Source organism: Salmo salar, chromosome ssa12, assembly GCF_905237065.1.
Source record: "Salmo salar chromosome ssa12, Ssal_v3.1, whole genome shotgun sequence".
NCBI lineage: Eukaryota > Metazoa > Chordata > Actinopteri > Salmoniformes > Salmonidae > Salmo > Salmo salar.
This window is the reverse complement of record NC_059453.1, coordinates 78453469-78558740: the sequence shown is the minus strand read 5'-3', so window position 1 is coordinate 78558740 and position 105272 is coordinate 78453469. Positions and strand designations below refer to the sequence as shown.

At 42.5% G+C, this 105272-nt stretch overlaps 4 protein-coding genes across 13 annotated transcripts; 2 read left to right on the top strand and 2 right to left on the bottom strand.

Annotated features, from left to right (window-relative positions):
- The first annotated feature begins 18879 nt into the window (after positions 1-18879).
- LOC106565794 (protein kinase C-binding protein 1) lies at positions 18880-39932 on the top strand. Of its 7 annotated transcripts, none has more exons than XM_014133329.2 (21): positions 18964-19368; positions 25997-26067; positions 26418-26569; positions 27355-27576; positions 27870-27983; positions 29118-29183; positions 29519-29611; positions 29707-29794; positions 29886-29941; positions 30025-30102; positions 30224-30339; positions 30463-30968; positions 31193-31330; positions 31537-31695; positions 31851-32384; positions 32488-32979; positions 37372-37571; positions 37872-37952; positions 38062-38140; positions 38303-38542; positions 38660-39932. In XM_014133329.2, exons 2-21 carry the CDS (start codon positions 26043-26045, stop codon positions 38827-38829), a joined length of 3609 nt encoding a protein of 1202 aa, XP_013988804.1. In that variant the 5' UTR covers positions 18964-19368; positions 25997-26042; the 3' UTR covers positions 38830-39932. The 7 variants fall into 7 exon arrangements, 5 of the variants coding, with proteins under 5 accessions (XP_013988804.1, XP_013988801.1, XP_013988806.1 ...); XM_014133326.2 differs by having other exon boundaries at positions 18964-19448; XM_014133330.2 differs by lacking the exon at positions 18964-19368 and adding an exon at positions 21389-22282.
- A 1644-nt stretch (positions 39933-41576) lies between these two features.
- LOC106565795 (death-inducer obliterator 1) lies at positions 41577-67653 on the top strand. Of its 3 annotated transcripts, none has more exons than XM_014133337.2 (16): positions 41577-41720; positions 48627-48747; positions 50020-50138; positions 50417-51401; positions 51991-52324; positions 52656-52880; positions 55214-55421; positions 58262-58799; positions 58979-59138; positions 59451-59567; positions 59734-59889; positions 60289-60442; positions 60606-61249; positions 61507-61596; positions 61693-61888; positions 63393-67653. In XM_014133337.2, exons 3-16 carry the CDS (start codon positions 50057-50059, stop codon positions 67064-67066), a joined length of 7563 nt encoding a protein of 2520 aa, XP_013988812.2. In that variant the 5' UTR covers positions 41577-41720; positions 48627-48747; positions 50020-50056; the 3' UTR covers positions 67067-67653. The 3 variants fall into 3 exon arrangements, with proteins under 3 accessions (XP_013988812.2, XP_013988811.2, XP_013988813.2); XM_014133336.2 differs by having other exon boundaries at positions 55211-55421; XM_014133338.2 differs by lacking the exon at positions 50020-50138 and having other exon boundaries at positions 55211-55421.
- Positions 67654-71255: 3602 nt separating this feature from the next.
- LOC106565796 (opioid growth factor receptor) lies at positions 71256-89350 on the bottom strand. The gene is made up of 9 exons (XM_014133339.2): positions 88413-89350; positions 87844-87879; positions 87320-87385; positions 84934-84972; positions 84721-84775; positions 84566-84644; positions 82652-82718; positions 73028-73176; positions 71256-72881 (listed from the first exon to the last, which is right to left on the bottom strand). Exons 1-9 carry the CDS (start codon positions 89103-89105, stop codon positions 71882-71884), a joined length of 2184 nt encoding a protein of 727 aa, XP_013988814.2. The 5' UTR covers positions 89106-89350; the 3' UTR covers positions 71256-71881.
- Positions 89351-90159: 809 nt separating this feature from the next.
- Positions 90160-100115, bottom strand: LOC106565797 (opioid growth factor receptor-like). 2 transcript variants are annotated; one of them, XM_045691792.1, is made up of 8 exons: positions 99778-100115; positions 98338-98364; positions 95923-95943; positions 93790-93797; positions 93570-93648; positions 93393-93459; positions 93047-93195; positions 90160-92894 (listed from the first exon to the last, which is right to left on the bottom strand). In XM_045691792.1, the coding sequence occupies exons 1-8, from the start codon at positions 99999-100001 to the stop codon at positions 92621-92623; spliced, it is 849 nt and encodes a 282-aa protein (XP_045547748.1). In that variant the 5' UTR covers positions 100002-100115; the 3' UTR covers positions 90160-92620. The 2 variants fall into 2 exon arrangements, with proteins under 2 accessions (XP_045547748.1, XP_045547749.1); XM_045691793.1 differs by having other exon boundaries at positions 93618-93648.
- Positions 100116-105272: the final 5157 nt, after the last annotated feature.

Below are 105272 nucleotides of genomic sequence, written 5' to 3'. Positions count from 1 at the left end.
AATTTAATTATTTTCTAAATGTTTTAGACATAATTCTGATGCCTCAAATACTGATATTGACAAATAAAGTGTTTAGGTCTGCAATTGTAACATAAGCCTACATATTCTTCTGAGATTGTATGATGTACATTTTTCAACATTATCTGTTACACTCAAACCATTGCTGGTTCCCAAGTATGCATTTTAAAAGAGTCATAGGCTAAGTGGGTTTAGTTTACCTTTTTATATAATCCTCTCCAAAAGATTAACAAAAATACAAAATCAACAGAATTCAGATTGAGCAGTAACATGGAGAAGGATAAATAGGTATGATACAAAATGTGTGCTTCCTCAGCCATGCATGTATTACTACAAGTTCTTACAACACTGACTGGCAGTCAAGCTCAAGTATGCACTCACACACAACCCTCAGACTTTCATACATGTTATCCATCTGTTCACTAACACAAGAACAGGCCAATATCCATATGCCACATGGGGAGTGGGGAACAGCGGTGTTCAGGGTACAATTTGCAATTGTGTAGCAAACACTATGAAGTGCAATCGCCCTATGGGAGACTGACGGGACTAAGGAGTCCCAACTGCCCTCTGGAGAAGAGCTATGGAAGATAGTGCCGAATCTGTCTCCATGGTGATCTCTCAGGCACACCAGTGTAGAATTTCAACTGTTGGGGAGGGAGTCAGGGCTAAAGATGGAGGGGGGGGGACTGGGTGACACTTGGTAATTAGCTCCTTGCTTGCTTCGCTCCTTGCTTGCTGTTTCCTTGGTCTGGGCATATTTTATCTCAATCTGTCTACAATTGAGAAGGAAAAATATATACTGGAAAAAAATACCCCACCTAAAATACTGTGGTGATGACTCTTAAAAGTTTTACTTACATGCATCTTTGATGTTGCCTTCAAAGGGGTGTTGTTGAAAAAATCTGTGAAGTTCATAGCCTCAGCTGTGTCCCAAGTTTCAAGCACACAGAGATTTATGCAGTCCAGCCAATTTTATACCGATTTTAACTTCTAAAATACCTATCTGCTTCAGGCAGTTGATATGCATATTTAAGCTCATGAACTCAAAACACAAATGGAAGTATTATTTGTCACTTGAGAACGACAGATGTATTAGTCTTGACAGAGAAAGTTTGATACGGATCCTTTCCCATAAAATGATGTTACTGGAGTTCACTTGTATTTGATAAACAGCATTCAACTGAGATGATGTGTTTATAACAGAGATCACCACAGCCATAAAGCTAACACTGCTATCATGAATCATCTGTTTGCCTGGTTGGGTGCTTGTGTGTTAAAGAGTGAGCCTCAATTACATTCCACAGAGTCCTTAAGGGGGGCCCATGGTCCTCTGTTTGTGCCCCCTCCCCCACAACACACCACAAACTGACCTCCCCTCTGTCAGTGAGTGTGAGACGCTACATCCCAACCCCCTTCCCTCTCTGCCTTTCCAGTATGAAAGGACAGGAGATAACAGTTTGTAAGGACAGGAGATAGCCCCTAATAATTAATGTATTTGCAGATTGCTTTACCTGCAAACAACCAATCTGGTGCCTCTGCTCCTCACCCCTCGACTTCCCCCACTTCATTTGAATTCCACTCAGATTCAAGGCTTTAGAATCATGATGAAGACAAACAGAGATATATTCCAGTTTGGGCCAAGATGATACCAGTATCACGATACTCGTTTGTATCATGCAAAGGAAACAAAACATGAAGCAGATTTAACTTCTTTAGGAAAACAGCCCTGATGTTGGAAACAATCATCATTATGTTGTCATCCAGAGTCACATTTATTTATTTTCTAAGCTATAGCACACAAAATGTTACATACAGCATGTTTTTAAAGGACCAAAGAGTTTGGTTTGCTTCATGTTTTCATTTTTGCCATGGAAAAACTATTGCAATGCTGGTATCGTCACAGCCCTAATTACAGTACATGGGCACAATTTATTAATTATTTTATACAACGAATTGTGAAATGCATAGATAAAGCAAGCACACATGAAAAGGGCAGAGAATGTTCAATATTTCATTAATTAGTTATTTTCAAGAGGAAGAGTGAGTTTACTTAGAAAAAAGAGAGAGCGATAGAGAGAGCGATAGAGAGAGCGATAGAGAGAGAGAGAGAGAGAGAGAGAGAGAGAGAGCAAGAGCAAGAGACAGACAGAACCAATTTGAGAAGTGTCTTTTTATCCACCTGATATAGAGGTAGTCATATAAACATTTCAGAATGATAGGTGTTTGATGGTTTGCTCTAAAGCCCTCGTCAGTGAAACTCAAACACAAGTATTTAATCATTGCCAAGTTAATGATTGCTGAGCGTATTTCATGGGTCGCCTACATAACAACAGAACATTCACCTGACATTTTACTGTGTGGGTTTCCTTTTTTTTCATTCTCCTTCTTTCAAAAAACTTTTTCTTCAGTGAGAATACAGTAAGTCTGCTTTTAGGTTTCATCATTGCATGAAATAAAACTACAGAAGTAATGAAAACACTTACAAGTCTGAAATAGATGTATATTAATTAAACAAGGAGACACACATCCAGTGTAGATTAAGTGGGAAATGATCCCTATATGATCAATATTTCCCTAAATATATGCCAAGATTTTCCATAGAGAAAATAATACAACTCTTCAACTGAATTATCACTGGAGAAAAGTTTGAGAAGCATCCATGTCAAATTTCCCCACATAGAACCTTTTCCCATGAAATCCATATGGATGAAGTCAGATATTTCTCATTTCAGACCTGTAGATGGTTTATACTAGTCCTGCACAGTGCTTCTATTGCATGGGATTAAGCAGTGTATAATATTTTATATAGAGCAAAGGTGATGACTGTGTATCTACACCCCTGACCTGTGTCTATATTACAGTGGATCATGGCCATCATATTGTGAGTTCTTCTTCTAGCACGGGGAAAGGGGGATTTGAATGCTGCAATAGCACTGGGCTTTCTTTCTTGACAGTTCAGAGAAAGCGGCTTTTATAGTTAACTCCACATGCACTTCTTGTCACCTGGCCAATTTATCTCAAATTGATAACTGCTTTTCGAGGGTGTGCCATTCCTCTGTAGTTATGGGATGATATCCAATAGGGTTGGATTGGTGAGATGTAGATTGTAGATTGGTAAAGTAGGCTACATACAGTGTGATTGAAAAAGAAACATGCACTCGTCAACCAGTGCTCTTCAATGATCAATAATATACCTTAACTGATAATGTTCCTCCTTTTCCTTAAGAGCATTGGATGTTTTTTCTGTCCTTTACACAAGAAAGCTTTTCCCAGGCATTATGCGATTGTTGTGATTTATTAATGCAGCAGTGTCCATAGAAAAACTGTCAAGATACAGTATCTATTATGAGGCAAGCTGGAGGGTGACATCTAGTGGAGTGCTTTCTAACAGACACGTAGCCATATACCATTATAGAAGTTGTACGCCGGTCAGCTGTTTGTTCACCTGTCTACAGTTGCTAATAACCCATCCGCAACCGCCCGACTATAGGCTATGTGATAAAGTGAAAATCTGAGGCCGGCATCCGACCCGTTAATATGGAAAATCTAGTCAGAGACTGCGGAAAGATTTTTTAACAGGTATGCAGGATTTTTTAGATATGTTTCTGTTATAATTTCCGGCATTTTGGTAGGCTATTTGTTTCTTAACTTGTCTATAATTAGATACAGGCAGCTTCTCTCCTGTCATTATGTTGCCATAGAAGACTAAATGAACCCTTGCTCACCAAAATAATCTCATAAATCGATAGAATGAATCCTTCAATCCATCGGTCAAATTCTGTCATATTTGCTTCTTTCACGGAGCAAAGAAGTTTACAACCCAGTATGTTTCTGATAAAATGTCAATTCGCCTTGGATGCATATTTGATGTGGTTGAAATACTCTCAGATTATAGCCTATGATGCTGATGAATATACCCCTACAGATGGTATCTAACTGTGCATTTGTATTCTCTCAAGATGCTAAAGAAATAAATCATATTTCTCCACTCCTGTTCCCCAGTCAAAATGTAGGGAGAGCTGGGACGAAAGAACAAGGGGCAAAAGTAACACGGCCATTTTCTCAGAAAACACAAAAGCTAGAATGACATAGTGAAGTCACCATGTTCCTAATGCGGAGGATGACCTCCCTGCAGAAAACAGACCCGTCTGACCATGTTTCGCACAGTTATTATCAACAAAAAGTGTTTTTGAGTGATGTATGTCAAACAAAACAGGGTGTTTTTCGGTTGTCAAGTTGCGTTAGAGAGGAAGAGGTAAAGAGAGAGGCCCAACTCTCTCTTTACCTCTATACCAAGCAAAGAGTTTTTGTATGGAGGTCAATGAGAGTGTCGATTTTGGTCAAGAAAAAAATGTATGGCTTATTTGCTACATGAGGTTTATTTGATTGAATAGAAGTTTCGTAATGCTTAGGTTGTTAGGAGAGTATAGTGACATCCTGCAACAACAAAAAAACACTTTATATCGGAGTTGTCTTGAGATGGTTATGTATATTCATGGCTTGAGGCTAGTAGCATAGCATCTCTCAATTGAATACAGGCGGTTGCTGTCAACAACCCTCACCGAATATCCCAAAAAGTATTTGTTGGCATGTGGACTAATATGTTGTTGAGTTGTGTTCTTACACTGGTACAGTCATGCCCTATGAGAGATGTATGACTGCGCATGTGCGAAAATAAATAAAGTGCATTTTCCCCCGTTCTGGTTAAAACACCAATGATGAACATGTGTGTTTATTCCTCCGTTAAGTAAACCGGTATTTCTGTCCTGAAGATGTCAGCACCAACAGGTTATGGGCCCAGGAGGGAACATGGAAGCCGATGGAATAGATTATATTTCGACGGAGATGAAAAAAACTACGAGTTATGGGAGACAAAGTTTTTGGGGCACTTGCGTTTGCTTGGGCTAAAGGCCGCCATATTGAGCGTGGATGAAGATGAAGAAGACAGAGAGAAAAATTAAGAAGCCTACGCCGAATTGATACAGGTTTTGGATGATAAAAGTCTTTCCCTGATAATGAGAGAAGCAGCAGATGATGGGAGAAAAGCGTTGAAGATATTGAGGGAACATTATGCAGGTAAAGGGAAGCCACGTGTGATTAGCCTCTACACTGAACTAACTTCTCTTCAGAAAGCCGCTGACGAAAGTGTTACGGACTATATCATTCGTGCTGAGACGGCTATTACAGCACTGAGAAATGCTGAAGAGACTTTAAATGACGGGCTGTTGATTGCAATGATTCTGAAAGGTTTGCCCGAATCATTTAAGCCGTTTGCCATCCACATAACGCAGAGTGATGAGCCGACAATTTTTGGCAAGTTCAAAACCAAGTTGAGGAGCTATGAAAGCACCGACAAGTTTAGCGCCATTTCCACTGACGACAACGTGATGAAGGCAAGTAACATTAAAGTTAGCTGGCCAAGAGGGAGAGATAAAGGGACCGAGATAACCTGCTTCAACTGTGGCCAGAAAGGGCACAAGGCCCGGGAATGTACCGTTACTGGAGAGCGCAAAGAACGGAGACAGTGGTGTAGTTTTTGCAAGAGCTCCACTCATACTGACGCAAATTGCAGACGAAAAAGAAGAGACAATGTGAAACAAGCAACAGATGCTGAAAGCCACACATTTGCATTCAGAATAAGTGACTGTCAGGTTAGTGGACTGAAACAGAAAGGGCTGATGGTTGATACGGGAGCAACGTCACATATAGTCACGGACATCGGGAAGTTTAAGGAGTTTGACGAGACTTTCAAACCGGAAAAACATTCCGTGGAGCTGGCTGACGGAACAAGAACGAATGGTGTCGCGGAGAGGAGAGGTGCAGCAGAGGTTTACCTGAGAGACAACACGGGTCGTCGGGTAAAAACAACGCTGACGAAGGCGCTGTACGTGCCGTCGTTTCCACAGGACATTTTCTCTGTTAAAGCAGCGACAGCCAACGGAGCTTCAGTCAACTTTCGACAGGGGTGTAACAAGCTCATCCACAAGAACGGTACCACTTTTGACATCGAGGAGTATGATAGACTTTTCTATCTTAACACTGTAAGTGATGAAAATGATGATGGATGTCATGGGTGCTATGATATTCACACATGGCACAAAATTCTTGGCCACTGTAATTTTGAGGATGTGTCAAAGTTAGAAAATGTGACAGAGGGAATGAAAATCACAGGTAAGATTGACAAATCTACCCTCAACTGTGAAATCTGCACTCAGGGAAAATTTGTTCAGAGCAGAAACAGAGAGCCTGATGAAAAAGCAAAAGCGGCTCTTGAGCTTGTGCACACTGATTTGGCTGGCCCTATTGAGCCAGAGGCGAAAGATGGGTTCAGATATACTCTAGCATTTACGGATGATTATTCAGGGGCAGTTTTTGTGTATTTCCTAAAAGCAAAGAGTGATACTGTAAAAGCTACTGAGAAGTTTATTGCTGATGTGGCCCCTTATGGGAAAATAAAGTGTGTCAGGTCAGATAATGGCACAGAGTTCACAGCCAAAGAGTTCCAGTCACTGCTCAGTAAGAACGCCATAAGACAATGAAACTTCAGCCCCTTACTCACCCCATCAAAATGGGACCGCTGAGAGAAATTGGAGAACACTGTTCGAAATGGCAAGATGCATGCTACTTGAAAGCAACCTACCAAAGAACTTGTGGACATATGCTGTAATGACTGCTGCAGTAATTCGCAATAGGTGTTACAATAATCGTGTAGGACAGACTCCACACTACATGTTTACTGGGAGAAAGCCTGATCTTTCAAAGATGAAATAATTTGGATCTGTTTGCTATGCATATAGACAGAACAAGAAAAAGTTAGACTCAAGATGTGAAAAGGGTATTTTTGTCGGGTATGATAAAAATAGTCCAGCATACCTAGTCTACTACCCAGACACTGGGAAAGTTCTTAAAAACAGATTAGTCAAGTGTGTTACAAAAGGTGTAGTCGAACACCAAACTCAGACAGATTTGGAAATCAGTGATGATCTTCATGGGGAGAGATTTGAAAACCCCATGCCGAAAGCCAAGATGGCAGATCAAAACTCAGAAGAGCCACAAGATGTGCAAATTGAGACTTCAGATGGTCAGAGTCCACGCTATCCAGACAGAGCGAGGAAGAAACCCCAGTACTTAAAAGACTATGAGTGTAAAGTGAAATGTGATGACCAGATACCACCTAGTGTTGACTACTGCTACAGAGTAATGTGCAATGCACCACAAACCTTCAAAGAAGCAATGATTTCACCAAAATCAGAGATTTGGACTACTGCTATGAAGGAGGAGATGGATTCCCTTAGGGAAAATGATACATTCACATTAACCACACTGCCAGAGGGTAAAAAATGCAGTGGGGGGCAGGTGGGTCTATGCGGTCAAAAACAATTCAGATGAGACTGAGACATACAAGGCAAGATATGTTGCAAAGGGGTATAGTCAAGTGGCAGGAATAGACTATAAGGAGACTTTTTCTCCAACTGCAAATATGACATCAGTACGCTGTTTGATGCAGCTAGCAGCTCAGTATGACTTAGAGTTACATCAGATGGATGTCAAAACAGCATATCTACATGCTCCTATTGACTGTGAAGTGTACATGGAGCAACCAGAGGGTTTTGAAGTCAGGTCAGATACAGGTGAGCAACTAGTCTGCAAACTGAACAAGTCACTGTACGGCCTGAAACAGTCAGGAAGGAACTGGAACAAAATGTTGCATGATCACCTTAGTGAAAATGGTTTTACACAGAACCCAGCTGATCACTGTGTTTATAACAAACAAACTGCAACAGAAAGGATCATTTTGATAATTTGGGTCGATGATCTAATTATCGCTGCTAGTGATAGTGACTCACTCACAAGTGTAAAAGAAATGTTAAGTGAAAAATTTAAGATGAAAGATCTTGGGAGGCTTGGACATTTCCTAGGCATTGATTTTACACAAAGTGAAGGGAAAATAAAGATGAACCAAACAAGGTACATAACCAAGATACTGGAAAGGTTTGGTATGTCAGACTGTAAAACAAGGTCAAACACCATGTGAACAAAAACTAAACTTTGATGGTGATGGTGAACTTATTGATTCAAAAGGGTATCGTGAAGTGATAGGCAGCTTGATATATGTGATGACATGTACAAGACCGGATATCAGTTGGATTGTCAGCAAGCTGTCACAATACCTATCAGAACCAAAAGAGCAACACTGGATAACAGCTAAACATGTGTTGAGGTACTTGAAGGGAACAATGAATCAGGAGTTGTGTTACAAAAAGGGGGTGGAAAAACTCAACCTCGTAGCATATAGTGATGCTGATTGGGCAGCAGATCAAAGTGACAGACGAAGCATAACAGGGTATTGTTTTAGTTTAACTAAATGTGGACCTGTCATTTCATGGAGGTCTAAGAAGCAGCCAACAGTAGCTTTATCTACATGTGAAGCAGAGTACATGGCACTGGCTGCTACTACACAAGAAAGTTTGTACCTTGTACAGTTATTGGGCGAGATGGATAGTGAGTGCCAATATACACCAGTAACAATCTTTGAAGATAACCAAGGTGCAATTGCTCTGTCAAAGAACCCAGTATGTCGTCAGAGATGTAAACATGTCGACATCAGATATCATTTCATTCGATCTGCACTCAGTGATGGTAAAATAAGCATTGAATATTGTCCAACGGCAGACATGGCTGCAGATGTTTTGACTAAACCTGTAACGAAGTTCAAAAAAAAAGTTACATGTTTGGAATATAAACTGACATTTGTGAGATGAATAACTGTAAGCTAAATGTGTTGATAAAGTTAGGTTGAATACGACTTGTACAGTATAAGAGCAAGTGGGGGTGTTGGCATGTGGACTAATATGTTGTTGAGTTGTGTTCTTACACTGGTACAGTCATGCCCTATGAGAGATGTATGACTGCGCATGTGCGAAAATAAATAAAGTGCATTTTCCCCCGTTCTGGTTAAAACACCAATGATGAACATGTATGTTTATTCCTCCGTTAAGTAAACCGGTATTCCTGTCCTGAAGATGTCAGCACCAACAGTATTAAAATAATGAGATATATCCACCAATCCAAAGAAAGGATAGGCAGGAGCTAGATCGCTCGCAGTGCCACTTTGTGGACAACGACTCCCATTGTCAGGGCGGAGAGACAAGTATCTTGTCTGAATATCCATAATCTTTGGTTGTGTTTAGTTGTTGAAGGTTCCAAACATATGTAATTTTCTTAACCCATCTAGTGACTAAATGACAGCACACGTTTCAAGTATCATGCTAGCTAGTCTTGGGTGTTAGCCTGGGAGGAGTTACAGGAGAGATTGTTGGGACGAAAGTAACAAAATGTAAAATGATGAACTTTTAAGCATTGTCTCCTCTAGTTCATACTGCTTTTATAACGTTAGAAAAGTATCAACAAGTGACTGAGTGTTTGAAAATTATATATGACATCATTAGAATTATGCCTTGGATCAGCTTCTCACAAACTTTTATCAACAGGTTAGTGGTTAAAAATATATATCTTTATGATTCTGGTGGTCAATTACCTTATGTCAATCCATGGAAATGTGATGAGCATGATGAGTTTGCTGTTTGTGAAGAGAATAAAGACATTTGTTCTATCAAGACACGAGGAGCGCACATGACAAGGATAACATTGTCAAATGTATTTATAAAGCAGATGTCATAAAGTGCTATACAGAAACCCAGCCTTAAACCCCAAACAGCAAGCAATGCAGATGTAGAAGCACGGTGGCTAGGAAAAACTGCCTAGAAAGGCAGGAACCTAGGAAGAAACCTAGAGAGGAACCAGGCTCTGAGGGGTGGCCAGTCTTCTGGCTGTGCCAGGTGGAGATTATAAAATGACATGGTCATTTAAGGCCAGATTGATATTCAAGATGTTCAAACATCCAGCAGGGTCAAATAATAATCACAGTGGTTGTAGAGGGTGCAACAGGTCAGTACCTCAAGAGTAAATGTCAGTTGGCGTTTCATAGACAAGCATTCAGAGGTCGAGACAGCCGGTGCGGTAGAGAGAGAGAGAGAGAAAGAGTTGAAAACAGCAAGACAGATATTGTGCGGGCTGTGTTACGCCCGCCCCGTAGGCAGGTACAAAAGTAACGTTGCGCAAGATCTCTTCTATTGAATTTAAACTCATTTACACTATAAATAAAATTACTAGTAGAGGACATGTATAAGTTATTTGTCATAAAATACGGTGTCTCTAGCTCTATCGATCTCTGAGTAATTAGGGAAAAAAGTGTTACTTTCGTCCCAGTTCCCCGATGACAAGCATACTCATAACATGATGCAGCCACCACCATGCTTGGAAATAAATCAAATCAAATTGCATTGGTCACATACACATATTTAGCAGATGTTAATGCGGGTGTAGCGAAATGTTTGTGAAGAACAGTCCTCAGTGATGTGTTTTGTTGTATTTTCCCCTAAAAATAAAGTTTGGAATTCATGACAAAAAGTTAATTTCATTGACACATTTTTGGCAGTATTACTTTAGTGCCTTATTGCAAACCGGATGCATGTTTTGGAATATTTTTATTCTGTACAAGCATCCTTATTTTCACTCTGTCATTTATGTTAGTATTGCGGAGTAACTACAATCTTGTTGATCCATTCTTATGTAACCGATGTGAAACGCTATTAGCGCGCACCACCGCTAACTAACTAGCCATTTCACATCGGTTACATAAGAATGGATCAACAAGATTGTAGTTACTCCGCAATACTAACATAAATGACAGAGTGAAAATTGTTATCGCCTATCACAGCCATTAAACTCTGTAACTATTTTAAAATCACCATTGGCCTCATGGTGAAATCCCTGAGTATGTCCCTTCCTCACTGGCAGCTGAGTTAGGAAGGGTGCCTGTATTTTTGTAATGACTGGGTGTATTGATACACCATCCAAAGTGTAATTAAAAACTGCTCCATGCTCAAAGGGATATTCAATGGCTGCTTTTTTTTTAACCTATCTACCAATTGGTGCCCATCTTTGCGAACCTTTGGCAAACGTCCCTGGTCTTTGTGGTTGAATCTTTGCTTGAAATTCACTGCTCGACTAATAGTTGTATGTGTGTGGTACAGAGATGGAGTAGACATTTAAAAATCATGTTAAACACTATTATTGCACACAGAATGAGTCCATGCAACTTATGTGACTTGTTAAGCACTTTTTTTATTCCTCAACTTATTTAGGCTTGCCATAACAAAAGTGTTGAATACTTATGCACTCAAGACATTTCAGTTTTACATTTTTTATTCGTTTGTAAAAATGTATCAAAACATAATTCCACTTCAACATTATGGGGTATCGTGTGTAGATCAGTGACACACAATCTCAATTTAATCAATTTTAAATGCAGGCTGTAACACAACAAAATGTGGAAAAGGTCAAGGGTTGTGAATACTTTCTGAAGGCACTGTACCTATTGAAGAGAAGTCATGTCAAGGCTGCATCACACACACACACACACACACACACACACTTGACATTTACATTTTAGCAGGTACTCTTATCCAGAGCAACTTACAGAAGTGAGTGTATACATTTCTGTAGTTTTACATACTTGTCCCCTGTGGGAAATGAACCCACAACCCACACAATGCTGCTGTTCTTTTATACAGGGTGAATTCGGAAAGAGTGGGACATCATATAAACTGGGACAGCTTAATCCTGATGCATTTATTTCTTGGTCTGACAAGAGAAAATCTAAACTGTTGTCACTAAGCTCTTGCAGAGAAACCACATAATCAAAATCACATCACTTCATTGGTATGACATCATTGAGGTGGGCAGAGCAATATTCCAACAGGTTGCTCACCCCGCAAAGCACACGGTAAGATCAGTGACATAGATTTTTTTCTGTTTTAATGTTAAGGTTATAAAGCCATGTCATAAATAATGCACAGTGCCACATTGTGATGTAAATGTGCATACTATGCACTGGTTACTCAAAATACATGAAAAAGTTGCCAATTTATGTTTACATTTTGGAATTCTGTCATTTTTTGTTGTTGTCCTGCTTTCCCAACCATAGCTAGCTAAAGTAGGACAACATGGAGTAGATAAATTGGGATAGTGTTATAGGCTTTTCCAATGGAGGTAAGAGATCCCCCTGTACGTTGGTTAGGCAAGGCTCTGGTTCTTGAAGTACTATATCCTGTCATTTTTTTTCTTGTAGTACTGTTATTAGTACTGATATTTGAGTGAATTCAGAAAAAGTGGGACACTTTTTTCATTGCTGACTTCTGTAACTTCTTCAGACATCTATCCAAAATATTAGCCCAACACATTATACATGTCTGAAATCCTCACTGTTTCCTTAACACACAAAATGTAATTGTCATTAGGGTACAATTAGAACTACACTACCGGTCAAATGTTTTAGAACACCTACTCATTCAAGGGTTTTTCTTTATTTTTACTATTTTCTACATTGTAGAATAATAGTGAAGACATCAAAACTATGAAATAACACAGATGGAATCATGTAGTAACCAGAAATATGTGTGCAACAAATCAAAATATATTTTATATTTGAGATTCTTCAAATAGCCTCCCTTTGCACACTGCTGGCATTCTCTCAACCAGCTTCATGAGGTAGTCACCTGGAATACATTTAAATTACCAGGTGTGCCTTCTTAAAAGTTAATTTGTGGAATTTCTTTCCTTCTTAATGCGTTTGAGCCAATCAGTTGTGTTGTGACAAGGTTGGGGGGGTATACAGAAGATAGCCCTATTTGGTAAAAGACCAAGTCCATATTATGTCAATAACAACTCAAATAAGCAAAGAGAAACAACAGTCCATCATTACTTTAAGACATGAAGGTCAGTCACTATGAAAAATTTCAAAAACTTTTAAAGTTTCTTCAAGTGCAGTCGCAAAAACCATCAAGCGCTACGATGAAACTGGCTCTCATGAGGACCGTCACAGGAATGGAAGACTCAGAGTTACCTTTGCTGCAGAGGATAATTTCATTACAGTTACCAGCCTCAGAAATTGCATTCCAAATAAATGCTTCACAGAGTTCAAATAACAGACACATCTCAACATCAACTGTTCAGAGAAGACTGTGAATCAGGCCTTCATGGTCAATTTGCTGCAAAGAAACCACTACTAAAGGACACCAATAAGAAGAAGAGACTTGCTTGGGCCAAGAAACACGAGCAATGGACATTAGACCGGTGGAAATCTGTTCTTTGGTCTGGAGTCTAAATTGGAGATTTTAGGTTCCAATCGCCGTGTCTTTGTGAGACGCGGTGTGGGTGAACGGATGATCTCCGCACGTGTATTTCCCACCGTAAAGAATGGAGGAGGAGGTGTTATGGTTTGGGGATGCTTTGCTGGTGACACTGTCTGTGATTTATTTAGAATTCCAGGCACATTTAACCAGCATGGTTACTACAGCATTCTGCAGCGATACACCATCCCATCTGGTTTGGGCTTAGTGGGACTATCATTTGTTATTCTACAATGTAGAAAATATTACAAATAAAGAAAAACCCTTGAATGAGTAGGTGTTCTAAAACTTTTGACTGGTAGTGTATTATAATGGTGTCCCAGTTTCTCTAACCTGCTGTCCCAGTCTGCCAAATGTGAACTGAAAATATGGGTTTGACTCAGTGTACACATGTGTCATTTTATGATTAGGAAACATGTTAAGGATTTCAGAAATGTATCTTGTGTTGGGCTAATATGTTGCATAGATTGAGAGGTTACAGAAGCTGGAAATGCAAAAAGTGGCCAACTTAAACCGAATTCACCCTACTATTTGTTCAACTGCCCTACCAAGACACTTTATATTTGAAAGTCATACTTGACATAGCATATAAGCATATACACACACACACACACTGGACACACACACACACACACACTGGACACACACACACACACACTGGACACACACACACACACTGGACACACACTGGACACACACACACACTGGACACACACACACACTGGACACACACACACACTGAACACACACACACACTTGTAAGTCGCTCTGGATAAGAGCGTCTGCTAAATGACTTAAATGTAAATGTAAATATAAGCATTTTACTGCACCTTTTATACCTGCTATAAACTGTACTTGACAAAAACAATTTGATAGAGATTTAATACAGACTTTTAAATATTCAATTAGTCATTTCATCATGTTCAACGTGATATTGGCATCAGTAACTGAGTTGTAGGGTTAAAGGCTTCAGCATGCTTCATTTTCGGCTGGCGAACCGAGCGAGAGTGCTCGCATGAAAATACCGGCAATAGTGCTGCTTGTCCATTTAAGACGCAGTAGCCAGTATACACGTTCCAAAAAAGTCTGAATTAATCAATGATAACTCTAATAAATAATACATTGATTTTTACGTTTTTGCCGAGGAGATCTTAGTCGCGCAATTTTATATCGAACTAACATGTTTGGTGCAGTATTTATCAATGAAAAATTTTTGCATGAAAACGAGTCGTCTCTCTTTAAAGAGGAAGGCTTGCGCTTCGGGGGCGAGCACATGCGCAGATCAAATACACCAATAAACGGTTTATATGTCCTAATAATTCGAAAGATCGATTAAAACACCTGGTTTTCTAAGCAACGTATGCTTCCTTCGATTTTGACTTTAGGCCGATTAAGATAAGCAGATTACGGTGTATACATAACTATTTCCATACTCGGCCTACAGTCATCAACAGTTTAATATCGAATTATTAGTGTGCATGTGAAATCTAGCCCAGACAGCCCATAGCATAGTGCATGGGCGCTAGATCTGCACGATCGGTTGTCTAGGCTAGTTCAAATCCAATTAACATGTTGTTGGTCGACTAGTAGGTATAGCCCAGTCTAATTACAAGTGAGACTTTTGGTGAGTATTTTTCTCATATCGCCAGCGGTACTTATGAAAAGATTTTTCAGCAAATTAAATGATTCTCATAACTAGCCTAGTAAGATTTCAGTTAGCTTACTGCTAACGTTACCATTACATTTACGTCATTTAGCAGACGCTGTTATCCAGAGCGACTTACAGTTGAACTAATTAGCTTGGCCTAGTGTGGCTAGTGAACAAGTTCCATAGACATGTGACTAACATAAATTGAATAATGTGTCTCTGAACAAAGGGGGGGGTCAAAATCAAAACTAACAATCAGTATCTGGTGTGGCCACCAGCTGCATTAAGTACTGCAGTGCATCTCCTCCTCGTGGACTGCACCAGATTTGCCAGTTCTTGCTGTGAGATGTTACCCCACTCTTCCACTAAGGCATCTGCAAGTTCCCGGACATTTATGGGGGGGAATGGCCCAAGCCCTCACCCTCCGATCCAACAGGTCCCAGACTTGCTCAATGGGATTGAGATCCAGGCTCTTCACTGGCCATGGCAGAACACAACATTCCTGTCTTGCAGGAAATCACGCACAGAACGAGCAGTATGGCTGGTGGCATTGTCATGCTGGAGGGTCATGTCATGATGAGCCTGCAGGAAAGGTACCGCATGAGTGAGGAGGATGTCTTCCCTGTAACGCACAGCGTTGAAGTTGTCTGCAATGACAACAAGCTCAGTCCGATGATGCTGTGACACACAGCCCCAGACCATGACGGACCCTCCACCTCTAAATCGATCCCGCTCCAGAGTACAGGCCTCGGTGTAACGCTCATTCCTTTGACGATAAGCGCGAATACGACCATCACCCATGGTTAGACAACACCGCGACTCGTCAGTGAAGAGCACTTTTTGCCAGTCCTGTCTGGTCCCAGCGATGGTGGGTTTGTGCCCATAGGCGACATTGTTGCCGGTGATGTCTGGTGAAGACCTGCCTTACAACAGGCCTACAAGCCCTCAGTCCAGCCTCTCTCAGCCTATTGTGGACAGTCTGAGCACTGATGGAGAGATTGTGCGTTCCTCGGGCAGTTGTTGTTGCCATCCTGTACCTGTCCCGCAGGTGTGATGTTCGGATGTACTGATCCTGTGCAGGTGTTGTTACGTGGTCTGCCACTGCGAGGATGATCAGCTGTCTGTGTAGCGGTGTCTTAGGCGTCTCAGTACGGACATTAAAATGTATTGCCCTGGCCACATCTGCAGTCCTCATGCCTCCTTGCAGCATGCCTAAGGCACGTTCACGCAGATGAGCAGGGACCCTGGGTATCTTTCTTTTGGTGTTTTTCAGAGTCAGTAGAAAGGCATCTTTTAGTGTCCTAAGTTTTCATAACTGTGACCTTAATTGCCTACCGTCTGTAAGCTGTTAGTGTCTTAACGACCGTTCCACAGGTGCATGTTCATTAATTGTTTATGGTTAATTGAACAAGCATGGGAAACAGTGTTTAAACCCTTTACAATGAAGATCTGTGAAGTTATTTTGATTTTTACGAGTTATCTTTGAAAGACAGGGTCGTAAAAAGGGACGTTTCTTTTTTTGCTGAGTTTATATACAGTCCCAGTCAAAAGATTGGACACACCTACTCATTCAAGGGTTTTAATTTATTTTTACTATTTTCTACATTGTAGAATAACAGTGAAGACATCAAAACCACAAAATGAGACATATGGAATCAGGTAGTAAACAAATCAAAATATATTTTAGATTTTAGATTCTTCAAAGTAGCCACCTTTTGCCTTGATGACAGCTGTGCACACTCTTGGCATTCTCTCAACCAGCTTCACCTGGAATGCTTTTCCAACAGTCTTGAAGGAGTTCCCACATATGCTGAGCACTTGTTGGCTGCTTTCCCTTCAGTCTGTGGTCCAACTCATCCCAAACCATCTCAATTGGGTTGAGGTCAGGTGATTGTGGGGGCCAGGTCATCTGATGCAGCACTCCATCCCTCTCCTCTTGGTCAAATAGCCCTTACATAGCCTGTAGGTGTGTTGGGTCATTGTCCTGTTGAAAAACAAATGATAGTCCCACTAAGCCCAAACCAGATGGGATGGCACATCGCTGCAGTAAATAAGAATTTGTTCTTAGTTGACTTACCTAGTTAAATAAAAAAAGTAGTCGTTTCTTTGCAGCAATTAGACCGTGAAGGCCTGATTCACGCACTCTCCCCTGAACAGTTAATGTTGAGACGTGTCTGTTACTTGAACTCTGTGAAGCATTTATTTGGGCTGCAATCTGAGGTGCAGTTAACTCTAATGAAATTATCCTCTGCAGCAGAGGTAACGCTGGGTCTTCCTTTCCTGTGGCGGTCCTCATAGGAGCCAGTTTCATCATAGTGCTTGATGGTTTTTGCGAATGCACTTGAAGAAACTTTAAAAGTTCTTGAACTGTTCCGCATTGACTGACTTTCATGTCTAAGTAATGATGGATTGTGGTTTCTCTTTGCTAATTTGAGCTGTTCTTGCAATAATATGGACTTGGTCTTTTACCAAATAGGGCTTTCTTCTGTATACCACCCCTACCTTGTCACAACACAACTGATTGGCTGAAATACATTAAGAAGGAAATAAATTACACTATTTTGCTATGAACAAGGCACACCTGTTAATTGAAATGTATTCCAGGTGATTACCTCATTTAACCTTGTTGAGAGAATGACAAGACTTGAAGAATCTCAAATATGAAATATATTTTGGTTGAACACTTTTTTTGGTTACAACATGATTCCATATGTGTTATTTAATAGTTTTGATGTCTCCACTATTATTCTACAACGTAGAAAATAGTAAAAATTAAGAAAAACCCTTGAAGTAGTAGGTGTGTCCAAACTTTTGACTGATAATGTATATACAGCTGACTAAATTGTTAATAGCCTTTGTCGTTTCGAAGAAGTATTTTTTTTTATGTAAATACGTTTTTCTGTTGCAACTCGCTAAGAGGTCAGGGAGGGGTGACATCATGCAATCCCTTTTCACATTTGGCTCCACAAGAGGTCACTGTTCTGTTTCAGGTTCGGCAGAACTGCAGCTCTTGGCTACACCTATTCATATATATATATATATATATATAAGTGTGTGTGTATCTACAAAATGCCAACAATGAACAATGGAGCTGTCTATTCAGGCAAAAGAGACGAGGCAAAATGTCTCACGGTTAATAAACTGGTGCCCTGTGTAGTTTCAGCAAATGCAATGTGCCATTCAGTGTACCGACGAGGGCAAAAATAAAATGTCATAGGCACAGGGACCTAGGCACTACTGTACATTGTCAAACTGCAGAGAGGAATATCCTACTTTTAAAAATGTTTGATTAACCCCGTATTTCATTTAATTTCTCCTTTCTGCTATAGGCTCCCGAGTGGCGCAGCGGTCTAAGGCATTGCATCTCAGTGCAAGAGGCATCACTACAGTCCCAGCTGTATCACATCTGGCCGTGATTGGGAGTCCCATAGGGCGGTTTACAATTGGCCCAGCGTCGTCTGGGTTTGGCCGGAGTAGGGCGTCATTGTAAATAAGAATTTGTTCTTAACTGACTTGCCTAGTTAAATAAAGATAAAGAGAAAAAAATAGGCCACAGTTTAGTCTGTTTCTTTAAAGAAAATGTCCCTTAGGAAAGCAGACAAATCACAATTATAGTATTGTGTTAGTGGGGTAATAACATTGGAGTATTGGCCTACTGTACAGGTTATAAACCCTGATTAGTCAGACTTGCCAAAGAAACATAATTTGTTAAATACCCAGAGCATCACATAAAAAGTTCCTGCAATTATGTATTTATTTGATTAGATAAAATCATCACTTATCTGTTCATAAAAAGTATATTTTTATGTAACCACATTAGAATTTTATGGCGCAGAAGAACTTGGTGTTAACTTCTGTCTTCAAAATAGTAAGTCATCTACATTTTTTTCTCTGTTTGCACTGTTATGTAATGTGTTGATGTTCAGTTGGCTTTTGGACAAGTTCATCTCAGTTACAAGAGGGGGAAACTTTGCAGATCGACCTCGCTGACTGTCTCTCACTGTTTGTTTGCTCTCATGTATTTGTGCAACACTTTTTCACTGCGTAGGATTTGAACTGAAGGGTGGGATCTATGAAACAGGCCTTTTCTGAAACGTGGCCTTGGGCCTGTCCAGTATTCGTGCTCCTGTTGCTGTATTTTGTGAAATACAACCAAATGTCCTTGTAATATAGACGGGTCAAGCATGGATTACAGCACCATGTGGTTTTATTGGATGTTCTGTGCTGTGAAATGGTTTATTTTGTGATTTGGGCCTTGTTTCTCCCTCTGTCCACAGCGCTTCTCCTGCCTGACTGTGCGGAACAAAAGATTAGCAGTCAGGAAATGGCCCAGCCAATCAGCTGCAGCCTTACATCCTGCCAGTGAGAGCAGGCCACTCACAGCTTGGTATCTATCCTAGCAGCCGATCGGCCAGCCTGGAGAGCCGTGGCTGTGCTCTGAGCAGGGTGAGGACAGAGGGCTGTCCTCCATGTTTTAATAAGCATTGACATAAAACACTGAGTTTTTTAGCCATGCATCCACAGAGGTAAGCTTGCTTTTCATTATTTCACTTTAATAAGCTACCAGCTACTGTGTATGTTCTGTGCCTTGGGAATATAGGTTTGTCTCAGGGAGAGAGGGGGGAAGAGTCCCCACAGCACAGTAGTGGAGCCTGGCAGGAGAGCAGAGTACAGCACAGCAGGCTGCCTCTGCTGGTTATGTCTCTGATCACATACGGGTCAGCCTGTTTTACTACCTTTTTACAGAATATAGCATGGCAAGAGGAATATATCCCTGTTGGAATAAGGAACAGGATTGATCCGTTTGGCTTGGCTGTCAGGTTGTAAGGGTTTATGACTGTGTCACAGGCCTGTACATTCAAAATGGAAGGTGTGGGGAGGTGAGAGCTGTACATTCAAGATGGGATCCCAGTGGATTTAACAGATGGTAAAGAGACAGCTCAGCAATAACAGCACAGCAAGAATGATTTAGGCCTCAGTGGTATTAGAGCAGGGCACTGCTTTTAATCGTATGCCCTTTTAAGCAGGAAAGCAATCTTTATTGAGGACAGACAAGGGCAACTATTAAAAAGGCATATTCTCATGGCTGTACATTCTGTTTTTCCAGACTACTGTTTATACCTACAGGTAGTTCTTGCATTCTTCTTTTAGCGTGTTTAATTATTGAACAGGATTTTTATATTGAACAACTAGCCAAACTAAAATCTCTCTGAATGTTAGATTATATTCCTCAAAGGTTTAGTATCTTGTGAGAAAATCTGCCTAATGGTCTTTTTCAGTTCACTGCTTTCTCTTTGCTGTGGAGTGGCAGCCATTTCAGAGAGCTTCCCCTTTCTGTGCCTTGGCTCTAGGCACTCTGGGTGATATCATGTGAAGCCTGACGAAGGGAAGCAGGGCTGTTTCAGACAGCCTTGGCCAGAAAAATATCATCCCAAGAAGGATATATGAATATTTAATTTTGTAGGAGAACTCATATAATTCACACACATAGACCAATGCTGTATCTCGGCAGATGATTTGTCAACAACCATGCAAACTATCATATTATTCCTGAATTTCTGGCATGTAATGCCAATTGCCTCTAATTCACAGAGTCAAAACACATGACTTTTTACCGTACAATGGTTCTTCTTAATGAATTGAATGGAGAGCAAACCTTTTCATCCAGTGCCTTTTTGTGAATGGTCTTTGGTAATGCCCATAATCTCTTCATTTCTGTCTGGCGTGAGGATTTGAGGTGCTGCCACCGACTTAACCCATTGATAGACGCTAGCTACCTTTAGCGCCCATTGATCAATGTATCTTCTTCTTGGGGGACTTTTGTTTAAAAAAAACTGACGCTTGCTGTAAAAGTTAAGTTGTTTTGGAAACATAAACTTATATTTCATATCAGCGAGAAATACTTTTCTAAACACCAAAGGTTAAATGAATACACACCTTTTATTAGTATTCCCACACGGCCATAACGCCATGTTACAGCGCTTGTTTAAGGAAGACCGACAGAAAACAAAGGTGACCACCTGTGCTAAATAGCTATCTACCGTGCACCTGTGTGTAAGCATAACTGGGGAGGAAGTGTAGTTAGTCAACTGGAGGAACACAGTGTATGGATCAGTGAAAATCTGCTAGTGTTACAGTAAGTGTATCTTTTTTATTTGAAAGATTCTTTATCGCTGATATGAAAGATAAGGGCCGTATGTTTCGAAAACCGCTTAGCAAGCGATGAATTGTAGTTCAGAATTGTAGTTCACATGGCCAGCAGTGGGCGACGCTAACTGCAGAAAACCCTACGGAGAGAAGGGTTTTCTAGAGCTACGACCAACTGGGCTTTGTAATAATGGTCCAAACAAGAAAACCAATTCATGCTGCCACTTTTGCTTTTATTCACCACACCTGTGTTGTCTGACCTTTTCTAACAACCTTCATGTCATTCAGATTTGTTCTCCATGTTAAACCATCATTGTTTTTGTCTATCATAATCTTTTTAATGGCAACATTAGTATTTATTTAACTACAAATAGAAATGATGGTTCAAAGTGGTACTGCCAGAATAAAATAAGTAATAGCAGTACCACCGTTGGTTACAAGTAGAGACACATTGTAAAGGTCCAGAGGAAAAGCCAGTAGGAAAGTGTTGGACTGGGAAGAAAAGGGTGTTGGCAGCATGTTCTCCAGTCTTAACCACAGCCGTCCATTTTGATTTTGAGGCCTGTGACATTTTCAGCCCTGTCTTTGTGCTCAATGTAAGGCCCTTCCTGCATTCCTGTGAGCCGGTCTACTGGTAAGCTGTGTATGATCTCTACAGCAGCTCGTCTCGACTGGAGCGTCGTGTGTGCAGTGTTCTCAGCAGGCAGGCAATAAGGGAATGTCTTCAAAATGGACGCCACACACACTGCCTCATAGCTGTGGAGTGAGATGGGAGGGAATCTGATACGCTCCCTTTCTGCCTGTGTAACTGCATCCCCCATGTTTTAGAAAATGCACACAACCAGTGAGGACTATATGGGCTTTGAGGGAGTGAGGGACTTGGTTCCAGGGGTTTTGTGATAGTGAGGAGAAATCCTCTCTGCATTGCAGCACTGTGTCTGAGGAGATAGGGGAGAAGAGAGCCTGTGTGGCACTCTGAGCCAGGCGCCCAATCAGGCACCTCCGTGTGGTGCTCAAACCAATCGGCAGTCCACAGCTGAGGTTAAAGATTGACAATCGCAGAGAGAGCAGCAGGGAGAGCAAGGCCCTTCTGGAAAATTCTGCACCAATCTTTGTCTCATCCCCCACCGGCCTCAAAAAAATTAAAATAAGAAAGAATAACAATTAAAAAAGGCTGAAGAATCTGTATTCTGTGCGTAAAGAGAAAAAAAAGGTATGCTGTCAATTTCCTACATTGAAGCATGGGTGTTCTGTCAGAGAGGGCGTGGGAGGGATTATATCACTATATTAATGAAAATAATGTATTTTCGGAAATGTTTTAACTACAAGGGTGTTGTAGGCATTGGTTTAGTGTGTTTTCACTGTCTCTTGCTCTGCGTATCTGACCGGAGGAGGAGGGGATGTTGCTGAGGCAGACTCTGTCTGTGCTGAAAGCCTTTATCAGAGGTGGAGGCCAGTAAAGCCAGTGCTCTGTCTGTAATTTTCTGCCCCCGAGATGGAGAAGAGAGAGACAGAGGTGATAAAGAAATGGTGGAAAAGGGACTACATTTGCTTCTCTAACAGGGAGCTGCTGTCTTTGTATCCCACACTTTCACATTCTAATTATGCTGCTCTCTCCAAGAGCTAAATAAAAAGCTGGTGAAATGGAACCCATCTGAGCTGTGAGACAGTGGCTTGTGCCGTGGCGTAAAAAAAAAATGTCTGAAACAAGGGGATCGACACATTGGTGTCTGAAAAAACAAGGATGGTCATGTTGCGCTGATACTGCGTAAAACCTGTTTGACAGTTTTCTTATGAAGCAGTGGCTTTCCCACAAGAAAGTACCTTTTTAAATTCAAGGAAGTGTGCATTTAAATGATGTGTTCATAGGGCTGGGGCTGTGTTTGTTCAAGACAATGAAACAGTAATGTTTGAGTTGCTTCTCTCTTGACTTGAGGGATATAAAACGCATGAGACTGGGGTAGTCCCATTTTAGAGGGAAACGACTATGGCATTGTAGTCACCATGCAGTTTTAGAGCTGATGGTTCTCCATTGCCCCTGGCCTCAGTTCAGCCTTGGCCTGTCTCAGTAGGTATTGGGGCCCAATGGTTGTGGGCTCGGGATTCATGGGTGATGCGAACAGTTGAGTTTGATATCCATTTTTAGATTACCAACAGGTTTGTCAAACTATTCTATGATTTCTTGAAATTATTATTAATTCTTTTGTTATTTTTTAAGCTTTAACATAATTTATCTAAAAAGGCATAACCTCACATTTTTAAACCCTATTTTACATAATCTGAAGTGTTTGTTATGCCCGCCATTGGTTGAGACATAGCATTTTCTTGAATGCAGGGTGAGTGTTATTTCAACCTTAGAAAAAGTGGATCTATCCCTTCAGACCCCTGCAATCTAGCTGGTTCGCCACTGACATTTAAATGGAATTTAAATTTTAACTTCCAATCACTACCAGAAAGATGGCCTCTGGTCCACCCATTGTCGAATGTCAACTTGAATGGAAATGTCTATTCTATTATCTCACAACACAAACACCTCAGATGATGTAAAATAGGGTCTAAGCTACAACATATTTTTGGTCATGTAGTGTATGTGGACAAACATCTCATTCCAAAATCATGGCCATTAATATGGAGTTGGTCCCCCCTTTGCTGCTATAACAGCCTCCACTCTTCTGGGAAGGCATTCCATTAGATGTTGGAACATTGCTGTGTGGACTTGCTTCTATTTAGCCACAAGCATTAGTGAGGTCGGGCACTGATGTTGGGCGTTTAGGCCTGGCTCGCAGTCAGTGTTCCAATTCATCCCAAAGGTGTTTGATGGGGTTTAGGTGGTCTTTGCAGGTCAGTCAAGTCTGTGCAGGTCAGTCAAGTTCTTCCACACCAATCTCGACAAACCATTTCTGTATGGACCTCGCTTTGTGCACGGGAATTGTCATGCTGAAACAGGAAAGGTCCTTCCCCAAACTGTTGCCAAGAAGTTGGAGGCACAGAATCGTCAATAATGTCATTGTATGCTGTAGCGTTAAGATTTCCCTTCACTGGAACTAAGGGGCCTAGCCTGAACCATGAAAAACAGCCCCAGACCATTATTCCTCCTCCAGCAAACTTTAAAGTTGGCACTATGCATTCGGGCAGGTAGCGTTCTCCTGGCATCTGCCAAACCCAGAGTTGTCCGTCGGACTGCCAGATGAAGCAGATGAAGCAGTCACTCCAGAGAACGTATTTCCACTGCTCCAGTCCAATGGCGGCGAGCTTTACACCACTCCAGCCGACGCTTGGCATTGCCCACGGGGATCTTAGGCTTGTGTGCGGCTGCTCAGCCATGGAAACCCATTTCATAAAGCTCCCGACGAACAGTTCTTATGCTGATGCTTCTAGAGGCAATTTGGAACTCGGTAGTAAGTGTTGCTCAGTACCGAGGACAGACGGTTTTTACGCGCTTCAGCACTCGGCGGTCCTGTTCTGTGAGCATGTGTGGCCTACCACTTCGCGGCTGAGTTGTTGTTGCTCCTAGACGTTTCCACTTCACAGTAACAGCACTTATAGTTGACTAGGGCAGAAATTTGACAAACTGACTTGTTGGAAAGGTGGCAACCTATGACGGTGCCACGTTGAAAGTCACTTCTGTACGGGCCATTCTACTGACAATGTTTGTCTATGGAGATTGCATGGCGTTGTGCTCGATTTTATACGTGTCAGCAGTGTGTTTGGCTGAAATAGCCAAATCCACTAATTTGAAGGGGTGTCCACATGTTTGTTTTTGGGTAATTGATGCTAAAGCTGAAAAAATGAGTTATTTAAAACATTAAAAAAATTGCAATCATAAAATAGTTTCACAACCCTGTTTGTAAGCTTTCAAATTATATCAAACTCAACCGTTTTATCTTTTTTAGGGAAGACACGGATGTCTCATGGTAGAATGGGGTATGCAAAATGGGTCAACTTTGAGCACCTCTAGCTCCTGAATGTTTTAGTATTCAGGTTCAAAAAGTCCCTTTCTACCCTGGGCAAACATGTATGGAAGGTTTTGTTCAAATCAAAAGAGGTGCAATCAGAAAGTCATTGAAATCATATGGAACCACCCCATGTTGAGTTTGAAACTAGAACGCATTTAGCTGTTAGTTAATAATAGTTAGTTACATAACATCCATGCCCAGTCAATTCCAGTAGATGTGTGTAATTTGTCCATTTGAGAAATCCACTTTTGACATCAATGCATGGTTTATGGGTTTGAGTTCATGTGTAGATAGGATTCAACCCCATGTTATGAAATGCATGGCTCCAGAAAAGCAAATCTAATCTCTGAGACATTGTTCTGAGGCACTGACAGATGATTGTTGACCTTCAACCTAATCACATTCTGTCAGTTTCACACTCTGGAACTCTGAACATTAGAACACTGCTTTACTAGACATTTTCCTTCTCCCAATAAGAGAGGGACTCTTGCTGGCCATAGCCTGTAGATTTATGATACCTCTGCACCAAAGCGAACAGTCTGTGTCCAGTCAGGATTGGTTTAGACAGAGTTTGCCTCCGGGCCAAATGGACTCTCACTCTAAGAATAACCCCATTGTAGTGAGACCGAGAGATTGAGTCAGTTTTGAAGCAGACCTTTACAGCCAGACGGGATTGTCTTCCCTCTGAAAATTATACTAGATCCACACAAATAAGATTTGTGAGACTTTGGTTTTACATTTACACACACGTATTTCAGCAGATGCTTTTATACAGTGTGATTTATGATTGTTACTTAGTAGATGATGTTGCGAAACCACGTGCATACTGAACATACTGTAGATGAAGCAATGTCTGGTGTAAACAGAGTCAAACTGTAAAAAGGCATTAGATGAATTGATCTATGTTGGGAGTCTTTCTGTAGGTATTGTCATAACAGGGCTTTAATAGTGCATCTCTCTTTCTCTGCCAGTTTGGCTGAGGAGGAGGTGAAGACTGAGTCGGATGCAGTAGAGGGGATGGAGATCTCTACACGATCCAAAGGTGAGAAACACAGAAAGCTGAGCTGTACTTCCACCTATTTATGCCTATGCCTGCAGGCAGTATGTGGTGGTGGTGAAAGGCTTTATTTTATTGCTCCCATGTTGAGTGTAGGCTACTGTATGTATGTGTCTGGTACAGAGCTGAATCGCACACGGTACAAGATGGAGGCTAATGTGCTGCTTCTGTTCATATCGCTGTCATGTCTTATCACTATGGTAACCGTTTTTTATCTTCTGTACTGTATGAAAACAATGAACATCTACTGTTCTATGGCCAGTACATGCACTTTCTTCTGGGAAATAATACATCTGTCATGTTGGCTTGCCTGACATTTGACCCCCTCCCTGCAGTTTCGGACCCTGGGACAGTGGAGCGGGCGGCCCAGAAACGCAAGGTGCCCAGCCCCCCTCACTCGTCTAATGGTCACTCCCCGGCTGAGACCTCCCCCAGTCCGGTCAAAAAGAAGAAGAAGCCAGGAGCGGTCAGCAGCAGTAAAGACCAGGTGCGACCTCCCCCTCCCTGCTTCTCTGTGCTCACACTGTTGTGCTTTCAGAGGCTGCTGGATTTCTGTTACACTGAAATATATCCTACAAAAAAACCTGTGTATAACATTTTCTGTTCCAGTTGTCTTTTGGTATGCCATGGGACTATTTTATGTTTGAGGTTTATATTTTCTTATAGTGTTACATTAAGCCTATATGACCTAATACTATGTAATAAGATTTATCTAAATAATTGTTTCATTTGTGTTTATATGCTTGTTTTACAAATTTTGCCTACTGAAATCAAGTGATTGGTGATGCTTCGGCTGTTGCTCACTCACACTGAGACTATTAATGATTAGCACTTTTATCTTTATAAATGGTAAATTACAATAGCAACCTGGGCTTAAAAGCCATGGATCAAAGTTTGTCTCAATGCAAAAAAAGTAATCGGTGTGGCCCAAAACACAGACTGCTTATGAGATCCAATCAGTAAGCGATACTAAAGGCTAGTTTCTCAAACTGATCCTTTTCACTGTCTTGACCTTTGAAAGTGGATTTGTAATATAATCTACAGTAATGATTCTCTTCCAGTCTGATACCAGGAACGGTCAATTAATCAATGTTTTAATGCCTTATGTCGCAACACAGGGTTCTAAGTAGTCTATTTTGGACAGTTACTATGTAGATTGTCGTTTTTGAAAAACATTTGTAATTGTTTTTTTCATGTCTGCTATGCTGCTCATGTAATCTCACACCTGATTTTGAAACCCCAAATGTTCTCTTTCTCTTGCCTGCATTTCAGTCAGAACTAAGACATGGTCCCTTTTACTATGTGAAGCAGCCAGCACTCACCACAGACCCTGTTGATGTTGTGCCGCAGGACGGCAGAAATGACTTCTACTGCTGGCTGTGCCACCGCGAGGGCCAGGTGCTCTGCTGTGAGCTCTGCCCGAGGGTGTACCACGCCAAGTGCCTCAAACTACCCGCAGAGCCCGAGGGTGACTGGTTCTGCCCTGAATGTGAGGTACTCGCTTGTGGGTGGGACCGAAAACCAGTTGTCTACCAGGAAGATAACTTTAGAACTTTAAAATGCATGGGAGGCTGGGGGTTGAGGCCGGACCATGATGACAGACATCCCTATTTTATGGAATTTACAGAGTTGAGAAAAATCTTGGAGTTACAAGAAATTCTGACCATGTTGGTATAAGATGTGGTCAAGGTAGTAAAATGAAGCTTGATACTGGGAATATCCTTTGAAATGGGAATATACATTTGAAGCTAACATCTTGCTCACAAAAGATCTCTCTTTTCTTTCAGAAAATAACAGTTGCAGAGTGCATAGAGACTCAGAGTAAAGCAATGACGATGCTAACAATAGACCAGCTGTCTTACCTGCTAAAGTTTTCACTCCAGAAGATGAAACAGCCAGGTGTAAGTGCACTGACCGCCCTCCTCCAACTGACTGATCAGTAACATGCTAAATCAACTGTATGTGGGGCACATATTCCAAAGGCTTGTGCTTCTGCTTTTACCCTCACCACATTGTCATGGAAGAACTACTTATTTCTACCTTTTCTAACTGTTGTTATTGACTAATTGTTTTGACAGTAGATATTGAACTGTTGAAGAATAGAGAGATTAGCGTTAGTAAAATTCATATACACTGAGTGTACAAAACTTTAGGAACATCTGCTCTTTCAATGACAGACTGAGCAGGTAAATCCAGGTGAAAGTTATGATCCCTTATTGATGTCACCTGTTAAATAATATCCACTTCAGTGTAAATGAAGGGGAGGAGACAGGTTAAAGAAGGATTTTTAAGCCTTGCGACAACTGACACATGTATTTTGCTATGCGTGCCATTCAGAGGGTAAATGGCCAAGACAAAATATTGAAGTGCTTTTGAACAGGGTATGGTAGTAGGTGCCAGGCACACCGGTTTGAGTGTGACATGAACTGCAGCTCTCCTGGGTTTTTCACGCTCAACACATTCCCGTGTTTATAAAAAATTGTCCACCACCCAAAGGACATCCAGCCAACTTGACACAACTGTGGGAAGCATTGGCGTCAACATGGGCCAGCATCCCTGTGGAATGTTTGACACCTTGTAGGCCATGCCCGGATGAATTGAGGCTGTTCTGAGGGCAAAGAGGCGTGCAACTCAATATTAGGAAGGTGTTCCTAATATTTTGTACACTCAGTGTAATTCCAACGTGAGTGAACAGAACTCTCACACAAACACAATAGAATAGTTGTGTGCTTGTTTATATGGTCTGATTTTAAGACTGCTCAATGCTTTCTCCTGATTTTGTGTTCCATCAGTGATGAGGTCCATTGTCCCTTCCCCAATACACTGTGAACTTAGTTACTATACTCAAGTCTTAAGTATCCTTTGGTGTTCTGATTACAAAATGGTAAGCCATAAGTAAGGGTGTTCTAACACTAAACCACCCAAGCCTGTTTTTAGCCAGTCCTCTCCTCTACAAAGGAACCATTGAACCAAGGGTCCAGTTTGGAAAGCGGTGTTGTGGTGAGGATACAGTTGCCCCTCTTACTCTTTTTCAGGACCAACCACGCTCGTCATCTCACTCCCCCCATGCAGGCGCCACGCAGAGAAAGGCTTTTAATTGGGTAATCAAACACAAAAAAAAGACCTAATCATATTTCCCCCGTTATTTTCCTCCTGTTTGGAGTGTTTTTGTGTCTGTTTTTAGTTGCTGTTGTCTGTCCTGGGGTGGTAGTGTTAGTATGGGTTGTGGTGGTGGAGGTCATGCAGTGAAGGCTTAATCCTAAATTGAGATGCAATTGAAATCTTAACCTAAATCTTGAATTAATTGCAATTATATGTGTACATGAAAGTTTTGGCTATGAGTGTGTCTCAAGTTAGGATTTGGTCTAAGTGTGACCTATTTGGAATTGGAATATGAAGGTTAATTCACTGCACGTCTCTTTTGTCTCTTCTCCAGACGGAACCCTTCCAGAAGCCTGTATCTCTGGAACAGCATCCGGACTATGCAGAGTATATATTTCACGCCATGGATCTCGGTACATTGGAGAAGGTTAGAAAATGTACTGTTCTTCTTTCTTTGGGGTTAGAACTACAATCCCAAACCTCAGTGGTTGATCACTGACCTTTTCTATTTTATTTTTCCAGAATACAAAAAAGAAAATGTATGGCTGCACTGAAGCTTTCTTGGCAGATGTGAAATGGATTTTACACAACTGCATAATTTATAATGGAGGTCTGTGTCCCTGTTTTGATTGCAATGGATTTTTACTGGTTATCAATAACTGGTTTGTAATGATTACTCACTGTGACCTTCTTTATTTTAGGCAATCATAAGCTCACTGCCACAGCTAAAGTCATAGTGAAAATCTGTGAACATGAGGTAAGCATGGGTATGCGGTCAAAGATTCTTTCAGGCCTTCAGAAAATATTCTTCTTACACGTACAATGATTCTTCTCTTTCAGATGAATGAGATTGAGGTCTGTCCGGAGTGCTATCTGTCAGCTTGCCAAAAGAGAGACAACTGGTTCTGTGAGCCATGCGTGAGTTCAAAGCTTGTGCTAAACGAGTCATACATTTGAATTGTAGTACCTTCTGTATACTGAATGTGGTCTGTATAATGGTCTCAGTATGATAACTAGTCTTCCTGTTTACTTTGCTCAGAGTAATCCTCACCCTCTGGTGTGGGCCAAACTGAAGGGGTTTCCATTCTGGCCTGCCAAAGCACTGCGGGACAAAGACGGGCAGGTGGATGCTCGTTTCTTCGGGCAGCACGACAGGTACTTTTGGTACTTAACTATGTCACTTATACTAATCAGTACATTTGGTATTTCACAGCTCTCTGTCTCTATCCTCTGTGTCTATTCAGCTGTTGCGTTGTATTATTATTCTTCACCTTCCAGGGCATGGGTCCCCTTAAACAACTGCTACCTCATGTCCAGGGAGATTCCCTTTTCTGTGAAGAAGACTAAGAGCATCTTCAACAGTGCCATGCAGGAGATGGAGGTCTACGTAGAGAACATGAGGAAGAAGTTTGGAGTGTTCAACTACGCCCCCTTCCGGACACCTTACACCCCTGACAACCAGTACCAAATGCTGCTGGATCCTGCCAATCCCTCGTCCGGCTCGGTCCGGCCCGAGAAGCAGGAGAAGATCAAGTTCAACTTTGACATGACTGCATCTCCCAAGATGCCCTTGGCCAGGAGCATGCTGTCTGACGGGGGCATGGGTGGAGTTGGAGGGAGTACAGGCCGGAGGATCTCCCTGACAGATATGCCCCGCTCGCCCATGAGCACCAACTCCTCTGCTCACACAGGCTCTGATGGAGAGCAGGATACACCAGACAAGGGCCCGGCTAGAGCCCCAGTCAGCCACTACAGTGCTGGGGAGGAGTCCATGGACTGCACAGGTAGGTACTGCCTCTCTGACAGTCTGGAGTCCTAGGGGAATATGAAATATACTGTAACAGTGACCTAGACTCTGGTTTTCGGTATAAATCAAGAACTGTAAACACAGGGCATGTTGATTTCTTCAACGTACAATTGTCATAAGTTTTTTTTTAATACCTACCACTTAAATTAAGATCCTAAGAAGAGCATGACATTGACAGATATATCTGCGCACTCTCCACAGCTTCACCTGCTTCCAATCGACCTGGTCCTGCCTCTGGTGCCAATGACAGCCCTAAACCGTTCCACTCCCAGGGTCCTGCTCTAGTCCCCAAGCAGGAGAAAGCAACTCTCACAGGGAGCATCCTTAACCTCAACCTGGGTGAGCTGCCACACACCTGCCCTCAGTCACACCACAATCATCTTCAAAGCTCACCTATTTAGCACACCTAGGAAAGGCTTCATGACAGCAAAACCATATCCATAAACCTTAACCATATGTAGAGGCATTCCTACTTGGTCTAGTGATTGGAGTGGATTTCAACCAATCAATAACATTGTTTGTGATCTTGTGTGCTGGCCTGTCAGACCGTAGCAAAGCCGAGATGGACCTAAAGGAGTTGAGTGAGACTGTACAGCAGCAACAGCAGGGGGCCCCACCAGTCCTCACCTCGCCCAAGAGACAGATCAGGAGTCGCTTCCAGCTCAACCTGGACAAAACCATTGAGAGCTGCAAGGCCCAGCTAGGTGAGTGAACTCGCCACACCGCTAGTAAAGCACCACTTATGAAGATAGCAGCACCAGTCAACTACTTTGTTTTCAGTTAGTCCATTTGTATGAAAACAACCAAAAGAGCCTTTGACGTTATACATTTACCACAATTTCCCCTCTGCTGTGTACAGGTATAGATGAGATATCTGAGGATGTGTATAAGGGAGTAGAACACAGCGACTCAGAGGACTCTGATAAATCAGATTCGAGTGACAGTGACGCCAGCGATGAGGAACAGAAACCTAAGGCAGGCAAACACACAAAGGCCAATGACAAGGGCGAGAAGGACCCTTCCAAGAGGGGATCCAAAGACCCCCTGCCCCCCAGCCTAAATGAGGTCAAAACAAAGGGGCCAGCAACTGCCACAGTAACCATGGGGGATGCGGGGGCACCATCTACCCTCTCTGAATCCTCATCTAAAGGGAAGCAGGGTGTACACTCGGACAAAGAGCCCCCAGAGGAAGCAAAAGCAGCCCCAGTGTCCCCGGCATCCAGAGAGAAGCCCCAGGTGAAGCAGGAGGCGAGGCAGCCATCTGTGGTGGACGACTCCGACTCTGAGAGGGAGCTGGTGATTGACCTGGGGGAGGACCAGAGGGGCAGAGACAGGAAGAAGAGTAGGAAAGATTCACGCGCCACCAAAAATCCACCAGCCAATAAGACAGAGGGTGAGAGTCCTCCTGTTCTCTATCACTAGTTGATAAAATATGAAAGCAAGAAGAAATTTTAACCAAAACAGATGCTGTTATTAATATTTTCTTTCCATTGTAGGTAAAGCCCTGTCAAGTTCCCTTACTCCATCTCAAAACAACACAGCCCATTTCTTAACCCCCAGTATAAAAGATTCATCACATTCTCCACTAGCCATCCCTCTAAACATGGTGTCCTTCACTACTGCTTCTTCCACCACCATCGCCCCAACCACACTCCCCAATGCCACACTACCTATGGCCCCCATCACATCCTCCTCTGCCACCACAGCAGTGAAGAAACAGCGCCCTCTGCTGCCCAGGGAGACTGTCCCGGTGGTGCAGCGGGCGGTGGTGTGGAACCCCACCAACAAGTTCCAGACTTCCTCCCAGAAGTGGCACATGCAGAAGGTGCAGCGGCAGCAACAGAATCAGCAGCCAGATACGCCTCAGCTGCAGGCAGCATCACCAGGCCAGCCACAGACAATGCCGCAAACGCCAGCATCTGCAACATCTTCATTGCCACAGCAACCTTCCCAAAGCATGCGGTACCAGACCAGGCAATCTGTCAAAGGTACACCACAGTATTAGTTGAAAATTAAATTAGCACACTACAGAGAAAATGGACACAGCAAAAAAACTATTTGAGGTTCAACTGCAGGCCTAAAAAACATTGCTGTGATTTTTTTTTTTATTTAACCTTTATTTAACTAGGCAAGTCATTTAAGAACAAATTCCTATTTCCAATGACGGCCTACCAAAAAGCAAAAGACCTCCTGCGGGGACGGAGGCTGGGATTTTTTATTTTTATTTAAAATAAATACAATATAGGACAAAACACATCACGACAAGAGAGACAACACCACATAAAGAGAGACCTAATACAACATCATAGCATGGCAGCAACACATGGCAACAGAACATGACAACAACATGGTAGCAACACAACATGGCAGCAGCACAACATGGTACAAACATTATTGGGAACAGACAACAGCACAAAGGGCAAGAAGGTAGAGACAACAATACATCACGCAAAGCAGCCACAACAGTCAGTAAGAGTGTCCATGATAGGGTCTTTGAATGAAGAGATGAAGATAAAACGGTCCAGTTTGAGTGTTTGTTGCAGCTCGTTCCAGTCTCTAGCTGCTGCAAACTGAAAAGACGAGCGACCCAGGAATGTGTGTGCTTTGGGGACCTTTTAACAGAATGTGACTGGCAGAACGGGTGTTGTATGTTTTATTTATTTATTTCACCTTTTATTTAACCAGGTAGGCAAGTTGAGAACAAGTTCTCATTTACAATTGTGACCTGGCCAAGATAAAGCAAAGCAGTTTGACACATACAACAACACAGAGTTACACAAACATACAGTCAATAATATAGTAGAAAAATAAGTCTATATACAAAGTGAGCAAATGAGGTGAGATAAGGGAGGTAAAGGCAAAAAAGGCCATGGTGGCAAAATAAATACAATATAGCAAGTAAAACACTGGAATATTAGATTTGCAGTGGAAGAAAGTGCAAAGTAGAAATAGAAATAATGGGGTGCAAAGGAGCAAAATAAATAAATACAGTAGGGGAAGAGGTAGTTGTTTGGGCTAAATTATAGATGGGCTATGTACAGGTGCAGTAATCTGTGAGCTGCTCTGACAGCTGGTGCTTAAAGCTAGTGAGGGAGATAAGCGTTTCCAGTTTTAGAGATTTTTGTAGTTCGTTCAAGTCATTGGCAGCAGAGAACTGGAAGGAGGAATTGGCTTTGGGGGTGACCAGAGAGATATACCTGCTGGAGCACGTGCTACAGGTGGGTGCTGCTATGGTGACCAGCGAGCTGAGATGGGGGAACTTTACCTAGCATGGTCTTGTAGATGACCTGGAGCCAGTGGGTTTGGTGACGAGTATGAAGCGAGGGCCAGCCAACGAGAGCGTACAGGTCGCAGTGGTGGGTAGTATATGGGGCTTTGGTGACAAAACGGATGGCACTGTGATAGGCTGCATCCAATTTATTGAGTAGGGTATTGGAGGCTATTTTGTAAATGACATCGCCGAAGTCGAGGATCGGTAGAATGGTCAGTTTTACGAGGGTATGTTTGGCAGCATGAGTGAAGGATGCTTTGTTGCGAAATAGGAAGCCAATTCTAGATGTAACTTTGGATTGGAGATGTTTGATGTGAGTCTGGAAGGAGAGTTTACAGTCTAACCAGACACCCAGGTATTTGTAGTTGTCCACATATTCTAAGTCAGAACCGTCCAGAGTAGTGATGCTGGAAGGGCGGGCAGGTGCAGGCAGCGATCAGTTGAAGAGCATGCATTTAGTTTTACTAGTATTTAAGAGCAGTTGGAGGCCACGGAAGGAGAATTGTATGGCATTGAAGCTCGTCTGGAGGTTAGTAAACACAGTGTCCAAAGAAGGGCCAGAAGTATACAGAATGGTGTCATCTGCGTAGAGGTGGATCAGAGACTCGCCAGCAGCAAGAGCGACATCATTGATGTATATAGAGAAAAATGTCGGCCCAAGAATTGAACTCTGTGGCACCCCCATAGACTGCTAGAGGCCCGAACCACAGGCACTCCGATTTGACACATTGAACTCTATCAGAGAAGTAGTTGGTGAACCAGGCGAGGCAATCATTTGAGAAACCAAGGCTATTGAGTCTGCCGATGAGGATGTGGTGATTGAGAGTCGAAAGCCTTGGACAGGTCAATGAATACGGCTGCACAGTATTGTTTCTTATCGATGGCGGTTAAGATATCGTTTGGGACCTTGAGCGTGGCTGAGGTGCACCCATGATCAGCTCTGAAACCAGATTGCATAGCGGAGAAGGTGTGGTGGGATTCAAAATGGTCGGTAATCTGTTTGTTGACTTGGCTTTCGAAGACTTTAGAAAGGCAGGGTAGGATAGATATAGGTCTGTAGCAGTTTGGGTCTAGTGTCTCTCCCTTTGAAGAGGGGGATGACCGCAGCTGCTTTCCAATCTTTGGGAATCTCAGACGACACGAGAGGTTGAACAGGCTAGTAATAGGGGTTGCAACAATTTCGGCAGATAATTTTAGAAAGGGTCCAGATTGTCTAGCCCAGCTGATTTGTAGGGGTCCAGATTTTGCAGCTCTTTCAGAACATCAGCTGACTGGATTTGGGAGAATGAGAAATGGGGAAGGCTTGAGCGAATTGCTGTGGGGGGGTGCAGTGCTGTTGACCGGGGTAGGGGTAGCCAGGTGGAAAGCATGGCCAGCCGTAGAAAAATGCTTATTAAGATTCTCAATTACAGTGGATTTATCGGTGGTGTCAGAGTTTCCTATCCTCAGTGCAGTGGGCAGCTGGGAGGAGGTGCTCTTATTCTCCAAGGACTTTACAGTGTCCCAGAACTTTTTTGAGTTTGTGTTGCAGGAAGTAAATTTCTGCTTGAAAAACCTAGCCTTGGCTTTTCTAACTGCCTGTGTATATTGGTTTCTAACTTTCCTGAAAAGTTGCATATCACGGGGGCTATTCAATGCTAATGCAGAACGCCACAGGATGTTTTTGTGTTGGTTAAGGGCAGTCAGGTCTGGAGAGAACCAAGGGCTATATCTGTTCCTGGTTCTAAATTTCTTGAATGGAGCATGCTTATTTAAGATGGTGAGGAAGGCATCTTTTTTTTTTAAATAACCAGGCATCCTCTACTGAAGGGATGAGGTCAATATCCTTCCAGGATACCCGGGCCAGGTCGATTAGAAAGGCCTGCTTGCTGAAGTGTGGAGGATGAGGTCTGCAGTAGATATCTAAGATAGGAGGGAGTGAGGCCTAAGAGGATTTTATAAATAAGCATCAACCAGTGGGTCTTGCGACGGGTACACAGAGATGACCAGTTTACAGAGGAGTATAGAGTGCAGTGATGTGTCCTATAAGGAACATTGGTGGCAAATCTGATGGCCAAATGGTAAAGAACATCTAGCCGCTCGAGAGCACCCTGCCGATCTATAAATTACCTCTCCGTAATGTAGGATGGTCATCTGAATCAGGGTTAGTTTGGCAGTTGGGGTGAAAGAGGAGCCATTACGATAGAGGAAACCAAGTCTAGATTTAACTTTAGCCTGCAGCTTTGATATGTGTTGAGAGAAGGACAGTGCACCGTCTAGCCATACTCCCCAAGTACTTGTATGAGGTGACTACCTCAAGCTCTAAACCCTCAGAGGTAGTAATCACACCTATGGGGAGAGGGGCATTCTTCTTACCAAATCACATGACCTTTGTTTTGGAGGTATTCAGAACAAGGTTATTAAAGAAAGAGAAAGTTGTTGGACACTAATAAAGCTTTGTTGTAGAGCGTTTAACACTAAATCTGGGGAGGGGCCAGCTGAGTATAAGACTATCATCTGCATATAAATGGATGAGAGAGCTTCCTACTGCCTGAGCTATGTTGTTGATGTAAATTGAGAAAAGCGTGGGGTCTAGGATTGAGCCTTGGGTTACTCCCTTGGTGACAGGCTATGCCTGAGACAGCAGATTTTCTGACTTTATACACTGCACTCTGAGGTAGTTAGCAAACCAGACCCACAAGAATGGAATGGTCTACCGTATCAAAAGCTTTGGGCAAGTCAATAGAAATAGCAGCACAACACTGGAATCAAGGGCAATGGTGACATCATTGAGGACCTTTAAGGTTGCAGTGACACTTCCATAACCTGAGCAGAAACCAGATTGCATACCAGGAGAATACTGTAGACATCAAGAAAGCCAGTCAGTTAAGTTTTTGCTGAACAGGGCAAAATAGAAATAGGCCTATAACAGTTAGGATCAGCTTGATCTCCCCTTTTTAAATAAAGGACGACCCGTGGCTGCCTTCCAAACAACGGGAACCTCCCCAGAGAGGGAGACAGGTTAAAATGGTCAGAGATATGCTTGGCGATGATAGGGGCAGCAACATTAAAGATGAAAGGGTCTAAACCCTGTCACTGATTTAGTCTTGGTTCTTGTTGTTTACTCTAGCTGTCCAGCAGAAAGACCCTCCACTCAGTACGTCCACGTCGTCTGTTACCCTGGTGACCAGTACCCCACCCTCTGTGGCCATGATGGCAGCCCCTGGATTAGGTAGTGGCCCCTCCACCCCATCCTCCATGGCAGGGGACTTCCAGATCCCCACCGCATCAGCAGACGTAGCAGCTGACATTGCGAAGTACACTAATAAAGTAAGTATGCGAGGCTTGGATCGATGGCCAGAGTAAGCAAGCTGAAGGCTGTACACTACACTATCAGTATTATGGTTTGGTGCTTGGAGCAAGGCTTATTGAAGCATGCACACTTTTGGGGGACAATTTTACATATGGCAGATAGATGAAAGATGTATTTTCTTTGTTATGTCTTTTATTTAAGGTATGATTAGTCATTGGCCTCTCGGGTACTCAAGAGTGTGATGGGTCTGCATTCAAAGAGATTGCATAAAGCTTACTTCCGGAAGGTTTTAGCTTCAGGTCTCCTTTTTCCCTCAGATAATGGATACAATCAAAGGGACTGTGACTGAGCTGTATACAGACCTTTCCAAAAACACTTCAGGGAACACATTAGCAGAGGTAGGTATCTGCTGGTCACCCTCAGAGGGACTGAATACCACCATGCCTATAATAGTTAGCTGTATGACTCTGGGGAGTCTGAGTGTATATCCTTGTCTCTCCCACACAGATTAGACGATTGAGAATTGAAATAGAAAAACTGCAGTGGCTTCATCAACAGGAGCTGTCAGAAATGAAGCACAATCTAGGTAAGGACCTTTGCATTACTCTAGCTTAAACTGCAGATGACCTTGGCAAATCTGGGTCAAGGACTGTCTGTCAGTATAACAATGAATGTCATTGACTAAGGAGAAGTAATCACATTATTCTACAGAAAAGGTTGTTATTGTCTGATGTGTGTGCATGTGCAGAGTTAACCATGGCGGAGATGAGGCAAAGTCTGGAGCAGGAGAGGGAGCGACTGATGGCGGAGGTGAAGAAGCAGATGGAGGTGGAGAAACAACAGGCGGTAGATGAGACCAAGAAGAAGCAGTGGTGTGCCAACTGCAAGAAGGAGGCCATATTCTACTGCTGCTGGAACACCAGCTACTGTGACTATCCCTGCCAGCAAGCCCACTGGCCAGAACACATGAAGTCCTGCACACAATCTGGTAACGCACATGCACCAGCCATATTCAAAGCTGAATTGATATTAGTTAAAGAATATTGAATCCATCTGACTACAGGTATCAATTGTATGGTTATATATTTCTGTTCTCCTTTTGTAGCGACAGCCTCACAGCAAGAGCCTGAGTCGGGGTCCACGGCAGACGGCCCAAACAAAGCCTCAGGACAGTCAAGTGGTCAAACCTCTCCCAGAGGAACGACATCCGCCCCCACAGACAAAGACTCTAACGTGGAGAAAAGCAAGGACAATGTCACTGTCAGCCTTTCCTAACACTGAGCCCTTGCCCCAACCTTTGAGTTATTGCACTTGGACCTGTAACATAAAACTATCGACACTTTATATTTTCAAGCTGCTGCTCTGGAGTAATCCAAAGGCTCTTTTTTTGTTAATGACCGGAATTTCATCTTTCCCAAAAATCTACAATCGTCCTTATCCATCTCAAGTATACTTACTGTATTTCCAGGAGATTAATGTCCAATGTACTGTGGGACAAGTAACCACCAGAGGGCACCACCTGTTCTCGCAATCACTGTCAGCAACAGGCAGTACATTACACTCCCTTTGCAAGCTCATAGAGAAGCAGCTTTATGGCCAAATTTGAGGAGTAGGTGTGTGAGTAAGATGCATAGAAAGTTTATCTATTATTATCTGTAATATTAATAAACATTTATTGGGAGTGCATAATAAGTTTTGGTACTTGACAGTTTGGTCAATGATCATCCAGATGCCCAAACTCAATGTGAACGGACAAGAATGGAACATGGCTTCAGATGAGTGTTAACACAAATGTCTTTTTCTTTTTTTACAATTGTATGTTAATTTATTTATACCAGAATGTTGCCTACAGTTTATTGCAGAGATAATGTTGAATATACTGCCTGTTGAATTAAGATATGGTTTAAAGATAGGCTTTTCCATTTCGGAATGTTTTTCTTTCCTCCCCTGGGTTTCGTGTTCATCATAATGCTGCCATTTGTCCTGAATTCATATTTGTGTTATACGCATGTTGTCCCTGAGAAATAAACCATGTTTATGGAAAACACAGGACTAGTGTTTGAGGTAACAGAATATACCACTACATCTAAGGCTGTTACATTTTTCAATGTGTCTGCCACATAATTCCAAAATGTTAATGTAGCTGGTTGAAAATTATAAACTACAGCGAACAAGTCTTCGTGTGTCAGGTTTGAGCGCTCTACACCTTATTCACTCATCTGAGAGCAGGAAATGTCATTTGATTTTCACAAACTATTTTCCTACTACAATCTACTGTAATGGAATCATTCCTCCCTGTATAGAGAAGTGACTAAATCAACTGTTGTATTTAATGTCGTTTGTTTACATTCTGTAAATAAATAAAGTATGTTCTGAAACTGTTTGACCATTTATTATGGCAGTTGGGGTGAAAGATGTCAAATAAAATGTTATTGGTCACACACATGGTTAGCAGATGTTATTGCGAGTGTAGCGAAATGCTTGTGCTTCTAGTTCCGACAGTGCAGCAATATCTAACAATTCCACAACTACTTAATACACACAAATCTAAGTAAAGGAATGGAATAAGAATATATAAATATATGGATGGGCAATGACAGAGCAGCATAGGCAAGCTGCAATAGATGGTATAAAATACAGTATATGTATGAGATGAGTAATGCAAGATATGTAAACATTTAAGTGGCATTATTAAAGTGACTAGTGATCCATTTATTAAAGTGGCCAATGATTTCAAGTCTATGTAGGCAGCAGCCTCTCCGTATTAGTGATGGCTGTTTAACAGTCTGATGGCCTTGAGAAAGAAGCTGTTTTTCAGTCTCTCGGTCCCAGCTTTGATGCACCTGTACTGACCTCACCTTCTGGATGGTAGCGGGGTGAATAGGCAGTGGCTCAGGTGGTTGTTGTCCTTGATGATATTTTGGCTTTCCTGTGACATCGCGTGTTGTAGATGTCCTGGAGGGCAGGTAGTATGCACCACGCTCTGGAGAGCCCTGTGGTTGTGGGTGATGCAGTTGCAGTACCAGGCTGTGATACAGCCCGACTGGATGCTCTCAATTGTGCATCTGTAAAAGTTTGTGAGGGTTTTGGGTGACAAGCAACATTTTTTCAGCCTCCTTAATGATAAACTTGGAGGGTTCTATGGTGTTGAATGCTGAGCTATAGTCAATGAACAGCATTCTTACATAGGTATTCCTCTTGTCCAGATAGGATAGGGCAGTGTGATGGCGATTGCATTGAAGTGGGTCTAGGGTGACAGGTAAGGCGGAGGTGATATTATCCTTGACTAGTCCCTCAAAGCACTTTATGATGACAGGTGAGTGCTACGGGGCGATAATCATTAAGTTCAGTTACCTTTGCATTATTGGGTACAGGAACAATGGTGGCCATCTTGAAGCATGTGGGGACAGCAGACTGGGATAGGGAGAGATTGAATATGTCTGTAAACAAACCAGCCAGCTGGTCTGCGCATGCCCTGAGGACGCGCTAGGGATGTGTCTGGGTCGGTAGCCTTGCGAGAGTTAACATGTTTAAATGTCTTACTCACGTTGCCACCGAGAAGGAGAGCCCACAGTCCTTGGTAGCAGGCCGCGTCAGTGGCACTGTATTTTCCTCTAAGCGGGCAAAGAAGGTGTTTAGTTTGATACCATTGCAGCTCACTTCCCGTCAGATAGGTAGCAGCATGGCTCTAATTGCACCATTGTTGTACTGTGTGACCTCGAATTTTGATTTGGCGCACAAGTGCGCCTAAAAATCTGACGGGAAGTGAGCTGCAATGACATCTTGGTATCAAATCCTAGATGCCATTGCCTGGCGTTGTGCCCTTGAGTTGAACAGCTCCCCGGATTAAAATCGGAAGCAATATATCGGTTGGACCTTGTGTGCAATTGACCAATACAGTGATGGCATAATCTATATTAATCTATTGTAGATTGAATGGCAATGCCCTGGTTTCCCTGGGGTTTGTTTTGGCATCAGAATCTGGCTTTCCACCCCTGGCCTGAATTAGCGCTGTAGTAACAACTGAGCAAAATAGCTCTCCTCTAGCTGACAATCAGTCAGCGCCATTCTGCATTGCCAGCTAGTGCGAGCCAACCAACACGAAATGAAAATGGAGGACTAAACGGAGACTGTGCAAGAACGTAAAATATCGTCAATGTTTACAAGTGGGTCGAATTGCAACGTATTATATACCCAAACTATACTTGTGTGGCATTCTTTGTCAATTACTAGATACAGTACGGTTGAATACTGTTTATATTTGAAAGTATCTAGCTAGTTGTAAGCAGCTAGCTAGCCAGTCGAAGCGTGGTGGTGGCCTAGCTAACGTTCCGCGTTTTGTAACGTAATTTGCGGTAATACATCACATGTATGTTCGTAAACTTAAATTATTTGGCTTTAAACGAGTCCCTATCTGTGTGTGCATTAACGCATGTTGTCTGGTAGCATGAATTCATGTTGAGGTCACTGCATGGGGATCGCTACATAGTTTGCTACATTAAAATGGTGGGTGTGTGATCCTTCTCGAGTTTTCAACTTCAGTGCTTTTATCTAGTAAATTTGCAAAACATCAGGTACTTGGTTAGCTAGTTGTGGCGTACAATATTTAGCCACCCAACATAAATCTCATCGTTTTCTAGCTAACGATCGTGGCCGATTTCTCAGTGGACGCAGACGCCTTGCATTTGCGATCTACTGCTACGTTAACGGTACCACGATAAGCGGTTCGTGTCAATAATTGTTTCTTCGGTGTCATTCAGATACTTCTTTGCCAGCCACCCGAGTACGACTATCGGGATTATAATTTGTATGATACGAAAGACCAAGTCGAGCATGTGATGTGTTCCTACAACGGTTGTCAAGATCCAGCTAGATGGTTCGCAGTGTTCTGTTAGGCCTGGACTGAGAGCTATCTAGCTAGCACAGTGCAAAATAACGTCAGGCATTAGTATGCGATCACTGTCACTTCCCCACGATTTAGTTTAGAATAACATTGTAGTTCTTTAGCAATGTTGCAGTGACCACCCCTTCCCCAAACATGCCAATTGGGGTGGGTCTCTGGGAGTGGTTTTCTCACGTGTGTCGTGACCATGATCGGGGAACAATCCGCGGTGCACCCCTCTCATCCTAGCATCGCGGTTCTCTTGCTAGTATTTTGTCTTTCGTTGAATCGCTGTAAATTCAAATCCAGACATTTCAAATTCCTTTTTATTTTGTGGGTGAGGCTATTTAATTAATGACTATGTTTTAAAGGAGGGGAAGAAATGTCAATAGGCCTACCACTCTGCCTTTGAATGAGGACTCAACTCTTGCCAGTTCACTTCACCTATTTTGTGGGCCGAGTCCCTTTGCATTCACATTGCTATGTTTAGAAAGGAACCAATATTTCTTTCCAATATTCACGCAGGGTTTTTACAAAGTGCAGGACAAGCCATTCAATCAGAATGTTTTATGAAGACTGCTATATATACCTACATACATTTTGGAAGCTAATATGTTGCATTTAATTAAAATATAATAATTGTAAACAGAATATACTATTAACATGTACATTTTATTGATAACAGGATAAATGGCAATAGAATAAATGCACTTGTACACCGAAAAGTGCAGTTTTCCCAGACATCTGGCAGTATTTCAATGTTCTCAATGAAGTGTGGATTAAGGTAAAATTTGGAGTACAGTAGGATATCCCATCCCTGCATTCAGGTACGTTTTTCGACCCTGAGTGTAACGGTAGGGTCTGTATCTTTTGGCAAGTGCTTCATCTATTGGTGAGTTGTAGAAATGTGGTTAATTTGCGTTGCATTTGTCCATTAATACCATCAATATGGTCTTTTGGCATACAATAACCATTTATATTCAGTGGTGTACCCTCCCCAACAGTAAATCAGGGATGAGAAATGCATTTGAGAATAATCAGACCAATGTAAATGGGATATTGATTCTTAACATGTGAAAGTAAATGTCAATGTTTCCCTGCATGTGTGTTTGTCAGTCATTGAAACATACAATGGGGTGCACATTTTAAAACTTTACAACTTTGTGTATTAGGCAACTTCTATACAGCCAAAGCCATTCCCAGAGTTGTGCTAATGTAATTTTGATGTCAAGTTGTTGGTCTGAAGTGTTTATTTAGTGACAGTTTAATGTGTTTTTACAACCCAGTTAAGTTTTATTATTATGATACAGATGTTTTGTCAATTAATGCACCAATTCAGAGATAAATATGACTGACTTGAATCCCAGGCAAACCCCCAAAACTGCAGAAATGGTCTTGTCTCTCTTTTCTTGCTGCATTTGTATATACCCCATCACCAATTACCTTTCTCATTGAGATATTATGAAGTTGTAATTGTCACATGCTTCGTTAACAACAGCTGTAGACTAACAGTGAAATGCTTACTTATGGCCCTTCCCAACAATGCAGAATACAATAGTAGTAGTAATAATAAATAGTAACATGAGAAATAAATACACAATGAGTAACGAGAACTTGGCTATAGACATGGGGTACCAGTACCGAGTCGATGTGCTGAGGTACGAGGAAATTGAGGTAGATATGTACATACAGGTAGAGGTAAAGTGACTAGGCAACAGGATAGACAGTAGCAGCAGTGTGTAACTGTGACAAATGTGTGAGTGTGTGGATATAGAGTAAAAAATAGTTAGTCCGGATGGCTATTTGGTTTAACTATTTAGCAGTCTTGTGGCTTGAGGTTAGAAGCTGTTCAGGAGCCTTTTGGTCCCAGAGGTTTCGCCTGTTCGGTACCGGTTGCCGTGCTGTAGCAGAGAGAACAGTATGACTTGGGTGGCTGGAGTCTTTGACAATTTTGTGGGCCTTCCTCTGACAACATTTGGTATAGAGATCCTGGATGGCAGTGAGTTCGACCCCAGTGATGTACTGGGCCGTACGACTACCCTCTGTAGCACCTTACTGTCAGATGACGAGCAGTTGCCATACCAAGCGGTGATGCAGCCAGTCAAGATGCTCTCAATAGTGCAGCTGTACAACTTTTTGAGGATCAGAGGGATCTATGCTGAAACGTTTAATAAGCCTCCTGAGGGGGAAGAGCCATTGTCGTGCCCTAGGGCTGGGCGATATATCAAATTATGAATTCAAATTTATGTTATTGCGCGATGTTCCAAGTGCCTGTATCGCTAGAATCTAGACTAGGTTTGTCGTATTTTCAGTTTTTATGAGTGTTCCGTCTCCTTCGCAACTTCCCACTCAGACACCAAGCCCGTCCCCCAGCCTACTCGCAAGACGAAATATAATGTATTCTCTGACAACAAGCAATTTAAACTCGCTATTTGATGTTTGGTCCAACAGAATCGGTCATATGGACACTGAACTGCTTAGATACATTATTTTATTGTAGCAGACGACAACTTAACCTTTCTAACGATACCGTTTTTATGTCTCAACGCCCAAAATGTAGAGTAGAGCAGACCCTACTAAAACGAGAGTATCAATGACCATGATTGTGGGAAATTAATGCTCAGGTTGTCGCTCCCGCTAGCAACATTTTAGCCACAGACGTAAACGTCAGCAGTCTAGTCTGTGTTTTCTAATTGTGCAATGAGCATTAAAAGACGCGTTTATATAAGGGATTGGCAACTCATTTTCATTCTGAGAAATAAGCATCTTATCCAGGTAGGCCACTTGATTTCAATATCTAAACAAAGTGAACAGGCTAGAGGATCTATTAATCACAGTTCAACTGTACTACTTTGTTAGCAAGCAAATAGATCCAAGTAGGCTAGACTTGAAATAGAAAGTTATCTTGGCTACTCACTAGCACGCGGGCTTGTAATTGATGGATTTGTTTGCGACCTGTGTTAATTTTCTATAATGCCTGCTATTAGAAGTTGTTCATTATTAGAGGATGTGCATGATTCTGGCTAAATTTATAACAAAAAGGGCATTTTCACAGACGGACTTGAAAGCCAGATAAGTGATTTATTGCAAAAAGCAGGTTAAACTATTTTGATTAAATTATTAGTGTGTCTTATGGTGGCAGGTTAATATTTAGCAGTGTATTGACCTTTTTAATTGTGCAACAACGCTTATTTAGATCATGTATTTTTTGGGTGGAGATATACTGTGTATTCTGAAAGTATTCAGACCCCTTGACGTTTTCCACATTTTATTACGTTACAACCTTATTCTAAAATGGATTCAATTATCAATCTACACGCTACCCAATAATGAAAAGAGCGAACAGTTATTTTAAGAAATGTTTTGAAATTATATATATATAAAAAAAAAAGAAACAGGTTCCTTTATTTACATAAGTATTCAGACCCATTGCTATGAGACTCGAAACTGAGTTCTGGTGCATCCTGTTTCCATTGATCATCCTTGAGATGTTTCTACAACTTGATTGGAGTCCACCTGTTGTAAATTCAATTGATTGGCATGTTTTGATATTGCACACACCTGTCTCTATAAGGTCCCACAGTTGACAGTGCATGTCAGAGCAATAAGGAATTGTCCGTAGAGCTCCGAGACAGGATTGTGCCGAGGCACAAACCAAAAAGTTTCTGCTGCATTGAAGGTCCCCAAGAACACAGTGGCCTCCATAATTCTTAAATGGAAGAAGTTTGGAACCACGAAAACTCTAAATAGAGCTGGCTGCCTGGCCAAACTGCAGTCAGGGGAGAAGGGCCTTGGTCAGGGAGGTGACCAAGAACCTCATGGTCACTATGAGAGAGCTCCAGAGTTCCTCTGTGGAGATGGGAGAACCTTCCAGAAGGACAACCATCTCTGTAGCACTCCACCAATCAGGCCTTTATGTCAGAGTGGCCAGACAGAAGCCACTCCTCAATAAAAGGCACATGACAGCCCACTTGGAGTTTGCCAAAACAAAGGACTCAGACCATGAGAAACAAGATTTTCTGGTCTGATGAAACCAAGATTGAACTCTTTGGCCTGAATGCCAAGAGTCACGCCTGGAGAAAACCTGGCACCATCCCTACGGTGAAGCATGATGGTGGCAGCAGGGACTGGGAGATTTGTTAGGATCAAGGGAAAGATGAACAGAGCAAAGTACAGAGAGATCCTTGATGAAAACCTGCTCCAGCGTGCTCAGGACCTCAGACTGGAGTGAAGGTTCACCTTCCAACTGGAAAACTACCCTAAGCACACAGCCAAGACAACGCAGGAGTGGCTTTGGGACAAGTCTATAAATGTCCTTGAGTGGCCAGCCAGAGCCTGGACTTGAACCCGATCGAACCCGATCTCTGGAGACACCTGAAAATAGCTGTGCAGCGACGCTCCCCATACAGGTGTGCCAAGTAGAGGTCGACCGATTATGATTTTTTCAACGCCGATGCCGATTTATTGGAGGACCAAAAACCGCCGATACCGATTAATCGGCCGATTTTTGTACTAATGACAATTACAACAAAACTGAATGAACACTTTTTTTTATTTTAACTTAATACATAAATCAAATTTATTTAGTCTCAAATAAATAATGAAACATGCTCAATTTGGTTTAAATAATGCAAAAACACAGTGTTGGAGAAGAAAATAAAAGTGCAATATGTGCCATTTAAAAAAGCTAACGTTTAAGTTTCTTGCTCAGAAAATGAGAACATATGAAAGCTGGTGGTTCAATATTCCCAGTTCTTCAGTATTTCTAGTTAAGAAGTTTTAGGTTGTAGTTATTATAGGAATTATGCATTGACTATTTCTCTCTATGCCATTAGTATTTCATTTAACTTTGACTATTGGATGTTCTAATAGGCACTTTAGTATTGCCAGCCTAATCTCAGGAGTTGATAGGCTTGAAGTCATAAACAGCGCTGTGAATCAAGCATTGCTAAGTACTGCTGGCAAACGCTGCAAAGTTTGAATGAATGCTTACAAGCCTGTTGCCGCCTACCACCGCTCAGTCAGACTGCTCTATCAAATCATAGACTGAATTATAATGTAATAAATACAGAAATATGAGCCTTTGGTCTTTAATATGGTCAAATCCGGAAACTATAATTTCGAAAACAAAATGTTTATTCTTTCAGTGAAATACGGAACCGTTCTGTATTTTATCGAACGGGTGGCAACCCTAAGTCTAAATATTGCCATTACATTTCACAACCTTCAATGTTATGTCATAATTATGTAAAATTCTGGCAAATTAGTTCGCAACGAGCCAGGCGGCCCAAACCTTTGCATATACCCTGACTCTGCGTGCAGTGCACGCAAGAGAAGTCACACAATTTCCTTAGTTAATATTGCCTGCTAACATTAATTTATTTTAACTAAATATGCAGGTTTAAAGAAATACACTTCTGTGTATTGATTTTAAGAGAGACATTGATGTTTATGGTTAGGTACATTCGTGCAACAATTGTGCTTTTTTCACGAATGCGCATTTGTTAAATCGTACCCCGTTTGGCGAAGTAGTCTGAGATTCGATGATAAATTAACAGGCACCACATTGATTATATGCAACGCAGGACAAGCTAGTTAACCTAGTAATATCATCAACCATGTGTAGTTAACTAGTGATTATGTGAAGATTGATTGTTTTTTTATAAGATAAGTTTAATTCTAGCTAGCAACTTACCTTGGCTCCTTGCTGCACTCGTGTAACAGGTGGTCAGCCTGCCATGCTGTTTCCTCGTGGAACGCAATATAAGCGACCATAATCGGCATCCAAAAAACCTTGAAATCGGCCCTAATTAACAAGTTGACTATGTCTGTACCCTACACACTCAACCTTTTTTACAGTAGTCACTATTCTATTATTTTGCAACCTTTTTATTTCAATAGGTCTAGATGAAGTGAATTATTGTTGCTAATGTGTGTTATCATGAGACTAAAGGAAGTGACCTCATATAGACAAACTGTCAGAGAACAACCTCTGTTTCAGCAGTGTCTTGAATTTGGAATCCGTGACGTTGTATGATCTGAAGTCCCTGACAGTGTCTCACACATTGAAAAAAGTTAGGCGTTGGATGGGTGCCAACCTGTTGTGATGCATTATATTTTTCAAGGCTGTATACTGTTGCAATTTCCGTACCCTCAAATGCTTATCGGATGTTTTCTGACTTATCTACAGGTCTAAGATCCCAGTTCCAGACCTGTGATGACTACTGATCAGAACCTGCTGTGAGTGGAAAAGGAGCACTTTTGTCATCAGAGAAGCACTTTATCAGTGCCCTACCACTGCAGAGCAGCAGGTAGGCTCATGTTTTATTCTGTCAAAGAACGGATGCCATGCACTCATTTGTTTGATTTACGGTGGTTCCATTTATTTTGTAAACCATAGGAATCGTGTAAATTTAGATGTTTCAACAGACTAGGCTTGTCCCAGTAGTGGTGTTCTATATAGTTTTTATGAACTGGGTGGTTTGAGCCCTGAATGCTGATTTGCTGACAGCCGTGGTATATTTAAGCAATAATGCCTGAGGAGGTGTGGTATATGGCCAATATACCACAGCTAAGGGCTGTTCTTAGGCACAACGCAACACAGATTGCCTGGACACAGCACTTAGCCGTGGTATATTGGCCATATATCACAAACCCCCAAGGTGCCTTATTGTTATTATAAACTGGTTACCAATGTAATTAGAGCTGTAAAAATAAATGTTTGTCATACCTTTGGTATACGGTCTGATATACCACGGCTGTCAGCCAATCAGCATTCTGGGCTCGATCCAGCCAGTTTATAACAGAATATATACCATGGGTATGACAAAACATTTATTTTTACTGCTCTAATTACATTGATAACCAGTTTATAATAGCAATAAAGCACATCTGTGGTTTGTGATATAGGGCAAATATACCACAGCTAAGGGCTGTATCCAGGCAATCCGCAGCATTGCGTCGTGCATAAGAACAGCCCTTGGCCACATACCACACCCCATCGGCCCTTATTGCTTAATTGTACGAATTTGACGACATGGGAGAATTTGGCCCAATTAGTGAACTGCCTCAGATTTTCTGTCCTTCCATTATCATTTTCAATATCAATGAACAGCAAGGTGATAATATGGCATTGTAAAACTGTTTTACCTGAAGATGTACAAATATTGTTCTGTAGGAGGGGTTTTAAAATACTCATAACTTCGTTCAATCAAAATTCTTCTGCTGCTGTTTTGTCATTTTACCATGGTTTGTGGTGTAACGAGATCTAGGCTAACAAGGATAAATTCACTATTCAACTACGGGTAGAGTTATCATTATAACTACAGCAGCCAACCTGCTGTAGCCATTTTGTGCAAAGGAGGAAAATTGATGGTATGAAAAGACGACAGCAATGGCTGACAAAAACAAATTCGGATAATTTTGGGAAAAGGGTTGTCTATCGATATGAAGAAAGTAGTTGAACATTGACAAAGTGCTACTCCACCCACCCACCCTCCCCAAAACAACCACACTCTTCAGTTAAATGGAGTTGAAGAGTAGCTATCTCAAGCTCGTCTCTTGTGCTCTTCTCTTAACTGTAGACGTTCTGTTTGAAAGTAGTGAGTGACTCCATCATCTATGGAGGAGAATGTGAGCCCTGAGCTCTATCTTGCTCTCGAGCCAGAGCAGAGCCAGGACCCTATGGATAGCAGCTCTCAAGGTACCTTGGACTAGCTTCCTTTCCCTTGTCAATGAGGGGGGCATCTTGTTTGTCTAACTTTAATGGGCACTGCACTGCTGGATTCTCTGTAATTACTCTTTGTAAGGTGTTGATTAGTGTGTAGGGTCAGGATTACTAGAATCACAATGGATTTCACTATTCCTATGTACGCTTTGAAGACCTAATTAGCTTAGTAAATCAGTCTTTTGATTGGCAAAATCTGCTACTTCACGTAAACACATTATTTGTGGCCCTTAATGTGTCTATACCATCAACAGCTATCCCAGAGGACGATAAGGTCCAGAAGGACAGAGTAGATAAAGAAGACCAAGAGCACGGTGACAATGCTACTAAGGAAAAGCTAGAGGAGACGGAGCAATCTGCTAAGACCACAAGCGAGTTCAAGAAGACCTGGGGATTCCGCCGGACCACCATAGCCAAGAGAGAAATGCCAGGAGACACAACTGCTGAGGGCCAGGATGGCCAAGTAGGGCCTGTGCGCCGCAGCGGGAGGCAGGCCAAACGCACTGACAAGTTGGAGGAGTTCCTGCTAACCACCAAGAGAACGCGTACAGTGGGGAGGAGGAGTGCACCTGGCAGCGTAGAGGGTGGGGACCCTCCCTCCCAGACCCATACAGATGCGGAGACTGCCTCTGAGGCCAGCTGTGACGGCAACACAGAGGCCAAGTCTGTGGAGGGTAAACCGGATTCCCCAGTGAGGAAGACGAGCAGGAAGAGGACAACTCGGAATGCTAAAGGCCGTGGCAGCTGCAGAGGTGGCTCGGTCAGTGACGATGGAAGCTCTGACAATGAAGAGAAGGGTAGTGGAGATGCACCTAAAGAGCCCCAGCCTCAGCCCCAGGAGGAGAAGGAGGAGGACAAGAAGACAATCATCCCTGAAAAGAAAGAGGAGGAGGATACAGTGCAGCCGCAGCCAGAGCAGGACTCTGTGAAGAAAGAAGTGTCAGAAAAAGAAGAGAAGGAGGACGAGAAGGAGGAAAATGAAAAAGAAGAGAGCGAGGAAAAGCCCGTGGAGACCAGTGGGAGGCATGCCTCCAGGTCCAGCAGTCCTGCCAAGGCGGCCAGTAGGGCCACCAACCCAAACAAGAGAGACACCAAGTCCAGAGGAGGGGCAAAAACCCGCAAAGACAAGGAGGATGAGGACGATGATGAATATTCATCATCATCCAGTGACTCGGGCGACACTGAAGGATATGACCCTAATGCATTGTACTGCATCTGTCGACAGAAACACAACAAAAGGTAAGCATTTGGATGTTATTTTGCATTTCAATTGGAAATCTGATGCCTCTAGTACTTAAAAATGCTTTGTCTGATCCTTCATGGATTACGGATTGTGATCAAAATAGCCTCCATTTCCCACCGACAAGGGGATGAATAGTTAGTGATTAGTTAACCTGAGTGATGTCCTTGACTTGTAAACTCTTATCACTATACTTTGCTGCCAATAGGATATGTATTGCGATTCTCACGATTCACTATGTATTGCGATTCGATACTGTTATTTTACTGCGATTCAATGTTCCATATTGCTCACCACATGGTCGCTGGACCAGAGAGAAAGCCATGAGAAACACATTTTGATCAGTCAGGAAAATAAAAGTGCTCAAAACAAATTGGCTCCCTATTTAAAAGATGGAGAACAAGCTGTGAAGGTAAAATACTGGAGTTTTGGTGCAGGTACAGCCAACTAGCGCAAAAATATAGCGACGTTGTCAAAACAATGTGATATAAATCGTCACAAAATAATATCACAATATGTAACCCTCCCATTGCTACTGTTTGCATAGTAGTCTCTCTATGCTCTGCTAAGTGCTCTGTGTACGCCCAGGTTCATGATCTGCTGCGACCGCTGTGAGGAGTGGTTCCATGGAGACTGTGTGGGCATCACTGAGGCTCGTGGACGTCTGATGGAGAGGAACGGGGAGGACTACGTCTGCCCCAACTGCACCACCAAGAAGAGCCAGACAGCCAAGCCCAATGGCAAACTCAAAGCAGCTGTCCCTGGGGCCCGCAAGGCCGAGCAGAGCCCCTCTGTGGCAGCTTCCTCACCTACAGCTGCTGCTGGTGCAGATGAGAAGGGTGGAGATGACTTGGGTATTAAAGGGAGAATAGAGAAAACAACAAACCCCAGTGGAAAAAAGAAGATCAAGATTTTTCAGGCAGTAGGTTTTCTATTACTTTTCTCATAGCTCCAGTGGATGAACCCAACAAAAAACCTGGTCAAGTTTGTCATGCCAATAATACCTTTCTGAAAGACATCTGAGAGCTCCATATTAGGGATGGGTGTGAATACTTGATTGAATGTTTCTATTTTATTACTAATAATTGATTAAAAGCACTCAATGTGTAAGCAATGACAACATATCAAACTCTGAGATGTGTTTATTGTTTGTAGTGAAAGTAGGTTTTCGTTTTCAGTTGTATCAGGACAACCTGTATTTGGAACAACCGTGTTGCACTGTGCACCTGTGTGACCTGTTTGACTTTCAACAGGCAACAGAGGAGTCTAATCTGCCCAAATGTATCGGGCCAGGCTGTGAGAAGAACGCCCTGAAGGACTCTGTCTACTGCGGCAGCGAGTGTATCCTGAGACATGCCGCCGCAGCCATGGCAGCCAAGTCCATCTCTGAGCCCAAGCAGAAAGATGAACCTAAGCAGAAAGACCAAGACAAGGCCAAGGGACAGAAGAAAACACCTGGTACCAGGGCAACGCCCAAGGTAAACATGGGGTTCATAAGATATCGAAGATGATTACATTTTTACCTACTGAAACTGGTTAGTAATATATTGTGTGGAGCCCAAATTAAGCATAGTCCTCATACATTCCAATGTTTTGAAATACGTTCTCTAAATCGGGCCAAAAAGGTACACCAATTTTGAGTGTGAAATTGAGTGTGAATATTTCATTACCAATGGGTTATACAACTGGTTAGATTTTTTTCAGAAATATCTTGAGTAATTATAGTGACCTGAAAGAATGTTTATTGGTTACTTGCTAGATTGTAATTTTTTCTGAGTCATTGGTAGCAAACATTCATGGAAAGGTTGGTGATTGATTGCATCAGTAGGAACTACAGAACACAATTCTGGTCTGAGGAACATCTTGTGGAGGAGAGACAGGGGGACATTGCCCCAGGAGAAATATATTTGCCGTCATTTGATTGCTATTCAATAGCTATTTCATCTATTCAGCTGTGTCTAATAAATTACAGACAACTGTCATATGATTTACTAAATAGTTTTTTTCCCCCAACGTAATGAATTGGCAGCAGTTTAAAATTGTATATACAGGACCCGTCAAAAGTTTGGACACCTACTCATTCAAGGGTTTTTCTTTATTTTTACTGTTTTCTGCATTGTATAATAATAATTAAGACATCAAAACTGTGAAATAACACATATGGAATCATGTAGTAACCAAACAAGTGTTAAACAAATCAAAATATATTTTATGAGATTTTCAAATAGCCACCCTTTGCTTTTACAGCTTTTCACACGCTTGGCATTCTCTCAACCAGCTTCATGAGGTATTCACCTGATATGCTTTTCCAACAGTCTTGAAGGAGTTCCCACATATGCTGGGCACTTGTTGGCTGTTTTTCCTTCACTCTGTGGTCCAACTCATCCCAAACCATGTCAATTGGGTTGAGGTCGGGTGATTGTGGAGGCCAGGTCCTCTGATGCATAACTCCATCTCTCTCCTTCTTGGTCAAATAGCCCTTACACAGCCTGGAGGGGTGTTTTGGGTCATTGTCCTGTTGAAAAACAAATGATAGTCCCACTAAGCCCAAACCAGATTGGATGGCATATCGCTGCAGAATGCTGTGGTAGCCATGCTGGTTAAGTGTGCCTTGAATTCTAAATAAATCAGACAGTGTCACCAGCAAAGCACCATCACACCTCCTTCTCTATGCTTCACGGTGGGAACCACACATGCGGAGATCATCCGTTCACCTACTCTGCGTCTCACAAAGACACGGCGGTTGGAACCAAAAATCTAAACTTTGGACTCATCAGACCAAAGGACCGATTTCCAACAGTCTAATGTCCATTGCTTGTGTTTTTTGGCCCAAGCACATCTCTTCTTCTTATTGGTGTCCTTTAGTAGTGGTTTATTTGCAGCAATTCAACCACGAAGGCGTGATTCATGCCGTCTCCTCTCAACAGTTGATGTTGACATGTGTCTGTTACTTGTGAAACATTTTTTTGGGCTGCAATTTCTGAGGCTGGTAACTTTTTAACTTATCATCTGCAGCAGAGATAACTCTGGGTCTTCCTTTCCTGTGACGGTCCTCATAAGAGCCAGTTTCATCATAGCGCTTGATGGTTTTTGCGACTAAGGCCTTCATGTCTTAAAGTAATGATGGACTGTCGTTTCTCTTTGCTTATTTGAGTTGTTCTTACCATAATATGGACTTGGTCTTCTACCAAATAGGGCTATCTTCTGAATACCAAACCGACCTTTTCACAACACAACTGATTGGCTGAAACACATTAAGAAGGAAAGAAATTCCACAAATTCAATTTTTTACAAAGCACACCTGTTAACTGAAATGCATGCCAAGAGTGTGCCAAGAATGCCAAGAGTGTGCAAAGCTGTCAAGGCAAAGGGTGGCTACTTTGAAGAATCTCAAATTTCTTTAACACTTTTTTTGGTTACTACATGATGTGTTTACTACGTGTTATTTCATAGTTTTGATGTCTTCACTATTATCCTACAATGTAGAAAATAGTAAAAGTAAAGAAAAACCCTTGAATGAGTTGGTGTGTCCAAATGTTTGACTGGTACTGTATATTTGTCAATTTGCTTTGATGTATTGGTGAATTGAGGTTGATGTCAGACTTTGATCATTAAGTATTTAATTGAACCTAACATATGCAGGACATATGCACAAACACACCACAGGTGAAATTCAATTAACTTGTGAATAACCTTGTTTCTCATTTTAATGTGCATCGTCCTGCATTACATAACACCATAACTTTCAGTATTTTGCTATGAAACCCTTCCTGTACTGATTTGAGTGAATGTCTGTCTGTCCATCCAGAAGAATTCCACCACTGGGAGGAAGACCAGCAAGAAGTCCACAGAGGAGGAAGAGTCTGACGCTGAGGCTGATGAGGATGGTGATGAAGAGTCACACGAAGAGCATCCACCGCCACCCGCCATGTCGTCCTGGTCCAGCGACCATAATTACAATGCAGTAACGCCAGAAAAGACTACACCCATAGCACCACCAACAGTGTTAAACAAAACGTGTATGTATCTCTTTGAAGGTCTTAATAATCCACTCTTAACTGTTTATCTTCTCACACTATAGGGGTTGTCTAGTGAGCCAGTTGAATGTATGATATGCATTGATCTATTACGGGTTCTTTGAAAAACCACGTTGTTTGCCCATTATAAATGTGGTTGTTATCATGGTGACGTAATGGCTTAGATGAATGACCCATATCTGTGGGGAAAACTGTAATGACATTGGGTCCCCAAATGTATTCTGAGTATGTTGCCAGGGCCTGGTTACTTAGTCAGGTATGCAGAGTGGGTAAGTACACATTGCAATGAATGGATACAAAGATAAGTATTTTAGGATTTATTTTGAAAACCCTATTGTTAAAAAGAAAATCAGTAACCATGAACAAAGCAATGGTTGGGGATTACTTGTGTAGATTCATATAAATCCTAGGTTACTGTATGCTGTGTGTGTGTTGGCACCCATGTGGTGCGTGTGAGTATCTCCACGTGCTCCTCTTGCCAAAGCTGCTGTTCATCTGAAGGCAGTCCCTCCCTCTTCTCTCCAGCAGGTAGGTCTGTGACTTTTTATCCCTGGATTTATACAGTGGACTATACAGAAATACAGCTCACTGCTGATTTAATTAAGCCATAAGTCTCTTCAGCGCAGCCAAGGAAGTATTCACTATTAGTTTTGTGAATAACGTGCTGGTTTTTCAAATAGTTTGCATTATTATTCATATTGAATGTCATGCATCCAAACTCCCTCTGCGACACTGGCAATAAAATAAAAGGTGTTAAGACAGATTTTGGATGCCTTGATTGATTATGGGAGAGGTCTTGGATTAATGGGGATGTCCTGGCCAGTTGCTCTGTCAGCATGTGCCACAGATCTACACCGTGCCAGGAGGAAGTGCAAGTCTGAAGCGGACAGACTGGAGAACAGCTGGGACAGGAAATCTATAGTTTCTTCTACTGAGACGAGACCAGCTGAAGACACAGGAGCACAGAAGTATTAGAATGACTGCACAAGAAGCGTGGAAGACCAGAGTCCTCATAAACTATACATAAAGAGCAGGGAGGCAGACTGTTGTCACCTAAAAGTTATACCACACTTCTGATTTACTGATATGAAAATATATGAAAGATATATTTAGGGACAATTGAGTGTATTGTTCACTATGAGGAACTCTGCTTTGGTTCCTAGCTTTATCCAGGTTACTTAAGAAGGCAGATATTACAGGTTGTGGATTTTTGGAGTGTGAGGGCAGTCACAAGGTATTTGGTAGTTCACGCTCTCAGGAACCATCTTATCCACCATAATACCAGCTGTCTGTTACTCTCGACCTTGAGGGATGTCATATGTGATTCACTCAACCTGCTCGCATGTCTATATCTTCTGATCTGTAATATCTTATTTTGCAGACATACAAGTTCTGATTATGACATTTTTATTGTTTGACAACGAGATCTATATTTTTTTGGTACAAATCAGTCAACTTGAAATTGTCTCTCTTTGGATCAATTAGTAATTGTGTAGTTGGTGATGGCAGTAACATTTTCTCTTGATGGCACTCGGGTATTGCCGTTTTGCATGTACATCCCAAATTCTCATACTTTGGTAATGAGCAACACAGACATGGCAGAAAAGCTTAATTTGCTTTAACAAAGCTATAACTAATATAGATGTACATATTTTGACATGGTCATACACATTTTATTTGAGCTAGTATGCACAACCCATGTCTGTGGAAGATGTTGCATTGATCTTGAATAGTTTTTATTGAATTGTTGAGGTTGATAATATTCCTTGACAATACATATTTAGTCTTTATTGAATTCTCATTAAATGCGTGTACCCCTGAAGGTAGATGGTGTTAGGACATCACTACACTGTTTTGTTTTCTAGCTTTGCTAGCTTCACAGCTCTACTTTCTGTGGTGAACATATCCGATTTTAGGTGGGTAGTATGAAGATATATAATGTTCAGACATTTTCCTTGACATGGTAAGTTCCAAGTTCAGTTGAACTTTTGGGAAACATTGGTTGTTTTCGGCCTACTTGATAGTGGGTCAACTGGTGGGATCTTCAAAGACCAGACAAAGAGAGAAACCAATAGAATTGTAGTTTTGTGGAGAATTCCCTTTACCCAGTGACTTTCTAGACAGGGTGTCTTTGGACACAACTGGTATCTGTTCTGATCTAATGGGTTGTTGATTGGGATCCAGTGCTGTAGCTCAGGAACGGATGTAAAATGTTGGTTATGCAGGCACCATTCATATCAGAGAGCACTGTTGCTTAGTAGTCAGGCCTGTGAGGATTTAGCCAGCTCATCCTTTCTGATAAGACTGAAGTGTTGCGTCTTGCTGACATTCTTCATGAAAAGGATTACCACCATTTCAACTGATGTTAAGAGGATTGAAATTGCAACGCCAACATGATGGCGATACATTTTTGCCGGAGAATAATGGAGATTTCTACGTTCTAACTTTCTGTTTTTATATTAATTCAACCCATTGTTGTATGTGTGCATATTGTTGGCTTTTTCAGTGTGTGGAAAGATGTATTTAACTAGGTTTATTTTGTGTTTCTAATGTCAAGGTATTTATTTCTACATCCAACAAAGAGAGGAGGTCCTGTCTTCAAATCACCAACATTTGGTGTTTTTGTATGCATTCTGGTCAGATGCTGTCTGACAGTCAGTGATTAAGTGAATCTAAGTGGGGATATCTTACACCACCCCAAGATCACATTGAATATTCCTACATGTCCTAAATTCTGAATTCTATTTACTTGACATTATGTTTATGATGGTTCACATACTGTTTGTACTTAAGTTTAAAATAAGTTGTTTTATCCTCCACAGCTCCTGAAAAGGAGAGTGAAGAGGACCAGAGTGAGAAGGAACCAACCCCCCCTGAGAAGAAGTCTCCTGCTTCCACAGTGCCACTCAAAGGAGGAAAGAAGTCTCCTGGTCCCAAAGTATTAAAGATATACACCAGACGCAATAAACCAGCAACTCCAGTCAGCAGTGCTAAGGCACCAAAGAAACAACCATATCCCCCTCCTAGCAAAACAACCAAATCCAAGAAACCACCACCACCACCTGCTGTCCTGACCCCTTCTGCCCCTGGCTCTCTAGACGCCCCACGACATCACGTCACAGGGGCCCTGAGGGTCGGCAAGTCCAGCTTTACCATCCCTAAGAAGCAGGCCCAGCCCCAGCCCCAGCAGAGAGACTCCTTAGGCCGTAGTCCGTCAAGAATCCCGTCCTCACCAGCCCCCTCCTCCCGACGCCCTGATCCAGCCACTTTAGCACCTTCCATGATGTGCCCGACGGCTCCGCCCAACAACCAGATGAGACAGAACATCCGCCGCTCGCTCACAGACATCCTATACAAGAGGTGTGTACCCATACGTTTATTGGAGAGAATAGTTTGTATTGTTTTGTGAGCTTCATGTACCTAAGGTCATTCATCTGAATGTTTATATTTCTAAGAGAATAAGATTGTTGTAGGCCAATGGGAAATAGATTTTCCTGAAATGAGCTCTAAATGTGAGTTGTATCTCATTGTTCCACCAGGGTGAGTGACAGTGATGATTTGAATATGTCTGAGAACGAGGTGGGAAAACTGGCTGTCAACATTGAGAAAGAGATGTTCAACCTCTGCTTGTGCACAGACAGCAAGTACAAGAACAAGTACAGGGGCCTCATGTTCAACCTGAAGGACCCCAAAAACAAGGTCAGTCCACAGAAACACTGACTTGGGCTCTTTTGTGTCTGCAGAAGAGACTAGTCAAGCGATAAGTTGTGTATGCTGAATCAAATATGCTGAATGTTGGAAAGCCATGTACATTTTAATGACAAACTGTCTTTCTATATTATAGTAATGCGTTGTTGGTATGTGGGTAAATTCACTTACAACATGAATTGATTGTGAGTCATGAATTGGATTTAAATGAATCTGCTGAATATTGGAAGTTCACTCCAACCCAGATGCGCAGCCTACCAGACCTAGAATTATGTGAATGACAGTGTGTTGTGCTTGTCTCAGGGCCTTTTCTATAGGGTGGTCTGGGGAGAGGTCAGCCCCTTCAGGCTGGTGAGGCTGAGTGCAGATGAGCTGCTCTCCAAAGAGATCTCAGAGTGGAGGAAGCCTGACACCACTGAGGTAAGAGAACATGATAATGGAAACCAATAATTCTATGACCAGAGCAATACTTGGAATTTCATTGATTGTGCAACTAAATATCACAACTAAAGAGACCATATCATTAGCCTTATATTCCCTTTATTGCTACAGACACTAAGTTGATGACCTACGTTGTATCCCATAGGCTCCCAGCGCTAGATCCCAGACAGGGCAGTCCAAATCGAGCCATAGGCAGGATGCTGGCCCCCATGATGTGGACATGGAGGACGCTCCTCCAATGTCTGATGGAGATGTATGTATCTCTGGCACCTCCCCATCTCCTCGCATGGCATCTGCTGCAGTAAGTGGTGGTTTTGTCTTTCATCTTCATTTTCCCTGCATAAGACTGGAACCATGCTATGCTGGGTGGCTAACATTTGGGAAATATATTGTGGTTTTACAGTTGAATTATCTTACCAACCTGTCCTATCCTTCTTTAAACTGTCCCTTTGTCCTACTGAAGCTCATTACCATCTGCCCCGCACCCTTGCTTTACATAAATGTAGCTATCATTTTACAGTTGATCTAATGATTCATGTATCAGAACTTTATTGCCATACAACAAATGGTTGCTTAGAATAATTTTGGTATTCAGGCCCTCATCAGATTTGGCTATGGTTTTATGTGCTATTTTGAGAATCTATTGAAGGTCAGTTTGTAGATTTGACTGTCTCTCTGGTCTCTTTTCCAATGTGTTCAGGAACAAGAGGAAGCTGGCTCCACTCCCTTCTCTGGCTCAGTTCAGGCTGGGGTGAGGAGTGGCAGTGCCCTGCCAGATATCTTTAGCATGATGCGGGACACCACGGCCGAACACAGGGCCCACCTCTTTGACCTCAACTGCAAAATCTGTACAGGTAAAAATGAATGAAAAGAATGACAGGTGAAGCGTTTTGATGGTATGTAAGAAACGGTGGCATATGTCCCTCAATGACCTTAGGAAATATCTTAATTTCTATTACCCCATGCTTCACTTAGTGGATTTGAAGGTTTAAGTAGCCTCTGTCTCCTCTCTTCCAGGCCAGAAGTCTGCAGACGATGAACCAGCAGCCAAGAAGGCCAAACTCTCCAAGAAGCCCGAGGTGAGGCATGAGGTGAGACGCTTGCCCAGGTCCTCCTCAGGTGAAGGTGCCCCGGTCAATTATCCCGGCAGTGAGACGCCAGTCCCTGAGCCCCTGCCCTACCATGAGGACGCAAGCATCATGTTACCTCCACCCCAGACCCCAGCCCCTGTCACCGTACCAGCCGTCTCCTCTGTCAGCATCACCCGCAGAGATCCCCGCATGGCAAGACACAGCTCTGGAGTGACGGTCAGCCACTCAGCCCCAGACACCTCCATGGTGGCACCAATCTCAACAGATACCTATTCAAGACCCATTCCAACAGATACCTATTCAAGACCTATCCCAGCAGAGCCTACTCCGGTTGTAGTGATGGAGGTGGTGCCCAAGGGGCCCCTCCCCATGCCCCCGGCTCCTCCACCCTCCATCCCCAGGCCCGTCATGCAGAAAGCTGCCTCGTCAGAGCCTCCTCCAGAGGGTGAGACCGCCATCTTCCTCCATAGTCAGGAGATGATGTGGAAAGGATTCGTCAACATGCACACCGTGGCTAAGTTTGTCACTAAAGCATACCTGGTCTCAGGAACCTTTGAGCACCTGAAAGAGGTTGGTTATTCATTTGTTTGAAAAAAAAATGTAGGTCAATGGTAGTTGTAGTTTTTTTTACGTGAGCTAAGAAAAAACACATTGTCGAACTAATGACTCAGAGACTGACATGACAACTGTTATATTTTAATCATAGTGAAACTTGAACTCAATTTTGACCAGAATACATGTATTACTTGTTTGATCTGGTTGTGAATAGATGTGGTAATAATGTCATCAGAGTTCAACACAAAGGTGACATTGTTAATCCTGTACAGGATCTACCTGACACCATCCACATCGGAGGCCGAATCTCCCCCAGCACCGTGTGGGACTATGTGGGGAAACTAAAAACGTCTCTGTCCAAGGTAAAGCTGTTCACCATGAGGTATTTATACACAACCTACTTCCTGGTTGAGGACCCTAAGGTCACACCTCTCTCTTTGGGTTTGCCCTGTCCCCAGGAGCTGTGTCTGATCCGGTTCCATCCAGCCACAGAGGAAGAGGAGGTGGCCTACGTCTCTCTCTTCTCTTATTTCAGTAGCAGGAAGCGCTTTGGAGTGGTCGCCAACAACAACCGACGCATCAAAGACCTGTACCTCATCCCCTTGAGCGCCAAGGACCCTCTGCCCTCCAAACTGTTACCCTTCGATGGGCCAGGTAAGCATCTGCAGGGAGACACAGTGGCCTCTGATAATCCACACACTGGTTCCATTATGATGTGTCAATATACCTGAACACAATTAAGTTAGTAATGATGTCAGTCTATAGTTTTTTTCTGAGTGGTAAGTATCTTCAGGGTTTTGTTAGTTAGTTTTGTTCTGTGTGAAATGAGAGCTTATTTCATGAAGTTGATTTACGATATACACTGTAGGGGGCGATCATGTGCTTTTGTTGTTGCCTTCCTCCATGACCATCCCTCTGTACTTTTTCTGTGCGCTCTGTGTACTTTGTGTATATTATCTTGTATCACATGTCTGTCTTAAATAAAGGATGTTGTGCATCACAGGTTGGTGCCACCTTAGATGTCAGTCTCAGCCTGTTATTTTAAAGGCTCACCTTATATTCTGCACTGTAGATACTCCAGTGAAAAATGTTTGGGTAATGATGTTGTTTCTGAAAATGACATCTGCCACAGTATGTTACATTTAAAGTGTTCTACACTGCAACTTGGTCTACTGCGTTAGTGGATCTCCAGTACTTACATGTCATAACTGAAGCGGCAGCACCTGACCTGCACCTAGCCCATCCCATACCACAAACTGAATGCCTGGGGAGCCATGGTAAGTTATCCTGAGAGAGGTCCAGCTCAGTGAGCCTTGGACAGAGATTGGCCCACTCATGTTGCTGTTTTCAAGAAGATTAAGGACAAGAATAATCTATGGCTTTCAACCACTTGTCAGACTGAATTTAAGAATCAAGAAACACACATCCATTTAGTTTGTCAGCAGAGGTTGGGTTGGTATGTGTCATTAAAAACATAAGCTGAATGAACTGCACTTTACAACAAATATATAGTCTTTTTTATATGGCATCGTAAAGAATATGTGGAAATGTCCACTTATTTACAAGTGACTTCATGAGAATGCATACTAATGACAATCTAACAAGATGAAAAGCTTTTTGAAACTGGTGAATGTGAGTGTTTGTGTAACTTTGAAGGGTGATGAGGTTGTTTGATCAGACAGGAACATGTAGTCTGTGCACTGCATTAGACAGTCACATTTCTCAAAGTATGATGGGGAGTTTGACTGCTCAGCAGTGTGATGATTCTTACTACTTTTATAAAGGTTGTCTGTGGCCTACAATTCTTGTTTTATATTATTTTGACACATTCATATTATAACTTAATGGTTATACTTTTACCTGATTATACAGGTGGCATTGTTTGCTCATGTTATTGATTGTTTAAACAATTCAAAATGGAAAGTGAAGACCACAGCTTATGAATTTAAATCAACACTTTTTTGTGATCTGTTTTTGAAATCCTATGTTGCTGTCATATCAGGGGGTGTTTGAAATAAGCTATCGTTTCACTGTTATCGTTTCACCGTCTCTGGAAATGTTTCTTGAATCTAGTTGAGATATGCAAGTATGTGAGTGGATACATATGTTCTAGAATGTTTTTATTCCATTTTCATTATTTTACCTTTCTGTCTTGTAGGTCTTGAGCCAGCGCGCCCTAACCTCCTCCTCGGCTTGGTGATCTGCCAGAAGGACAAGAAGCGTGCTGTAGCCTCCTTTGAGGCTGAAGAGAAGCGTTCCATGACCCAAATCAGAGACCTAGATGACACAGGCCTTCCAAAACCAACCTCGGCCATCAAGGCTGAAGTGAAAGCAGAGAAAGCCTTGCGGTACACCCAAGATCTTCCCTTCAACACATCCCCCCCAGGTACACCTCCCTCTCTCAGCTCCTCAGAGACCTCATCCACCTCCATGGCAGCCTCATCAGTGCTGGCCTTCCTGTCTTCTGTCAAAGCCCCTGCTACAGGCAGAGAGTCACCTTCCTCCAGCTCTGCTCTGTCCTCTGCTACCAATGCCACCCCCCTTCAGACCATCCTGAAGACTTTGTTTGGGAACAAGATGCATGACTCTGAGGCGTCCTTGTCCCCTTCTGAGCATGGTGCTGTTGACGTCTCAGCCGGCCCTGCCACTCTGCTTGATCCCATCGTTCAGCAGTTTGGACAGATTTCTAAGGAGAAGCAGGTGGAGGAGGATGAGGATGATCGACCATATGACCCAGAGGAGGAGTATGACCCAGGTATGGGCTATGGAGCACCCCAGAAGTTAGTTAAAGAACCTGAGGTCATCAAGCAGCCAGAGGCTACGGATCTAGACGATGTGGCCTATGATCCGGAGGATGACACCATCTTTGAGGAGGTCAGGACTGATGTCCCTGGTCAAGCCAGGGCCGCACCTGGAGGTCTGACCGAACAGCAGAAAATGCTGGAGGATCTCAACAAACAGATTGAGGAGCAGAAACGTCAGCTTGAGGAGCAGGAGGAATCCATCCACCAACCAGTGTCAACCATAGGGACATCAGCTGCCTCGTTCTCAGTCATTGACAGCTTGATCTCACAGCCATCCCTACTGGCCAACAGTCAGCTCCTGCAGCTGGGAAAAAAGGTTGATGAGTTGATGAAATCCTCCTCTGCTGCCGCTCCTTTGATTAACCAGAGAAGGGACCCAAGGCAGAGCAGGGACCCCAGGCCGAGTAGGGACCCCAGGAGGCTAACCTCAGACTCAATAGAAAAAGAAGAGACACCTCTTCCTGCTCCTGTCTCAGCCACCACGCAACCACCACAGACTGATGTCCAAGAACCAGAAACACCACTGTCCCAAGAAGAGGTTATAACAGAATCTCTTCCCTTCCTGGAATCAGACACAACAGAGGAGTCCATTCCCCTGTTAGGTGAGCATGTAGAACCTGATATGGAGGTCAATTACGTGGAGAAACGAACTGTGGAATCGGAGGAAGTCGACCCAACCAAGAGTGACTTTGACAAATACAGTATTTGGCCAAATGCAGCCAGCATTTTAAAGACAGGAGAGATTTCTAATTCTGAGCAGAACAGTCAAGAGTCTACGTCCGCTGGCTACTTCAAGATGTCCGCAAACAACAACTCCTCAGCTTCACCTACAATTCATGTACTGTCTCAGAATGTCACCCAGGATAGCTCCACCCTGGTGGACACCCAATCCTCCCACATGTTACACATGGAAACATCAGGCTACATGGGCTATGGAGCTCCTCCTGACATTCCTCCAACAGCCACCTTCCCACCCCACCTTGGACCCCCACCGATGCAGGGTCCACCTCCAATGCTTGGGCCACCACCCATGCAGAGTATTCCTTCCTTGTCAGGCTCTCTACCTATGCAGAGACCTCCACCCATACCGGTTCCTTCACCCATGCAAGTGGAGAGTGACCAGTCTCAGTACTCTCAGTATGGGCCAACTCCTGCTGCTTACCCTCCCTATCAGAACCAGTGGGGTGGCTCTCAGCAGCAGTATGAGGCACCCCTTGGACCTCCACTCCAGACCATGAGTGGAGGACACCCTCCATTCCAGCCGATGGGCCAGAGAGCTCCACCTCCCCAGATGTTCAATTCCCCCATGGGTTCCCTGGCTCCCCAGCACACGGGGCAGCAAGGCCCACCTCCAGTCCAGTTCATAGAGGGCCATGGCCTTCCCCCACCTCCTACTTTTGATGGGCAAAATGGTCTAACTCAAGCAAGGTTCACTGGACCCCCTCCTCCATTCAACTTCCCTGGACCCAGAGGCCCCCCTCCTCCCTTCACAGGGCCTCCCCCAGGCCACTTTGACAACAGAGGACCCCCTCCATCCCACTTCCCCGGACCTAGAGGTCCTCCGCCTTCTCATTTTGGGGATCATGGGTCCCAAGCACCCATGATCGACCCACCAAGAGCCCCTGTAGACCAGTACAACAATGCCAGTGTTGGTTCCTACCAGCAGAGCATGGACCATCACCAGGGTCAGACCCCTCCACACATGTACAAAGACAACCAGGCTCCCCCACCAGGCCCCTCTTACAGAGGACCTCCACACTACCAGTATGAGGGGCGGAGAGGCGCGCCTCCCAGTGGAGATGTGGGTGAACAGCGTTTCCATCCACCTAACCAGTTTCGGGACTCTAGAGCACCCTCCCCACCACCACACAGGGGATCTTATGATGACCAGAGACACCCTCAAGACCACCGGGGGGGCCCACCTCAGCATTTCGGAGGACCTGACCGGTTTCGACTTGACAATCCAGTAGACTTAAGACCAACGCGCCACAGTGGGCCACTGCTCCCGACCCCTCCAGAGGGCCCCATACCTCTACCAAACCGCATGGGGGGCCACAGCCCAGAGTCCCACAGGGATGACCACTGGCGACGACACTCGCCTGACATGAGAAGGAGCAGCTCCACCAGAGAGGGCTCAGAGCCCCGCGGTGGAGACAGTGCCAGTCGGCTTGAGGGTGGCCACAAAGACCGGGAGCCAATCCCTGTTTCCTCTGGGTTGTCGGAAAGGCAGAAGGATCTGTCTGAGGACCGCAGGAGAGAGAGGAACCGTGAGGGGCCCCAAGGGGCCAGGCCATGGGACAGGAGCCAGGGCAAGCGCTGGAGCCGGGAGAGGGACAGAGGCAGGGAGAGAGACCGAGGAGAGAGGGAACGCAGCCGGGAGAGAGACCGCAGCAGAGGGAGGGCGGGAGAGCGGCACAGGGCTCCAGAGGGAGAGCGGCACAGGGCTCCAGAGGGAGAGCGGCACAGGGCTCCAGAGGGAGAGCGGCACAGGGCTCCAGAGGGAGACGGGCACAGGGCTCCAGAGGGAGACGGGCACAGGGCTCCAGAGGGAGACGGGCACAGGGCTCCAGAGGGAGACGGGCACAGGGCTTCAGAGGGAGACGGGCACAGGGCTCCAGAGGGAGACGGGCACAGGGCTCCAGAGGGAGACGGGCATAGGAATCAAGAGACAGACAAGAGGAAGGACAGGGAGAGAGACCGTGACCGAGAAAGGGACAGAGTTAGGGGGAGAGAGCCTGACAGGAGAGACTACGACCGAGAGAGAGCCAGGAACAGAGACCGAGAGAGAGACAGAGAAAGGAAAAGAGACAGGAGCAGAGACCGGGACAGAGGCAGGGAGAGAGAGCCTGACAGGAGAGAAAACGACAGAGACAGAGCACGGGACCGAGAAAGGGACAAAGACCGAGACCGCCGGGACAGGAGCAAGAGCAAAGAAAAGAGAGAAGACAAAAAAGAATCAAACAAATCTTATGTCCCAAAGGAGAATGATAAACCTGCAGAGGTGGAAAGTGATAAAAACACATCATAATGTCTTACTTCTGTGGACCACTTTTCTCTGTAGTAACCCAATCACCCTGTGACTTTCACTTTCAGCATCATAACTGTACATGTAAATAGGCATTATTGTGAATGCTCTTGTAGTTGAAAGGTCTACACATTTTTGTATTCCTTTTGCCATTTTATACATTTTAACACATTTAAAGAAACTAATTTTGTGGTCTTAAGTATGATACCATGTAATTTATATATTACATCTACCTTTCTCCTGTGAAAGTACCTTCACGTGGTACAATAATCACATGAAAGTAACTCATTAACTCCCTTCCTTGTAATGTAGATATGAATGTATTTGTGTATATACTGGTATGTTTTTATTCACATTTTTCTAAGTAGAGAAATGATAAGCCATATATCTGGAATGGATAATGTGAGAATTGAGGAAACACATTGATTGCTATAGTCTAACGTATATGTCTAACGTATATGACAGTATGTGCTTGTATGTTCATCAGTCAAGCACTGAATGGTTGTATCTATAGTGTTGCTAATTACAGTTAACAGTTGAAATGTCCTGATTTTGTTTAAACTTGGCCAATTAAACCTACTTTGACTACATATCTCTTTGTCATTAATGGTTATTGTCTAACAGATTATTTTAGACTAACAGATTATTTTATTGATTTGAGTTGCATCTAGATCAATGTCCGGTACATCCACTGCAGTACAATTGCCCTGAACCTTGGCTTGCTACCTGCTACTCACACCAATATGAGTCCGATCCAATGCAACATTTGGATGCACATGTATGATTTGGAGACATGTAACCAAATGCAGTTTTCATGTAATCAGACAAACAAAAGCAATGTAGATTGGCTAATGATTGATTTAGAGAATAGTGAACAGAGAAGTGTACATTATGCTTATTACATTTTACGAAATATTTTTAGAAGATGCCAGTTTAATTTCTCCTAGAATATTGAGAACAGGAATATGTCTGATTTACACCTCACCTCAGAGGCTGAAAAGAGAGATTTAGAACATATGGGCTCAGTTTATACATCATTCACAATTCTAAAATGGCAGGCACATACTTTTTAAGGCACCTGCAGCCTATTTTAAACAGAATGTATGTGATATCTCTTAAAAGGCAATTCTGACATTTTTCAACCTTATCTCCAGCATCAAACCAGTGTCTACATATGTGAAAAGAGTGCATTTCTATGGTATGTGGTTAAAAAAAAGGCTTCTGACTCACAGGGTAGGATTAAAAGTAAAAAAGTGATTTGAAAAACCTGCGTAGTTTCCAGCCCGAGGGCGTCACCGCAAATGTCATAGTGTTTGAAAATCAGTTTTTAAAATGTTTTAACTTTTCATGTCATCTGGTAGCTTAATATTTTTTTCTACAAAACTTAGAAATGCTCCTTTTTATTTTTTGACAATTTTTTTTAACATACATTGACACTGGTATTGTGGTGGAGATAATGAAAATGAGGTTGAAAAGTGGTGAAGTTACCCTCCAAAAAGGCAAGCAAGAATGATCATTAAAAACAGTGACTGACCAGGGCCTGGTTTCCCGATAGCAATGGAATTTAGGTTTACAAGTGTTTTAATGATGTATCTTGCCTACAACTGACAAAGATGCATCACGCGTTTTCCAAAACCCCATGCAGTAAGAACGTTCGCTAGTGGTCTTTGGAGCATGTGTCGATACTGATAGGATCGAAAGAAAGGCAGCGATCTTTTTATATGTTGCTTGTGTGTTAATTGCAAAAACATTGACAACGTTGTATGTGTAGTCAACTGTGTTCTGAAATTGACGGATAAACCATTTGTTTCTATGTTTAGTGGAGATCTTTGTATAAAGTGACGCGGGAGGGCAAAAAAGCATCTAGCGACGCACTTAGCTGTTCTACGGGTGGTCTGAGGTAGGCGTTAGATTACAACCGTTTTCAAGTGCAACATTAATAACAATGGTTTTGGGAAACAGCTCTGAGATTTAAAGATGGTCCTACGAAGGATGACCTCAGCCTTAAAATGCTTTTGGGAATCCAGGCCCAGATCACACAGTTCTACCAAGATAGTTACCGGTAATGAAATATACACTGCTCAAAAAAATAAAGGGAACACTAAAATAACACATCCTAGATCTGAATGAATGAAATAATCTTATTAAATACTTTTTTCTTTACATAGTTTAATGTGCTGACAACAAAATCACACAAAAATAATCAATGGAAATCCAATTTATCAACCCATGGAGGTCTGGATTTGGAGTCACACTCAAAGTTAAAGTGGAAAACCACACTACAGGCTGATCCAACTTTGATGTAATGTCCTTAAAACAAGTCAAAATGAGGCTCAGTAGTGTGTGTGGCCTCCACGTGCCTGTATGACCTCCCTACAACGCCTGGGCATGCTCCTGATGAGATGGCGGATGGTCTCCTGAGGGATCTCCTCCCAGACCTGGACTAAAGCATCCGCCAACTCCTGGACAGTCTGTGGTGCAACGTGGTGTTGGTGGATGGAGCGAGACATGATGTCCCAGATGTGCTCAATTGGATTCAGGTCTGGGGAACGGGAGGGCCAGTCCATAGCATCAATGCCTTCCTCTTGCAGGAACTGCTGACACACTCCAGCCACATGAGGTCTAGCATTGTCTTGCATTAGGAGGAACCCAGGGCCAACCGCACCAGCATATGGTCTCACAAGGGGTCTGAGGATCTCATCTCAGTACCTAATGGCAGTCAGGCTACCTCTGGCGGCCCCCCAAAGAAATGCCACCCCACACCATGACTGACCCACCGCCAAACCGGTCATGCTGGAGGATGTTGCAGGCAGCAGAACATTCTGCATGGCGTCTCCAGACTCTGTCACGTCTGTCACATGTGCTCAGCGTGAACCTGCTTTCATCTGTGAAGAGCACAGGGCGCCAGTGGCGAATTTGCCAATCTTGGTGTTCTCTGGCAAATGCCAAACGTCCTGCACGGAGTTGGGCTGTAAGCACAAAACCCACCTGTGGACGTCGGGCCCTCATACCACCCTCATGGAGTCTGTTTCTGACTGTTTGAGCAGACACATGCACATTTGTGGCCTGCTGGAGGTCATTTTGCAGGGCTCTGGCAGTGCTCCTCCTGCTCCTCCTTGCACAAAGGCGGAGGTAGCGGTCCTGCTGCTGGGTTGTTGCCCTCCTACGGCCTCCTCCACGTCTCCTGATGTACTGGCCTGTCTCCTGGTAGTGCCTCCATGCTCTGGACACTACGCTGACAGACACAGCAAACCTTCTTGCCACAGCTCGCATTGATGTGCCATCCTGGATGAGCTGCACTACCTGAGCCACTTGTGTGGGTTGTAGACTCCATCTCATGTTACCACTAGAGTGAAAGCACCGCCAGCATTCAAAAGTGACCAAAACATCAGCCAGGAAGCATAGGAACTGAGAAGTGGTCTGTGGTCACCACCTGCACAACCACTCCTTTATTGGGGGTGTCTTGCTAATTGCCTATAATTTCCACCTGTTGTCTATTCCATTTGCACAACAGCATGTGAAATGTTTTGTCAATCAGTGTTGCTTCCTAAGTGGACAGTTTGATTTCACAGAAGTGTGATTGACTTGGAGTTACATTGTGTTGTTTAAGTGTTCCCTTTATTTTTTTGAGCAGTGTATATCTATATAACAAAATGAGCTGTTGTTTTTTTATAAACTGTTAAATGGTTATGCTATTTATACCTACACTAAGCAGTGGTGAATATACTACCCAATTGTCATTCTTGAGTAAAGGTAAAGATACCTTAATAGAAAATGACTCAAGTAAAAGTCAAATCAGTAAAATACTACTTGAGTAAAATTCTAAAAGTATTTGGTTTTAAATATACTCAAGTATCAAAAGTAAATGTAATTGCAAAAATATATAACAAATACTTTCAAATTCCTTATATTAAGCAAACCAGACGGAACCATGACATTTTTTTCTGTTTTTATTTACAGATAGCCAGGGGCACACTCCAACACTCAGACATCATTTACAGATAGCCAGGGGCACACTCCAACACTCAGACATCATTTACAGATAGCCAGGGGCACACTCCAACACTCAGACATCATTTACAGATAGCCAGGGGCACACTCCAACACTCAGACATCATTTACAGATAGCCAGGGGCACACTCCAACACTCAGACATCATTTACAGATAGCCAGGGGCACACTCCAACACTCAAGACATCATTTACAGATAGCCAGGGGCACACTCCAACATCATTTACAGATAGCAAGGGGCACACTCCAACATCATTTACAGATAGCAAGGGGCACACTCCAACATCATTTACAGATAGCCAGGGGCACACCAACACTCAGACATCATTTACAAACCAAGCATGTGTGTTTAGTGAGTCAGAGGCAGTAGGGATGACCAGGGATGTTCTCTTGATAAGTGCGTGAATTGGACCATTTTCCTGTCCTGCTAAGCATTCCAAATGTAACGAGTACTTTTGGGTGTCATAGAAAATGTATGGAGTAAAAAGTACATTATTTTCTTTAGGAATGTAGTGGAGTAAAAATGTAGTGAAGTAAAAATATAAATTGTAAAATAAAGTACAGATACCCCAAAAAACAACTTAAGTATTACTTTAAAGTATTTTTACTTAAGTACTTTACACCACTGATACTAAGTATACATAAGTCAATTATAATTTCATTATACTTTATTAAAATATCAAAATCTTCCCCTTTTCTTTTATGCCCTCTGGTTCTGGTTGCTAAACAATCTACCTATTTGGATGAATACACTCATCTTATTCATATCTCCACTGTTACATTAAACACCTGTTTAATGTCCAGATACTATTGCTTTTCTCTGGTAGAAGGAGGATTCTTATTTGGCGTTTTACTGGTGCTCTCCGAAACTGTTTTGGTCATTTCCCCAATTCTAGGCTTTTTGGCACGGCAGCTCTTTGGGGCATCTCTGGTTCTGGCTTTATTAACCTTGCTCCGGGGTACCTTATGAGGAGATAGCTCTATGGCTGGACCCTCAGTGGTCTGAACCTGGCTCTGGGATGGGTCTTTAGGACATGGGTCTATGGCTGAACCCTCAGTGCTCTTATCCGGGCTCTGGGATACCTCTTGAGTACATTGCTCAATTGCTGAGCATTCAGTCTTTAACTGACTCAGTGAAACCTCTTTAAGTGGCTCTTTCACTGAATTGTTCTTGCCTCCTGAATCTTTAGTGGGTGCACTCTCTATTTTCTCATTTCCCTGATTATTAAAAACATCTTTGGTGGGGGACCGAGTCTTTACATTACCTTGGGCAGTATGTGAGTGCCCTGTAGAGCCAGTAGCTACATACTTTGGAACATCTTCATAATGCCTAATTGATGCACGCTCAGGGGCCAAATCACCATTTTTGGGGGAAACCAATCTTGGAACAGGGTCCCGAATGGAACCAGCTGTGCTAACAATAGCATTGCGAGGAATGGATAGGTCGTCACTGACATCTCTTTCATCTAAGTAGTTACCATGCTGGTAATGGCCTGCCATTGTTTGCTTATTATCTGAGAATTCTTCTCCATTTGAGAAAGTCATCTGGATCTTCTTGGGGCACCACACAAACTCATGTTTGGGCTCATAGTGCTTGTAGGCATACTCAACTAGATCCCTGCGCTTTTGCTTATCAATGACAGCAAAGATGAAGTAGTTGAGCACGCTCTCCTTCACATTGTTCAGGTTGCCTTTGACAAGAGTTTCTTCCAGGAAGAAGCGGACGAGTGGGGCCTGGTAATGGGGGAACCCCAGAGTGCCCAGGCACTTCAGGATGCGGGTGATGCGCAGGTTGTTGTGTGTGTTTCTATCATGAACGAAAACACAAGAACAACAAAAATACAAGGATACTGTTATTCTCAGAAGGTTCATTTGAAAACTGAAATTGTAGGTATTATGTATCGCAATCACTATAAAATAACAGTTAAATGACCCAATGAAGAAATTGCTAACCTGTTCAGGTTGTCAAATCTCTTATACCAGTTATTTGCCCGTCGCACGTTTCCTGTTGTTTCATTTGACAGCTGTATGCCGTAGAAGTCCAGCATGAGCTTGTAGGACTTGACCAGCCTCTTCTTCGCAGTTTCATCTTGAAGGAAAGCCTGAGGAAGTAGAAGATTTTCATTCAGAACAATTATGAACAAATTATATTTTCATTCATTTCTAAGCCCACCAGTCAATAGATGACATACAGGTAACTGACAAAATAAAGCAAATACCAGCATAGTTTTTTTGGTACAGTGTCTCCGCCATAATTTCCTATGACTGAAAACAGCTTCTGGACATCAGAACAGCGATCACTAACCTCAATTTGAATGAACATTTCTACTTCAATGAGTCGGCAGCTCTGGATGTTCTGCTTCCTCCGGACTAGGCCCTAATCTCCGGGACTCGAAAGAAGAAGCAACGGCGCAAGAAAGGCAGGCGAGGAGGCACCTTGACGAGATTATATCGGCGAGCTAATAAACCACCTGTACTCTCCGTTCTATTGGTGAACGTGCAGTCACTAGAGAACAAACTGGATGAGCTCCATTCGAGACCATCCTATCAACAGGACCTGGAAAATGGTAATATTCTATGTTTCTTAGAGTTATGGCTGAATGGGGACAAGGATAATATACATCTCCCTAGTTTTTCTATGCATCGTCAAGACTGGCCGGCAGCCTCAGGTAAGACAAAGGGAGGAGGGGTGTGTCCATTTGTCAACAACAATTGGTGTGCGATCTCTAATTTTAAGGAAGCATCACATTTTTGCTCACCTGAGTTACAATAACTCATGATAAAATGCAGAACATACTATTTACCACACACATTTTTTGTAGCTGTCTATTTACCACCACAAACCGATGTTGGCACTAAGACCGCACTCAAACTGTATAGGGCCATAAGCAAACCAGAAAATGCACATCCAGAGGCGGCGCTTCTCATGGCCAATGATTTTACTGTAGGGAAACTGAAATCCCTTTTACCTCATTTTTACCAGCATGTCACATTGCAACTAGAGGCAACAAAACTCAAGATCATCTTTACTCCACACACAGAATCGCATGACCATACGTACAGACCCCAACCAGAAGCCATGGATTACAGGCAACATCCGCACTGAGCTAAAGGCTAGAGCTGCCACTTTCAAGGAGTGGGACACTAATCCAGGCGTTTATTAGAAATCCCACTACGACCTCCAACGAGCCATCTAACATACAAAGCGCCAACACAGGACTAAGATCAAATCCTACTACGCCAGTTCTGGCGCTCGTTGGATGTTGCAGGGCTTGCAAACTATCACAGATTTCAAAGGGAAATCCAGCCGAACTGCCCAGTGAAATGAGCCTACCAGACAAGCTAAATACCTTCTATGCTCGCTTCGAGGCAAGCAACACTGAACCAGCCAAAATTGAACGGGCCTATTTATATAATGAATATGAATTCGGAGGGCAGAAATGATTAAATATTAAAGCATTAGTCCTGTCACTAAAGGCATCAGTATTACAAAAGTTATACTTAAATCTGAACTGGTTCTCTAGCAGATTAGTAACAATGTCTCACATCATGTTCAAGAATGGCTTTTTCCCTTTATTCAGATTACAAGCTCTTACTTTCGGGTTATTTGAAAATGAAACAAGCCATAGAAAGTTGGTTGCAATTTCAGTTTAATCCACCAGAAAACTATTATTATGGTTAAACTCAAATATACTCATTGATAAAAAATGATAATCTTTGTAAATTATATCATAAATAGGACTGGTGAAGTTATGACACACATTCAGCTAACAAAAATATATGGAAATGTCTGCTCGACCCAAAATTACAACCAACTAATTGCAGCATTACCGCAAAAATGGAAGAGAAGTGGAAGGTGGGGAAAGTAGGGAACTTGTCTGTCGGCCCTGCATTAAAGACCAAAATTGGTTAAAGGTGTGATAAATAAAAAGTATACCAGCTGCATTTAAGGACCAATAAATTGACAGCTGTGCCATATAGATTACAAAATAGTTGGGAAGAGATTTTCGATGTTCCGATTCCATGGCACATTGTTTATGAACTGATACACAAACCGATGCCAGATTCAAAAGTTTTTCAATTAAAATTATTTACCTGGAGCTAACTCTGCAAATAGCACTGCATGGTGATTTGAAAAGTCATAGTCAATTGATCAATAATATAATAATACTCTTAACAAAATTTTTCAATTTACAATCTGTAGAAACTATGAGAATAGAAAGGTTCAGAACTTTTGTGAAACATCACAGCACAGTTGAAAAAATAGAAGGCAAACAGAAATAAAAACTGGATGGTCTTTTGAGATAGATGGGCGAGGTTGAGAGTAGCTGAAGGATGGGACTAAAAACAAACAAAAGATACAGTAACTATTGTAAAATATACTGTGTCTGAAAAATGTATTTAGTATGTATAAGATGGAAGTAGAAACCTAAGTGTTGTTGTCCATTAGTTTACTCCAATTAGGGGAGGTAGGGTTAGGGGATTTAAAAAAAAATATATATATATATATATATATATATTTAAGCAGACAATTACATCAATGGAAGCCACAACTTAACTGCAATATTAAAGCTGATCTACCCCCCTTAAAAAAAAAAAAAAACTCTGCTCTGAACTATGCATCAGAGCACCAGCTGTTCCGGAAGACTGTGATCTTGCTCTCCGTAGCCAATGTGTGTAAGACCTTTAAACAGGTTAATATTCACAAGGATGCAGGGCCTGATGGAATACCAGGACACGTACTCAGAGTATTCACTGACCAGTTGGAAAGTGTATGCTTCACTGACATTTTTAACCTCTCCCTGACCCAGTCTGTAATACCTACATGTTTCAAGCAGATCACCATAGTCCCTGTGCCCAAGTACACCAAGGAAACCTGGCAAAATGACTATCGCCCCGTGGCACTCAAATCTGTAGCCATGAAATGCTTTGAAAGGCTGGTCATGGCTCACATCAACACCATCACCCCAGACAACTTGGACCCACTTGTAACTTATTTTGTACATGTTGCTGCTGGACATCAGAACAGAGATTACTCACCACGAACTGGAAGAAGCTTTTTTCTTTAACGAGTCCGACGAGAAGGATATACTGCTTTCCCGGGAACAGGCCCAAATCCCCGTCATTTGCGTGAAGAAAAGGCGGAGGAAAAGAGGGCGCAGGTCGGGCTGCCTTTGGATAATTCGTTGGCGAGCGAGTAAACTCCCACTGCCATCCGTTCTACTTGCTAACATGCAATCATTGGAAAGTAAAATTGATGACCTACGATTACGATTATCCCACCAATGGGGCATTAAAAACTGTAATATCTTATGTTTCACTGAGTCGTGGCTGAACGTCGACACAGACAAAATAGAGCTGGGGGGATTTTCAATGCACCGGCAGAACAGAGAAAAAGCCACATCTGGTAAGACTAGGGGTGGGGTGTGTGTCTTTTTGTCAATGGTGTGCAATGTCTAATATTAAAGAAGTCTCAAGGTATTGCTCGCCTGAGGTAGAGTACCTTATGATAAGCTGTAGACCACACTATCTACCAAGAGAGTTCTCATCTATATTATTCGTAGCAGTCTATTTGTCACCACAGGCCGATGCTGGCACTAAGGCCATAAGCAAACAAGAAAATGCTCACCCAGAAGCGGCGCTCCTAGTGGCCATGGACTTTAATGCAGGCAAACTTAAATCAGTTTTACAACATTTTTACCAGCATGTCACATTTGCAACCAGGGAAAAAAATCCTAGACCACCTTTACTCCACACACAGAGATGCATACAAAGCTCTCCCCTGCCCTCCATTTGGCAAATCTGACCATAATTCTATCCTCCCGATTCCTGCTTACAAGCAAAAACATAAGCAGGAATTACCAGTGACTCGTTCAATACGGAAGTGGTCAGATGACTCGGATGCTACGCTACAGGACTGTTTTGCTAGCCAGACTGGAATGTGCCGGGATTCATCCAATGGCTCCAATGAAGTCATCGGCTTCATCAATAAGCGTATTGACAATGTCGTCCCCACAGTGACTGTACGTACATATCCCAACCAGAAGCCATGGATTACTGCCAACATCCGCATCGAGCTAAAGGCTAGAGCTGCCGCTTTCAAGGAGTGGTACACTAATCCAGATGCTTATAAGAAATCCCGCTATGCCCTCAGACGAACCATCAAACAAGCAAAGCGTCAACACAGGATTATGATTGAATCCTACTACACTGGCTCTGACGCTCGTCGGATGTGGTAGGGCTTGAAAACTATTACAGACTACAAAGGAAACCCAGACGCGAGCTGCCCTGTGATGCGAGCCTACCAGACGAGCTAAATGCCTTTTATGGTTGCTTCGAGGCAAGCAACACTGAAGCATGCACGAGAGCACCAGCTGTTCTGGATGACTGTGTGATATTGCTCTCGGTAGCCGATGTGAGCAAGACCTTTAAACATTCACATTGAACACTGAGCTGTAGTCAATGAACAGCATTCTCACATAAAGTGCCTTGCGAAAGTATTCAACTCTCTTGGCATTTTTCCTATTCTGTTGCCTTACAACCTGGAATTAAAATAGATTTTTTTGGGGGGGGGTTGTATCATTTGATTTACACAACATGCCTACCACTTTGAAGATGCAAAATATTGTTTTATTATGAAACAAACAAGAAATAAGACAAAAAGAAACAGAAAACTTGAGCGTGCATAACTATTCACCCCCCCAAAGTCAATACTTTGTAGAGACACCTTTTTCAGTAATTAAAGCTGCAAGTCTCTTGGGGTAAGTCTCTATAAGCTTGGCACATCTAGCCACTGGGATTTTTGGCCATTCTTCAAGGCAAAACTGCTCCAGCTCCTTCAAGTTGGATGGGTTCCTTGCTGGTGTACAGCAATATTTAAGTCATACCACAGATTCTCAATTGAATTGAGGTCTGGGCTTTGACTAGGCCATTCCAAGACACTTAAATGTTTCCCCTTAAACCACTCAAGTGTTGCTTTAGCAGTATGCTTAGGGTCATTGTCCTGTTGGAAGGTGAACCTCTGTCCCAGTCTCAAATTTCTGGAAGACTGAAACAGGTTTCCCTCAAGAATTTCCCTGTATTTAGCGCCATCCATCATTCCTTCAATTCTGACCAGTTTCCCAGTCCCTGCTGATGAAAAACATCCCCACAGCATGATGCTGCTCCCACCATACTTCACTGTGGGGATGGTGTTCTTGGAGTGATGAGAGGTGTTGGGTTTGTGCCAGACATAGTGTTTTCCTTGATGGCCAAAAAGCAACATTTTAGTCTCATCTGACCAGAGTACCTTCTTCCATACGTTTGGGGAGTCTCCCACATGCCTTTTGGCGAACACCAAACATGTTTGCTTATTTTTTTCTTTAAGCAATGGCTTTTTTTCTGGCCACTTTTCCGTAAAGCCCAGCTCTGTGGAGTGTACTGCTTCAAGTGGTCCTATGTACAGATACTCCAATCTCCGCTGTGGAGCTTTGCGGCTCCTTCAGGGTTATCTTTGGTCTCTTTGTTGCCTCTCTGATTAATGCCCTCCTTGTCTGGTCCGTGAGTTTTGGTGGGCGGCCCTCTCTTGGCAGGTTTGTTGTTGTTCCATATTCTTTCAATTTCATTGTGCTCTGTGGGATTTTCAAAGTTACGGATATTTTTTTAGAACCCAACCCTGAACAGTACTTCTCCACAACTTTGTCCCTGACTTGTTTGGAGAGGTCCTTGGTCTTCATGGTGCCGCTTGTTTGGTGATGCCCCTTGCTTAGTGGTGTTGCAGACTCTAGGGCCTTTCAGAACAGGTGTATATATACTGAGATCATGTGACAGATCATGTGACACTTAGATTGCACACAGGTGGACTTTATTTAACTAATTATGTGACTTCTGAAGATAATTGGTTGCACCAGATCTTATTTAGGGGCGTCATAGCAAAGAGGATGAATACATATGCACACACCGCTTTTCCTTTTGTTATTAATTTTTTCTTTGGAACAAGTAATCTTTTTCATTTCACTTCACCAATTTCGACTATTTTGTGTATGTCCATTACATGAAATCCAAATAAAAATCCATTTAAATGACATGTTGTAATGCAACAAAATAGGAAAAACAGCAAGGGGGTGAATACTTTTGCACGGTACTGTAGTTGTGAATGTCAATTGAATGCTGAGCTGTAGTCAATGAACATAGGTGTTCCTTTTGTCCAGGTGGGAAAGGGCAGGGTGGAGTGCGATTGAGATCTTTTCATCTGTGGATCTGTTGGGGCGGTATGCAACTGGATCCTGGTTGGGCCGCCCCAGGTGGTAAGGGTAGGCAACAACACGTCTGCCATGCTGATCCTCAACACTTAGTCCCCTCCTGTACTTCCTGTTCACCCACGACTGCGTGGCCAAACACGACTCCAACACCATCGTTAAGTTTGCTGACAATACAACAGTGGTAGACCTGATCACCGACAACGATGAGACAGCCTATAGGGAGAAGGTCAGAGAACTGGCAGTGTGGTGCCAGGACAACAACCTCTCCCTCAATGTGAGCAAGACAAAGGAGCTGATCGTGGACTAAAAGGTTGGCCAAACAGGCCCCCATTAACGTCGACGGGGCTGTAGTGGAGTGGGTTGAGAGTTTCAAGTTCCTTGGTGTCCACATCACCAACAAACTATCATGGTCCAAACACCCCAAGACAGAAAAGATATGGCATGGGCCCTCAGATCCTCAAAAAGTTCTACATTGAGAGAATCTTGACTGGCCACATCAACACTTGGTATGGCAATTGCTTCACATCCAACCACAAGGCGCTACAGAGTGTAATGCATACGGCCAAGAACATCACTGGGGCCGAGCTCCCTACCATCTCGGACCTCTATACCAGGCGGTGTCAGAGGAAGGCCCTAAAAATTGTCAAAGACTCCTGCCACCCAATTCATAGACTGTTCTCTCTGCTACCGCACGGCAAGGAGTACCGATGCACCAAGTCTGGAAACAACAGGACCCTGAACAGCTTCTGCCCCCAAGCCATAAGACTGCTAAATAGTCTTGTGGTTAACTATCTGCATTGACTTCTTTTTGCACAAAATCTTTTGACTCTACACACACACACACACACACACACACTCACATATAACATGAACAGTTGAAGTCGGAGGTTTACATACACTTAGGTTGGAGTCATTAAAACTCATTTTTCAACTACTCCACACATTTCTTGCTGACAAACTATAGTTTTGGCAAGTCGGCTAGGACATCTACTTTGTGTCACAAGCAATTTTTCCAACAATTGTTTACAGACAGATTATTTAACTTATAATTCACTGTATCAAAATTCCAGTGGGTCAGAAGTTTACATACACTAAGTTGACTGTGCCTTTAAACAGCTTGGAAAATTCCAGAAAATGATGTCATGGCTTTAGAAGCTTCTAATAGGCTAAGTGACATAATTTGAGCCAATTGGAGGTGCACCTGTGGATGTATTTCAAGGCCTACCTTCAAACTTTGTGCCTCTTTGCTTGACATCATGGGAAAATCTAAAGAAATCAGCCAAGACCTCAGAATATTTTTTGTAGACCTCCACAAGTCTGGCTCATCCTTGGGAGCAATTTCCAAACGCCTGAAGGTACCACGTTCATCTGTACAAACAATAGTACGCAAGTATAAACACCATAGGACCACGCAGCGGTCATACCGCTCAGGAAGGAGACGTTTTCTGTCTCCTAGAGATGAACGTACTTTGGTGCGATAAGTGCAAATCAATCCCAGAACAACAGCAAAGGACCTTGTGAAGATGCTGGAGGAAACAGGTACATAAGTATCTATATCCACAGTAAAACGAGTCCTATATCGACATAACCTGAAAGGCCGCTCAGCAAGGAAGAAGCCACTGCTCCAAAACCGTCATATAAAAGCCAGACTACGGTTTGCAACTGCACATGGGGACGAAGATCGTACTTTTTGGAGAAATGTCCTCTTGTCTGATGAAACTAAAATAGAACTGTTTGGCCATAATGACCATCGTTATGTTTGGAGGAAAAAGGGGGAGGCTTGCAAGCCGAAGAACACCATCCCAACCGTGAAGCACGGTGGTGGCAGCATCATGTTGTGGGGGTGCTTTGCTGGACTGGTGCACTTCACAAAATAGATGGCATCATGAGAAAGGAAAACGATGTGGATATATTGAAGCAACATCTCAAGACATCAGTCAGGAAGTTAAAGCTTGGTCGCAAATGGGTCTTCCATATGGACAATGACCCAAGCATACTTCTAAAGTTGTGGCAAAATGGCTTAAGGACAACAAAGTCAAGGTATTGGAGTGGCCATCAGAAAGCCCTGACCTCAATACCATAGAACCTTTGTGAGCAGAACTGAAAAATTGTGTGCGAGCAAGGAGGCCTACAAACCTGACTCAGTTACACCAGCTCTGTCAGGAGGAATGGGCCAAAATTCACCCAACTTATTGTGGGAAGCTTGTGGAAGGCTACCCGAAATGTTTGACACAAGTTAAACAATTTAAAGGCAATGCTACCAAATACTAATTGAGTGTATGTAAACTTCTGACCCACTGGGAATGAGATGAAAGAAATAAAAGCTGAAATAAATAATTCTCTCTACTATTATTCTGACATTTCACATTCTTAAAATAAAAGTGGTGATCCTAACTGACCTAAGACAGGGAATTTTTACTAGGATTAAATGTCAGGAATTGTGAAAAACTGAGTTTAAATGTATTTGGCTAAGGTGTTTGTAAACTTCAGACTTCAACTGTACACACAGGCATACTGTTGCCACACACACACTTCCATACTAATCACATACGCTGTTGCTACTGTTTATTATCTATCCTGTTGCCTAGTCACTTTACCTCTACTTATATGTACAGATCTACCTCAATTTCCTCGTACCACTGCACATCGACTCGGTACTTGTACCCCGTGTATAGCCAACTTATTGTTACTCATTGTGTATTTATTCCTTGTGTTACCATTTCTCTATTATTATTATAATCTCATCTTGTCTCAGCATTGTTGGGAAGGGCCACTAAGTAAGCATTTCAGTGTTAGTCTACACCGGTTGTTCATGAAGCATGTGACAAATAACATTTGATTCGATTTGATAGTGCGTTGGGCCACCACGAGCCGCCATAACATCTTCAATGCTCCTTGGCATAGATTTCACGTGTCTGGACCTATATTGGAGGGATGCGACACCATTCTTCTATGAAAAATTCCATCATTTGGTGTTTTGTTGATGGAAAACGCTTTCTCAGGGACCGCTCCAGAATTTGGGTTAAGATCTGATGACACACACACTTTAAACCTCCTATTCTCCTTTGAGACCCCTCTTTCAAAGTCACTGAGATCTCTTCTTCTAGCCATTTTAGCCAAAATAATGGGCAACTGGGCATTTTTATACATGACCCTAAGCATGATGGGATGTTAATTGCTTAATTAACCCAGGAACGACACCTTTGTGAAAGCACCTGCTTTCAATATACTTTGTATCCCCCATTTACTCTTGTATTTCCTTTATTTTCGTAGTTGCCTCTATGTAAATGCAATATGTAAAGAACATTTCCTTGCTCAAAGAAACTACTAGAAGTACCTCAATTTCCTTTATGGTGAGTTCCTTGGCTTGATTATTCATTCCTGGTTCTTGAAGAGGGAACAACCTAAAATAAATGTTTGTTTAAAAAATATATATATATACAGTATATATATATATATATATATATATATATATATATATATATACACACACACACACACACACATATACAGTGCCTTGCGAAAGTATTCGGCCCCCTTGAACTTTTCGACCTTTTGCCACATTTCAGGCTTCAAACATAAAGATATAAAACTGTCATTTTTTGTGAAGAATCAACAACAAGTGGGACACAATCATGAAGTGGAACGAAATTTATTGGATATTTCAAACTTTTTTAACAAATAAAAGACTGAAAAATTGGGTGTGCAAAATTATTCAGCCCCTTTACTTTCAGTGCAGCAAACTCTCTCCAGAAGTTCAGTGAGGATCTCTGAATGATCCAATGTTGACCTAAATGACTAATGATGATAAATAGAATCCACCTGTGTGTAATCAAGTCTCCGTATAAATGCACCTGCTCTGTGATAGTCTCAGAGGTCCGTTTAAAGCGCAGAGAGCATCATGAAGAACAAGGAACAAACCAGGCAGGTCCGAGATACTGTTGTGGAGAAGTTAAAAGCCGGATTTGGATACAAAAAGATTTCCCAAGCTTTAAACATCCCAAGGAGCACTGTGCAAGCGATAATATTGAAATGGATGAAGTATCAGACCTCTGCAAATCTACGAAGACCCGACCGTCCCTCTAAACTTTCAGCTCATACAAGGAGAAAACTGATCAGAGATGCAGCCAAGAGGCCCATGATCACTCTGGATGAACTGCAGAGATCTACAGCTGAGGTGGGAGACTCTGTCCATAGGACAACAATCAGTCGTATACTGCACAAATCTGGCCTTTATGGAAGAGTGGCAAGAAGAAAGCCATTTCTTAAAGATATCCATAAAAAGTGTTGTTTAAAGTTTGCCACTAGCCACCTGGGAGACACACCAAACATGTGGAAGAAGGTGCATTGGTCAGATGAAACCAAAATCGAACTTTTTGGCAACAATGCAAAACGTTATGTTTGGCGTAAAAGCAACACAGCTCATCACCCTGAACGCACCATCCCCACTGTCAAACATGGTGGTGGCAGCATCATGGTTTGGGCCTGCTTTTCTTCAGCAGGGGCAGGGAAGATGGTTAAAATTGATGGGAAGATGGATGGAGCCAAATACAGGACCATTCTGGAAGAAAACCTGATGGAGTCTGCAAAAGACCTGAGACTGGGATGGAGATTTGTCTTCCAACAAGACAATGATCCAAAACATAAAGCAAAATCTACAATGGAATGGTTCACAAATAAACATATCCAGGTGTTAGAATGGCCAAGTCAAAGTCCAGACCTGAATCCAATCGAGAATCTGTGGAAAGAACTGAAAACTGCTGTTCAAACGCTCTCCATCCAACCTCACTGAGCTCGAGCTGTTTTGCAAGGAGGAATGGGCAAAAATGTCAGTCTCTCGATGTGCAAAACTGATAGAGACATACCCCAAGCGACTTACAGCTGTAATCGCAGCAAAAGGTGGCGCTACAAAGTATTAACTTAAGGGGGCTGAATAATTTTGCACGCCCAATTTTTCCGTTTTTTAATTGTTAAAAAAAGTTTGAAATATCCAATACATTTCGTTCCACTTCATAATTGTGTCCCACTTGTTGTTGATTCTTCACAAAAAAATTACAGTTTTATATCTTTATGTTTGAAGCCTGAAATGTGGCAAAAGGTCAAAAAGTTCAAGGGGGCCGAATACTTTCGCAAGGCACTGTGTATATATATATATATATATATATACACACATTTTAAAGAATTGTATTATAACAATTAATATTCTAAATAAAAATAATTGAAAGCCCATATAAATGTAAAGGAAACTAACCATTGGATGTATGAGTGAACTCTTTCCAGTTTTAAATATTGCCTGTTCCAATTATTGTGAAAGTCCTCAATGAAGACACCTAATCAGAGCAAAGGTTACAGTAAAAAAGTATTCTAAAATCGAAACTGCACTCAAAGAAACAGTAAATACATTACCATCAGGGGAAGAGGGTATTTGTTCACGGTAGAACTGTAAATTAGGCATATCATCCTGAGGGGGAAAAAGCAATGCAAATTCAGAAATGGGGATATTTCTCAGAGAGTTGTATCAAAACAGTACAAGAATTATAGAGGAATTGGATAGTGAAATGATTATTTAAATCATTCAGTTTTTCCATGTATTACACAAGGGAATGAGAACTTATTTACTTGTTGTTGCCCGCCGAAGTACAAGTTTGATCTACGCTCCTGTGGAAACAAGAACCAAGTGCTAAAGACTGTACCAGCTACTGACTACACTCTAAGAAAAACAGGTTCAAAAAGAGTTATTTGCGGAGTAATAGGGTTCCACCAAGAACTGTTTTTATCTAAAGAACCCTTTTAGGAAGACGAGGGTTCTTTGTAAGGTAAAAGCTTCTACCTAGAAACTTTAACATCCTAAGAACCGTTTTTGGAAGAAAGGGTTCTTTGATGGTTTCTTGGAAGGCAAGAAGGCTTCTGTCAATTAGGTTAGTATTATGGAGTAACTAAAATGTTGTTGATCCATCCTCAGTTTTCTCCTATCACAGCAATTAAACTCTGTTACTGTTTAAAAGTCACCATTGGGCTCATGGTGAAATCCCTGCGCGGTGTCCTTCCTCTCCGACAACTGAGTTAGGAAGGACACTTGTATCTTTGTAGTGACTGGGTTGGTTGATACACCATGCAATGTATAATTAATAACTTCACCATGATCAAATGGATATTCAATGTCTGCTTTATTTTATTTTACCCCATCTACCAATAGCCTCTTTGTGAGGCGTTGGAAAACCTCCCTGGTCTTTGTGGTTGAATCTATTTTTGAAATTCACTGCTCGACTGAGGGATCTTACAGATAATTGCATGTGTGGGGTACAGAGATGAGGTAGTCATTCAAAATCACGTTAAACACTATTATTGCACTAACAGTCCATGCAACTTATTATGTGACAAAGTTTTACTCCTGAACTTATTTAGACTTGCCATATCAAAGGGTTTGAAAACGTATTGACTCAAAACATTTCAGCTTTTCATTTTAATTATATATATTATTTTACATAATTGACATTATGGGGTATTGTGTGTAATCAATTACAATTGAGGGTGTAAAAAGTGAAGGGGTTTGAATACCTTCTGTATTGCTCCCGTTACTGAGATGGTGGTCACAGTTTAGATTATTTAAGTAGTCTCACCTATCAATCTTCCCTACCATGGCAATCATTCTGAAAGCATGTTTTGGGTGATTAAAAGTTAAAATTGTTAGATATACTCACTTTGGCTGGATTCAAATAGGAATTACATATCACTTTGCAAGCCAGCATGATGTGACTTGCAGCCTGATGTGGTCTGTAAACCAGGAGTTTCCTAACACCCCTTGTGTTAAGGTATAACTAGGCCCTCAAAGAAAGGCCTTGTGATACTGTATTGATTGTCATAAAGAGTTTAATTGTAAAGCCTAATATGGCTGGAGGAACCATTCAGATGATAAAAGGGTTCTTGGTAGAACTATTTAGCAGCCTTGAGGTAGGTAAATGGTGGCGTATTCCCTGTCTTCTCTCTGGCAGTGGCGAGAATGATGGAGAACTACAGGCTACGTGTGTGAACTGTGGAGGCCTGTCGGACGCTTGACCACTTGGCCAATCAGAACGTAGAAAAAAAACATCTACATTTATGCTGTGTCTGCCTTGAAGTTCAGAAAACTCCACGGACCCCCTTTGCGCAGTGGAACACAGAACGATATGTGACCACTTGGTTACGGTGACACTGTTCTGCCAAGGACACACAAACCAGAGTGGCCACCGCAAAGCCCAAGGAGCCTGACCCACTCTGGAAGTTGCTGTAGCCATCCTTGGGATATTTAGCCTCTATTGGCTATTGGGACGCTGAGCCCGTTGTAGCTTGGTATGCCAGGGTGGGAAATTGGAAATGTGAATTGGGCCAAGTTAAGAGGTAATAATGCATATAGGTTATAGTTTATTGAGATGTATGAATACACCACACCAAAAGCTTGATTTTATGGCTGTTTAAAAATAGATTTCCTACAATTCTACGTAGTAATGTTTTATGTTCACTACTTGGTCATTCTAACCCTAATCTAGCGCACCTGATTCTAATAATTAGCTGGTTTATAACATGAATCAGGTTACTTACAACTGGGGTTGGAGTGAAAACCTACAGGAGGATAGCTCTCCAGGAACAGGGTTGGAGTGAAAACCTACAGGAGGATAGCTCTCCAGGAACAGGGGTTAGAGAGCGCTGTTCTATAATGCTAGGTTATTCAATAGGCTACATCTGTAGGTACAAACTTTGATTGAGGAAATGATGACTGTCACTAACTGTTTTTGTTGTTGTTGCTCCCTCACCTAAAAGAATTGCACTACACCACTACCTATGGGGACAAACCGAAGAATCCTATGTGGTTCCACTCAGCACCTTTTTTTTCTAAGAGAGAATGATTAACAGCAATAGAACCGCATTAGGATTGATAATGCAGCCTGCGGCACACCATCATTATCAGGTGGATTTATATGAAATAGCATAAATTGTGTAAGATTGTTTGAAGAGAATAATGACTTACTGGATAATCATGCCTGTACTTTTGCATATCCTTTGCTGCACTTTTGAATCTGTTAAACCTGTGTGACTAAAAACACATTCACTTCATGAGTTCATAAAATGGCAGTTATGGAAACACCTGACCTAAACAATACTGATAGGCCCACATGTTTGAGCTCATGCAGTATGTACAGTAAAACAAAAACTTGGAAGGAAAATTTCACTAGCTGCATAGGCCGGCAATCATTCTACTTGGCTACTGACATAGGCCTACAGCAGACTTTATCACTCATATCCATTTTATATATCTAGAAGTTAAAGATAGAGATCTTCACATAGACAGACATAATACATCAGTATTCCTAACCCCTTGGCGGAGCTTTGATTGGTGAGCAATAGCTTTAGGCTACTCAATATGAGATGCAATGTTGTAGAAATACAATAATGGTTAAATAAATATAATATATTATATATCGTATATTAAACTTATATTATAAATCTTGTCCCAAAACCCTGATTCTCAATGTATCAGAGCATAACACTTACTTTTTGCGACCAACCGGTGTATTGGTGTGCCCACTCCTGAGGAAATACAACAGTGAGAATGAGGTACAAAGAACAGTAGTGAATCATAATCTGTTGAGGTCTTCAAATTATCTGAAGATTTGGGCATATGACAGAGCACATGTATAAGCCATTGAGCCATGCATTTAAAATTATTTTTGTCAGAACATTCTAAAGGATTAGTTAATAATATTCTGTTACCATAATTCTAGGCCTACATTGGTAAAAATATTTTACATGTACATTTTGCTTTGGAAAATGTAATATTTCATCTGTGTTTTATGGTGCCAATAAGATAGGCTACAGCCCTCAACTCTGGACCTCAAAGCCAGTTCCACTGCATTTTTCCATTGTTCCCTTCGAATCAGGGACTGACTTAGACCTGGGACACCAGGTGGCTACAGTTAATTATCATGTAGAACAGAAATCCAGCAGGTTCCGGACCTCATAGGGGAAGAGTTGAATACCCCTGGGCTACAGTATTCTAAACTCATCTGCTGAGAGTCCACACAAAAATTTTTTTATCAGGGCCCAGGGGCCTGTGTACGTACATGTTGGGACTTTTGACGACTGGTTCCTTTGTTTGGAGCATCCTCCCATGTCGAGTCGTACTCGCAGTAGTACTCATCCGTGTCTTCAACATCATATGACCTAGCTGACCTGAGAACCCGAAGCTCCACTTCTCCACTGAGAATGGTTTCTGGACTCTCCACTTCTTCACTAAAATGGGATTCTGGACTCCCCACACTTCCACTGGGAAAGGATTCTGGACTCCCCACACTTCCACTGGGAAGGGATTCTGGACTCCCCACACTTCCACTGGGAAGGGATTCTGGACTCCCCACACTTCCACTGGGAAGGGATTCTGGACTCCCCACACTTCCACTGGGAAGGGATTCTGGACTCCCCACACTTCCACTGGGAAGGGATTCTGGACTCCACACTCCTTCACTGGGAAGGGATTCTGGACTCCACACTCCTTCACTGGGAAGGGATTCTGGACTCCCCACACTTTCACTGGGAAAGGATTCTGGACTCCTCACTCCTTCACTGGGAAGGGATTCTGGACTCCACACTCCTTCACTGGGAAAGGATTCTGGACTGTCAGGATCATTTGGCAAGATACTTCTCCGTGTGCGTTCCAAAAACCAAGCAAAACAATTTTCCACGATCAATCTCCAGGGTAAGTAGGAGAGAACTGGAACCAGGAAAAATGGACACAGCCGTTCAAACCTGCGACGCATCCTAAAAAGTTGTCGTCTCAATTTAGTAAACTACTTACTGCTCGGGCCAGCTCTCTTCCTATTATCACTGGACGCCCACTAACTCTGCCGCGCCCTTTCCCTAATAACAAAATAATGTACTCTGTAGCCTATTGAAAATGTTCTAAAGGTTAACAAAGATTGGTTTATGATTGACTAATCCACGAGAGCCACCACGCTATCTTGCATTTGGATTCGGAGAATGTCAGTACAGTTTCACTTTTGTTTTACTACGTCATGTGCCTCCACCAGCATTTGCAAGAAGTCATAAACACCAGCCAATCCAGTTTACAGCTGACTGATATGGGTTTGGTAACCGCCAATCCAGTTTACTGCTGAATGATATGGGGTTTGATACCAGCCAATCCAGTTTACTGCTGAGTGATATGGGTTTGGTACGCTATCCTTGATACAATGAAAATAGTTCAGAAAAATAGAATAATGAAGTAATCTTAATGCAACATCTGTTTGAGTGCGAACCCATTACACCTTTTTGTTGATATGGGTTTGGTCAAATGACTCACTGGAGTCATGTAAGCCTAGCTATTTGTAAAGTGAAACATACCTAACAGTTGTAACTATTTTACCAGACTTGATCTGGTTTTGTCCTATTTTCCCCCTCACTTAAATTATAGGCCTAACATTTTCAGAAAATAAAAGTATGCCTTTGATGGGCCATATTGTAGGCCTACAACCTACATGATTATTGCTCTGTGTTGAACATCAGCTCCATCTATAGGCCTAACCTACTTTTCAACATAAAAGTGAAAAGATGTCATTATGGCAGTATATTCAAAAGAATTTGAGTGAGTCCACACTTTCACCGGGGTACACATCCAGCCGCCTTCTCCCACTATAAGTATGTAATGATAACACATTCTGGTGTTGTTTCCCCTACGTCATTCTGTTGACATGGACTGCAGAGACATTAAACAGAGGTGTACATGATACAAGAGTTAACCTTAGTCCTAAATTCAGAAGGCCTACAAATACTGTAGTAGGCAGAGGGATCATGACAGAGACAGGAGAAGGGACAGGTCCTGGAGCAGAGACCGGGACCGAAACGGGGAGAGGGATAGAGAGAGGGACAAAGACAGAGACCACCGGGACAGGAGTAAGAGCAAAGAAAAGATAGAAGAGAAAAAATAAATAAACAAATCTGATGTCCCGGATAGTGATAAACCTGCAAAGGTGGAAAGTAATTAAAACACATCATAATGTCTTACTTTTGAGGACCACTTTTCTCTGTAGTAACTCAATCACCCTGTGACTTTCAACTGTAAATGAAAATAGATGTTATTGGGAATGATTTTCAACATGACAAAGGATCTTATGGAAAATGCTCTTTTAGCTCTTGTAGAGGTCTAACCATTTTTTTATTCCTTTTTTCCCCTATTTTTTTATTCCTTTTGCCACATCATATTTTATGAATTTGTCACATTTGAAGAAACTCATTTTGAGGTCATTTAAATTCAACTGACTTTATGATACCATGTAATTTATATATTACGTGTACCTTTCTTCTGTCAAAGTACCTTCATACAGTACAAGAATCACATGAAAGTAACTGATTAACTCCCTTCCTTGTAATGTAGATATGAATGTATTTGTGTATATACTTGTATGTTTTTAATCAAATGTTTCTAAGTAGAGAAATTATAGGCCATATATCTGGAATGGATAAGTTGAGAATTGAGCAAACACCTTGATTGTTATAGCCTGAAGTCATTGAACAGTATGTATGAATGGTTGAATCTATAGTATTGTTAATTACAGTTGACAATTGAAACATGTCCTGATTTTGATTCAACTTGGCCAATTAAACCTACTTTGACTACATTTCTCTTTGTCAGTAATGGGTAGTGTCTTTTGATCGCTTCTTTATTTCTTTTGAGTTGCATGTAAATCTATGTCAGGGTGAACCGCCTTGTTGTGAAGAGCAGCCAGGTAGCAAGCCATTTCAACATGTGTGAATCAGAAGGTCAAGATTTAGTGGGATTTTATTTTATTTGACTATTTAAAATACACCCGGCAACACATAAGTATACCAAACACTGTCATGGATATAAGCATAACAAAGTCAATGAACTTCAGTCTTGTAACCAAAGGCAGTTGTAATGTAGTCATGTAAACAGACAAACAAAAGCAATGTAGATTGGACATGAGACTTCTATGATTGACTTAGAGAATAGTGAACAGAGAAGAGTACATTTATACCTATTACATTTTCCTAAATATTTTTAGAGGATGCCAGTATAATTCCTCCTAAATATTGAGAACAGGAAGGTGTCGGACTTACACCTCACCTAATAAAAGCTCAAAAGATACTTATTAATTCAAATCATTATACATGCAAAATGTAATCACAAGTCTAAAAAAGCAGGTGTGTAATTTTAAGGCTAGTAGAATATTTTAAGCAGTAGAAGTATGATATCGCTTCCAAAGGCAAGCAAGAATGATTATCAAAAACAATGACTGACCACCAGATCACACAGTCCTACCAGTCTAGTCATTTAAAAAATAAATATTGAATGGTTAAGATAGTTTTTTTTTGTACCCACACGATAAGTATACATAATAGATGACACTTCATAATGTCCTATTCCTTGTTTAATACTTGTTTAATATCCATTTATTTGCCATTTTTCCCTCCACCTTTTTATCTAGTATCTGGTTTCTCCACTGTCTCAATTTAGCTGTACAGAATTTGTATGAATACTCCTCTTCTGAGCATGTTCACTGTTACATAAAACCCGGCCTTTGCCTGTTAAATATCCACATAACCTGTCTTCTCTTGGGTAGCAATGGGAGTCTTATTTGGTGTTTTACTGTTTTATTTTTTACGCTTTTTGGATGGGCAGTTTCCTGGAATCGGCATTGGCTTTGGACGGGTTTTGGACTTAATCCGGCTCGGGGATACCTCTTTAGGAGATGGCCCTGTGGCTGGACCCTCATTGGTCATAACCTGGCTCGGGGAGTCCTCTTTAGGATGCGTCTCTGTGGCTGGACCCTCATTGGTCATAACCTGGCTCCGGGATTCCTCTTTAGGAGGTGGCCCTGTGGCTGGACCCTCATTGGTCATAACCTGGCTCGGGGAGTCCTCTTTAGGAGGTGGGCTAGTGGCTGGACCCTCATTGGTCATAACCTGGCTCGGGGATTCCTCTTTAGGAGGTGGCCCTGTGGCTGGACCCTTATTGGTCATAACCTGGCCCTCTGAATCTATACGACGTCTAATCCCTGTTGTTTTATCTCCCTGAATATTTTGCACATCTTTGGTGGGGAGGCGATTCTTTTCATTTCCATGGGCAGTATTAGAGTGCCTTGTAGAACCAGTAGCTCCATACTGCTTTCAAGCATTGACACAAGTCATTTCTGATTTACCTTCATCTGGGGTATCTTTGCGAGGAACAGATATATCATTACTGTCATCTGAGTAGTCACAATGCTGGGACGGGCCTGCCATTAGTTGAATATTATTTGAGACTGCTTCTCTGTTTTTAGAAAATATTCTGGATTTTCTTAGGGCACCACACAAACTCATGTTTGGGCTCATAGTTCTTATAGGCATAGTTAACTAATTCCCTGCGTTGTTGCTTATCACGAACAGCGAATATGAAGTAGTTGAGCACACTCTCTTTCACATTGTACAGGTTGCCTTTGACAAGAGTTTCCTCCAAGAAGAAGTGGACCAGTGGGGCCTGGTAGTGGGGGAACCCCAGAGTGACCAGGCACTTCAGGATACGGGTGATGCGCAGGTTGTTGTGTGTATGTCTACCATAAACAAAACACAAGACCAACAAAAATACAAGGGTACTGTTAATCTCAGCACTGTTATTCACAGAAGGTTCCTTTTAAAACTGAAATCATAGTATTGGAAGGACAATAAAATAATAGTTAAATGACCAAATGAAGAACTTGCTAACCTGTCCATGTTGTCAAATCTGTTGCGCCAATTATTAGCACGTTGCACTTCCCCTGTTGTGTCATTTGACAGCTGGATGCCGTAGAAGTCCAGCATGAGCTTGTACGACTTGACCAGCCTCTTCTTTGCAGTTTCATCTTCAAGAAAAGCCTCAGAAGGAACCGGATTGTCAGTCAGGACACAATGGACACATTGTGAACACATTGTGGACACAATATGGACACAATATATTTTCATTCATTTCTATGCCCCCAGTCAATAGATATGACTTATGTAAATGGAGTATGTAGCGAATACTTTCTTTCCTCAAAGAAACTACTATATTTTTTGCCTATGCAATAAAGTACCTCAATTTCCTTCTTGGTGAGTTCCTTGGCTTGATTATTCATTCCTCGTTCTTGAAGAGGGAACAACCTAAATAAAATGTTTGTTTAAAAAATACATGTTTTAATGAATTGAATTATTTAAAAGAACAAATTATTTAAAAGTTATTAAAATCCCATATAAATGTTAAGGAAACTGACCATTGTATGTATGAGTAAACTCTTTCCAGTTTTGAATAATCCTCATACCAGTTATTGTGAAAGTCCTCAATGTAGATACCTTATCAGAGAAAAGGTTACAGTTACAAATGCCCATGTCTTGGAGTCTTGTCAAATCTACACAGCATTCAATAAACAGTATAGATTACCATCAGGGGAGGAGGCCCTCTCTCCAAGGTAGAACTGTAAATTAGGCATGTACCTATCATCCTGAAAAGAAGATGCAATGCAAATTCAGAAAAAGTGACATTTCTTAGTTAGATGCCTGTATTTCAACAGTACAGGATTAACATCAGAGAAATTGTCCTGTCAAATGATGACCCAAATTATACTGATTCTCAATGTATTACTTAAAGGCCTAACGCAGCAGTTTTGATTTCAATATAAAGTTATTTCTGGGTAACAACTAAGTACCTTACTGTGATTTTTAAATCCAATTAAAATGGTAAAAAATAAACAAAAATAGCTTCTTAGCAAGAGTAATTTCTCAAGCAAGAATTTTGCTAGGACTGTCTAGGAGAGGTCTGGGTGGGAGGGGAAAACTGAAAACTAGCTGTGATGTCACCAGGCAGGCCAAAACTCCATCCCACCAAAACAGGCTGAAATTTTATTAAAAACAATTAGAACACTAATAGGGCATTATCATCATTTTCACAATTTCACAGTATTATTCCAAACTCAGTGTGGAAATATACACTGCTCAAAAAAATAAAGGGAACACTAAAATAACACATCCTAGATCTGAATGAATGAAATAATCTTATTAAATACTTTTATCTTTACATAGTTGAATGTGCTGACAACAAAATCACACAAAAATAATCAATGGAAATCCAATTTATCAACCCATGGAGGTCTGGATTTGGAGTCACACTCAAAATTAAAGTGGAAAACCACACTACAGGCTGATCCAACTTTGATGTAATGCCATTAAAACAAGTCAAAATGAGGCTCAGTAGTGTGTGTGGCCTCCACGTGCCTGTATGACCTCCCTACAACGCCTGGGCATGCTCCTGATGAGGTGGCGGATGGTCTCCTGAGGGATCTCCTCCCAGACCTGGACTAAAGCATCCGCCAACTCCTGGACAGTCTGTGGTGCAACGTGGCGTTGGTGGATGGAGCGAGACATGATGTCCCAGATGTGCTCAATTGGATTCAGGTCTGGGGAACGGGCGGGCCAGTCCATAGCATCAATGCCTTCCTCTTGCAGGAACTGCTGACACACTCCAGCCACATGAGGTCTAGCATTGTCTTGCATTAGGAGGAACCCAGGGCCATCTGCACCAGCATATGGTCTCACAAGGGGTCTGAGGATCTCATCTCGGTACCTAATGGCAGTCAGGCTACCTCTGGCGAGCACATGGAGGGCTGTGCGGCCCCCCCAAAGAAATGCCACCCCACACCATGACTGACCCACCGCCAAACCGGTCATGCTGGAGGATGTTGCAGGCAGCAGAACGTTCTCCACGGCGTCTCCAGACTGTCACGTCTGTCACATGTGCTCAGTGTGAACCTGCTTTCATCTGTGAAGAGCACAGGGCGCCAGTGGCGAATTTGCCAATCTTGGTGTTCTCTGGCAAATGCCAAACGTCCTGCACGGTGTTGGGCTGTAAGCACAACCCCCACCTGTGGACGTCGGGCCCTCATACCACCCTCATGGAGTCTGTTTCTGACCGTTTGAGCAGACACATGCACATTTGTGGCCTGCTGGAGGTCATTTTGCAGGGCTCTGGCAGTGCTCCTCCTTGCACAAAGGCGGAGGTAGCTGTCCTGCTGCTGGGTTATTGCCCTCCTATGGCCTCCTCCACGTCTCCTGATGTACTGGCCTGTCTCCTGGTAGCGCCTCCATGCTCTGGACACTACGCTGACAGACACAGCAAACCTTCTTGCCACAGCTCGCATTGATGTGCTATCCTGGATGAGCTGCACTACCTGAGCCACTTGTGTGGGTTGTAGACTCTCATGCTACCACTAGAGTGAAAGCACCGCCAGCATTCAAAAGTGACCAAAACATCAGCCAGGAAGCATAGGAACTGAGAAGTGGTCTGTGGTTACCACCTGCAGAACCACTCCTTTATTGGGGGTGTCTTGCTAATTGCCTATAATTTCCACCTGTTGTCTATTCCATTTGCACAACAGCATGTGAAATTTATTGTCAATCAGTGTCGCTTCCTAAGTGGACAGTTTGATTTCACAGAAGTGTGATTGACTTGGAGTTACATTGTGTTGTTTAAGTGTTCCCTTTATTTTTTTGAGCAGTATATATAAAACCCAGGATTTTTTTAAATATTTTTTTTACAGCACTGGGCCTTTAAAGAAATAAGAAGATGCTTACTTGTTGTTGCCCGCATAGATCCTGAGAAAATACGAGAACAAAAATTAAACAAAGGATTAACTGGAGGACTACATAAATGGCATACATGTGTGAGATTTTGTGAAGAGAATGATGACTTATTGGATAATCACATCTGTACTTGCTGCATTCCTGAAACTGTTAAACCTGTATGACTGAAAACACATGCACATTCAGGAAATTGCAGATACTGGAAACACTTGACCTGAACAATACGGATAGGGCCATGTGTCTGAGAACAATATGTAAAGTGAAACAAAAACTTGGAAGGAAACTCTTTCACTAGCTTCATAGCCTGGCTACCATTCTACCACTGACAAAATCTTACTCTACCAGACTTTATGAGCCATATCCATTAATGTGCTCTATTTACAGTGCATTCAGAAAGTATTCAGACCCCTTTACTTTTTCCACATTTTGTTACGTTGTAGCCTTATTCTAAAATTGATTAAATAGTCCCCCCACCTCATCAATCTACACACAATACAGCGTAATGAGTGGCCCAGCTTTGGCTGGGCCACTCAAGGACATTCAGAGACTTGTCCCGAAGCCACTCCTGCATTGTCTTGGCTGTGTACTTAGGGCCGTTGTCCTGTTGGAAGGTGAACCTTTGCCCCAGTCTGAGGTCCTGAGTGCTCTGGAGCAGGTTTTCATGAAGGATCTCTCTGTACTTTGCTCCGTTCATCTTTCCCTCAATCCTGACTGACTAGTCTCCCAGTCCCTGCCGCTGAAAAACATCTCCACAGCATGATGCTGCCACCACCATGCTCCACCGTAGGGATGGTATTGACCAGGTGATGAGCGGTGCCTGGTTTCCTCCAGACATGACGCTTGGCATTCAGGCCAAAGAGTTCAATCTTGGTTTCATCAGACCAAAGAATCTTATTTCTCATGGTCTGAGTTTCCTTTAGGTGCATTTTGGCAAAACTCCAAGTGGGCTGTCATGTGCCTTTTACGGAGGAGTGGCTTCCGTCTGGCCACTCTACCATAAAAGCCTGATTGGTGGAGTGCTGGAGAGATGGTTGTCCTTCTGGAAGGTTCTCCCATCTCCACAGAGGAACTCTGGAGCTCTGTCAGAGTGACCATCGGGTTCTTGGTCACCTCCCTGACCAAGGCCCTTCTCCCCCGATTTCTCAGTTTGGCCTGACGGACAGCTTTAGGAAAAGTCTAGGTGGTTCCAAACTTCTTCCATTTAAGAATGATGGAGGCCACTTTGTTCTTGTGGACCTTCAATGCTACCCTTCCCCAGATCTGTGCCTCGACACAATCCTGTCTCGGAGCTCTACGGACAATTCCTTCCACCTCATGGCTTGGTTTTTGCTCTGACATGCACTGTCAACTGTGGGACCTTATATAGACAGGTATGTGCCTTTCCAAATCATGTCCAATCAATTGAATTTACCACAGGTGGACTCCAATCAAGTTGTAGAAACATCTCAAGGATGATCAATGGAAAGAGGATGCACCTGAGCTCAATTTCGAGTCTCATAGCAAAGGGTCTGTATACTTATGTAAATAAATATTTTTTGTGTTTTTATAAATTTCCAAAATGTTCTAAAAAACTGTTTTTGCTTTGTCATTATGGGGTATTGTGTGTAGATTGATGAGGAAAAAGTTCATGCAATCCATTTTAGAATAAGGCTCTCACGTCACCCCGCTCCTCCGCTCTCTCCACTGGCTTCCAGTTGAAGCTCGCATCCGCTACAAGACCATGGTGATTGCCTACGGAGCTGTGAAGGGAACGGCACCTCCATACCTTCAGGCTCTGATCAGGCCCTACACCCAAACAAGGGCACTGCGTTCATCCACCACTGGCCTGCTGGCCCCCCTACCTCTGAGGAAGCACAGTTCCCGCTCAGCCCAGTCAAAACTGTTCGCTGCTCTGGCACCCCAATGGTGGAACAAGCTCCCTCACGACGCCAGGACAGCGGAGTCAATCACCACCTTCCGGAGACACCTGAAACCCCACCTCTTTAAGGAATACCTAGGATAGGATAAAGTAATCCTTCTAACCCCCCCCTTAAAAGATTTAGATGCACTATTGTAAAGTGGTTGTTCCACTGGATATCATAAGGTGAATGCACCATTTTGTAAGTCGCTCTGGATAAGAGCGTCTGCTAAATGACTTAAATGTAATGTAAATGTAATAAAATGTAGAAAAAGTCAAGGGGTCTGAATACCTTCCAAATGCACTTCTATATCTGAAGTTATGAAAGAGGTTATTCAGTATCCCTTTCTAATTATTTAATAAAACTCCCTAACACGTGACATGCAATGTTGCCATACAAGTGCATCGTTTATTAAATAGCATCTAATAATGGTTAAATATTGATTGTTGTCCCACAATAAACCTGTTTCTCAGTGTAGTAGCTACTATAGAAATGAAAAAAGACTTACTCGTTGCCTTGTTGACGGACCGGTGTACTGAGGAAATACAACAGGGAAAATGGTAAGCAATGTGAAGTGGTACAAAGGACAGTAATGATTGATTGATAATCTACAGAAGTCTGAAAATGCTCTGCAGGCTTGGGCCTATGAGAGTGCATGTGAGCTGGAGCCTTGAGCACTTTGTGGACATTGCGTATACTGGCTTCTTAATCCCTACGATGTGTATCAAGGATGTGTATCAAAGTTGTGTATTGGAAGTATAAGCTGTATCAATTTATAAGGCTGATGGAACAGCTTAGAATGTTTTGCTTAAAATGTTTATAAACTATTATTTTCTCACATTTTAAGTGCAGCAATGCACCCAGGCAGTAGGCCTACTAGCAAATTTTCCAAAATACAAATAGCAGGAAAACACAGTTCTAAAATGCTGGTTGTTTCATGGTGGTTTCATGGACAGAGATGGAAATATCCATTAGAAATTTAGAAAGAGGGGAGATCTAAAGATGCAACAACTATCGTGGGTTGCTAATATGATTAGTATAATGCCTTTGGCTGCTAGACAATGAAAGAAAGTTTCTATGGAGGGATTTTGGCTATAGGCTACTTTGAAATAAGGTAAGACATGCCTCCAGGGTTGTAGTGCTGCAGGAGCGCAGGGGAGGGGCACTGCCTCACTTTTTTCAATTTGAGAATACACTGAGCTGCTAAAACTATTTTGGAAAATTCATATTGATCAAATCAAATGTTATTTGTCACGTGTGCCAAATACAACAAGTGTAGACCTTACAGTGAAATGCTTACTTACAAGCCCTTAACCAACAATGCATTTTTTAAGAAAATATAGCTAAGATAATATTTACTAAATAAATGAAAGTTTAAAAAAAGTAACACAATAAAATAACAATAACAAGGCTATATAGGGGTACCGGTACCGAGTCAATGTGGGGGCACTACACCACTGTATGCCTCATAATATAAGGTAAACTGTCCAGGTTTCAAACAATTATGGAACAGGAAAAATATAGCAACGCTAATAATCGGCCTAACCGTTTTCTGGTAGATGGAAAGGCTTTTCCAAAAACCTTCTTATTTAAATGTTAACTAGCTACAAAGTAACCTACCTGGCAGAATGATATGATTATTTGCATCAATCCAGTGCTCATTTGTTTTGAAAACTCCATCTCATGTGCACAACAGAAACCTGTGAATAACCTCCTATCAGCCTAATTACTCAACAACTTATAATGCTTATACATGTTAAAAAAAACGAGAAAATGCAAATGTTTTTATTCATATTTATTTTTATATTGACTCTCGTTAATCCTAGCTGTATTTTATGGTGCTAATAAGACTATTATATCATCAGCAGTCAATAAAACTTTTAAAACCGATCTGCTCACCTGAAACCATAGAAAAAGGAAATGATTGTCAGCGGCTCTGAATACGTACATGTTTTGGACTTCTTTCACAACTAGTTTCTTTGCTTGGAGGATCATCCAATGTCGAGTCGTACTCGCTGTAGAACTCGTCGGTATCTTCAACAGTATATGACCTGAGAACCGGAGCCTCCACTCCTTTACTGAGAAGGGATTCTGGACTCTCCACTTCACTGAGAGGGGATTCTGGACTCTCTTCTTCACTGACAAGGGTTTCTGAACTCCCCACTTCTCCATTAAGGGATTCTACGCCAAGATAATTTGCGCCCTGCCAAAAAAATGGAAACACCAATCTCCAGGTTATGCAGGTGAGAATTGGAACCAGGCAAAGGGGGGCTATAATAAAACACCTGTCACGTCCTGGCCAGTATAAAGGTTAATGAGTATTGTAGTTTGGTCAGGACGTGGCAGAGGGTATTCGTTTTATGTGGTTCGGGGTGGTGTGTTTTGTTGAAGGGGCATTTGGTTTAAGTATTCCGGGGTTTTTGGGCACTATTTGGTTTTCAGGTATTCTATGTTTAATCTAGTATGTCTGTTTCTATGTTTGGTTAATTGGGGTTGGGACTCTCAGTTGAAGGCAGGTGTTGTCTATCTGCCTTTGATTGAGAGTCCCATATATTAGGGTGTGTTTGTTTGTTATTTGTGGGTGATTGTTCTGTGTTGAGCCTTATGCTTTGCCAGACTGTTGGTTGTTGTTGTTGTTGTTGTTGTTGTTGTTGTTGTTGTTGTTGTTGTTCGTTCGTTCGTTCGTTCTAGTGTTTGTTATTTTGGTATTCATTTTGAAAATAAATAAACGTCAAGATGAGCCTGCACTTACCTGCTGCGTTTTGGTCCTCTTTCACCGACGACAACCGTGACAACACCACTGTTCAATCCCGAGACACATCCTAGTTGTCGTCTCTGTTTAGCAAATCATTTACTACTGCTCGCAGCCAATGAGATAATGTAGACCCTAGGCTGTAGCCTATTCAAAATGATCTAAAGGTTGACAAAGATTAGTTTTATGATTAAGGAAATCAAGAGAGCCACCACGATATCTTGTATTCAGATTCAAATAATATATCTACAGTTTTACTTTTGTTTCTTCTATCTATGTCATAGCCCAGCGGTTCTCAACTGGTTTTGCCTGGGGACACAAAATTGACAATGACAATTGAGTCACGACCAAATATTATGGACTGTTTACATTTTGTAATGTTGTATTGCAGCTTCCGTCTTGGTCAGGCTTCACTTGCAAAATAGACTCTGTCTCAATGGGCTACTATTATGGTATTAAAGAAAGTCATTACACAGACATATTAGCCGAGAAAACATTTATTATCAATTCAAGAGAATAAGCCATTTAATTAGGCAACCAGTTCAGGAGTATGTGTAATAAATGATCAGACTCAGAACATGGCATCAAAACCAGTCCAATAATGTTAATGAACAGTAACACATACCAGTGTTTAAAATAGAAGAAAACAAATCAAATAAAATGTATTTATAAAGCCCTTCTTACATCAGCTGATGTCTCAAAGTGCTGTACAGAAACCCAGCCTAAAACCCCGAACAGCAAGCAATGCAGGTGTAGAAGCACGGTGGCTAGGAAAAACTCCCTAGAAAGTCCAGAACCTAGGAAGAAACCTAGAGAGGAACCAGGCTATGAGGGGTGGCCAGTCCTCTTCTGGCTGTGCCAGGTGGAGATTATAACAGAACATGGCCAAGATGTTCAAATGTTCATAGATGACCAGCAGGGTCAAATAATAATAATCACATGTGGTTGTCGAGGGTGCAACAGGTCAGCACCTCAGGAGTAACTGTCAGTTGGCTTTTCATAGCCGATTATTCAGAGTATCTTTACTGCTCCTGCTGTCTCTAGAGAGTTGAAAACAGCAGGTCTGGGACAGGTAGCACGTCTGGTGAACAGGTCAGGGTTCCATAGCCGCAGGCAGAACAGTTGAAACTGGAGCAGCAGCACGGCCAGGTGGACTGGGGACAGCAAGGAGTCATCAGGCCAGGTAGTCCTGAGGCATGGTCCTAGGGCTCAGGTTCTCCAAGAGAGAGAGAAAGAAAGAAAGCGAGAAAGAAAAAGAGAGAGAGAATTAGAGAGGGCATACTTAAATTCACACAGGACACCGGATAAGACAGGAGAAATACTCCAGATATAACAGACTGACCTAGCCCCCCAACACATAAACTACTGCAGCATAAATACTGGAGGCTGAGACAGGAGGGGTCAGGAGACACTGTGGCCCCATCCGACGATACCCCTGGACAGGGCCAAACAGGTAGGATATGACCCCACACCACTAGAGGGATATCTTCAACCACCAACTTACCATCCTGAGACATGGCCGAGTATAGCCCACAAAGATCTTTGCCACGGCACAACCCAGGGGGGGGGGGGGGGCAACCCAGACAGGAAGATCACGTCAGTGACTCAACCCACTCAAGTGACGCACCCCTCCTAGGGACAGCATGGAAGAGCACCAGTAAGCCAGTGACTCAGCCCCTGTAATAGGGTTAGAGGCAGAGAATCCCAGTGGAGAGAGGGGAACCGGCCAAGCAGAGACAGCAAGGGCGGTTCGTTGCTCCAGTGCCTTTCCGTTCACCCTCACACTCCTGGGCCAGACTACACTCAGTCATAGGACCTACTAAAGCGATGAGTCTTCAATAAAGAGGTTGAGACCGAATCTGCGTCTCTCACATCGGTAGGCAGACCATTCCATAAAAATTGAGCTCTATAGGAGAAAGCCCTGCAGTAAGGAGGTTTGCGTCTTGTGACCGTAGCGTACGTGTAGGTATGTACGGCATCGGAAAGATAGGTAGGAGCAAGCCCATGTAATGCTTTGTAGGTTAGCAGTAAAACTTTGAAATCAGCCCTTGCCTTAACAGGAAGCCAGTGTAGAGACGCTAGCACTGGAGTAATATGATAACATTTTTGGGTTCTAGTCAAGATTCTATGTCAACAACAATGATTATGATTTCGTAACCATCAATTAGCATGTGAATAGTTTCACATCCTTCAAAAGTTTTTTTTAAAGGTGTAGTTATTAAAGAGTTCAATAAAATGTAATATGAATGTCAGAATGAATTAACATACTGAACTATAACTCATTGACCTGTTTATTTATTTATTGTGTGTGCGTGTTTGTGGCCTATCAGTGGGAAAACTGGGGGTGTTTCTTCAGTTTGATAAGTTTATTAAAGTCTGGGGTGATGGTTGACAGGGAAACTCGGAGGTCATGCTGGCTGTCCAGTTTGTTTCTGCTTTTAGTTTTCAGCACAGACATAGCAGAGAAGCCACTTTCACACAGATAGGTAGTCCTGAACGGTAGCATGATTCTGATGACAGGCGAGAGCAAGATACTCTCCCACTACGCTGCACCAGAACTTTGGCAGTGTCATTTCCAGGAAGCGCATGCTCAGTCGCCCGATCAAATGACAGCTCCACCAGCTGATCATCTTCGTTGCTTGACAAAGTGACGCTTCACATCGCCTCTCGAAAGGGGTCCGGTATCCAGTCGTCTTGTCTCCTGTTCTCCTCCGAGAAGTAGTCGCAAAACCTTCCCTGCAGCTTATTAACAAGATCCTGTTTAACGTTTTTTTTCAGTGTCGCTGTGCGCTTTGTTGATCAGATTCTGAATATCGAAATCAGCATTTGGAAACATGTCAATCCTCCCGTTAGAAACATGATTTGCCCAAACGACGAGCTTCATCTTGAAGGCATCCACTTTGTCCCTCTCTTCAAATCGATTGTGCTCCCGTCCCTGTTCTTTGACCAATTGAGCGAATTGAGATGATTAAAAAAATCCTCCAGGTGGCCAACCTTCGCGAGCCATTCCTCACAATCGACATGTTCAGCCAGAGGTGACTTGTTTTCCGAAAGAAACGCAGCAATCTCCGCGCGAAGCTCATAAAAGCGACACAACATTTTACCCCTTGAAAGCCAGCGAACGTCTGCATGATAAAGCACCTGCTGGTGTTCGCTCCCCATATCCCTCTAGAAGGCCTGGAAACACCTATTTTTCTTTTAACTCTTTTTGATATAGTTGACACACTTAATCGTATCCTTTAGAGTGGCGTGGAGTTCAGGTACCATGTCCTTCGCTGCCAATGCCTCCCTGTGTAGAAAGCAGTGGTTCCACGTCGCACTCGGTGCTCTCTCCAGGATCCACTTTACTACTCCGGAGTGCTTTCCCTTCATGGCAGCTGCCCCATCAGTGGTCACCGACGCACCCATCCCAGGCCAGACCCACGGAGCCCAGGTACATACCCATTGTGTTAAATACAGCCTCTGCAGTGGTGGAGGTGGTGGTGGGCAAATCAGCACTAAAAAGAAACTGCTCCTCGGAGTTATTATCCCAGACGTGTCTGACATAGACCATTAGAATTGCATGGTTAGCCACCCGAACATGTGGATTCATCAAGCTGCAGTGCGTAATGGGCATTTGCACTGATGTGCTCTGATGTCTGCCGCGTTGTCCTCAGACATGTCCTGGATTCTCCTCCTCATGGTGTCATTGGATAGTGGTATGATTTCAGTGCACATGTAGTAGAGTGATGTTGTTCCCCTAGATTATGCAACAAGTTGCGCACAAGGACAGTTCAAGTAGGCCAGGTCAAGAGGGGATGTTAATAAGTTAATAACAATAATAATAATAATTCAATGTGTTTTCTTTATTTAATTACAGCAGCATAGTTAATGTTATTTTTCGGTGTACAAACATTTTTTTATATCTATATTGTAAATACACCTAATTGTAAAAGTTTGTATATTTTGGTTTGGTCCATCGCGGGTTATCCGTACTTACGTACCCTTTTATCGTTCTCTTTTGCCGGACCTTCAGCTAGCAAGGTGCCCGAGAGCTGTGACTGCACCGAGGGTTAACATATTGTGTGTTGTCTCTTCGTGTGCAGGTCGAATAAAAATGATTCTACCAACAGAATTCCAGTTGTGGCAGTGTCCTAAATAAAAATACACAACGCAGAACGAACCACGCTACAGACATATCATTTGCAGCAGGGAGTATGAGATCCTCTGTGCTGGCGTGAGTTTTTTGCACTTAGCAATGCGCTGGGCTACAAGGTACGATGCGCGAAGTGCCTTTTCTTGTACCTTGCATACGTTATTCAATGAATCTTGTGACACCTCCAGATATTTACTTGTTTAAAAAAATGTCAGCTGTCTTATCTTCGTGGCTTGGATGCTTGGTGTCCAGATGCCTTTACATTTTGGAGGGTTTCATGCCCTCATTAGCTAACAGCTCGTTGCATAGGACGCACAGCAGTCTACACTCACCATGCCTGTCCTCTACAAGTGTGAAACCATATTTGAAGTCGGGGGTCGTATTTTCTCTTCTTGACAGGAACAGGGTTGTCTGCCTTGTTGTTGACATTGAAAGGAGCAGTAGATAAAGAGGGAGCTGCACGTTTTAAAAAGTTGTCCGTGATTTTACTCTGACAGCTAGCCTACTTAAATGACAGATAAAGAAGAAGAAGATATGTATTATCTGATTGGACGTG

Coding starts and splice junctions, on each gene's coding strand:
- LOC106565794 (XM_014133326.2), top strand. Junction 26,570..27,354: donor TCAGCAGCAGTAAAGACCAG/GTGCGACCTCCC, acceptor CCTGCATTTCAG/TCAGAACTAAGACATGGTCC. Junction 27,984..29,117: donor AGAAGATGAAACAGCCAGGT/GTAAGTGCACTG, acceptor ACTCTTTTTCAG/GACCAACCACGCTCGTCATC.
- LOC106565797 (XM_045691792.1), bottom strand. CDS start 100,001: ATGGAGAAGTGGGGAGTTCAGAAACCCTTGTCAGTGAAGAAGAGAGTC. Junction 98,365..99,777: donor GTGAAAGAAGTCCAAAACAT/GTACGTATTCAG, acceptor GTATTTCCTCAG/TACACCGGTCCGTCAACAAG. Junction 95,944..98,337: donor GTCCGTCAACAAGGCAACGA/GTAAGTCTTTTT, acceptor GTATTTTCTCAG/GATCTATGCGGGCAACAACA.
- LOC106565795 (XM_014133336.2), top strand. CDS start 50,057: ATGGAGGAGAATGTGAGCCCTGAGCTCTATCTTGCTCTCGAGCCAGAG. Junction 52,881..55,210: donor GTACCAGGGCAACGCCCAAG/GTAAACATGGGG, acceptor CTGTCCATCCAG/AAGAATTCCACCACTGGGAG. Junction 61,597..61,692: donor TAAAAACGTCTCTGTCCAAG/GTAAAGCTGTTC, acceptor CCCTGTCCCCAG/GAGCTGTGTCTGATCCGGTT.
- LOC106565796 (XM_014133339.2), bottom strand. CDS start 89,105: ATGCGTCGCAGGTTTGAACGGCTGTGTCCATTTTTCCTGGTTCCAGTT. Junction 87,880..88,412: donor GTCGTCAAAAGTCCCAACAT/GTACGTACACAG, acceptor GTATTTCCTCAG/GAGTGGGCACACCAATACAC. Junction 84,645..84,720: donor AATACCCTCTTCCCCTGATG/GTAATGTATTTA, acceptor TGCTCTGATTAG/GTGTCTTCATTGAGGACTTT.